The sequence below is a fragment of the Thunnus albacares genome, chromosome 8 (assembly GCF_914725855.1).
Source record: "Thunnus albacares chromosome 8, fThuAlb1.1, whole genome shotgun sequence".
NCBI lineage: Eukaryota > Metazoa > Chordata > Actinopteri > Scombriformes > Scombridae > Thunnus > Thunnus albacares.
The window spans coordinates 28,838,619-28,966,798 of NC_058113.1; the positions used below are offsets into that span (position 1 = coordinate 28,838,619).

The window sequence follows — 128,180 nt, forward strand, 5'->3', positions numbered from 1 at the left end:
CTTTACACATTTGCTTGGTTTCCCTACAGTGTTTTTTTTTTTTTTCCAAGTGCCAGTATGTAAATGTAAAAAAAAATGTGACCTGAAACTAATCTTTTCTCTGTCAAGAAACAAGTGATAAACGGTGGGTTTGGTTGTGGGAAATCACCACAGAATTGCATTTTCTATCACATGCAAGCGATTGATAACACTGCCAAGAGAGAGGCACGTTTTAACAACAAACTTTTTACGTCATGATTAATTACGTAAAAAACACCTGAAAAGTGGTGATAACTTTGTTTTTTTTTTTTTTCAGAACTATTTTATTACAGAAGTTTCGCTATTGCCAATCCCAATCCCAGAAGACAACGTGAACCTCGAGAACAAAACTCAGACAGACCAGATTCTTTTTTTAATGCTCAAATTGAACAAAACAAACTTAAAAAAAGAAAGTCAAAATGGAAAAAAAAAACAACAACCAAAAAAAACATGAGAATCCAGAATTAGCAGACCACAGCTGCCGCACTTTTTTTTTTTCTTCTTCTTCTTCTTCTTCTTCTTCATGAAACTACAAAATACACTTACAATTTGAAGCAGCAACAAAATGTGCGTTTACCTGATTATACTATGGAACACTATTTTTTGTTATAACATGAATGTTTTTTCATCACATTATAAAACTCTAAATATTTCTTATACCTTTTTTTTTCTTTTTACCAAAAAAAAGCAACCCTATCAATGGTAATGCAACGGGTTTGAGCAAAATATACACCTCATGTTCACCTGGAACAAAAAAAAAAAAAAAAACAAAAACCCAAAAAACAGGGAAATATTTGATTTTATATTTAATTTTTTTTTGTCTTTTTATAGTCAATTAAATCACTTTCTCTATGTTATTTGGGGGATGCAAATCATATCCTGAATGTGTTGGTTGATTGCTGATTTAACTGTACATACACTTTCACCTGTTATTCATTGAAAAAAAAACTGAACACCGTAATGAGAAATGAACCACCGCTGCTTTGATGTACAGTATTTCAAAATACAAAGGAAAACCGCTCTTTACAGTATATTCAGTGAATGACTTATTTTACAGCGGCCCAGTAAGCTTTATTGATTATCCTCGACACAGGCCGTTCACATGTGATGCAGAAAAAAAGTATTTTCATCCGCACACAGTTCAGTACGATTTGAGTGCATCCTCGTGTGCCAAAAGTCTCATCTTTACCGCCCCGCAGAGTTTTCAGCCGTTGAGAGAATGATCCCGAGGAGTTAATGTTGTTACAGCAGGAAAAAAAAAAAAAAACACCTACTTGATGAGATCTACAGTTTGAGTGGATGAGGGGCATTAGAGATTACTGACAGACAGAGATGCTGTTTTCAATCTGGCGGTGAGGCAGTTCTCACTGATGGCAGCTAAATGTCTCTTTTTTTTATTATCACATTACTTTTTCAAGTCTATAATCATGTCACTTCACCATAAAAGTATCGTTACAATACGTTGCCAGTAAATGAGCATGAAAGTACATGATGGCTGTTTGAGAAACTAAAAAAAAAAAAAGGACAGAACTGATCATCCTTCCGTTTGCTGCACGTGTGAAGACGAGACCGTTTTTTGTTTTTTTTTCGTTTTTCTTCCTGTGAACGTTTGCAGGAAATCAAAAGTCTTGGAATATGTCCTTGTCCTGTCTCACCAGGGTGCCGCATGCTCAAAAATCATAAGGATTTAAAAAAAACAAACAAACAAACAAACAGAATAAATCCCACATTAATGTACAAACATAAACAACGGTAAAAAGCCAACCACATAGCTAGCCCCTGGCAGGTTAACACCGCGCCGTTCCTGTCCATAAAGTGCACTCTCCATCCTGCTGTGCGGCTTGGACGTCAGAGAGACGAGAGCAAAAAAAGGAGGATGTTCGTGTGTTTATGTGAGCGAGAGAGATAGAGAGAGAGAGAGAGAGAGAGAGAGAGAGAGAGAGAGAGAGAGGGGAAGCTCCGCTGCATGTGTGTGTTCAGTCTTATTCCCGGAGCGACTGTGAATTAGAGGACATGACAGTTTCAGGTGTACGGAACAGGCGGGGGAGGAGGGTCTGGGCAGAGTAGAGGTGTGTGTGTGTGTGTATGTGTGTGTGTGTGTGTGAGAGAGAGAGAGAGTGTGTGTGTGTGTGTGTGTGTGGTTGTGGGGCTGACGTTAATAAACGTAGCCCTCGCTGTAGGGGTGCGGCTGGCAGTAGGGCCCCTCCTGTACGTAAGCCATGTTTTCATCGAAGTGCGACAGCGGCACCGTGTCCTCCTCGTTGATCTGCCGCTCTATGTCCGTCTTCAGCACCGGCCGCTGATTGTCGGGGAACGCCATGGAGAACAAGGCCTCGGGGTCGCACACGAACTTGTAGACGTATCTCTCGCCGGCCACCTGGAGGGAGGCAAAACACGAGGAGGTGATAAATAAATGGGTGGCAAATTTTGGTTTCACAATCATTTCTTAGAAGCAGGAAGTGAGCATATTTTACATTTTTGTCTTTTATGGGTTCTTCAGCTCCATCACTGCAGTTTAAATCAAACATTAACATGAGCTGTGTCCCAATTCCAGACTACACACCGATTCTAAGCAGGTTTTAGTCTGTATGCATCCTCAAAACCCCTTTTAGTGTGCTGTCCATGTACACTATTCTCCCACAATGCACTGCACAAACGACAGTGCAGTGGAGGAGCTGCTCACATCCACTAATAGATTTTTGTTAAATCATAAAGTGCACATGAACAAAGTTTCAGTCTCCTTTGATCTTCACCAGATTCACTATGTTTGAGACGCTCCACCTCCTTATATAAGCTACCTTGTAGACATGCCCCTCCTTTAACGCAGGTGGTATCGATCAGGTGATTTAGTTTGCATATGAGTCAAAACTTTTCATCTTAAAATGGTGAACTACTTTCATAATATGTATACAATATATCAACAAAGATCCAAACAGAGATTTGGATCTCCTACAGTGTTGCAGATGTTCTTTATTTTTTTATTGTTAGTATAAATTCTCTGTATTCATTTTTTTTTTTTACCTTTTGCATGATTCCCTTCTCGTAGTAGTAACGCAACGATCGGCTGAGCTTGTCGTAATTCATCGCCGGTCGATTCTTCTGTATCCCCCATCGACGTGCCACCTTTGCAACAAACAGATAAACGACACAGAGACAGTCAGTTAAACATAAGCAGAGAACAGGATGCTGAAAACTTATCAAATTTGCAGACATGCACGGTTGACCTGATTTCCTGACAGGAGTGTTGCGGCAGCTGTAATGTTAAGCAAACTTATTAATCCATATTTTCCTAATATCAGTAATTAGAGTGCGTCCAGCCTGAGCAGACCTGACCAGGGATGTGTTCATTAGGAGCTTGTCACACACCCAGCGGAGGAGGCAGCAGATGTTACAGCACCTGTCTACCAGACCACCCACCACCCAGCCTCGCAGTCCAAACCCACATCCTCACGGCGCCTCTCTTCAGCTTCTCTTGTGCAGGTTTTTTATTCTATTTCACACTCTTCTCTTTCTCCTCGTCTCATTTTGTTCATCTTACCTCTCTCTTTCTGCAACCCCTTCACCAAATAAGACAAAAAAAACAACATCAGTGGATCTGCTGTTTTTTTTTTTTTCTCATCCTCATGACATGCTACACCTGCCCGCTGGAAAGGCAGAAGCTGCTTGCTCTAACGTTTGTCTGCAACATCCCAAAGCGAGTGGTCACCTGATGGCATGAATGGGCCCCCCTGTTAGCTGCAGCTGGCCCGTGACACCGTCGGGCTGTGTGGACCTTTGCCAGGTACCCCTCTATCACCTCCTTTCTACACTCCCAACCCCCCCCGCCTGCACCCTGCATCCTCCTCCATCCTCCAACAGTGAGCAACAGTGACTGAGCCCCACTGTGTGTGATGTGGGTGCACACAGACCCAGCCTCTGTTGCCATTTCAAAAGGCCCAACCGTCAACATGAGTTATATTTAAAGGAATATGTTCTGTGAAATATTTAGCAGGGGCTGGCCATGAGGGTGAGTTGGTTAGATGTGGTTAAGTATAAGAAAAAAAAAAAAAAAAAAACGGTTAAGGCAAACCAAAGCCTGACCTGACTACTTAAAAATCACAGAATATGATTCATTCCTCTTCAAATGTTGACCTTTGACATTGTCTGACTTTGCCTGGATTTACGATGCAACCTGTTCTTTCGCCTCCCTCGTGTACTTGCACATTTATCTGCAACATATGACTGTAATTCAATTTCATTTATTTATTATAGCGCCAAATCACAAGAGAAGTTATCACAGGGCCCTTTTATATAGAGCAGGTCAGGACCGTACTCTTTAATTTACAGAGACTCAACATTCCCCCATGAGCAAGCACTTGGCGACAGCGGCAAGGAAAAACTCCCTTTTAATGGGATAAACCTCGAGCAGAACTGGACTCTAGGTGGGCGGCCATCTGCCTTGACCAGTTGGATAACACACTGAATGGGCTGCAAGTAATGATTAATTTTATTATGTTTCCTTACGTTAAAAGAGTAACTGTTTCGTCTATAAAATGTCAGAAAATAGTGACAAATGGTCAGCACGACTTCCCGACCAACAGTTCAAAACCCAAAGATGTTCAATTTACAGAGATGTAAAACTGAAAAAGCAGCACATTTTCACATTTGCAGAGAATGTTTGGCATATTTCTTTATTAATTAAACACCTAAATGGTTAATCCATTATCAAAACTGTAAATACTCTAATCTGCTAATCATTTCAGCACTAAACTGGGTAATCTTTTCTCTCACCTCCTCTGGCTCAATGAGTTTGAACTCCATGCCGCGGCCTGTCCAGGCGATGAAGTGGGAGTTGGACGGGTCGTCCAGCAGAGCCACCAAGAACTGCCAGAGCTGCAGCGAGCCTCTGCGCTGGTACGACGGGCCCTCACGGTAGAGGCCTGACTCCTGCTTGATGTCACCTACAGACCACATGACAGACCGTCTTTGTATGACGTCTCAAAATAGCATTGAATTCAATGACATACGCTGCACTTATGGAGGACTCACCTTCAACCTTTTCAGGCACAACGCAGGTATCATCGTAGAAATGCCTCGCCACTTTGTCGAACATACAACCTGGAAAACAAGTTAAAAAAAAGCAGCGTTTGTTGTAATACCCTGCAAAAATCCAAAGTGCACCATCACAACATTCACACGTATCATCGGTGGTACCTTCAGTCCTGTTAGTGTGAGTCAGATAGCCGTCTTGCCGTAAGTAGACAGAATGGCAGCTAGGCACTTCAGCTGAAAGCCAGGCAAGAATGGAGAGTGGGTGTTAAAGGGCCCGAAGGCAGCATTAAGAACACTATCTCAGTTATCTGTGAGCAGTCAAAGCCTGTTCACTCAATGCACCACTGGCTCTGATTAAAGAATATGCCCTCCAGCGCAGGCATCGCAATGGCTCCCAGCCACGGGCGAGCTCACTATATCACACTGCTAATACACGCTCCGAGCGTCTCCACTCAGAGGAAGATTTACTACCGAATAAAACACGGCGCTTGTGTGAAAACACAAGTTGACATGATGTACACGTTTTTTTTTTCATCATGCGAGGGCTCCAGATGATGCTTTTCAACACTTTTTTAAGACCTGGAGATGTTTGTTTTCAGGACTTTTCCCACTGAATATTGTTCAGCTTCGTTAGCTAAACACAACTTAAGGTTGTGTCATTTTTGATAAAAATAAAATGTGCAAAATATTTGTGATTTTTTTTTCTCATATGGAAGAAGGTTAAATTAAACTGGCTTGGAGCTTTATTTATTTATTATTTGGTACTGTCATTAACATCATGGATTTAACAAAAGATTGAACTTTCACCTGGATTCTTCTGCTCTTTTCCAGAAACAGACACATTTCTGTATGATTTTTAAACCAAAAATATAAATTAATGCCTTTCATTTGAAAGATTTTGAACCAATTACATGATTAACATTGTTAAACTTGACAAGTCTAGTCACTTACTTCTCAGTGCTTCTAAAACTGATGTGCACTTTTGCACAGAAGCACGTATTTACTAGTTTTCTTTGCCTCACAGTCCACATCGGCAGTCCGTTTTTACTGTACATGTCAGAACCTCCCACACAACTCAGACATCACGGCCGTGGCTTGTGATCAGAAACGGCCAAACAAGTTACAAAGTGAATGTTCAATAAACAGACTGAGGCCCTTCATTTAGGCCCATAAACATTTCTCTGAACTTCATCAAAGTAATGGGCTTGTGGAGGAAATTGCTACTAATGAAATTACCAGCTCCCCGCCCATCCTTTCCAACAGGCCTGCTCCAGTCAACATGCTCCTCTGTGACTGCTAATAAATTCACTCTGATGCTCCATCTCGGATATATAGTTCAGTACAGTACTGGACATGACATTGGCAAGACGTCTTGGCACTTGAACTATGAACTAAAATATATCTTCTCTCTATTTATAATGTCGTCAGCGTAGTCCTCGGTGACCTTTATAGCCTCTTGATGACAATGTAAGATTCTACGTTTATTCTACTGCAGTGCTCGGTGTAAATCTAACATGCTGAAACAAATTACAGAAAATGTAGATTTGATGACTGATGAATTGTTTTAGTCAGTTATTGGGGAAAAAAGTGCCATTATTTGCTGATTCCATCTAGCTAAATGCAAGAATTTGCTTATTATTTTTAGTTTTTACATCTTGCAAGTTAAATATCTTTTGGCTTTAGGCTCTGAAGACATGAGATGTATATTTTTATTTTATTTTTTTTATATTTATTTTACTTTTTTTTACATACTGCTGCTAATTGGCTACAACTTGGTAGTTTCAAAAGAGCTGCAAAAGCTACAAAGGAGCTCCAAGAAAAAGTATGTCTTTGCACTGAAGCCCAAAATATGAAATTATGCAGTAATTGGTATTTAGGAGTCACTTAGTTGTGTAACTCAGTAAAAAACAAAGTAAACTTGCCACTGGAAAGTGAGAAAAACACCCAAATCACAGTTGCCTGGCTTTTCTGTGACAAAAACTACCAAGCTGCTGTTAGGAAAACAAGGTCTAAAGGAGAGAGAGAGAGAGAGAGAGAGAGAGAGAGAGAGAGAAGACCTGAAAGAGGCCCACAGTGTTTTTCTTGAACTCATCGCCATGGGAAGAGGTAGCTTTTCTCCATGACTGGTCACACAGACTCTACTCCAGCTCTGCCTCTCCTGGGTCCTCTCTGTCCGCCTTGTGAATGAAACCAGCAGTCATTCATGTCCTGATGTAGCCTCAGGCTCCGCAGAGGCCTCAGGCTGGTGATAAGGTCCCTTTACTCTCTAACTAAAGGGAGCGGACAAGCGTGGGAGGGCGGATTTTGGATTGTGACCAGGCATTGCCCCCCCCCTCCCGCCCCCCCCCTCTTTTCTATTAGAGCACCACAGGAAATGGCGACCGGCGCAGACACCCGGCCCAACCAGATCCCCTGCCCTAATAATGGGCAAACTCAATAAACGCTACCCCCTCCTCCCATGTCCTCTCCCATTCCTGAAATGATAATGCTCTGGCAGCAAAAAAAAAAGAAGGCTGCTGTCACTTTTTAGTTATCATTGAAAGTTAGTTTCTTGGGTTTTTTTTACTTACCAGTTATGAGTTACACACAAACCAGCACTTTTTTTTTTTTTTTTTTTTTTTAGATTTCTCACCTGAGTCATAGGTGAAGTCCCGCGGCTCCTGCTTGATCATCATGGTGGCGGGGTATGTGTGGGGTAGCGGCGCACCCATCATGGCCGGGTGTTCAAACAAGGGGTCGGGGTACTCCTGCTTGAAGCCTTGAGGAGGGAAGGGGATGCTGGGCTCTGACATCTGCCTGTGGTAGATGGGTCGTCCGTCCCGAGTTATCGTCGGCGGGGAGGGGAACGAGTGGCACGGCTCTGAGAGCTGACGTCGAAATCTGAGGAGGAAGACGAAGATCAGTGGGTTCATTATTATCAGCTGAACAGAAAGAGCCTTAAAACCTCAGAAGAGAAATGACAACAATGACAAGTTAGAACAATCGAAATGAAACTGAAATAATTTTAGAATACATATTGCAAGGTACAATTTAACTCTTGTGACTTAAAGGTGAAAATATAACAAAATACTGTAAACTTAAAGGCCCACTCATTGGCTATCATTGAAGAATGAATGAGGACTATAAGAGATGGTTGAAAGTAGGGCTGCAACTGACGATGATTATTTTCATTATTGATTAATCATTAGGTGTATACAACATCAGAAAATACCCATAACAACATCTTAAAGCCAGTTCTAAAGTCTTGTTAAATCCAACTAACAGTCCAAAACCCAGAAATAATCTCTTGACTCTCACATAAGACAAAGAAAAGCAGCAAATCCTCACGTTGAAGAAGCTGGAACTGGAGAATGTTTGCCATGTTTTGCTTGCTCAGATTACCAAAACAGTTGCATTATTTTTTTTGTTGACTTGACTGTCAGCAAGTGGACCTTTGAGCTTAGTTTATTTTGTCACATACACATTTCTCAAAGGTCAAGAATGGACTTCAATGCTAAAATTACACTAGAAATAAAGCCTGAGTAGCTGATCAGAGAGCCTAAAACATGAATTTAATGCTCAAATATTTAAATACTGCACAATTTTTAATACATAACAGTCTTGTAAAACTGTGGCGATGACCCTTATTGATTTTACAGGCTGAATAATGGTTACGATCGAAGAGGCTGGAGTTGTCGAGGTAAGGTAGCTAGCCTCCTGACCCTCTATGACCAGGATACAAATCCCGGAGGTCAGGAAAGTGTTGCAAGATAAATCTGAGCGAGATGTTTAACAGAACAGGAAAGCAAAATTAGAAAATATATAAGCCTATTTCCTCTAACTGCTAACTGAATGTATGTAAAGCTGTATCTCTTTGCTCCGCCCACTGAGGATTCACTCAACCAATGAGATGCAACACCTCTATAACAGCCCCACCTTTTCAAAATGTCTCTGTAACCAAAACTCTGATCTGCTGCATCTGCTGCTGTGACTTTATTATAATGTGTTCTGAGCTCAAAGCCGCAGATGTAAATGTGATGTAAATGTAAAAGGCTGCGGGCTGCAGTACCTGTGGTCCATAGAGTAGGCGTTGTCAGGGAGAGGCTGTGAGGACGGTATGTGGGTGTAGGTCCTGTCTGGCTTAGGTGTTGGGGCCGCTGTGGGTGAGGCATGATGGAGGGGGGACACGGGGGTGCTACAAGGGGGCGTCACTGGGCTGGAGGGCTTCATTCCTGCAGGCTGCTTCTGCTCATAGGCACTGTGGCAAACAGAGCGGCCGAAGCGTCACTGAGAGGGTTTGATTTCTTCTAGAGATGACGTTGAATTGTTGAATTATAGACTTCACCTTGCATTGTGTAATTGTGTTGGAATAAAGCTTTATCCATACACTTACACATGAGATGCTTCTGTTGGTATGCTTTAGGTGTTAAATGTGTTTGACACCTGACTGAGTGGTAAATTTAGATTATACATTACTCTGGTTACATAGATGCTGCTCATTGTTGGAAGATACTAAAGAAGAAGAGGAACAAATATCAAGAAATTACAGAAAAAAGTAGATGGATTTAAAAAAATTGTATCTTTATTGTTATTTTGGGGAAATTACACTTTATTTTGTTGGTTTTCTTTTTGTGCAGGATGAAAAAAAACTTTGAATTTTTACATTTACATTTATATTAATGGTTGCTTTCGCATTCTATCACATTAAATTGGTATTTTCTTAAAGGGAGTTTGGTAAAAATATTCTCCACACATCCGTCCTTCCACAGTATAATCTTTAAAATGAAATGTGTGCTGGTTTATTTCAGTGGTTATATTAATGAACACCACCTCTTGGCATACATCTCTATATGCATCTGAGCAGATGTCACCAGGTAAGCAAATGAACCACACATATGATTCATCACTTATGAAAGACAGTTTCAAAATTACTCTCTTGCATACAAGACATTATACAAGCATGCGAGGAGAATGAATGTCGTGTATTACAAATCAAATCAATTCGAGATTGAGTGTAACTAAGCAACGCTCGGGTCCAACAGGCCCCTTAATGTTCATTTGAAAAAAAAAAAAAAAAATTACTCAACATGACTGTATTTGTCACAAGGTGCCTTGGATTTACATTGAAAAAAAAAGTGATGCCTGCAGTTTCTAGTGCATCTAGTGTGTAAGTGTGTGTAAAGTCATTTTCAGAAAAACAACTAAAGTTTATTATTCAACATCCCTAAAATATTCTGATATTTGGTCAAAGTGTAAAGTATAAAAATAGTGTCATATTTTTCAACTAAGGACAAGAGCTGCTCCATTTCATTTTGGTTTCTGGACACATTTTTCACCATTTCCAATAAAGCTCGTGGTTAAAAGCAAAAATATGGAGCCAAATAACAGCAGCTGTGCTTATAACTTCTTTTAAATGTTGCCAATTTAAAGCTGTGAAAAAGTTCTTTCATGGTGATATTTTAAGTCTTTCGTGAAGATATTTTAAGCGTTCGGTCGTGTGTCGTGCGGTGCTCACCTGACGTTATACGGGCACTTCTCTCCATACTGGAGTTTGAAGGGCCGTTCTTGACTACAGTTGGAGCTCAGCTCTGAACACGGGCTGTGCAGCTCCCTCTTGATCTTCAGCTGCAGTCCGTGGAAAGCCACTACACCGGGAGAGGAAGAGAGAAAAAACAAATTTAGTTACTGAATGATGATTGGCAACACCCTATGAAAAAAAACTTGTGAGGGTCAAATAATGTAGGTTTTGAGAGCAGGTACAAATACAGATTTTTGTGACTATTTTCTGTCAGTGCTCAGCATTTTTGCACATGTTTACAGCAGAAAATTACATTTGGCAGCGTGAATAAGCCACCAAAATAGAATGTATACAATCACAGGACAGAAAAAAGGTTAGCAGCTATTAACGACAGGTTGATCCACCACCTCTATGTCCACTTATGTCACATTGCACACATTCATTCATAAAAAAAAACAATACTGGAAAGACAATGCTGCTGGCTTTACACACCGCCATTATGTATCTATAGTGGATGATGTGACTGGCCAATATCCAGCATTTGACAAAAGCACAAACCAGACAAACTGACCTGACAAATATTCTTCTGTGAACTATGTACAACACGCAGCAGTGTCCTCCGAACTGGAAAACAGCCGTATTGTATTACAGATACCAGTATGTGTACCTGTATGAATGTGAATCAGCCCATTACTGATTAAGAGGATACATGATGTATAAATTGAAGTTAAAAGCATCCGTTCTCCAAAGGATTTGACATCACAGGCCATCGCTTACACAAACAACTCACTTCAAATCTCATTTGTTCGGCCCTTTCCTGACGGGGACTCTGTTAGTGAAATATGACAATCATAAAACCGGGTGTGCGGTGAGCTCCTATAAATGCTTTATCTGCTTTCAGTTGGCTGTCAATATGATCCAGACGACAACAACGGCGCTCATTGATCTGAAGGTGGGGGGGGGGTGCCTGCCTGTGCTCTCTACCTATGGCCCCCACAGTGAGCCCGGTGCATCTGAGAGGCTGTTAAGTGCCTGATCAGTCCTGATTAACATCCCATCATCTCGAGTCATGATCAACGCTAATCCAATTGGCTGCGCTTCTGAGGAAAACCCAGTCAGTCAGAATGAAGTCAGGCTCAGACTACCTCGCCAATCACCGTCTCACCGCGACAGCACACAAAAGCAGCAGCGAGGCCATCCCACAGTGCTCTATCAAACACACGGGAGAGGGCCAGTCGCGGTTAAAAGGGATAATTTTTGACTGATGCTTCAGGCTGAGAGAGTCTGCCTTTTCCTGAGTTGAAAACAAAACCACCAGAAAATTATGAATGGAGAAAGGAAATCCATCAATCAACTCCTGGTCCAACCGAAGTACAAACATTTAGACATTTGATGACCCAAAACACTAAAATTTGTGGTTTGGTAGTGTTTTTCTTTAAAATACACCCACCAGCCAGGAAGGTCTCTAAGGCTACAAGGAGCTGAAAGAGGAGGATGTTTTGGGGAGTTTCTCACGGCAGACTGACAGCTGCCGTACGAGCAGGGGTCGATCTGCCAACACCCCATCTGACGCACAGCCGAACCCCCGGGGGACGGGCCACACGGGCCCGGCATGACAAAGCTCAGGGGTTGTTCGCAGCCCTCGCTGGGGGCCTGACCTTTCTGGGTCATCGATCGGAGGTCAAAGAGACACTTCCTGAGGGGAGACCTTTGACGACGCTGGCATGGCAGAGTGTCGTTAAAGGCTTACGGTGTCAAAACAATACCTTAGTTTTTCCTGTCGAGATCACAATCAGTGTCACTTTAATTACCAACAACAATAAACTTACATGAATTTGTTTTTCTGAGGCTAGGGAGAGTTAATTCCCCTGACTTCTGGTGCTGCTAGACTACATCTATCTATCTATCTAACTATCTATCTATCTACAATAGCTTCACGTGTGCAGCAGCAGAGTGCCTTAAATTAGAAATGGAAATGTCACAATAGATTTCGTCAGTGGGGTGCCAAGGTACACAAATCAATAGTGAGGGCATTGCCTCTGACTAAAACAGAGACTTCCTTTTTAGTCCAGAATGTCATGCCCATCACTGCTTGATTGCTCTCATTATCTACATATTGATTAACCGAGATGGTAGGGTGTTTAAAAGAAGCAGTTAGAACAATTACTGGGTCTATTTTGAATGCAAATGTGTTTTTTTTTTTCTCCTCTGTGCCATTAACTTAAATATTCTGTAATTTTCTTTGGTCTTTGGTGAACAGATTCAATAGCAATCTTTGCCTGAAACTGAATAAACAACACATGTTGAAAAACACAAGTCATTGGTCTTCTCACCCTTTTTTTTTTTTAATGTTTATCATTCAAGACAAATTTTTCTATAAAACGTGGTTCTAATAATTTAATTTTAGATGTCATTTTTCTGCCAAATCTAAAGTACTTTATCAATAAAGCCCTTGGCCCCAACTGTTGAGTATTCTCAGGTACAAATTGTGTGTTTTGGCAGAATCAGAGCCTGCGTTTGGCAGATATTTCTCCAGTCCATTCATAAAAAAATACAGGTCTTTTGGCAACAGCGAAAAACCTTCCATTCCATTTTCACCTACTGTAGGTGCTCGCCTTTGCTGTTAAATGATGGAGGCTCAGATCTGCTGGTAACGTGTGGCCTCATTTTACACCTCCTCTACTCCTTCGTTCCCTGCTAAGTTATGCTAATGGTAAGCATCTGTGTTGGAGTTTGAGACAAAGAAAATTCTCCTTCTCCTCCTTCAGCCTGAGGACACTTTCGCTTCGAGGCCGCTCACATGCTGCTTCTGTGCTGCATGGATGGAGAGTGCGAAGGAAACTGCCACTGCTTCTTGAGAGGTGGTAACTCTGAGGCCATGAAAATATAAAATAGCGCTGAAGGAAAAGAATTTCAAACCTGCTTTTTAGGTACAATCTTTGAATGTACAAGACTCTTAAAGATTCATTTCTTTCTCTCCACCTTTGATTATTTTCCGTTTCCAGCTATTTCTCACTCTAGCTATCGACTAAAAAGAATATTTGAAAATATAAAAATACTGTTGCTTTATTAAAGCTCTTAATTATACTGAAGCAGAGATTAAACGTCCAGTGTAAAAGTAAAAGTAGCTAAGTGAAGTCAAATTAACGATTTAAAAGAAGAAAATACTGGAGCTAACATTCAGGGCTACTCAGTTTTCTCGACATGCACATTCAATAAATTTTATTATGTTTTAATTGATCCGTTTTCCTAAAAATAAGATTCTGTAATTCATTAAACTCACGTCAGAATATTTTACTATGACAAAAATGCAACACTGTTTCAGTTGCTAATGCTACCAAGCTAGCACAGACACAAACACAACTGAACAAATCGATTTTTTTTGGTTAATTCTAATCCTACTATCATAGACATTTTTCAGCATTTACAGTTAATGTTAACAATAGGTTCACATGAAATTTGAGGCAGACATAAGTTGTTAATGCTTATATAAATAGTGATGAAATGTAAACCTAGCTAAGCTAATATACTGACTTCACAAAAATAGGCTACTGAATTATTTTACAGGACAAGAAGATGAGCGTTTATCTACATTTTTCTTGTCAACAAATTCAACACACCTCAGTCCATCCCTCAATAACACTTTCTGACTTTCCTACCCAGTCTGAGGCACCCAGTCCCAAGCCAGTTCGTTGCCACTGGGGACCCAACTCTTTAAAAAAATGGGTCACAAATATATAATATAACATTAGCAAACTCGTCTCAAACAGGAGTAAACACTTAATTTGTCGGTGCTAGTGAGTATTTACAGCAGGACTGACTGAAAATAAAATCCAGTGCCCATTTTCATGACAAAGAAGAAACGTGTCACCCAGTGAAACAATGTGGCTCATTGAGGAGTTTTTTTTTTTTCTCTGTCTCCAGTTTTTCAACAACAATGGAGGTCTATATGGCACAGAGGAATATGCTATATTAAGAGTCGACCATACAGACAATACTTGTTCGTAGGATCAATTCACTGTTTGTTTTGGTCTTTCTTGGGATTAAATGACCATTGGGAAAAATACAGTATATTTCCGGGCCCATCCCTTAAAGAACCAGTGTGCAGGATTTAGTGGCATCGAGCGGTGAGGTTGCAACCAACTGAATACCCCTCCCCCTCCCCTCCGTTAGAGTGTGTGTTAAAACCTACGGTGGTCGCGAAACTCGTGAAAAACATGAAAGGCCTTCTCTAGAGCCAGCGTTTGGTTTGTCCGTTCTGGGCTACTGTAGAAACATGGCGGTGCAACATGACGGGCTCAGTGGAAGAGGACCCGCTCCCTATGTAGATATAAAGGGCTCACTCTAAGGTAACGAAAACAATGATTCTTATTTTCAGGCAATTACAAACTAATTAAAACATACTTATGAATATTATATTTCATTTCTGCCAATAGATCCCCTTGAATCCTACACATTGGTCCTTTAAATGCACATCAATTATCTAGTTTGTTGCCTTTATATTGATATATATAACCTTTATTTAAACAGGGAGGGCCTTTGAGAGCAAGCTCTCTTTTATAAGGATGCCCTGATTACAGTACATATAAAAACAATAAAAGCCCACAACAGTTCATCAACAGACTATACAGCAACAATCAATTCTAAGAAAACACATGCATTCACACTGCTGTGTGTCCGTCAAGAGATCTAAATTGATTTTAGCTTGTCTAATTTTACAAGCAGATTGTTCCACTCGTGTAGAACTCAGTATTTAAAAGCCAGTTTCCCAGTCTCACTGATAACATGTTGATTTTTGAAGAACCAAATAGTCTAGGGACCTTGTGCGCTACGACAATGATCTATAGTTAAAAAGACATGTGCGATACCCAGGAAGTTTTCCAGTAAGTGCTTTGTAAATAAACAGAATGCAGTGCCTTTTCTCCTCTTACTGCCAACCAATTTACAACATGTAATTGGCTACTTCCACCTGCACTCACTGTCCTCTCCTGTCTGTCTCTCTGCTCTTTACATTCAACTCTTCGCTTTCTCTTCATCTTCATCTCTTCCTGTCTATCCCAACGTCCGCCCCTCCATCTCTCAGCTCGGTGAAAACCCATATGGGAGAGCTGCCGGCTGGGATGCCTGCTCGAGCGCCCAACCACGGTGCCCTCACCCTCCCGCCATCTGTTAGTGCCTCTCCAGTCTGCTGCAGGTTTGCCAACAGGACAATTCAGATGGTCAGCAGACTCCTGCCACTGTGGCCACCCACCCTGGCTACCTCTGAAGGACAACAGGACAGTCTCGGTGACCTCTGGTTCTCTACTGTACACTACACCGCACCTCCATCTTGGATTTTAGGGAAGGTTAATTCACTACCAAGGGTTGGGTTTGTGGAGAGGTTTGTGTTGAGCTCAATGTTGTAGTGAACAAGACAAAATCAAGCAAGATTAATGGAAAGAATTCGCAAAATATTTGAAGGATGTAGTGAAGATGAGGTTTAATTGTTTTTACACCCCTGCGGTTTAACATAATTAAGTATGGTATAATTTAAGTCTACTTTATTCAGTCTCTGGAGCAATGTGAGTCACACAGTTAAGTATTTGTAAAAAAAAAAGAGCAAAATTGGGGTAAGACGGGTCATTAAATGGTAAATGAAGTTTGTTTCATAAAAGCAGGAGTTCAAAAATGACTTTTCAGAGGTATGTAAAGCCTGAGCTACTCTGATTGGTCTGGCGTTTAAGGTGTAGGAGTATTGATAAAAAAAAAAAAAAACAGAAAGAGAACATAGACCCCCTCTGGTTTTTAATCTACACAACCAACAGGAACCTGCTTAAAGGCTGTGATCTGGCACGCATGGGGTTAAAAGGTCTGTGATCTACCTTAAATCCAGATCCATCCTCGCTTGTTATCTTTGATCACTAAAATGTCCCAATCTAACGTAGAACAAAGAGCTTTACGAAGCAAATATCAGACGTAATTATCTCTTTGTTCCAGTTAAGAATCCTAATTTCTGCATTTTGTTCAACTTTTGTTTCCAGGTTAAAGGGCATTGAGGACATAGGGAAGACGCAGGGTGTGGACACACAGTTTTGTGTCTTTTCTCACAGTTTCATGGGTGTTTTGGCTCATCTGATAGACATGTGCTCGCTCTGGGTCCCACTGAGCTCCACTCACTCCATTTCTGTCCCTTCCTTGGCACAACTTCCTTCAGAAGTGGACGGTGCCAAGTCACCAGTAACCGCGTGCAACCACCGTGCACAACCAGGTGAAGTACCCCTAAACTACCTCATCCTTATCGCTGTGAGCATAAATATAGATAGTTTTTTTTTTTTATTTTGGGGGATTATTCTTAGTAACATACTTTGATATTTTGTCTTTAAAAAAATAGGGAAAGAAAAAAAAATCGTGCTTTTACTTTCATGCTGTAAAATCCCCAAGAAAAGGTTGGTGAGAGAACCAGAAGGCCAAACAAGCCTTCAACTGAAAAGGATAAATGTGGTAGTAACTAATATTATACTGCCCGATTTAGAAAATCTAACCACACTGGATGGTTTTGCACAAAAAGTACTTTGAGGAAAAGGCCATGTAGTATCTTGTAAGATGAGATTTTTTTTTTTTTTTTTTAAATTCAAAACAGCCACCATCAGTTGACAGCAGTTTGGCCTTCCCACTGTTAAAAATATCACTTCAGTTCTCTAAAAAAAATCTGCCACAATATTTTGATGTTCCCTTATGCAAATAAGTCACAGTGCAATAATATCTCAGTGGTGGTGAGAGGTACATGAGCAACAGAGGGAAGGGAGAGACAGATAGAGAGAGAGAGAGAGAGAGAGAGAGGGAGAGAGAGATACCCCCCCCCCTCACCCCCACCCACCCATGCACCTGTCTGCAGACCCGAAAGACTACTGCAGCTCTCCAGAGAGCACTTGTGCGAGCAAAGGTGAGGGTACTGAGAGACACGGAAAAACACACACCGCCACGTGCACTCTCTCTCTCTCTCTCCGAGTACAAACACACCAGTTGGGACGAGTGAAGAAAAAAAAAAAAACACACACACACACACATACACACACATACACCGCAGATGTTCACACAGACATATACGAGCACTAACACATGCACAAACACAGAGAAAAAAAAAAGCGACGTGGTCTCTTACTCACAGTTTTCAGTCTGGAAGTCTGGAACAAACTGCTCGTCATTGTCGGGAACTTGAGCTAAAGATACAAGCAGAGAAGAAGAAAGGGAATGATTGTTTCTGATGTTGATGGACAACACGGCATTGATCACAGTTCTCTACAGTCCAATACCCTCCTCTGGCAAACAGTCTCCAGGGATATTAGGTTGGCCTATCCGAGCATTGTTTGCTTCTGCTGTCGGTTAAAGAACACAGCTGAAAAAAAAAAAAGTCTTACTAGAAATTAGGGCAAGGATTACTTCTGTTCTCTTTGTTGCCCATGTATGTTTTTTTGGTTGAATATGCTTTAAAATCTTTATCTTATCAAGTCATGTTTGCCTATCATAGCGTGCTTAAAGAGAAATAGTGGAAAAAAATATTAAGAATAAATGAGACTTTTTTAAAAAATACAAATAAACTGTTTTAAAGAATTTTTAAGAATCAAGTGTGATGTTTTCTTGATTCTAGTGCTTGTTCTCTTCTGCATAAAGATACTGACACTGAAAAATGATTAAAACAAGTTAATGTACTAGACAAAGTTAAAAAAATCTGAGTGGGATGGCACATTTTTTTTGACTTGTTTGACCGAAAATACGCCAAAACCATAAAGAGGAAATTGCAAACTACAAAATAACCTTGAAATGTTTTAAAGCAATATTTCTCATAAGATTTACTAAAGAACTTATACAGTGAACCACATTTTTTCCAACAAGCACCAGCCTGCGAGGGAGATTACATTTTGCTACCTCCTAATTCCACTTCCTGAGGTCGCCTTGTCCATTGACTGCTCCGTATCCTCGGCTCTCACTCCTTGCCAGCAGCCAAACACCCATTGTTAACAGTATCTAATTGGCTTCTTCCCTACTGGTGAATCCACCTGTACCTACCGAGTTAGGTCTGTTCCAAACCTCCCAATACTTCACCTGTGCTTCAAACGCCCCTGCACTCAGGCTAATGCTAAAATAATGAAGCCTGCTCCGCTCCGCTTCCAATTAGGCATGTACATTATTTACATGCCACATATTTACACTCAGTGACAGTTTTCCATGTCCCTCAAGTTCAACTCTCTCTGGTGAAAGGCAAAAAAAGGAGATTTAAATGTGTCATTAGCACGTCTATTTATACACACAATGAGGTGGATCCTCATTATCACAGGATCAGTAACATGTCTTGACATGTCTAGAGATCTTTTAAAAAAAAAAAAAAATCACTGATTTTCCATTATTGTCACATGATCTGGGGTGTTTTTTTTTTTCTTGCCAGAGGTGTGAATTGAGGAGAATAAACAATCAACAGATCAAGAAGAGAAATTTCTCCATATTTTCCAACAATGTCAAGCGGTTGAAGAGAGCATCAATCAAAGACGTAGAAATTATTTTACACAAGATTGTAGTTAAAGCTACAGCCTCGATGAATTACTGTTGATCTGTAACCTTTTATATAAATATACTTTACTGGACGACTCCACTTTGTTACAAGCTTTCTTAAAGGGCCATGACATGAAAATATGGAAAATATATTAACCAAAAAAAAACATAAGCGAAAATCCTTACACGAAAAGTCTTTCTTTCATCCTCAACACTTTGACTGTAATTATTTTTGTTCCTTTGTCCTTTTAGTGCTCAAAAAACCCACAACAGATGTATCTTCCAAACCAACACAACAATGAAAAACAAGAGTGTAACTCAGTAACAGCTCTCGTCTCACGATTACACCAACCCACAGAAACTTCAGAGAACCTAAGAGTTGGAAAGGGGACAAAGAGAGGAGAGGATGAGAAACCCAAAAAAAAAAAAAAAAAAAAAAAAAAAAAGAGGGCAGCAGTGTCTCTGTGTCCAAAAGGAAGTACAGGATGGATGAGTCACCGGCCTCAGTCTGTGAATGAGGCAGCTGATCTCTGCAACAAACTCCTGGGGAGAACGGCAGAGCTGGAAATCTGCCGCCATTCACAAAATGAAAAAAAAAAAAAAAAAAAAAAAAAAAAGGAGGGTCACGGACAGAGAGGAAAAAAGGAGTGAGGATGAAAAGAGAGAAGTTGTAAAAGCTGTAAACACAAGGCCTGAGCGGGACAAGACTGTTGGAGGCGTTTACCAAATTTATGCTTTCAGCACCAGAATTTCACAGAGGAATCAGTGCAAGCGAAATAAAAAGTCAGAAATGTGTAAAGAACAAGACATTTATTCCTGGCACTTAAATGAGTCCAAAAAAACCTGGGTGGAGGGTAGACGTAGTTTCGAGGGGGTCAAACATATATATATATGCCTGTCAAACTGAAAAACCCCTTCAACCTCTCGGTCTTGGAGTCGGAAATTCAGTCTGTCTCTCATAATTCCTCCTCTTGTTCCAATTACCTGAACTAATAAATCTTAGAAATGGGAAGGTATTCCTTTTCATCTTAATGGACAGGAAGTCATTCATTAAATCTACAATCTTGAAGCGTACATCATCACATTGATCCATGACAGGCAGAACCGTAATCCTTAACAGTAATACCTCTTATCAGCCGCCGCCGTCTCTTTTCTCACTTTGGATACTGAAATATTAAAATCGTGTCTTATTCTTTTTTACACGCCCTGCGGTGTGCGGCCGCACCGCCTCATAATCGAACTGCTGCTCAGAGTCGGCTCAACTAGTCTAATATCTGTTTCAAAGCATACTTTTCATTTTTTAAAAGCCTCGGATGGCACTGCGAGCATTTTCAAACGTGTTAAAGAATAGACGGATCCTATAAATGATTGAGAGTCTTCTTCACCTGTGTAAATCGTGTGAGCTAAAAATTTCCCTCAACACTTTTTTTCCAGGGGATGTATTATGACTCAATCCTTAAAAAAAGAAGTATTAAAGTTGATTCAATTATATTGTGCACTTGAGAGTTCTACTTTAGAGCGAGAATTATGGCTTTACAACCTGAGCACTGACTGATATGCTGAAATAGATATATTTTTTTTTTTGGGGGGGGGGGGCAGGTTGGCATTTAATGTTGCAATTGTATGATGGAAAATATAAAAATTTACGAATCACAATCGACTCTTTTTATGCAAATAAAACTGGGTGATATAGAAAACAAAACAAATATTTGTGCTTTTTACAGTAAATATCTGTTTGTCCACATAATTTCTAACTGTCCAATTTTTCATATCACATAATTAAAGTATTTAATTATAACCCCTACAGCAATTTCACACATTTATACAGATTTTTTTTTAAAAAAAACAATCCTTTCTTCACAGTGGATTTTTATATATTAACACATTTAAATATTAAATAATTAGGTTTTAATTTTCATACACTACAGCACTGTCTGTCTAAGCCAAGTAGGGACAGTAAAGCAAAGACGCAGTCTGCTGTTACAACTGCGGAGACAAATGTTACAAAGTGACTGTCAAACTTAATTTTTTATACCAGTGCTGGGACCCATTTACGGAGAAAATAGTAGCATTTAGCTTTACTTTTCAGATGTTTATAAAGATTTATATACATGCAAAAAAGATCAAATCATCCTTTCCTAGGAATTATGTCCTTTCACTCTACTTGCTCTCTGATTTCACACTGACAGCTGATGAAACTCTACTGATGCAGTTCAAAAATGCCCAACTCTCACTCTACTCAGATATAAACTTTCAGATTACATGCAATAATCACAGTAAGTGGCATCTTAGTGAGATTCAAATACTTCAAGTCAAGGCAAGAAGCCATGTGGAACATGCACATGCACATAAAAACACAGCAAAAGATTTTTTTTTAAAATAGATGAACAATATTCACCACTGACCAAAACTTCGGTGCTGCAGACATGGAGGAAAGAGGACACTCGCACTTAAATCCTGAAGCATCACGTCTCAGTTAGACCACAATGAGCAAGTCTTGCCATTAGAGAAAAAAAAAATTAAAAGGCAAAGAAATGGATAAATATATATATATATATATATATTAAAAAAAAAAATCAACTGTCGATTTGAGAGATCAAGCCTATTTTTTTGGAAGTCTGTGAGAAAAAAAATTATAGATCCATTCTTTTTTTTGCCGCCAAGAAATGAAATTGAAGAAGACAAGGTGATGGTACAGCTGTAGAAGATAGAGAGGTGTTCTGAGAGGAAGCAAAGAGAGAGAGAGAGAGAGAGAGACTGGGAAAGAGAGCAAATGAGAGAGTGAGTGTGTGTGTGTGTGAGAGAGAGAGAGAGAGAGTGAGAGGGAGAGAGAGAGAGAGCGAGAGAGAGAGTGAGTGAGAGAGAGAGAGAGAGAGAGAGCTGGTAGGTTACAGCAGAGCTCTGGTGGAGGTGGAGGTGGTGGCGGCGGCTGGCGTGCAGCGCGTTAGCTCCTGCCAAAAGCAGAAGAGACAGTGAGCGTCGGAGAGCCTTCTCCTGGTAATTTGTGATGACACTCTCTGGGTAGAGCCTCCTCGGTCTCCCTCAAGACCCCTTGCTCACAGTCTCTAATGTATGCATGACACACAAGGTGCCTCTTCCACACAGGCTTTTAATTGGACTGCGATGCTAGGCATGTAACTCCAGGCAGCTTTTTTCCCCCCTCACAACCTATCCATTTTTACCCATCTCTCCTCCTTTTTGCTCGAGATTTAAAACACTCACCTTCTGCCAGCCAAGTCTCCTGTAGCTGACTGAGGTCCTGGAAGAGCTCTGGAGGGGGGAAACCGAAGCAGAAAACAGGGCTTGAAGGCAGTTTTAAAAAAAAACACAGTCAAAAGCCAGGAGAAGCATAAGAAACGGCTGGCTTCATTACGGCAGGCTGATATGTCGTCAGAGCCAGTGGAGCTCATTGGGCACGGGTGCGCCTAATAACAAGTCAATTTGTGTCTCTGACCACTGACAGAGGCTTGTGAGAATCATCACAGGCCACTGTGTTGTAATTGAGATTCTGTAGTTAGCGGTGCAGGTGGCCACAAACCAATTGAATTTTGCTAAATGTTTAGGAGCCGTGAAATTAACTTCTCCCCCTGCCCTCTGCCTACCTTCAGTGTCCAGAGCCAGGTCGGACTTAATGAATTTTCTCTTTCTGTTATTTGCTGGCCTCTCGCAGCTTGTTGTCTTTTCTTGCGTCTTCTGCAAAAAAAAAAAAAAAAAAAAAAAACACAAAAAGCACACAAATCAATCTTTTTTTTTCTTTCCCTCACTGGAGCAGTGATTATGTTGTTGGCTGCAGCACACGTGCAACTGAAAGAGCAAATGGAAGAGCCTCAATGAGCCACTCATTGATGCCTCACGCACCTCTAAAGTCTGACCCGTGCAAAGGGACCCGTGCTTCACTTATCAGATGTAATTAAGAAGTTGTAACATGGTGCATATAACCAAAGAAGCTGTGTAAAGCAGTGGCCACTTTGTTTAGCTGTTTATCTTTGATGATTAGATGAAACGTAAATGGTCCCTGAGGGAGAAATGAGTTTTGGCAGCAGCAGCAGCAGCAGCAGCAGCAGCAGCAGAGAGAAAGACAGAGATGAGATCAGAACAAATAGAAAGTATTAGAGAGAAGAAGAGACATTTACGACAAGAAAATATATTGAAGATACAGTGAAAGAGAGGGAAATAAGGTAAAGATAAAGCATTTATGGATTAAGAATTAGAGGAGGGCATACAATGTGCATCTGTTATCTGATTTGCTTCCAACTTTTTTTTTTTTTTCCCAGACTATGAACACTCACTTTGGAATTACAGTAAGGCACTTGCTGGTCGTGAAATCCATCCATTCTGTTCCGTTGTGGCTTTAATTGACGAGCGATCTGCAAAGACTCCACAGTCTCCCGTCCTGTGCGAGATGGATAGAAAGCAGAGAGAAATGTGACATTAACGATAGTTTCTCATGTTGCCCAGACTGGCAATGCGAGGTTCATTCATTGAGGCACAGTTCGGGAACCTCTTACTACTGTTTTGAGACCGAAATTAACGACAACACCTCCGGCGATGCTGCAAACTTAAGTTGACAATCTGCAGATTTCGTGCGTAAACGAGGAGTGCGCCGAGCTTTAGGGCGCATCGAAATGTTTTACAGGATGAGAAGAGGGCTAAACTTCAAAAGCAGAGGAAGTGTGAAAAACTAATACGCACTTACCAAGCGACCTCGCGCCGCTTTCATCCGCGTGTAGAGTGCCACAGAGCGGCTGCAGGATCTCCACAGTCCCGGCTGCTGCCTGCGCTTCTCCCAGCTCTCTGTGTTGCTTTCTAGCGGCTTGGCATCGCCTCCCGGGGCCTCCCATGGAAACAAGCCGCACTCCGCTTCCTATTGGTTGTCAATGTCTTTCACTGGATCAGATTGCTGGCAGTCAATCACGCACGGCTGCAGGCGGCAAGCACGAGAGAAGTCAATGGCAATATTGAAGTGTAAAGCGGTGATTTTTTTTTTTTTTAAAGTTTTGACTGTTGGAGTGATTTAAATAGCAAAAAAAAAGGCACTAAACGTAAGCATAATTTAACATGCATTTAAAGTTACACTTGAACAAACATGCAAACTGCACCTGCACACCCCCCTCCCCAAACACACACACACACACACACACACACACACACCGTCCTGTTACCCTCTCTCCGTCTCTTTTACCTCGCACACAGTGTAGCCTACAGACAAACACACTCCTCAGTCCTCTCCCGGTCAAGTTTGTGTCCATGGTAACAGTGTTTTGAAGAGCCTCCAGAGGGACTTGCTGAAGCGCCAGCTCTTCGCTCTCCTGTAAGGGATACATTGTTGAGAGTGCTGCAGACCTGCAGAAGGCACTGACCTGGAAGTAAAGCTGAGGTCACTGGGCAAAACTGAAAACAGCTTCCAAAAAACTAACTCACATGGCCGATAAATAAGAGGCAAGTTACTAAATCTAAAAGCTGGTGCAGTGGGGAAAAAAAAAGTTTGAAGCATGTTGTTTTGCTGCAGCTTTCCTGCTTTACAATGATGCAGTTAAAAGTATAAACACATGAAAGCTTCTGAATACAACCACAGTCTGCTGTTGTCCAGGGAATTGTTAAATTTCTCAGAAAACCCGCTGAGGGTTTTAGTTACACAATACTTCTCAGAGGCTGAGCTGCTCTGGAGGCAGAATTATATCTTATTGGTTGAAAATATTCAGTAGGTGGCAAACTGAGTTTTAAATATCTTACTGTAATTAAACTGTAATCCTGACCAGGGGCATCATGCAGTCATTTCTTTTTGAGGGGGCACAGTTTCATATGTCAATGTTCACACCAAACCAAGTTGTTACTAGTAATTCTCTGCTTTGGCTTCTATGTTTTTGATCACAAAAACATAGTTACCACAGTAACTATCTAGAACTATAATGATACTTAACATTATACTGCATTTAGCAATATTGAACAAGAGAATGTTAGCGAAAAGGCTTCAAACTCAGAGTTAACGTTAGCTGGTTAACGTTAGCTGGTTAGCCGACCAGCACCCGTTGATTGTTTAACACTAAGTAAAGAAAGCTCACAAACATCTACTGTTTTTACTGGCTATATTGAGCTCTTAACTCTTCTAATGTCAACCCCTGCTTTGACAAAAAACAATAATTTAGCTACTATGAATAGCAAAGGACAACAAACTAATGCTAATTTTAATTACTTGTGGGTTTTAGTTTAAACCTTTGATGCTAAAGTCACTTTAAAAAAGTCATTTACAAATTCATCCAAGTCAAGTGTTTTATGACGTGAGCTGAGATTGATGATTATATTATTAACACTAATTAAAATATAGTGGAAACAGAATTCAACAGTTTGTAAAGCCATCCAATCACAAATATTTGAGGGGACACAACGCCTCTGATCGTGACGCTCCTGATCGGTAAAGTGGGACCTCTGCTCAAAATAAAAATATAAATGGAGCAATATGTGAACATAAGCCAGCTGTTGAGGGTAGTTACTATTGATTGCTAAGGGATAGTGTGGCTAGCCTGGAAAGTCAGCTAAACTAACACAGGTAGCTGTTTCACTGCAGTTTTTGCAATTGTTCTACAAATCTTTCAGCAACAGACTTCATACTGTTTCCCCCTGACGTTGTAGATTGCAACCAACTGAATACCCCCCCCCCCCCCCCCCCCCTCCAAATGTGTAGGAGAACCTAAGGGGGCTGCAAAACTCTCAAAAACCACAAAAGGCCCTCCCAGGACTCAGTCTAAGGCAATAAAAACACAAAGACTCTTTTTTCAGGTGATTAGACACTAATGAAAACATACTTATGAATATTATATTCCATTTCTGCCAAGTCTTTTCCACTAGAGGCCACTAAATTCTACACGCTGCACCTTTAACTCATTACACTTAATATTGGCTTAATACATGTTGTAACTTATACTATAATTCTGTTTTATACACAGATAGTAATTCTACTACTGCACTTCTGTCAACTCTGCAGACAACATCAGGTTTCCCTCCCTTTTTTTCCTGTCAAAGGATTAATTTCTGGAGATTTACTTATCCAAACTGAGGGACCAAGGAAAGGTGTATAATATATTGCAGGTTGTAAAACCCTCATAGACAAATTTGCCTTTTTGGGTCATAAAGATAAAATTTACTTGACTCTTTAGTTTCACTTTTAGTGTCTTTCTTTCTTTTTTACTAAAACATTTTACTGTTTTTTTTTTCAAACCACCAAATTAATGACACCAAGTTTGTGTTTCCATACAACAAAATTAGCAGTAGTGCAGGACAGATCCAGGATAAATCCTGAAAAGGGGACTTTACCATTGCATTAAACACTTGACTGAAAGACGGACATATCGGAAGCCAGTAGTGGTCACGCTGATGCCATCTTGGATCCAGGCAGGGTTCCATTACCAGACGGGTGAAGTGGATGTGAAGTGAAGTATCGTGTCATTCCTGCTGAACCCCCCCTGAGGACGGAGAAACGCAGGTCAAGTGCAGGCGTCCCCCCATCTGACACTGAGACGTGAAGCAAACCAAGTGCCACAACAGACAATAGGATAAATAGATTTTACATATCCTTGGTGTTTATTTTGTATTGTTTTGGTTAAAATTGTAATTACCAAAAAGAGGAAATTTTACTTATTTTTCTGCAGTGATAGATCCCCCTACATTCGTGTTCTTTCGTGTGGGGGCGTGAGTCTTCAGAAACGACTAACAACGTCAGTACTTGTAATTTCATTGATGCAGTGTCTGTGTGGGAGGGCACTAAAATGGTGTGTAGTATTGTTGCCCTTTGCTTGGTCCCATCTCTGATTTATTTGAGCACTCCCTGCATTACTCCATGTCCTGATTCAAGTCATGGGGTAACATACAGAGTGCTGAAGTTAATGGACTACTCATTGCTATGAGTTTTGACAGTTTGGTCATTATTTTTCTTATTGTCAACAAATCTCATGCGCAGAGCCAAACCAACAATGACTTGATCTACTTACATGTATTGTATGTGTATCCAAAAGCTTGATATATCTTATTCCTCTGTGCTGTAGACCCCAAAAAATGTGGCTCATTGACATGTTTTTAATAGTTTTTGGAGAACAATGGAGGCACAGAAGATTACTATATATCAGGCTTTGGATACATACACAGTACTTGCAAGTAGGATCAGTTCATTGTTGGTTTGGCTCTGCACATGAGATTTGTTGAAAAATATAGAAAATATCCAGCCATATCCTTTAGCCATCACCGCGACTGGGCCCATGGAAGAGAGACAGAGAGGGGGGGGAAATGTCTTCTAATAATGGCTTGAATCTTAGAAGCTGTATCCACAAGTATGACAGAATGTGAAAAACATTTTTATCCTTTTTTGAAAAATGTAAAAGTATGCAGAGTAGCTGCTGTACAATTATAGTTTATATTTCCTTACACAAAAATAGAAGAGAATGCACATTTCATGTTTCTTTAAATGAAATGAAAATGAAATGAATGAAATTTTTCTTCAATTTCTTTACATGTGTGTTAGAGGGTCTAAGGTAAATGTACAAACAGCAGAAAACCATGTCAAATAACAATAGTTTTATTATTTCCATTATCAGCTGTTTAGTCAGCAGGCACTATTTCTTTTAAGCAGAACAACACGTCGGTGTTATTTCTAGAGTGAAGCAATAAAAGCAGAAAATTAATACTGTGTACAAAAATACAACCTCACTGTACAAACGCTGCACTGTACAAAACAAAGAGATGCAGACTCATTGGACTTCAGTCTCTACTGGCGTACTGGGGAGCACTTTTAAAGACTGAAACAGTCAAGCTAAGATTATTATTTTTTTCTTTCAATGGAGCTTATTTACTGCATTTCCGGATGAGCAAGATTCATACCAAAATGACACCTACAATCACAACCTAAGCTATACGCTATACGCAAACTCATTAATTAAATACATCCAGAAGGACCTGTTGGCAAAAATACTTTTATTACAGCTGCAGAATTTGTCACAATTTACTTTCACTCTTTTTCTGTGTGTGTTTGGTTGAAGAATACACTAACTACAGGCTTTTCACTACCCTCCCTTGTGTTGATTTCCTGCATACATTATGGTCTTTCCCTCCACTTCTTCACTTCTTGACTCACTGAAATTACATAACATAAGAACAGATACAGATACACATAAGCTGTGATCAGTTGGCGCAAACGCGACAGGAAAATATTGGTATAGTAATCTTCACAACATGCATTACCTTTTGGAAGGCTAGCTGGATCCTCCTGTGGCCAGAGACATCCCACTGCCTCAAAACTCTCTCCTTGTCAATTTTCACTCTCTTGTGAACATGTGTAAGCACCAGTCCTGTGAGCTGTTCATTGGACATGCTGGCTCTGAGCCAGAGAATGACCTTTTGCAGGCACATGTTGTCACTTTAAGTGTAAGAAACATTTTCAACATACATTTTATGTTGGGAAAGAAGGCCATTTATATTGCTTGCAGAGTTTCAAAAGCTGATGTTGGCAGGGACTCATCCTCTGAGTGAAACTTGTGCCTCCAGCGTTCTATTTCCTGCTCCGCTGTGTCTGGGTCAGGTAGGTCTTCTCAGTACCACTCTACCAGCTCTTCCTCCCTTTCTGCTATCAGCTTTTCTTAGAGCTTTTGGTACTTGGTGAGCTGCTAGCATCGCAGGCTTATTCCTTTGAGAGAACCTGGCATCCAGCTCACTAGTGATTTGGTCTATAAATGGATAAAATACATTTACCCTGTAGTGGTCTTCCACTGAGTCTGTGGATTAGTTAGGCCTGTATTTCTGTTTCACAGATCTTCTCCGCTTGGCTGGGACCACATCGACAGAGTTGGGCGGGGCTGTGGGTTTTCAAAAACATGCACTGAATCCTCACTCACATCTTTGTTTGGCTATGACTTCACATACATTTATTACCTCTTCATATGCTGTGATGATGTCCAAGTTAGTAGCATGCAATTGTTTGGTGAGGGGCTGCATGTCACCTAGAACATGGCTGGTTATCACAGCAGTAATGAAAGTCTCGAATGATTCCATACTATGCCAGAGATTATTAGCCTTTCCAGAGATGGAGGTTGGTTCTGTCCCCATGAGCAAGCACTTGGTGACAGCGGCAAAGAAAAACTGCCCTTTAGTTTTAGAAACCATGAACAGAACCGGGCTCTAGGTGGGCAGCCATCTGCCTTGACTGGTTGGGTTGAGAGAAAAAGAGGGAGGGGGAGATGAGAGAGAGAGACACAGAGGAGCACAGTGATAACAATAATAACAATAACAACAATAATAATAATAATAGAAATATGACTAATAATAATAGTAGTAGCAGTGGGCGTCAAGCTGGACTATGGGGGCAGCAGGTGGTCCACAACCGAAGGTCCACACCTGAGAAAGTACAAAACTACAGGGAAGATACCATGTTAGTAACATGCATTAATGGGACATGAATGCATAAAGATGGAGAGGAAGAGGAGGAGAGGGGAGCTCAGTGCATGATGGGAATTCCCCTGGCAGTCTAGGCCTATAGCAGCATAACTAGGGACTGGTCCAAGGCACTACCAAATTGAGAGCATGGCTCCTACAGCAGGTGTACACCGCCCTGGGGTACAGTTCTTGGATTCTCTTTTGTACCTCACTCACTTTTCCACTCATTGCAGAGGCCCCATCATAGCCCTGACCCCTAAGCAAGGTTGCCTGAAGACCCCACTTTGTGAGCTGTCTGAGAATGGCTTCAGTTATTGTTGCTGCATCTTGTTTTAGTAAGGGACAGAAACCATGAAAATCCTCTCTTATCTCAGTTTTTTCTTCCTCTTCACTGATGTAGCAGACATATATGGACATCTGTTCAGTCCCACCTATGTCCATGGACTCACTGGCTAATACAGTGAAGTACTTTGCCTCCTTTATTTTCTTTAACAGGGTTTCTCTGACTGCTTCTGCTACTCATTCTGAGTTTGGGGGGAAAGGTAATAGTAGTAATAGCGTTCTTCCAATCAGCGAGGCCCTTTGTAATGACGCCAAACTTTGGACACTTGGGACCTTATTAAAGGTGAGGCAATGAGCACATTAGGTTGCATCTTGAGTGAGTGCATGAGGTGAGTAGCGAAGCCGTTCATATTTTTTTCTCCCACAAGACATAATATTTTAGCTTCTTTCCTCCAAATGCCCGCTGGGGATACTGTGCTGTTGCCACCCACTTATTTTGGAAACAAGTTCCTCTGTATCTGTAAATATGTGACTCTGTGTGACTTTATTCTTTAATTTCACAGGATTGAAAGGATGTAAAATGACTCCTGTTTCTCTGTTCTCCTCCTCTGTTCCTCTGTCTGTCCTGCTCTATGTTCTCCTCTCTGTGCTCCTCCTCTGTTCTTCTGTCTGTCCTGCTCTATGTTCTCCTCTCTGGCCTCATGGTCATATTTTTCTCTGGTTTCTTCTGGTTTAGGTTTTTTTTTTTATTTAAACAAATAATCTAGCGTATTCTGCCATAATCTTTTTGGCCTTCTCTTCTCTTACTGGGCAGTCTCTCACTGTTTTCTGTGGGAGGAGGGTTAGATATTATTGATTACATCACATTATGTTGCGTAAAGATAATTTCAAATAAAGGGTTTGAATGAAAGCATATAATTATGAAAATATAGCAAGAGTAATACAGTGATAACACACAAAACAACCCCAAAACATCCAGGGTCTGCTATGTAGGTGTATTTTAACATTTTAAATAATCTGAGCACTTAGAGGGTTTTAGTGTTTTAATTTCCATACTAATTTCTATAGTTGTAAAATTCATCTTTAAATCTGTGCATTTAAAAATGTGAAAGGACAGGCACCTATTAAGCCAAAATATTTTATCAATGTAAAACACATTAATTACAGAATTTCATTTGAGAAAACCAACTCTGAGCCTGGCCTCTCTCTTTGCTGTTAACTAGTGTTTACATGTTAACTAGCTAGTTAGCTATCATAGCCTCAAGCCAGTTATCATTGCTTGAGTCCTGCACTGGGTGAAATTCTGCATATTGTATCAACACTGATGCTCTAGTTAATGTTGTTCATGAAAGCTTCTTATCTGTTACTTAACCTTTTACTTACCGCACACAGTAGGCTGCCTGGTCGATGCACAGATAGGGTAGAGACTAAATACCCTTGTTGGGCATACTGACCCGGGCATACTGACCCAGTACGCCTTGTGGTCCGATGAAGATGTCTGAAGGCAGACACTTAAACAACGTTTTCAACTCCTGATTATACAGTTATATAGTGGTGATTTTTTTCATTTTAATTTTTTAAACTTAAAAAAAACGCAAGCACACACACACACACAAACACACACACACACATATATATATATATATATATATATATTCATAAATATTTTTTTTTCTTTTTTCTTTTGTCTTACCAAGGCCCGGACCTCGATGACTACAGCCGTAGGTGTGCATATTTTTCTTTGGTGAGGCCTATTGAGATACATTACCTTTTAAATGCAGATATGTACTGAAATACTACCGTTACCATCTAGAATATTGTCCACTTTTTGTAAAAGGAAACTTTTACTGTATACAAAATAAAAAGTTTACAATTAATTGATTTTTTTTTTAAAGGTTGACTATAAAATAATTTATAGATGGCATGTGCACACAAGTGGCTGTAAAACGCCTGTAATAATTGGATGGGATTGATTTACAGTATTGATTCTTTAAATCAAGCCAGTACTATATATATGTCAATAGTCATTTTGTATTTAGACTTTAATTGGTTAATGTACGCTTGTATGGGCAGCAGACTGTAAACACTCAACATCAGACATCAGAACAAATCAATGACCAGAGGAGGTCACAAACTGCTTCTTGTGAATATCCAACAATACAGTAATTGCACCATCATGCAGTCTGACTGAACACTGGACTCTTTTCTGCTGCCTTATCACTGTTTTTCACTTGCAAAGTACCTGAGTACCTGTTCAGAAAAACACAGGATCTCATAAAAATACAGCCAGCTCATAGATAAAATGTGATATGATTAAGCTGAGCAGCACTGTAGATTCAAAAATGATCAATTTCCACAAGTGTCAAAACAGATCTTGGTCACTCATGCAACAGAAAGTGTGCACACAATTGGTAAAACTGTCTGGAAATCTCTCGTGCGACGTAAAACAAAGAGTGTCATGCATTTTTTATGAACAATCAATAATCATTCCTAAACTTTCCACTGACGGAGCAGCAAAACAGCAGAGTCAAAACATGACAAGAGTGATTTGCAAGAACCAGTAAAAGAAAGCAAAAGTGATTCTCAGTCTTTTCACTACTGAAAGCCATACATGAGTGAAGCCCAAACAAATGCGGGGCAAAGAAACTTCACTTGTCACTAAACACATTTGGGAAAGATCAGCTGCAAACTCCAGATATGTCAGCTCCAACAGTAGCTGCCTCTTTCGCTGTCCATCATGCATCAGGGGTATGCAAATGCAAAAAACTGTTAAAAAACATCAATAGCAGCAAAATATGAATAAATAAATGCATCATATCACAAAACACATTCATCTGTGGGTTTGTTCCACGTGGCACAGATCACAACAGCAAAAATAAAAACAGAATTATAGAAAAAATTTTTCAGAAGTGGACTTCCAGAAATAGCTTCAGTAGTTTTGGAGCTAAACTGCACTACACACTGTAGATCAAAGCATCAGTCCTAAAGACACCTCATTCTGGATTAAATGAGGGCTTCCCAGTGATGTCTTCATGCTGAAGGCAACACATACTGAACCTACAGTTTGCTACTGTATGCTGGGCTATCAAACAGGCATCGATGGCCCCCCTTCACCAACGGGCCGAGTGATGATCAACTTGTGAGCGCTGCTCTGTAGGTGCTTTTGAGGACCTGAAGGTCTTGAACCATGACTTGATCACTCTTTGCTTTCCGTGCGTGTTCTTCTGATGACTGAAGAGAAGAAGCTTCGGCCTTGTTGTGGTCCCATCAACATCGGAGCCTGATTCTTGTGGATGATCTCAATCTAGTGTGAGGAAGAAGCAAAGAGTTGAGATTTAGTTTCTGTAAGCTGCTGGGCAGAGTGACATTTAGAGAGACATTGAAGGAAATGGCACTGTGATGAAACATTGTCTGTGTGTCTGTAGGTTCCTTGTTTCAGGAATCTGAGGCCAAGTCAACCAACTGCTTTACTTTTATCAACCAAGGCTCCAGTATACTCCATCAGAGGTGCTTGTTGAATGGTCGAATAGCTATGGACACTTCCTACCCCCACACCTTTCCATCTGGGGCTGTGCACGACAATTTCTGAAGCTGACAAACTGACATTCACACCCACTTCATGCAGTGATTGATCAGGTGTGAGAAAGGAGCCAGGGTTTGAACTTTCTAAAGCTCTTTGTCATTGTTTACACACCTATTTCTGTCACTTTTACTGTAAACAACCGAGTGCAACACTACTAATGCCTGAAAATGTGTGCTGTCATCCCCATATTTAAACATTAACGCGTCTCACCCCTCTCTACAATCGTCGGCTTTACACTGTGCTTTTGAGTGTGACCGTTTAGAACAGCTATAAACACTTTTGCCCTCCAACGCGGTTGGACAACACGTCATACAAACCAGTTGTTTTTGAGCATAACCTGGTCTTTATGAGTCACACCTGAGTAGGGGTTTCAAAAGCCTTTCCACCCGGACAGAGTGGTGTTAAATTTACTAAACACATTAATGCTGTCAAGCTTTCTTCAGGAGGAAGATCACACTTTCAGCAACACTAATGATTCGGCTTTATGATGGCAATATTGTCAATTGTTTTTTACTTTTAAAGTGCAAGGTGTAATGCATATTGCCAACTCTAGGGTTTGGTAGAACGGCTTAAGACATTTTGCCAAATACATGTAATATCTCGTTTAAAGGTACCCTGTGGAATTTTTTTGTTAACAAACCAAGTTATGTTTATGTTCACTGTTTCTCACCAAAACTCATATAGTGTGTTCGAGGCCAAACAAATGTGTTGAATGTATTTCCTTTCTCAAAACATTTCCAGAGATGATTTTTTGGAAGAATTGGAAACGTTCATTGTTTACATCCATTATTCTTTCTTCTAGCCTTTGTTGACGCATTTCAGTCACCAATTACCAATAACTAGAATAGCGTGAAACCATCGGCGGGACTGTGTATCATTTCACCGACATGCCTGTGCGAATGAATGGTGACCTTGTGTGTGTGCACAAGATATTAACTAAACAGTGACACACTCTTAAAAACATTACTCCATAGCGCTACTAGTGGTCAACAACTCCACAGGGTACCTTTAATATATCCATCTGAATGGCACTCAAGAACATTGGAAACCATAAAGCTTGTTAAAATGCTAATAAAGCTGGTTCAAAACAAAACCAGTTGTGTGTTTTACCTGATGTTTGTGTTTAAATTTACAGAAACAGAATCACACAGAGATTCTACAGCGATATGAGGAACGGTTTATATAAGCAGCAGTTAAGGGACATTCTATATTTTTGTTATTGTCAACAAATCCCATTAAATGAAGTGTTTTCTGTGTAGCCAACGCCTGATATAGCTGATTTCTCTGTGCCATAGATCTCCAGTGTTGTTCAGTGAGTGCACTGAGTGACATATTTGTCCATTATTATGGACATACTCATTTGTTGTTTTTTAATAGGTATTAGGTAGTTTATTTTGAGTCAATCCACATACACTGTCCTGCTGATGTAAATACCAAATTTGCTTCTGAAAGTGGTCCAAAACAAATTAATTGTTAGTCCAGTTTGAGTAATAAATAAACACTACAGTGCCCAGCTGGGTTTTTTAGCTTAAAAAAAAGAAACTATATACTGGATTCCTGAGCTACTTTGAAGGATTTATGTCTTTGAGTAGGAGGAGGGAAAATAATGAGAGAAAGCCTAATGCATTGTTGATTTTAGTCTTTCATGGGATTTTGCTGATAATAACAAAACTTTAGAATATTGCCAGCCTTATCTTTTAAATCACTCAAATTTATCCAAATGAAATAATGAATTTACTAACTATAGTTTCACACATCCCACTGTTATCTCTCTTATAACAACAAAAACTGTCCCATATGGGTCCTGGGTCCATATGGGTTCTTGTCAAATGGGTTCTGTTGCCTAATGAGTGCATATATGAGGGTCCTTAATGTGACAAACCATGAGAATCCCTGAGGTTCATGACTCTGAATAACAAATGGTTACACACATTTTGGTGGATTATGGTAAAGTATGGGCTTTATGGATATAATTTCTGACAACATCCTGTTTCCCAACAACGATGCCATTTCTGTTGAAGGTTGAAATTGTAGATCAATGGACTAACAAATACCAACCATCAAGGGATGTCATATTAGGTGCACAGTTCATTACACTGTTGTACTAAGAGTATAAACGCAGTAATGGGGAGAGGAAATGCTACCATCTGCATTAAAGGGACCATGTTCACTTCAAAGGAAAGCTGCCATTTATTGTACTTTGACCCACAAGCAATTACATGCTTTTGAGGGCTTTCCGTCATCATTAAACATGATTGAACTTAATGTTTCTGATGTTCTCTACAAAATACATGATAATCTTTCTGGGCAAGACATTGGTCACAAACAGAGGATCTACAGGAATATTTGAATTAATTTGGAGGGTAACTGGGTTCTGTTTTAAGGATGTGACATTAAGGGAGACCTATTACGCTCATTTCCAGCACTACATTTTTATTCTAGGATCCCACTAGAGTGGCTTTGCATGATTCACATTTCAAAAAACTCCTAATTTATCTTATACTGGCCTTTTATGCAGCCCCTCAGTTCAGCCTCTGTCTCTCACAGGCGGTCTTAGCTCCTGTCTCTTTAAGGCCCCCCTCCCAATGAGCCCAATCTGTTGGCCAGCTTTCCAGAAACCTGCCAATGCGCAGCCATCAGAGCTATCAGAGTTGTGTTAAGTTACCGCTGATGCAAAGCCAACATATGCTGCTTTACTGCTTCCTATTAAAAGCTTTTAAATTACTAAATAACGGGAGACTCTTATTGTCAAGAATTTAGAGGAAATTAAATGTATTCCTCACCGAATTAGCAGAGCTTCATTAGCAGTGCTAAAAACCAGTCGACACGACAACATATGGAGATATTTGGAGCTATTTGTTCAGCGGATCAGTCAGAAATAATGCAGGGAGGAATACTACAAGCTGAAACAGCCACAGTGATGATAATGTTTGATGAAGGGCTGCAGGCGACCAACACACCTCCAAGACGTGAACTGCTTATTTTACTTTGCCGTGCTGTGTAATGGAAAAACACTCATAGAGTGACTAACACTCATAGTGACTACCCCCAAAACAGGGGGAAAATGCTATAATCATGTGCAGTCTGAAGCTGGTGCTTTTTGCTCACAGGGAATACTTCTTCATATTTGTACCTCATGAACATCCCACCATGTAACATTATATATATGACTGACAATAAGGAAAAGCATAATAGGTTCCCTTTAAGCATTTAAAGCTATAGTGCGGAACATATAAATGAACGTCCATTACAATCAAGTCCTTGCCAAATGAGTTCACACAATGCTGATTATGCCTACAACCGCCAGATAAATCACTCTGTATTTCACAGTATATGGAGTTTTTAAATCTGGTGTCTGTGGCAACACTCCCATGCTGGCCAGATGAATGATTAGTGCACATGCTCCATGGGCAGAGCATGCACACCAGAGACTCCCGCTAGCTGAGCGGCTAACTTCCCATTAGCCCTCAGCTAACTTGAATGGGAGATAAAATAATTGAATTGTGTGGCTCTTCTAGACTTTCCAAATGTTATCGGACTGAATGGATCAAAATCTGATAGTGAAACAAATCATTTCGCAAGACGCTCAAAACAACTGTGTGTATCCACTGTTTTACAGCTGCAACAGTAGCAACAGAGTAGGCTACTGCAGAGCCGATGACCTAAGCGTGTCTTGACAGTGTTTTTGTAATTACTCTCACTGCGAGGAGGGGGAGACAAAAGTTCTGCACTGCAAGTTGAAATGCACCAAGAGCCCTAGAGCAATAAGACTATCAGACAGAAATAAAAGCGATTAAAACAAATGAATAATGTCTGTAATGTACTCCGTAGCCATAAAAAATCACCCAAAAGCAAAAAAACTAAGAGGGCATTACATTTAAGACATAGAAAAGTGGAATTTTACCAGATTCCTGTCTGAAAATAGAGTGCAAATTGACTTCATAGCAGACCTGGTTATCAAGGAGACAGTGATACATGTCATATGTCGCTTCAAAATGCAAATGGTTTTAATGGTGTTAAATATGTTATGCATGCAGAGGAACTGAGAAGCATTTGCATAGTTGTTGTTGTTAATAATTAGTGGGATAACATTCCATTTGAACTGTGATGTTTTTATAAGCATTTTACAGGTCGACTGATTCAAATTCAGCAGCAACATAATTATGTATTGTCAGATCCTAACTTTGCTCTGTGGAGTTGTGCCAGCAGATACAAGAGCACTTGCAGGCTACTTGTTTTGTCATGCACTGTGTATTTTAGCTTTGCCTGGATGATCCATATGTAAATCTTGGCAGCACTTCATCTGCAGTGGCATTGTAATTAAAGCTAAACACAACTGTAATCAACACAAACTGAGGAGTTTCATTTTGAAAAATTGAACATCTTGGACAGAGAGCAAACACTTGTGTACTTGCGGAGGTAGATGTTTGAGATGTAGACGGTAAGCAAATTAGAAGAAGTAAGACTTGCATCATTAAGTATTTGTTATCATAAATTACAGCACAAAAAAACAAAGCAATGATTTGTGTGAGAAATGGAAGGAACAAAAGACTGCAACTGATCACAAATCTTTCCTATATTTTGAAACCAGTAGTTTGCTTGTATTGTGCCGTTAGCAAAAAATGTCATACAGTATTGGCTGTGTTTTGTCTTTGCTTTTTGATTTTAACATCAACCTGCTAAGGGACTGTAGCCATTGAGGTAAAATCTGGCACATTTGTGTCATAATGACTTAATTTAATGTGCACTGCCCCTGATTAAGTGATACTACTAGTAAAGTAAAGCGACATAAAGTAAAATCAAGTTTTAATCAGTCACTAAAGCCTGAGGGACTTTCGTACTTTTAATTTGTAGGATTGCAGTTAACAGGCCACAACAGTACTATCAAAGAATGACTCCTAATACAAGAAAAATTGGATTTAATGGTTTTTATATAATGTTTCCATTAGAAATAGTATTGTGTCTACTACACAGTCTGATGTGATGAAATTTTAACCTGTCACAGTTACAAAAGGTGATGCTGCAGATTTGATGCAACACATTCAAAGATTTGGGTTAATAATATTTCACCTGAACAATGAAGTATTTGATTTAATCCCTACAGTAAACAGTATGTTACTGCTAAATGGTTTGGCTCCTGTTTGTATGAACCACCTGTGTGTGATACATATTGAGGAAACACAGTGGATACATTCAGTGACTTACGGTGCACGGAGTCTGCATCCACGGTTCACCATCAATCTGCATCGGAAGTGATTTACTGGTTCTGTCAGTGAAAAACAAGAGAGGATGTTCTGATTAAACTGTATGAAAACTTATTAAACAAAAAAACTGCTTAAAAAAACAGTTTGCACCAGGCAACTTAACATGTCCCAGACAGGAAGTGATAGTTGCTCAATATTTCAATAACCAAATTCTGTATTAAATGTTTTTGTTTTGCATTTTTGACTTCAGGCTTTTTGACTTGACGACCCAATGCTAAAAAAACAATGCAAACAAAACAAGACCAACAAAAATGATAAAATCACATATTTGACCAAAACTGTGAAGTAGAGTTGTGTTCCAGTTTAAAGCTGACCTGATGGTCACAGAGGAGCACTGTGCCAGACGTCTTCCAGCGCTCTTCAGGCCAGTGTAGATCTGACCCATTTCCATGGCTCCTTCCAGTCCAACCACCTCCAGCAGCTGGTCAGACAGGTCTAAAACACAAAAATACATCTTTTTTTTAAAACAAACTTAAGGCTCACTTTAGAATAAGCTCAGTTTATGTAATGGCTCCAGATGCATATTCTGTCAAGACATGAGTTCATATTGTAAGTCGGTTACTATATGTATGCTAGACGCATTAATGATATGCTCTCTTAGTAGAACCATTTCAATGATGTAGTGTTTTAGACTGCAAACTATTCTAAAATGTTTCAGTAAGTGATTTAATATTGAATAAATACAGCATTTGTATTCCTTGTTGCCCTTCAGTGTTGCTCATTCTATTTAAAAACCAATAAGTACACAGAAAAAAATCTTCCAGTTAGTGAGACTGTGAGAAGAATCAAGAAATGAAGGATAAAGGGAATTTGTGAAAGTGAGAAGGAAAGACAGGATGAATAACAGAACATGATACGTCACTTCAGACTTTTCCTTCTGCTTCTGAAACATTTAACATTCACAGTTTAAAAAAAAAAAGAAAAAAGGTAACAAGAGCAAGCTAGAAACAAAACAGCTATTAATTAGATTGCACCGGCAATGCAAAGCAATCTTGTGATAATATAATTATTAATTTCTCTTCTGTTTTGCAGTTATGAGCATTGATTTTGCCCCTGCTGGAAGCCCAGTGTCATGCAGGGCCCATCTGTTTCAGACGCCCGTTCTGCCTCCGACTCTCCATCGACTCGTCCCTCCACAAATTAAGAAGCTGCTGCCTCGCTGCTGGGAGTATACAGACACTAATTGAAACTAGACCCATTTTTAGGCACTTGGTGCGTGCTAGCGAGTTAGCTCGCTGTCACCGACGCTGCTCCATCCCTGTCTTGTTTATCTCAGCCGTGTTCCTGAAGGAGTGTCGTAGGTAATGTTACTGTTGCCGTGAGGTGTTGTTGTCGCTGCCGAGCTGTGGTGTCCAGCTGTCACCATGGTGATGGACATGCGTCTGTCCCTATCTCAGTGCAAGACTGTGAGTGCAGTACTTTCCAGGGTCGGAGTGGAAGAGTGTGTGTACAGACACAGTAGTTTGACCTCCTGACACTGGACTTTAAAGCTGCCCCCCCCCCTGCCCCATGACTTCTCACGTTAATGCAAACAGCTCACACAGGCCCACGCTGACACGTATGATGGACAGCGTCACCACGGCGATAAGTAAACTGGCGGGGATTCCTTGTTGCCCCGGGCTACAAAGATCCCAAGTATAGTGCTTACTGTGGGAAAGACCATAGAGCCTCTCTGCCAAATATAACAAGGTCAGGACATCTATGTACAACTGGTGGATGTACAAAATATACTTGACCTGCATGTTTTAGTTACAAACTAAATATAAATGTACTATAAATACATAAAATATATCTATTTATAGAAGTTAAACTCTATTTATAAAATAAAGAGTTTAACTTCTAGATGACATGGAATTTTTTTAAACCAATCCTAAGTGAGAATACAAGTGTATTTCACTATTTGAAGACATTACAAATGCAAACTCACAATTTATTTATTTTATACCACTCTCTTATTTGTCCACTTATATGGAGCTAAAGGAGATGATTAGTTTGGCTTAGCACAAAGGTTGGAAGCAGGGGGAAACAGCTAGCCCGGCTTTGTCCAATTATTATTGTATCTCAATTGTTTAATAAATACAAAAACAGATTTTTTTGTGAAACTGTTAAAGCTACTCAAAAAAAATAGTTTGGCATTTTGACAAGTATGCGTTCGCTTTCTTGCCTGAAGTCTTGTTTGCGTAACACGGTTGCCAGGCAACCAGCAGAGACTCCAGGAAATCACTGTTCCCGGCCAAAGTGTGCCACATGTAACTAAAATTACAAATTGTCATTTTTACACTTTGGTTTCTATTTCCCAAAGTGTTGATATATTGCTTTATTTTCTTTTATATTTCCTTTTCTTAAGCAGAGAGGTGAGGTATAACATATTATAATGTTTTAATTAGATTTTTAAACTAAGCTTCAAATTAGCCTACATTCCATTATCTGTCAGGCTCTCTTTAAAAGTTATTTTCACCTATTTTAATAAAGTGAGGACACATGATTTTAATTAAGATCTTAGCAAATGAAAGTCAGAATTCATCTAGAATGATTTATTGGTGAATTTCCATTTTTATTTGAATCACTAACCATTATTTCTTACATTAGAAGTGCCAATAAAATACCTGGAACAACAATCAAAAGTGGAATCTGCCAAATATAGAAAGAGCCATCATGTTTACTTCCCCAAGATAAACTGGGAGAAAGAAAGAGGTAGCCAATGGCCAAATATAAACCGAAACACCCCTTACCTAACCTACAATCAACATTATGTCCCTCCCTCGAGGGATGAAGGCTATATTTGGCTGTGATAAACACACAACACGCAGACACGGAGACACTGAGGGTGACAATTCAGAATGAGTGAGACAATCATATGAACGAATGTCCATATGGGAGATCCACAAAAGCAGTGCTGTGGCTTTAATCTCTGAGCGTGGGATGAGAAACGGCGCCCTTGTCACTGTCAACCATCGAGCTGTCGAGGACGGTGACCGCGCTGACACATGTGGAGCGACAGGGTGAGAGCGGAGGAATAAAAGAGGGACAGCGAGGGAGTAGAGCAGGACCAGCGGCGGATCAGGTGAAAGTAAAACTAAAGAGAAATGGCGGGAGGAGGAGGAGGAGGAAGAAGAAGTGAAGGTGTGTGGGGGCTGATCGTCCAATGAAAGCTTCATGGAGCTTGTCACGGGGCATCAGTCCCAAGCAACGACCCCACCACCTACACATGGACCTCCCTCACCCCCCCACCCTCTCTCCTCTGCAAAATCTCAGTCCCATTCTAAATAATTCACTCCACAGCCATTCCCTTCCACCTGAGGGGCTTGTCTCCTGGCGTCACCAGCGGGACGATTTAACAGCTCCCGAAAGGTCAGGGTTTTTTATCCCCCAGCCACCCTCGACACATTCACCCACCCACCCATCCATCCACACACACACACACACACACACACACACAAAGTAATCCCTGCCAACAGTTTGATCTGTGCGTTGTGCTCGGGAGGTGCCCCCTCTGGGCTAATGTACTCCTGTGTTTACCTCTAAATACACCATTTTCTTGATCTGACAAGTTAGGCCGGCTCACCTTCCACAAGGGCATCCATTCACACTTACAGGTGCACACCCATACACACACACACATACACACACACACAAACACACATCAATAAACAGGGCACAAACAAACACAAACAGGCACAAACACACAGAGACGTAGTGGCACACACAAATACACACTCCCCACTTACACTAAGTGCATTCCCAGGTTCAGTCTGTGGCCTTTTTTTTTTTTTTAAAAACCGCAAACAGCAAACTGATTGATTTTTATTCAGGGATTAATGGAGTGTTCATCGTAGCAAGGTTGGGCTTTGAATTGATCAAATATCTCCCTCACAGGCTGCCGTCCTCTGTGCCCCACTCGCTCACATCATCTCATTAGGAAACTCAAATCAGCAGCCTCACAAGCATCCCGACAAGCTACAGCACTTGTGTCGAGATCGTCTTTGTTTTGATTGAGTTAATTATTTTAGAACTGAGGTGTTTGGTTTTTTTTTTTGTCTTTCCTCTTTTTGCGTTCCCTCACTGTCCCTGCTGTGATTTATTTGATTTTGTTTTCTCTAAACTTTACTAGTATCAAAACATTTATTCAGTTTTTTTGATCACAAGTACATTAAATGCTGCTCCTGTAAATTAGCCTGAATAGATCACCTGGAAAAATCAGTTCATGCAGCATCTGAGAGGATGAAGGAATTTCCAAAGATTGAATGATTCATTAAATCAGCACTTGTTTTGACAGGTACTGACATATTTAACAGTGTTTTATGATCAAAACCCCTTAAAGGCTGGAATCACATCAGGGAAAAAAAACCAAAAAAACATCTGTTTTTCCAACAATCATGTTTTCACCATTGAAGTCTCATAAGGGATCATTGGCGCCCATGTCTGGAGAGCCTCACTGACTCGCCATGTTTCAAGCTTGACAACGATTGTAACATCCACTTCATCCCCAAGTACAAACACATCATCACACCAGGAAACCTAAAAACATACTGTGTATCACCTGAACAGGCAACTGAATGCCCATTCACATGCCCAACCAGATTTTTTATATATGGATTATTTATAATGTTATTTTATTTTATTAAACTATTATTTTTTATAATATGTAGTTATGATCATTTTATAGTGTGAGTCAAACATATTCTTCTAATTATGTCATAAATCATACCTCAAAGTCACACCCCCTCTTTCCCTATAGTATTGGTTTCTTCCAAAAGATGCAGGATGAAAGCGGTTCACAACAGCAGCAAGCTGATTTTTTTTTCTCCACTATTGCAGGTTATAGTGAGCAAAACACTGAGTTCCATTTGATTAAATCTTGCCATTATTTAAAAAAAACAACAGAAAGCCCCAGCCCTGTCCTCAGTCAGGAGGTTAATAGTGCAACAGGTAGGTTATCTTAGGTGACATTTATAGTGATAGGCTATTTTTCCTTCATGGATTTGTTCCCTCTTTCATACGACCATTTTAGACCAATCAAGGGATGATGATGATGATGCTGATCTGTCTGAAGCGGGTAAAGATAAGTGAATGGCCTAATGATGATTCTCACCATAACAACATGATGATGATAATAATAATAACAATAACAACAACAACAATAGCAACAACAGCACCAACAACAACAATAATAATAATAATAATAATGTTGTCAAAGTATTGTATAAGAGGCAGTCAACTAGCCTATTTAGTGGTAAGAGAACAAAATGAAATGGTCTGATAAAAGAAAACCACAAAAACAAATTTTAGCAATTAGCATTATGTAAGGATTCTAATTTTCAGAGGAAGATGCTGATTTTATTATTATTATTATTATTATAAATGAGCATCTAGCAAGGGACAGTTACATCAGGGGAAGGCCCATTCAAAGAGAAGAAGAAAGCTAAAACATAGGAGCTTCAACAAAACCTGGTTACAAAAGTACCAATGGTTGGAGTACAAGAAAACAACAGATGCAGCTTTTTGTTTTCCCTGTAGAGTGTTTAGATGCACTGCAAACCATGACAGGAAGTTTTCTGTTGAGGGATTTAGGGATTGGAAGTCAGCTTTGGAAACAGGGAAAGTTTTGACAATCACAATGCAAGCCAACAGCATATGGAAAACTGTCATAAGTGGCAGATGCATTTGTTGACTACTCCAACTGATGAGCAACTGTCAGTTCAGAAAGGCAATCAGATAAAGCTGAAGACAAAAGAAAGGGACAGCAGATACAGAGCTGTCTTCAGGCTAGCACACATAACTTCCACAGTAGTCCTGCTTGAGATTACCCTTTTAAGGCCATGATGAACCAGAGACTTCAAAAAACAAAGATGTTTTCAGGGAAATCACTGATTTGGTTGGAAGATATGATGAAGTTCTTCGTACACACCTTGAATCTGCCAAGATAAACCCTAAAAGTGTCCCCAGTTATCTATCTGCATGAGATGATTGCATGTATTGGAAATGAAGTCAGAGGTAAAATCATAAATTAAGTAAAAGTGGCAAAATTCTTCTCTGTGTGCCTTGATACAACTCCAGACTCATCTAAACAGGCTCAGTTGACTGTCATTCTTCGATTTGTTGACAAAAAAGCAGTCAAGATACTGGAGTGCCTAATCGATTTAATGCATGTGAAAGATACAACTGGTGCTGGTCTTGTCAAGAAGCTCATGGAGACAATATGGCCTTGATGTCAGCAACATCAGGGGGCAAGGATACTATATGATGGCTGTGCTGCTATGTCTGGAATATATAGGGATATGCATGCTATCATAACACAGAGCATGTGCTATGAACTTCGATTGAACCTAGTGGTGATTCATATGTGTTGTAAGAACATAACCTCAGGCAACTTCTTTGGTGTCACTGAGCAACTCTACTCCTTCATGGAAGCGTCCACCAAAAGACAACTCTTGCTCACTGATGTGCAAAAGGAGCTGGTGGAAAATGACCCCAAGAGACCCGAGACGCTGACAGCTTTGAGTGTTGTAAGATGGGCATCAGGAATTGACAACTGCAGAGTCCCTCTCATTACCATGTATTCTGGATTGGATGCAGACCAGTAAAGCATTTGACGGGACACATCAGGAACTGCAATGGCACTGGGAAAAGCCATTGATTTTGAGTTGTGTCTTCATCTGGTGGCCTTGAGTAGAATTCTCACAATAGCTACGTTGAAATGGACCCTAATATTTCACTAATAATCAGAATAATAACCTTGAATAGAAAAATGCCTCATGTTACCACTTCAATCAGAAGAAACTGGCCCGATCGGAACGGAGAGGGGTGGTGTAAACCTTTGATAATCCGTTCAATAGGAAAACATTAGTGCTGGATAACCATGTAAAAACTTCTCTCTGGTTGGGATAAATATATTCTTTCTGTGCATGTGTACCCCACGTGGAGGTAACATTAGGTGATGTGACGGTGGAGAGAGCGAGAGAGAGAAAGAGACAGAGAGAGAGAGAGAGAGAGAGCGTGTCTGTGACAGAAAGTATGAAATTAGTAGCTGTGTAGGAGTGCAGTATGTGTACAGTTTAGGCTATTTGTCAGTAAATAAATGCCACACCTCCTCAAGACCCAAGCCAAGTTCCTGTGTCCTGCTTGACACCTGCTGATTAAAGTGAAGGGGGTTAGCCCCAGAGTTAGCGACAATGGGTTAGCCTAACCTGACCAGTTCACTTCTCATTGTAGTTACAATCTCAACTGCTCCTAAACAGAGAGTGGAGAAATGTATGGCTGCTGAGTCTCTCCCCAGTTTTGCTCAGCGCGCCCCACTAACCACCCCTGGTTGTTGGGCTGACAGTGGCCGGTAGGAACATTTTGACATATCACCCTGATGTAGTCATCAGTGGCCGGTAGGAACCTTTTGACATATCGCCCTGATGTAGTCATCACTTTTGCACATGACACACAGCTGTTCCGATTAAATGCGTTGGCGCATGTAAACACCAGAATGTATTAGATCACATCCCGTGTAAACAGTTGACCCGAAATCGTCAGTCGGAATGATTTCAGTCAGCATGAAAAAAATTGTGCATGTAACCACAGCTAGTGACTGGTATTCTCATCAAAATACCTCCAGGGTGAAGACATAGACATCAGCACAGCTGCACAGCTTGTGGATGACTGTAAAACAGAGCCGTCTGTTCTGAGGACAGATGAAGTTTTTGTGGAGATGTGGGGTGAAGCAGAGATGGAAAGAAGGAGCAAAAAGGTTTCAAAGAGACTGGAGGACAAATGGCGAAATTATACACAGATGAGTCCAAAAGAAGAAATGAAGGTTTATTTTTACTTTGCAAACCTTGACCTCTGCATTCAGAGCATCACAGACAGATTCAGCAATGAGACCCTACCTCTTCTCAAACACTCAAGCAGCCTCATAAAGCCATCAACAGAGAAGATCCCACACCTTCAACAGTTGTGTACATACTACAGTGGGGATGTAAATTCAGAACAAGCTCAAATAGAGTACAAACTCTTGATACAACTCTTCTATTTGAAGAGTTCTCTAAAGAGAAGAAACACAAGGATGATGGCTATTTACCATTTCATGGTTGAGAATAATCTTGAAGTATATCCTGAGATCAGCAAGCTCTACCAGCTTATCTTCATACTCCCAGTCACATCATGCATGCAATGAAAGATGCTTCTCTTCATTTAAATTCATCAAGAACAGACTGTTGACCATCATGTTGGAAGAAAGTATGTCTTATCTGATGGTCAATGCAGTCGAGGCAGACTGAACCCAGGAAGTGAACTTGGAGAGAGTCAGGGATTCCTTTTGGAGTCTTTGACACAGACAATAAGGTAGGCATCCTACACTTTGCTATTGTTGCACAAATAATTGACATGAAAATCTACAAATAAATATACAGTATTTACTCTAATATAAAGTGGTAAATTACTCAGTTACAAAAACTGATTTAGTGAAGTTTTGAAAAAATCCTCCCAAAGTCTTTGGATAGCAGTAAGCTTCATCTTCTGGGGACCATGAATGTCTGTACACAATTTCATGGCAGTCCATCAGAACATGAGTAAAAAAAAACATGTACAAAAAATGAGAACATTATCCTGATCTGAAAGGATTAAAATCCAGCAGCAGCAAAACAATCCTCTACTCCCTTTCACTGTAATTATGATGACTTCAAATACTTGAATGTCTTCTTTTTCAAATTCTGAATGCATGACCTTTACCTGCAATCAAAAATTATTCTATTGTGGTATTCAGACCCTAACTTCAGTAAAAGATGGAAGGAATTCTTCTTCTACCACGGCTTTCAGGATATGTTTTATTTTTTTGTAAGTCCTTGAGGGGGCTTGCGCCATTTACCAGCTGTTACCAGCTGACTCATTCTGCTTCGTTCATTCATATATTCCCATTGACGGGTTTCCTTTTGACGTAAATGGATTCAGGGGTATGCCCAACACCCCCCTCAGTCTGCTCCTATTAACTGAGCCTGTCCACTGGCGCCTACAGAGACCATTAATACACAAGTGACAGTTCCAAACAGTGACATGATTGTACCTTTTCTTAGCAAACACAATCAGCTAGCTGTGATTCGCCTTGTCATCTGTGAAATATTCATGCACTCAGGGAAAGTTTGGTCAAAAGTTTAGTCTTTGATCTATCTGATAGGAGAAAGGACACAGACTATCGGTTGTTTGTATCTATGTGTGCTTCAGGGAAAACAGCCTCCTACACTGTAAAACCTATTTCACTTCAAGTATTGTTGACCGACCACAATCTTCAGCATATGCAAGGCTTTGAAAGTACTGTTGGCTACTCACCAATTGCCTCACAATGTGTTGAATTTTCAGACTTTTCAAAAACATATTTTTTAAAGGAGCGTGTGTTAAAAGACTTTAGTCTACAGCCATGCTAGCAGCTTTGCAAGGCTGTACATAGTCACTTTGCTTTGAACCAAATGCTAACATCAGCATGGTAATGCCACAGTAACAGTGTTAACTTAGTGATGTTTATCAGGTAATGTTTAAGATGTTTACCCTCTGAGTTTAGTGTGCTATTTTAACAGTAATGAAAGACCAAAGGATTGACTTATCATTTCAATGTGCAGAGATGTGCAAGGATGATCATTACTTCTCTCCTTTGTTAATATGTGCAGGAATTTGACTTAGGAGGCCCACTCCTCTCTTTCCATCCTGGCTTAGGCCCAAATAAGGTACCATTCTGGGTCTTAGTATAAGCAAGACATGTTAAGTGGTCAAAGGCCATACATGGATTGGGCCGCTTCCCTGATTTGTGTCTTTGGGAGATGTGGCTCTTATATAACATACATGTGCATGTAAATGTATATCTCGTGGTTGTTTGCTATTGGCTGTAATCCATAAGTTTGTATGATTTGACCAAGCGATGATCATTTCTTTGTCTCTGAAGAAGGTCAGTTTGGCTTTGTATAGCGAGACAGAGGAATGATTTGCTTTGTGTGAGTTCTGTCTCCTTATAGTGCAATAACAATTTTTAATCTCTTGTGTTTTGTGTATTATTTCATATGTGTGTTTAGTGTTTTCAGACAATTTCCACGACACTATCCAGCTAGCATCTGTTTATTAGCAGTAAAGACAAAGTACAGATGAGGCTGATGGGAATGTAATTCGTTTCCCAGGTATTAGGTTGTAAACCAAAGAATTGGACAGTTAAGAGATAGCCAAATGGATTACAATTCATCCTGAGGGGAACACGAAAGTCCAAACCAAATTTCAAGGCAATACATTCAATAGTTGACATTTCACTCAAAACCACAAATGTCAATGTTATGGTGGCACTTGAGGAAAAGTCCAGGGATTACCAAGGTCGTTAGGGTTCATGATCTGGGAACCATGCATGTCTGCACCAGTTTCATGGCAATCCATCCAATAGTTGTTCGAATATTTCAGTATGGACCAAAGTGGTGGATTGGCAAACCGACTGACATTGCCATCCCTAGAGCCATGCTACTCTCTCAACAGTTTATTCTATATTATCTATATATCTCTTATACAGTTTCCAGTTTGGATTTGTACTCTAATGGGCAAGTTCACAATCCAGTAGTGAAATTGCAACAGCAGGACTACGCCAACTACAGACAGTCATAAAATGGTTAAACATGTGTTAATTCTAATGGTGTCAAAACTACCTTGAACTGCAAACATGAGCTCTTTGGGGTCGATCACTGGTGTCCTCTTGTCTTGTCCCTTTTTTCCCCCCTTCCGGTGACCCCTCCTCTTCTTGCTCTCGCCCCAAAGGTTGGACCCCCCATGCATGCTGGGAATGTTGAGAATGGCGATGCCTTCTAGGGAGATGCTGCTGAGGTCCAGAGTAACACCATCACACTTTTAGGAAAGAGAAAGAAATAGAGGGCAAAGCAAATAAATCAGCTAAGCACACATCTGTCATGATAGGATCGATATGAATTGGCAAGCTGCATTTTCCTGTAGTTTGAACAATGACAGGCTACAAATACCTAGAAAGTTTTAAGGTGTTATCTACTGAAAACACTGACTTACTGGCAGTCTAAAGAATCGTCTTGTTTTTCCTCCCTAATAAATTGACAACTTATTACGCACAAAGGTTGAAAGTTGATATTCTTATATATTTGGTGAAACGTCCATGAGCAGAGAAAGCGCAGTGTGTTTATTTAAAATTTGCTAAGTAAAATATCTGAGAAGAAGTTCTGGTCCAAATATAAAATCTATGCACTTGACCTTTGAGAACTGGGCACCCACAGTTCTCCTGATATACAGTATATGCATACACGTATGTTTGATGTAAATATGGATATCCACCATTTGGACAAACTAGTGGATGTAATTGCAAAATAGTTTTGCTGCTTACCAGATTATCTGGTAAGCAGCAATAATTCAAAAACTACATTGTCTTAAAGTAGGAAGCTAAGTAATTAACCTAAGATTTAAGTTTGTAAAATGTTTTGAAATCACCCTAAAAACAAGTGGCACAGGTGAGCTACAATGATGGTGACTGAATGACTTTCCATTTAACCTCTTATGAAAACTGTCTCTCTCAAACAAAGAGGCAGAGCCTGACCGTGTGTGCATCTTTTTTCTGTCTGAACCTGAATCTGTCTCTTTCTGATCCTGAACCTGTATCAATCTTTCTGTCTGAACACAGATCTGTTTCCATGTCTGAGCTTGACCCTGAATCTGTCTCTGTCTGAAACTGAGCCTGAGCCTGTCACTCTGTCTGAGCCTGAGCCTGTTTTAAGTCTGAACCTAAACCTGAATGGGTCTTTCTGTCAGAGTGTAAACCTGTCTCTACATCTGAGACTTAGCCTGAACCTGTCTCCCTGTCTGAGTCTTAGCTTGAACCAATCTCTTTGTCTGAGCCTGAGTCTGCAGTAGTCTTCCTGTTGAATCAGTCTTACTGTTTGAGCCTGAGCCTAAACCTGGTGTCCCAGCCTGTCCTTCTCAGCCTGAACTTGAACCTGTTTCTTCACCTGAACCTGAACATTTCTCTGCATCTTAGCCTGAGCTTTAATCTCTCTCTATCTTAAATTGAACATCTATCTGAGCCTTAATCTGTCTCTCCCTGAGCCTGAGCAAGAACTTGTTTTTCTGTATTATACACCCTTCTCCCTATCTGAGCCTGACCCTAAACATGTCTGTCTGAGCCTGAACCTTTGTCCTAGTCTAAGCCTAAAACTCAATCTGTCTCTCTGTCGGAGCCTGAAGCTTTCTTTTTGTCACAGCTTTAATATTAATCAGTTCTCTATCTAAGCCTAAGTCTGAACCTTTCTTTTCAGTCTGAGCCTGAGCCTGTTTTTAGATAATTCTCTCCATAGGAAGCACCAATCCTGTCAATTAGATTAACCTTAAAGAGTAAACCAGAATCGGGGCTTACCATCAGCTCTTTAGAATAATCTTCTGTCAGTTCTAAAATCGTAATGCTCTAGATAGTGGATCCTATACCAGTCTAGATCTGTCTCTAATTTCCAGACAAGCTCTCTTCCAGTAGGTACTTAACCAACACTAATTAATAAAGACCTCTGCACTGTGTGGATAGCTCTGAGAAGGGGGAAGATGAATCGTATAGACACCATCTTCATTATCACTCAATATCACACACAGCAGGGTCGTGTAGGGCTAATTACCTGTGGTTGAACTGAGGTTCAGTGAGAAGTGGGTGGGGAGTTGCACAGATAGCCTTCACACATTAACACTTTGTCTGGGTGGATCTGAAACTAGCACAAATTTTGGCTATTTATGGAACAAGCGTTGACCAGAATATTTTTAACAGGCACCAATATTCTTACCTGAGTACTTAATATTCTTAATATCATTAAATTAAGGATGTATGATTGCTTGGGATTCAAACTGGATGTTTTTGCTGCTCACTCACCCATTCACATGCACTCACAAACCAATGGTGGCAAGCTACCATGCAGGGTGATGGCGCAACCACCAGGAGCAATTTGGGGTTCAGTGTCTTTCCCAAGAACACTTCAACACGCAGGCAGGAAGAGTTAGGGATCGAACCAGCAACCCTCTGAGTAGTGGACGACTCACTCTACCTCCTCAGCCCTAGCCACCCCATTACATAATTTACAAAAGCAGTGACTTTCAAAAAACCTTTCTTTGCTTTTGTTTCTTTTCTGTTTTTTTTCTTCTCTTCCATAGCTCTCTATAAATAGAAAATATGTGGTTCGGTTTACCTCAACCTCCAGAAAGTCGTGGAGCTTCTTACATGTGGCCGAAAAGGTCTCCGAAGTGCCAAACTCAAAGTACCACAGCTTATTCTTTGTTCTGAAAAAAAAAAAACAAGACAACAGAAATTGCAAAGGGACTGAGAAAAGAGGAAACATAGGAGTGTTTTCCCCACATCAAAATATGGAGCTTGTACAGTCATAACATCTCTTTTGCTCTCTGTCTCTAGTCCCCTATATTCTGAGCTTATGAAAAACAAAAAGAAACAGACAACCATTCTGCAAAAGTGCATCTGTGTTTGATTCAAGCTTGAAAAAGGGATTTTCTAAACTACACAGGAAATACAGCTCTAATGTTTACCACTGAACAAAATCACACAGTCATTAATCTCTACAGAATGCATAATGTGGCCCATTAATCACATATTGAAGCATAATGATGGATATACAGCCAGTTAAGGAGGCATCTGAGGGAGCACATGGGGTGGCCAGTGGGTACCTATGCCCAACATTAAGGCCCAGTGTGGGGTGTAGGAGGGTAATCTACCTGCCCCTGCAATTAACAGAGGACTGGGGTGCTGCTCCCCTGGCTTCCTACAGCACACACTCCCATTGCTAAGGCTGATGATCAATGACCTCTCCGGGGTGAGTCACCATCTGTCCGTATACTGCCATGGTTATATTCTCTCATGGCTACAATAATAAAATGCCGTTGTTTTTTTTCATATTAGAGTAGTGATTAGGTATTGTATCACTTTTATTATATGGTTTTATTTCATAGCAGTTTGTGTAGTCATGCTAATCATGTAAACAGAGGTCTGACAGTGCAACCCATGCCTTCGTCATGATGAAGATGAAGTCACATGGATGTACTTCAACAAATTTATATATATGAAGGTAGCTGATTGAACATTTTTTTTCCAGCATGGGGTTGGAATTTTAATTATTCTCTTTAACATGAGTGAGCATAGTGCATCAATTTAGATTTGAGCATGAAAAGGGAACAACAAAAAGATTTATAATTGATCACTGTAGAGCTGAAATTAACGATTATTTTTCAATTAATCATTTTGTCAGAAAATAGTGATGTCCCAATCTGATCTCAAAGATCGATATCAGGGCTGATCAAGCCATTTGACTGGTATCAGCTATATTCAGCAAGAATCTAAGCCCGATCCTTTATTTTACGTCAGCTGTCACACAGGTGTCATAAATGGAGAGCACAGTATTTGGCAGGTCGCCGAAGCGTACTCTAAAATGTAAAATGAAAGCAGTCCAACATCCACTTGTAATGTCTGCAATGCAAGCATTTTGCAAGGTGGTACTAAAAGAGCTGCGTTCAATACTACCAATTTTATATGGCACCTAAAAAAATAAAAACTCAACGGAATACAGAGAGTTCACTCAGGTAACTCAAAGGCTGCACCAAAGCAACAAACACTGGAGGACATTTCAGGCAATTCTTTTCTTAATGCATTGCAGAGCTATTCAACTGTCAAGCATATACATTTGATTGATTCTAATACCTTTAATGTACTTGAAGTGTGCACTGTGCAGCTGTATTATCTAGGAAAATACACGTATCAGCAGATACTTAATATGAAATGACCCTAATTACAATGTCCCACAGTCCAATGTCTTCTTTTTGTTCAACCAACAGTCCAAAACCAAAAAATATTCAGTTTACTATAATGTATGACAGAAAAGCATAAAATCCTCACATCTGACTTGCATTTTTTACTTTAAAAAATGACTAAAATGATTATTCTATTATTAAAATAGTTCATGGTTAATTTTCTGTTGATCTGCTAATCAGTTAATCAACTAATTGTTGCAGCTCTGAATCACTGGCAGAAGGTCAGACCATTAGGTAGAGGAAGGGATTGGATCATTGAACTGTGCTTTAGTTTTGTTTAGTTGGCCAAGTCAAAGCATTGCCATTTAAACTTTGGTGGCAGCAAACATGTGCACAGAGATGCAGGTCTAAGAGAACTACGGTTCAACTAACAGGCTCATGGTAGCAAAAGCACAGGTGTAACTAATAATGTTAATTTTATTCAAGTGTTGCAGTCAACCATGACAGCATGGCCTGAGCCAACCAGGATCCTGAAACTGAAACAGCTAATTGGAAATCAGCCATCATTAATTTGATTACTTACACCTGTGTTCCTGCTGTGGCATGTCAAACTTTTGTGAAAGAGGCAATAACGGGTGGCCAAAACTGCCCAATTATCATCAGTCCACAGCTGTGTGGCCGGTGTGAAGCTGTGAGGATTTGTGGTTTTTGTTTTGTTTTATATCAGTTTTAACTTAAAAATCTTTTGGTTCTGGACTGTTGGTCAGACTAAACAAGCAACCTGAAGATGTCACTTTGGGCTAAAATTCAATTTTCTGACATTTGGACTAAAAGACTAATTGATAAAGCAATTGGTATATGAATTGATTATGAATATAAAATAATACTTAGTTTTAGTCCTACATGAGTCTGCTCTGTACATTTCATCCACTGTACACAAAGGTGTCACTACAGAAAATGTCAGAGGGTCATTATTATCATGGCAAATCATCTTCTGAGCATCATTAATTTCTGATCAAATGTAATGGCAATCTGATAAATTGCTGAGGATCAAAGTGTTGGATCAACAAACTGACCAAAATCACAAAATGAAGAATTGTTAGATGTTATGTCAAATCAGTGTTATGCAGGAAAAGGACAATGGCTACAGATACAATAAAGGAAGATGTGTCGGTTCAAAGGTGCTGAAAATAACTGTTAAACCTTTCAGAGATATTATGACTTAAAAATATATGATAGGAGACGCTCTCACAGTATTGATTCATCTTCAACATCCCAGCTGATTTTCAAACTGCTTACTAGATCCTGTGTTTTGGCATTTTATTTACATTTCTAGAAGACTCTTCAGTGCACATACAGTACAGTAACGCTGCAGATGAGCTTTGAAATGAGTCAACATTAACTTTTCCCACTCACCCCTGGTCTGAGGTGAATCACTCAATGGAACGTGTTTCCTCAAACTTTTCGTGGCAGATATCCAAACCTCTTCTAAGTGCCTTGAGTGAAAACAGTCTACACCAAGCTTCACTGAGGGTGGGATTGCAACAAGTTCATTAACTGGAATCTATTTAAAATCACTGAACATCAATACTTATTTTTATTGAAAATGTTATTATATTTTATCTCTAAGGCTTTCGTTTATCCTTTATCCTTTAATGTAACTGAAATAATCTGCAAAGTCTCTTAGAGTTTCTCAACAAAAAAAGATTCCAGGTTAATTTTATACTGAAGCACAAATAACTGAAGGCTTTTGATCTTTCCAAGAAACAACAGACAACAGCACACAATTCATCCAAAAGCTTCAAGGACAGAAAAAAAAAACACCCTACAACAGTGCTGACACGCAGAACTGAATACGGTAAAAAATGGCCTTCTCTTAGCCGAATCAAAGCACTACAAGAGGGACGTATTAGTATAAGCAGAGTAACAATCACTGAATTATTGATTTCCTCATTAGGACTTTTGTCAGGACCATTTAGCCACTTTATAAATGAGCTTTCATTAGGGTACTTGCAAGGTAGCCCAACTCGCAGTTGATTTATAATGTGCAACATGGTCAATAGCAGAGGGATGAGAACAGAGGGAGGTGGGAAGAGGCAGGAGGGCGACAGGGCTATGCTGAGAGGCTTTACGCAACAACACATCCTTACATCTCCTCCAGCATCATCATTGCCACCACCATCATCATCATCATCATCTGTAAGCTCAGCAGTCAAGAGGGCAAACTGAGTGCACCTTTACAGTAGAGCATGAACACATCTCTGAGCGTGTTTGCAAACAAACAAATGAAGGTGGCTACTTCGAAAAACATATTCAAAACTGTTGGCTGGTGATTTATGGAGAAAATGAAGCCACATACAGGCAGTGTTTTGGATCCTTTGGCTCTGTTGCTTTCAAAAGCCAAAAGCCTTTGACATCAGATAGAATGTAAAGTGAGTTTTAGAAATGAAATCAAGACATAAAAAATCAATGGAAAGACATGAGTGGATGTGAAAAGATACGTCAGCTTGACCAAAAAATGTGCATTTATTCCAAGATCACATGACTTCATTTGAGGGACAGAAGAAGAAAAATGACAAAAACTGGAGGAAAGTAACATAAAGAGCTGGGATTTGTGGTACATTCTGCACTCAATCAGATTCTGAGCTTTCATATAAATACAGACATGGTCCACACAGATGTTGTAGCTACAGCTCATGTCTGTACAATAGCTAAATTGTTTTTGGAGAATAAACATAGATTGCACAGTTGCGTGATCAAACTGTGCAAATTAAGTGAGGCGAAAAGTTGCTTCAGATCAGTGAACTGAGGGGAAAAACTGTAGTTCACCTGTTGAGTTTAACTGAGAGAAAAAACAACTTATCATTCAAGAAATCTCTTGAACCCCACCGATACTCATCAAAGTTGGACCTCTGGGACTAAACGAAGGACACTAAAGCACAATGTTAGAACAGATACAGCAAGACAACATCTGACCATCCTGTCGATTCCCACCACTTAAACTAACAAGCGCACCATGGCAACAAATCACCTTATGTCCTTGTTCATTAGGTAATTAGGAGCATCTCATTGGCCGGATCGGATTGTCATTTATCTGCTGACAAACACTGGATTCATCTGACAGACTGACTGTGAGGAGCATCTTCAACAGTGGCCAGATTATCCTAGGATTAATAGGGAGTCCATTTGAGTAAGATGATACTTTTAAGGTAGATAAGAAGATCAGACTTTATAGTAAGTGCAGTAAAAGTGAACATAAAACTCATTTCCTTAAACTGTTTGCTGATTTTAAACCCTTGTATCCCTCCAGGACATCTTAGAAGTTCATCAATTATACTATCTGTGGGAGCGATTTGTGTTGTTTTTTTTTTTCAGGAAAAAGTGCTGTCACTGAAAACCAGCAGCATACTGTATGAAGCAGGTTTTCAATTCTCAGAGTAGCAACAGTGCAAAGCCTCTTTGTGATTTTTTACCTGCAGTGTATCAATGCAAAGTGTACTGCAATAATAACTTTAGCGGTGTGCATATGAGATCAGCTGTTGTAGTCACAGCTGGTACGCCAAATGAAAACAGTGGCTCAGGTTTCCAGAGCCACTGAGGTGTCTTTGATTTGCACAAACAAATCATAAAACAAAACTGGAAAATAAGACAAATACAAACTGTGCGGCTGAGAGAAAAACCACAAAGAGCTTTAGGAAAACATCTCATACCAAAAAAATACAGGAACAGGAAGACAAGTGCAGCTCAAACAGCCTGAATCTAAACAATACACCCATGTTCATAAAGCCACCGCTGCTTGGTCACCATATTAAAGGATGTCACAGGTGATAAGCTTCAGTGTAGCATCGCTGTCCTGAGGCCACAGCACCTTTACACTGTAGATGCACTTTCCACCGGCCACACTGAACAGCGTCATTGATTTTCTTCCCCTCTGACACTTAATCTAACCCACAATGATCTACGACCTTATTTTCACACTAATTTCTTCTTGATCAGAGGTGATAAATATCGCATTGACATAACCAACTCTTTGTGCATTGCATCAATGCACTGTTTTGTTTAACATGACACCGCCTAGAGCGCTCCGACTTCGCCTGGCAGTTTGAGAAATGATCTGAGTTGCATCGTCTTGCCTACAGAGATGCAGCAAGCAGTTTGAAAAATGTATTTCTTTCAGTTGCACTGCAAGGATTCCTGGCTGTTTTTTTTTTTTTTAACCAAAAATACTGATACTGATATAAAATATCCAGCAATTTTAAGAGCAAATACAAAAACAGAACTGCTTAAATAACATAGAAGTGAAAGGGTAAGCATGACATCTGAAACCATATTCTTTTTCCTGTATTGTCGTTTTGGAAACCGAGCTGCTGCTGAGGCAGAAATAATGTCAGCAGCTGATTTAAGCCTCAACGGGCAGAGCCAAAGAACCACTTTTGTTTTATGTAAGTAATGTTGGACCACTGTTGCCAACGTGAATACACAGTCCCCAGATTTACAGGGTGATATTATAATTTTTACAAAGTGACTATAAACAAATGTATTGCATATTTCTACATCTCCCTGGTTTGCTGATATAGTATGACAGTGAAAAGACGTGCAGGCATCTGTTTTTTAGACAATTTAAATGACTATATTTCAATGTGAACCAGCTCTTAAATATAATAACTGAAATGCTCTTGAAACAATGGTTATATTTACCCAAGAAGTCTTCAAAACTTTCACACTTAAACCTAATTTAAATTACTGTAACCAAGATGTCTTCTGATGCAAATCTCTTGCTTACCACTCAGGAGTGGGTAACTGTGGCAAACATATGAATTTTGTAATAAAAATCTGACATCATAATATTCATCACCTGCCAATTAACAGTTGGTGACACTGCATATGAAACTACATGAAAACAATTAAAAACAAGTATTACAATATTTTAAAAGTTGAAATGAGACCCAGAATCTCATTAGTGGTACCGTACCACCATGATATACTGGAATAAAACCATTAATTTTGGAAATCGTGAGAAACCTCACATGAAATTAACAAAGCAATGTTGTTAATTAATGATTTCATATTGTTTACAAGGCTCGGGGTGTTTTAGCAATCTGTTTATCTAAGGTCTGACACCTCCAACGACACATCAGCTGGGAAAAGTGAGTCTGTTGGTTTCTACAGTGAAAGTTCAACTGAGTCAGTGATCTTTCTCCATTAGCTTTTGAGAGTAGCCTCTTCAAAAAGCCCACTAACGGTCAGTTATGACTCACATCTTCATTCAAAAGCAACGTTCAACATGATGAGTGAGATTCCATCTTCCACCTGCTGGTTTTACTCCACCAGCGACTAGACTCAGTGGGATTCTTACTATCTTATCTTTCTTTCTATCTTTCTGCTATCTTTATGGGCCTGTGCTTAATGAAGATGCATCACGTTGATAAGGTCTAATCGTCCTCTCTGTTGTTAACCTCAACACCAACTGATGTCTCCTTATTGAACTGAGTGTCTGCAGACCTCAACTTCGGAAACTAAATATGCACTTGAAAGTCTTATATGAAATAATTTGACTGGCTAGGTGCAAACTATTTCTCTGATTACCTAAACAGAGGAGCAGACTGGTTAATGCACAGACAAAGGTTGCTGAAACAAACAAACAAACAAAAAAATCCTCCTTTTGGTTACTGACTCTTTTTTTTTTTTTTACAAAGGAGAATACATGATTTATATTTGTTTTACACAGCAAATTTATTGCAGCATAAAATGCAATTTAAATTCAGTTGGACTGTTTCAACAAATCATACAGTGCAGAGTTGTAGCATCAGGGAGCTATAAGACATTGTTTTTGAGTCTTGAGATCTTCAGTTTATCTTTATCATTATCAAAGTATATTTTTCATGATATGAATTTTTACATATATCTCAGCCTTACTACTTGAGGTGCAATGTCATATCTGTGTTAGTTCACTTGAGTTTGTGTATGTGTGTGTGTGTATGTGTGTGAGTGTGTGTGTGTATGTGTGTGAGTGTTCTCACTGAGCTGGGGGACAGGGCCACAGGTGAGATCCCTCTAAATTACATACAAGTGGTCATTAATTATAGATGACACTTTGGTCACATAAACGATTTCATCCTCAAATGAGGTCTGAGGGCGGCCGCTACTTAGGTCCACCATGCATGTGAGTGTGCGTGTGTGTGTGTGTGTGTATGTGTAAATGAGTGTGTATGCATGTGTAATTTAGAGCAGCATCACCTGTGGCCCTGTTCCCAGCTCAGCGGGAAACACGCACACATGTACACGCGTACACACACATTAGCATTGGTGTGTTGATGGGTGCGTATGTTGGTGAATCCGGCGGCCCCATCCAGCACACCGCAGTGCTTTGATGAACATACTCATTATGCTAAAGAGTGCTCCATGCCTGGGCTTCCCTGTGCCTTCAGGAAAGGTTAACTCAGGATGGTTACACAGCACAGCGAGAGCCTGTGGGTGCACAGGGGCAGAGCGGCTCTGGAGGAGCGCGCTGACGGTGTTAGATGTCTCAGGACCAAAAATAGATCTGGGTATGCAGAGCAAATATCATGGGAGCATCAAGGTGCCATGATTGATGCCACAGAATAAACAAACATTGCAGGTGAAGCCACAGAAGCTTTCACGCTGCAGCTGAAAGGTCCAAAATCAGATGTTTTCCTTCACAGATCTGATGTTGTCTGATTAGTGTGGAAAGCAAAAAAACACACAAACACACAGAAAAGTGGTACAAAATTGGATCCTGAGGGATGTAACCTCGATGTGAGGTAAATTTGTCATATTTAAAAACTGGTCTCCAAAAAAAAAATCTTATAAGTAAATTTTTCCATTAATCACTTGAGAAAGATTTATGTTATTTGTATTTTCCCAGTATCCATTGGACTTCTGTCCATATTATATTTCACCTCATGATTTATGTCAACATTCAGTATCAATGCTGAAAGTATTGTGTCCTATATGGAGTGAGGTGGAAAGTAAGGTTCCATTCAGGCCGAAAACAGCCCTTAAAACAATGCAAGGGGCTGCGTTGGTGGGGGCGTGTTGTGTTGTATCAGTGAGATAATGAAAAACGATCCAGGAAGTCCACTGGAGCTACAGATTAATGCCTTTAAAGGTCTATCAGATGCCAAAACATTGTAACACTCATGAGGTAAACAACAGAAACACAGCATTAAAGTTACAGGTATGTGTCAACCTGCATATATGTGACGTTCAATGACCCTGCGTTATTTGCTGGCACTCTCTGTGTCGACACCTCCACTACATTAAAGCACATCCCCCATGCAAATGAATGAGAGGGTTGTGTTTTTTCACACAGGGCTAACGTTGGCCTGTGTCTTTTTGTGCATAGTGCTCTGGTAAAAAGACACAAGGTCATCTGGCAAAAAAAGTTGAACTAGGCTCAACTTTTTGCAATTAAACGTGACGTCATCCAGCAAAGGTGCTACGTTAGCCAATCACATACATGCAAGCAAACATTCTAATTTGATTACTTTGTCATTTTCATGTTTCGCTGGTCCATGAGGAAATGCAGTCTCCTCCATTGTTTCAGCACAGGGCTGTTTTCCATCTGAGTCCCTGTACTAAGGGTATGGTGGCCGGGATGGTGAATGGGCGTGTTGCACATCTAACCTTTTTATTATCTGTAACTACGATCTTTCCTTAACCATGACCGAGTGTTTTAGTCATCTAACTCTAACCAAAACTTAACCATAGTGTTTCTGATATAACCATGATCTTTCCCAGACTTTTGGGCATTTTTCTTTGGCTGACAGCAGAGAGGCAGACAGGAAATATGGTGAGAAATGTGTATCACATGCAATAAAGCGCCATATGCAGAAATTAACTGGGGGTGTTGTTGTTACATGGCATGTTCCTCAACAATTTAGCTACCGGGGCACCCATCTTTCCCCAATTTTTAATCATCTATTGGCTAAGCAAATTTTCCAAGATAAGCTGGCAGCAGAGAAGATGGAGGACATCAGCCATTACTGTCATCCATATACCAGTTTCTTGCCTCAGGACCTAACATGTCATTGAATTTCATTAAAATCCGTTGACAAGGTTTTAAGATATCCTGCTCACTAAAACATGGAAAAGAAAGTGAAATGGTTTTCTTGATTGTAAACTGCACGGACCAAACAAGGAATCTACAATAAATGCAAATACAGAAATGATGCCTTTTGTTACACTGTGGAATAGATATAACCTGTCCCAGGTTTAGAAATGGGCAGAAAGAAAGTGTAATTTGTGCAAAAGTCACATGGTTTAGAGCATGAAAGAAAGTGATCTGATCAGTAGTATCACCTATACTCACTGTCTACCAAACAAAAGTTCAGAAACTAAATAAAAAAACAAATTGTAAATAAAGGAAACTGTATAACAGCACAAAGTTCTTAATTTATTGAACCCTCTCTCTTTCTCTTCCTCCACCTCTCTTTCCTCGTTCCTCTTGCAATCCATCTCTTTCCCCTCAGAGTCAGAGATTAGTGTGTAATTACATGGGAGATCAGCAAAAAAAGTAGGGGGGAAAGGGAGTAGTATATTTTAACAAGGCGGTCGAGGAGGAGTGGCGATGGGGGAGGAGGTGGCGCAGCCCTCGTCACGGGCCGACTGATTGTCTGCTTTTAATCCTCGACCTCATTATCACCTCCAGGTCCGGCAGTGGCAGTAAATGAATCTATCTGCCGAGTGTCAAATCTTCACACCTTCACCCTGGTAATCACCCCAAGGTGCAAATACAAAAGATGGATAGAACGAGAGAAATGAAGGCAGGGAGCGAGAGTGTATGACCCCTGCATTTCATCAACAAAATCTCCTCATTTCATAATTAAGAAAAGCTACATGATGTTGTTTGGTTGGTAATTAAAGCTGATTAAATATTCAGTTTCTTTAAGGTCAAACCAGACAAAATGTATAGATTTGGTACATATGGGAAGCCATTACTGCTGTCAAATTAAAACCTAATAACTCAAATTTTGACATTTTCCTTTTTCAAACTCATACTACAATTTAACATGCCTTTGCTGTGACCTTGAAACCTGTCCAATGGCAAAAATACAATAAAAAAGGAGAAAATAGATGAAAATAAATTTAATCCATATCAAAGATGCTAAAATAAATGCTAAAAAATAATGAATAAACATAATTTTATTTATTTTCTTTGCTTACTTAGCTTTCTCAGACTTTTTGACTCTACTGTGTGTGTATATATACATATATATATATATATATATATATATATATATATATATATATATATATATATAGATAGATAGATAGATAGATAGATAGATAGATAGATATTGAAGTCATGTGGGACTCTAACTGGGTGAAAAGACTGTAAAATACTTAAATAAAATACTTTATATTGATGTTTAATGGTACTCTGGACTGAGAAACAGTAGATAGTATACCTATCTGTATCTATGTACCTGTATCTATCTTTATATATATAATAAAAATAGTTATATTAATATTAACATTTTGTGCATGCACAAAAATTGGTCTGAAAATGTTTATTACATCAGAAAAAAATTACTCAAAGTAACTGTAACTCTGCTTTAGTAACTAACTGGATGCATTTAAAACACAGAAAAAATATTTCAATTTTAAGTTACAAAATATATGAAAAATGAGTCAGGTATAGTAGAAATGTATCTCTGGAAGAGGATTTGTTAGGGTTGTAAGGTGTTAACATCAAAGACTGTGTCTGGTAGGGTGTCACAACTGTGAAAATGTGTGTAATATCACATGTGAAGCTGCTGTATCTTCACGTTTCTGTAGATAGGAAACTTATTTATTTAAAACTGCATTTAATGGAAAGATTATTGGTCATATTTTATATAAGTTCTATAAATTTACAGGAAAGCCTTAGTTTAAAAATAGTTGCAACGTGTTTGTTCTTCACAATTATCTATGATTATTATTATAAGTAAGTTTCAGTTTTTAGGCCTTTTACTACCACTTTGGGAAAGCTTGAATACCGGAGTTATTACTTCTTATTTAACTGAAAACCTCCAGCGCACTGATGTACTGAACAAGTTCATGATGCCTTGAACCATGTTAAAAACTCATCAAAAACATGACAGTTGCTGTAAAATTCTTTTAGTCTTTTCATTTATTCCTGACAAATACACACTTATTGCTGACTTGATAAGAGGCGAAATAAAATCTTTCCTCGAGACTCGCTTCACTTCCCTTCTATTGTCACTAAAGACCTTCCAGTTCCTGAGAAAGAGCCTCCAGCTGCAGCAAAATGACTCTGTGATAAGTTGCAATATACTTCCAATGGACACGAGCCCTTTGGACAAATCCAACAAAATCTATGCTGCCTTGAAAAACTATAATCATGCATTATTGAATTGGCAAGGATAGTGTGTAATAGAGAGATCCTAAACCCATTCCCATTCGTGAATTATTAATAGAATTCAAATAACAGACAGAATAATTTTCTTAAAATATCTCAATCATTTTTCACAAAGACTTAAAATGGTGTAAATCAACAGGGATGCAGTTCATGTGTCCTGTATGTAAATGTAGGAAGTAAATAATATTGCATTTGATAGACAAGAACTGTTCAGGTTGATGTGGATAATTTGGATTTTGAGCATAAGGTACCAGACGCGAATTTGGACTTAACAAACAGTACTGGAAAAGGAAAAGAGGATACCAAAATCTATGAGCAATGTGCCGCAATGTTGAGAAATAAAATGATGATGACAACTCAACAGCCTCTTTGTTTAATTGGGAAATGCAGGATTAATAACGTTACAGTTTCTCCTGCTGGTTGGCATTTCTCCAACATGGTGGCACATCCCTCATAACCATCGGTAACCATTATATGACAGGACTGTTGTTTATCTGAAAGCCCCTTTACTTCCCTTTGGACCATTTCACTGTCATGTCTGCATGTACGAGCAACGAGCAGCAGAAAGATAGTTGGCTAAATGTTGTACTAAGACCAGGGTAAAATATGATAATGAGTACAAATGGGATTATTAGGAGGCTGTGTGTCATCAGTCTGACTGATCCATGATGTCAAACTAGCCAAGCAAATTCAATTAGGCCTGCAATTACTCCCTGGCGCTAGTGGAGACGTATTGGAGACGTTAAATATTGATGGAAGCATAGATGCCACATTTGTTCGTCTCCAAAGGTGAACGCATCTCCTCAAGGTAATCACAAATGCTAAATATGAAGCCTGTCCATTCGTCATTCTGAGCTCCAGAGAAGCTACACTGTCTGTTGTCATGAAGGAGCCACGCAGAGGTTCAACAAATGAACTGCAGGTTTATTTAGACTGTGAGTATAGTTTGTGATTTGATTTCTGGGACATTTTCATTCAATCCTAACCCTTTTTTTTTTAAATGGTCTTATCCTTGGGACATACATCTCTTCTCAAGAGATAAAAAATGTTGAAATTCCCTCTAAAAAGTGAAGTTTATGTGGACCAAAAGCAGTACTAAAATCAGCCACAGAGAGGAGGATTTTAGATAACGAAGGGGTCAGTCCGATCTCCTGAACATTTTCAAAATTGTCTCAACAATGTAAGAATTTACTCAGATCATGACAAATGATAGAAATGTGCCGCTTCAACTTCAACATTGCTGTTAAAAGCAGCATGTTTTATCACGAACCTGTGCTGCCACAAGAATAAAGTGTTGGAGCAAGCCATTAGTCAATATAGGTAGATAACTGCCGAGTACAATTTGCCTTGTGAAGCCAATTTGTAAGTTTTAACATTCCCGATAAGCATAATTAAAATAAAAAAATATTAGGATGCTGATCATGGGAGTTGGAAGATATATAGACCCTTTATTTCACCTCTTGAGATAAATACACAGGGAACCTTGAACTGAGACCAGAATGATAACGAGTACAGATATGTGTAATCATTACAACACCAATTTAAAATCAACAAACGGCATAACAGGTTAATAGTGGGTCATGAGTGGGTCAACTTTGTCAAAAGAAACTGTCATTTTAAATGCAATAGATTTCCAGCATAGAGCTTTCATTTTGAAGTATCATTTCCAGCTTCCTAGTGAGTAGTAACGCTACAACTTCTATCTGTGCCGACTCTGTCAGTCATGTGACCCTCAAATTGTTCCGATGACTGTGGCGGCCCCACCTGCACTTTTGTTATATTAGCTTTATTATTACTTTTGCATTAAAACTGAAGAGTAGCTCAGTGATAAGCATTGTTTCTTCAATTAATTCTTCTTTAATTCTTGGATGGAATTAAACTGAGTAGGTGTTGAGTTGGTCTGCGTGGATTGTGACCTGAGCCCCTTTCACACATGCACTGCAACCCTGAAGTTATCCGGACATCATCCGGAGGAGCTGTATGTGAGAATGCCAATGTCCGAATCAGCCAGACCGGAGTGAATGAGCTCATGTGTGAATACAGCAGGTCATTTTCTGGAGAATTCATAACGAGCGAGTGGGTGTGTTGATGACATCTCTTATCATGCGACTGGCATGAAACTGTAAGAGTAGAAACATCTGAGGGTGAAGAAGGAGGGTCATTTACACAAAGACGCCAACGGAAATGTCAAACTGGAGAGACAACGAGATTCATGAACTTGTGTTGGTAAGGGACAACACGCAAATTCAAGGAACGGCAAGAGACTCAGTAATAGGCCAAATTACAAACTGGCTACATGACCACGCCTTGCCTAAACCAAATGGAGTGTTTCCAGTTGGACAATCTCCTGTTGTGTGCTACATGTGTGAATCCTGACAATCTCTTGACCTGATTCCCCAGAGTTCATATGAGAAAACTGGCTCTGGTGTCTAAGAGAAAATCTTTACCTTGAGGTTAGACCAACCACTGAGTTAATATGTTACCATTTCTGACAAAAAAAAAAACGAACAACATACCTGCTGTTAAACTTCTCAGGGTGCTTCTCCCTCATAACATGGAAACGATGTGCAATCGATGCGTCCTGAAAGAGAGAGAGTCAAATATGTAGTTATGGTACTGACAACATTTGAATTATGAATTTTATTCAAGTCTTAAGATTATATTGGTTAAAAAAAAACAAACAAAAAATACATCCATCTTATCTCCTGACAATGAGACTGCAACATCAAACTTAAAATCTCTTGTTTTGACCTTTTTGCCCAAATTACATCTTGGAGTCAGTGTACACTGTATGCTCGTCCACTAAAGTGGGGAAAAACTTAAGAGCTCCTGCTTCTTGCTTTAGATTTTTCCCTTTTTTGTCCCTGACACATTCAATGTGCTATTTTCAGTTTAGAAGTATGTCACTGTATGATTTTAGGATTAAATTTGTATCCCGCTGACATTTGGAGATGCTAGCATGCAAAGCTACTCAACACCCACGAAAGAAATATAATTATTTGCAGGCAAATATTAGTTTTAACATCCAAGGCCAACTCTTCCTCATTACCTAACTCTTCCAACTTCCCAAACAGTGCAGTTATACCTCGCATGTCCCTTGTGTATATTTCTATAAGATGAAAGGAGCTGTGTGCAGGGGGTGGCAGCAGGGTGGAGCTGGGGATGGAGCCGTATTGACAGAGAGCCTGATGAACAGTACGCTATCTCCACACAGGCTAATTAATTAAACACATTGTGAGTAATCACAGCTCCCAACTAACCTACAGGATGCTGCAGACACCCCGGCAACCAAGTTATTTTCTCTCTCCCTTCCTCCACCTCTTCTGCCTCTCTCTCGTTCTCTATAAGTCACTCTCGACCTTTCTCTCACCCTTTCTGATTTTTTTCCCCATCTCTCTCTCTCTCTCTCTCCCTCCCTCTCTGTGACCTGGGGCAAAAAAAGTGCAGAAACATTTGAATTCTTGGTGTTAAAGTGATACAATTCATGTTACATATGCTCGTGTGGTGTGACTGGTGGAGACACCAGTATCTTAACACCATCTCAGCCTGGTAAGACTGTTATCTAGTATTAAAGCATGAACTTAGAAAAAAAAAGGTATATTTATAGTAAATTCATATGATGTGCTTTGCTAATAGAGAGCAAATTACTTTAAATAAGACAGAGAACTCACTACACCTCTTATTTACATGTGCTCCATTTCTGGGTATTTTATCTGGATCATGAAACACATGTTAATAGAGAACTCCGCTGATTTAGCATCTCGTTCCTGGAGCCTGTTTCACAAGAGAAGATTTGCCAGCAGTGCTTACACGTAGATTGCAAATAGTGCCAGTGCCCCGTTTCACAAATGACTGTCATTCGCAACTTGCAGATAAAGTGTGGAGTTTCTTTTGATTAGTTAAACATGTTAAAATTAACACAAAGGAAAATGATCTCATTTTGCAGCCTTTTCTCACATGTGTAGTAGTACTCCCCGAGAACAGACTTTGATATGTGGAGTTTCGCTTTAATACCAACTGTAAATGGGATGAGAATAACAAAACAGGGATGAAGTATTTAGTTAAATGTCCCCTCCAGACAAGTTTTAGGACAAATATAAATCATCTGCTTGAAATAATAAATTGTGTCCAACATGTTTTGTACACAAAAAAATGTTCAGGTACCTCATTAAAAACACTTAAAATGACATCTGCTCCCTCTCCCTCATTGAAAAAGTCCAGAGTCTATGAATATGTAAATATGTTTTATATCAAAAACATAACTGCTGGACACAAGATGTCTCCTACTTTCTGTTCCTAAATCCATTCTCAGTGTATATGTACTGGAAGTTTCAAGTTTCCACATCACACTCGTGTAAGCTGCATACTGGCCCTCGATTGGCTCCAAACTAGTTGTGACGTCATAAATCATGCTCACAGGTACTCGCCTTAAACTCGGATTTAAGGTGAGCACAGAGAAACTTTTCTTCTTCAACAGATAAATGTTAAAACAGCCTTCTAGCGTCAAACTCACTGCACATATCATATCATCGTTCTGCACAGAGACGATCAAACATCCAACTGCAGTAACATTTTTGACTAGAGGGGGACTTTAAGCGTTAATTTCCGAGTATTAAACACATGTTATCTTACAAAAGCCAAACTGATCTGTTCTATGGAAGTTTCAATGATTATTTGATTATGCTTTAGTTCTCATTTTTTCAAAACAGTCTGGTGTCCGGTGCAAATGAAATTATCTGAAACACTTTACAATGGCCTTTTTTAATTGTGTTAATCTGCATGTTTGCTATTCAAATGTATCACAAGAATGCAAAAATGCTGCCTGAGTTGCTGTAAACTATATCATTATACTATAATCATACCTTTTGAACGTTTTCAGTTAAATGAAAACTAAATACGCAGTATATGAGATCAATTACGTCATTTAGCATGCAGAGGACCTCATGAACATATTGTGAAGCCTTAAGTAATGTTCTATACAAAGACTAACAACACTGACATTTCCTTTAATTTACACTTCTAAGTCAGCGTTTGCAGAAGAATGCTGGCAAGGCCTTAGTTAAAAAACACAGACCAAAACTCTGACAAACACAGCAAAGTTGTCTGGCTCTGAAAACACCTCAAGAAAGAATGAGAGAAAGTTGTCGTAAACTTTTTGGGCTTGTTCCTCTCCCCCTCTGCTGAAGCAATCTGTTTTGACCCGCTCCATTTTGAATGGCACTATTGAAACAGCACCTACAGGGAGGACCCCCTGCCAGCTCTCTGTACAGAAATTTAGGAGAAGCCAAAAGAGGAAAAAAAAAAATCAATGGAGCTTCTCTTGATGTCTCTTCAAGACGCTGTAAGCAGAAGACCAAAAGAATTTTTCAAGATCCCCGCAGACTCGCCTCACACTTCCAACGCGAGCCAAAAAGGTGAAATGATGGATATATCTGAGAGATTGTAACTTGATTTTCTTACAAACAGGACAATAGCTGCAAACAAGAGAGCAAAAGTGAGGAGAGGTTGTCTCCCCTTTGGTTTGGGGTCTATTATCTGAGATGTGTACAAGTGGAGCTGTGGCTTTGCAACAGTAAACAGCGATTTCAAGCAAGTGGATAAAGCACTTTGTCATCCAACACTGATGTAGCATTTGTATGCTTTAAATGGTAAAACTTTTAAAATAAATCAGCCTAATACTGCTACACAGCTGAAATCAATATCAAGAAGAATAGGATATTTTAAGGTGTTAATATTTTAAGAATATTTTTTATATAGATTTACAGTATAAGGAAATATGACAAATATGAAACATACCATACAAAATATTAAGATTGATATTGAGTGCAATAAACTGCATTACACCAGACAAAACTCAACTGTATAAAACAAAAACCTAACTTAATTTGTTAGTTATCAATTTCTATCTGCTTAGAATAATTCATTCAGACATATTTTTAAAACAATAACACAATATAATAATATCATTACAGTACGAATCCACTAAAAGTCAAATTTATTATAATTTTTAATTTTGTCGAGCCCTATGTTAAAGAGCAACTTAACACCAGCTGAAAATCTTGTTTTAGTAGTTTAATTTCTGACCTTTCTGCAGTGATGCAAAGGTGTACACGAGGGTACACTGTGACATCACTGTTGCACGTAGGTGCAGGTGTAACAGACTTGAAACTTTCAGGAGTCTGGAGCCTGGTATTAAGTTACTCTGTAGCAGAGCTTTGGTGCAGGAGTTCATTGTTTATGTTATGTGTGATCATAATTATGTCATTTTTTTCATTTCTATTTTTATTTTGCTTTTGAGTGACTCAGTTTATTGAGTTTTCACCAAAACCCTCAAAGCATCCTTGGTGGACTATTTCAAGCCAATAAAGAATGAATGACCAAAGTTTGGCCTCAGGCCAGTTTACAGAATTTGACCTGAAAATTCTCCAGCAAGAAGATTTTACCACGTTTCAGTTTGTGGAGTTGCTGCCGTCGTCCAATCAGGCTCCAGTATTGATAGACTTTGTGAATCAATAAATAAAATCAGCTTTAACTAAACTGATATACACTATTGAGGTTCAAATTTCATTATTGACCTTAGAATCAGCAGTTGAGGACCACAAAGTCCGTTCAGTAGCTGTTCTGAAGCTTTCAATCAAACCACTTGATCTTCATCAACAGATCAAATTTGCCAAGTAGTCATGAAATTGTAGATGTTCAAATTTCTACTTTAAGGACTTCCTGTCCACACTGGCTTAAAAGCTAAGGTTCATTTTTGATAATAACTCCATCTGCTGATGAAGATCATTTCATGTGATCAAATTCTCCAAAACAGCCACCAAATAGATCTTGTTGTGCAAATGTTTTCTTGTATACTATCCATTTTTTTTTCAAACCATCATTTAAAACTGATTTAGATGTTGATTTTATATACAAAAACAAAACCGTAGTATAGGAATAAGAGATTACGAGTCAGTCACACCATCAACACATGTAGGACACATTCACATCTCCAGGCTTTGACACCCTCGCGGCAGCAGGACGTTGTCAGCTCACTCACTCTCTCTCTCTCCCCCTAGCTGCCCTCAAATAATTACCAATGTAAAAATCTGGCACCCAAATTAATACAGGACATGTGTAATGTCCTCTCATAGCTCAAAGTTTAGTCCAATTATGAGTGGGCCCCAGCGGTTTGATGTGCCTTTCACAACGGGGGAGAATAATGGCTTTGACAGGAGTGCCAGGGTCATTAGGGCGACTGACTGCATTATGGTAGTGGAGCACGCTCAGTGATTAGTTCTGTCTCTCACCCCTGGCCCTGATTGAGATCATTACACTTCACGTCACTTCCACATCCTCCCAAAGGGATGGCGTCATTAATTCTCAATCCCACTGGGCCGCAGCAGAAGGTTAGGTTGGAAGAATTCACACAAAAAAAAAGATGGTCCTTCTTTTTTTGGAAGAGTCACCTGGGATTGAAATGACTTGGAAAATGAGGTTGTAGTGAGGATTTTTTTTTTTTTTTAAATTTTGTTTGTCAGCTGCTGACACTGCTGATGTGAGTTGTATGAGAGAAAACAGACATGTGTCATCCCTTCTACTTTGTTCTTCAATACCACATTTTATTTGACTTCGACTTTTCAATAATTGACTTCAAATTCATACGTTGGTAACACTGACTGTCTGTGGTGGCTGCTACTGCTGATCTTTTGATTTCAACAGTGTCATTATAGAAACAATCCTCTCTTCATCAGCATAATCTCTGAGGTAATTATGAGCTTGACTTGTCGCATAGTCTTTATTGTATTTTTTTTTCATTCAACGGAAAGCTAAAAATTTGATGCAAAATGTGTCACAAAATATTATATCACACTCAAATCCATAGAGAGCTCAAAGTCTTCCTAATCCCCCACAAACAACTTCATTTGTCATCATCACGCCTGCTGGGTACTAATCCCACTAACAGAGCAAAGACAAAAGGGGTTATAATGACTTCATGAACCAGCCGGGCCGAAGCTTGTTGTCTTTTAATGTTCTCGTACAAGTTTGGTTCAGCAAGAAGGAATCAACAGTGGGGTATTTTAGCTTTAGTTAACAGTGTGTGTTAAGGAGCATTCAAAAGAAAATTGGGATGTGTTAAAAGCCCAAATTAGAGCCAACACCAGTAAATTCAACATTTTAAAAATGAGAATTATCCCCAAAATTAGAGCAATTTTTGCTGTTTTCTCACATGGAGTCATTCACACATTCATGTCTACTGTAACCACTAACTTTTGGTATTTTTCAGACATCTACACATCTTCTCATATTCCAAAACTCACTGCATCAAGACCCCAAAACTGGAGCCATATAACTCCTGTTGTGGCTTTTCACTCTGGCTTATTTCTCAAATATCAATAACGCTTGTTTATATTTCCGGTTTGCTGATGTTGTGCCATTGGGGTTCTGGTGGTCCTGAGTTCCCGTTTAAAGGTACCCCATGGAGTTTTCTTGTACTGTATGTATGTTGACATTCTCACCAAAATGTGCTGAATGCGTTTACTTCCTGATAAAACATTTGTGATGCGTATCTTAAAAATACATTTAAACCTGCATTGTTTACATCACTGTTTACATCGGCTAGCGGTCCTCCCTGCCATTGTTGGCACATTGCAACTTTTCTTACCTTGTTACCGCCACAAACTGTCAGTCAGTACGTTAGCTTGAAGCCATTGGAAGGAATGTGTTTCTGCATCGTCTTGCACGTGTGGGACATACAAACGTGATGAAGAGTGTCCAACTGTAGCACCTCAGACCCCCCCTCCTCAGGCCCCTCTCATGCAGGAATAATCGCCTTTGCAAAAAGTGCTTAGCTGCAGGAAACTACTGTTTGCTTCCCGTTTCGAACCGCGAGTGTCATGTTTCCAACCGCGTTGGAACATATTGTCATGGTGTTTACTGTTGCCATGATGACAAAAGCTGCGTAACTTTAAGAAAGTACTAACCACGTTTCAAGTAATCATTTTAACCCAAACCACGGTCTTTCCCAACCCTAACCAAATGGTTTTTGTGCCTAAACCTAACCAAACCATAACCACAGCATTGTCATACCATAAAACATAATTATTAGTTGTAGTCGTTTGGGGCTTTAATGCTTCGCTTCAGTGTCCCCAACAAGCTTGAAGCACGGCCAAGAAGCAGTGGCAACTGGCAGTGCGGTAGTGCCTTTGCCTTACGAAAATTGGGACAAACTTTTAAATTAGGCCTTGTGGATCTAACATGAGTGAAGATTTCTCGCCTCAAATTTGTCCAGAAACAGACTTTGGTGGACTGCTAAGGTGAAATAAGTGAAAGTTTACGTACTTCATACAACGGAACCCTACTACTCATGCTCAAATCCCATTGGCTCACAGAAATGGGGCCTCAGAAGGGAGGTCGGCAGTTGGACCCTTCTCAAGGTGACAGGTTCTGACTCATAAACACATTGCTCCATAGAGCTACTTGTGGGCAAAAGCTCCACATGGTACTTTTAATCTGGGTTAATGGTTGATGAAAAGGGTCTTTGGCAGTCCTGAGAGTTGATAGTATAGTTTTAGTCTAGTCTATCTTTAGTTAGTGTGGTGAATTATATTACTTATTATTACTTTTTAGAATGGACTATGCACATACTTATAGAGCTGGAGTTACAGTACATGCAGGTGACTATATCGTCTTGTCTCATTACTGAACAGGAGAAAACTGCTGTGCAATCGGCATTTTTACGTTGTTTCATTCACACAAAGTGACAAAACGCATTGAGCGTAATATTTGCAGTGGAGAAGGCTTTGCTGGATGGAGAAAATAACTTAGCTACTTCTTCAACTTGCATAATGTCTTCACTATCAACAATCTCCACCGGCATCGTAAACTTGCTGGAGAAAACACAATCAGCACAAACTGACGAATCACACCTCTTGCCGTCCCAGCGCAGTATCTCCATAGCAATATTTTTGAAGAGATGCATGTCAACTATGGCGTAGCTACAGCACATACGCATGTAGGCTCCCGAGCTTCACTGTAACCTCTTCATACACAACTATAAATCCTCCTGTGTTGGGATTCGCATGGTTGCACAAAGACAGTAGCTTCCCTCACTGCAGCAACTCATTCATCCAGCCAAATCAGGAGAAAATTTAAATGTCTATCTTAAAAGTTTTTTAGGGATGACAAGTTGTTTTTGTGAAACCAAAGCACTTCACATACTGCAAATGAATGAAGACATGATCAAGTTTTTTCTAAAATCAATTTTTAATTTGCCAGTCTTTATTCACTGTTCTTATATGCTACACATTCCTACATCTTGAATTTGCTGTTGATACTTTTTTCTTTGTTTTGGAAACTAGCTTTTTCATAAGACATTTTGGGACACACTCATTTTGGTTTTTAATGTAGCTGCGCTGTCCAAAAGAAGCTCTGAGTCATGCCCAGTCACAGCAAATTTACAGAATACACAAAGTTGTTTGGAAAAAAAAAAAAAAAGATTAAGTAACTTGTTATATATCTGTTGTGTTTTTTGACATTTATACTGGGAAATTAATGTGCTTAAACAGCAGGATGAATGATCAGAGATTTGTTTCATACTGTACCCACTTCCCCCTGTACACATCACCATATGTTCAACACTGTAGACTGATTACAGCCATTGTTCTCCTCTATCACAATGTTAACAAGACCTGTCCTCTAATATCCTCTAACATGGTCATTAGGGGCCCAGGCTGGAGGTGTTATTCAACTAACATTTGTAAGGCCATGCATCACTTATGTCCCTGCCACGGTTCATACGAAACTCACAACACTGAGTGGCTCCCTCCTCTGCCACCTGCAAATGTCAATTACCATATTTCCCCCTGACATTTATCAGTAATGCCTAACATGAGCTACGTGAAATCAGTGTCATTATGGTGGAGATGGACAGGGGGGTGTTGATGGGTGCGTACGACCATGCATATATGCAACGAGCCTTGTTTATTGATCAGAGAGTGTTGAAGCTTGAGTACATCTCAATATAGGCCTAACTAGAATGTGATCAAAACAAATAAATTGAGTGATTATGCTGTTACTCCAGGTACTGCGTATTGTTTTTATTCAACCCTTAATGACAGAACCAAGATTTTTGACAGAAGGAATTTAATTTTCAGAATGTTTAAGTTGGGTTAAGCTGTTTACTTGCACCTTTGCTATTCTGTGACTGAGTCTGTTTGTCACCATGATTAAACCAAACTTTGGTGTGAAAGGTTTGTAAAGGTGCCATATGCTTTTTTTCTTACCCGCGGATCACAAGTGTGCCATTATTGTAACCCTGCATTCACAGTCAAGTAAAGTTTCCTTTGTAATTTGTTCATGGTTGTGGTAATTATGGAACTCATCTTATCTGATACCAGCTTGCTTTAAAATAACAGTCCATGACTGTTATAGAGTCTGCTTTCCTTGAAAATGATCCTTTCGCTAGAATTAATTAGTAATCAAAGTAAAAAAAATGTGATGCTATATTAATAACTAGACTAGATGAGTTTTTTAAGGGCTCATATGCTAATTTTAAGCAAACAAAATGATAGAAAATAAAATTTACATAGTAAAAACGGGACAGGTTCTCTTACAGTATTTGGTGTTCTCATAATTGGAGATTAGTTTTGGTTTATTTGGATTATTAAAAAAAAAAGTGTAAAACGAACCTGATGAAACAATCACTATAATAATCTGTGTGAAATCTCCTTTAAGGAGCATCATTTGAAGTGCATTTACTACACAGCAATAGGTTTTTGTTTTATATTTTTTCAGTCCCACTGGGCATTTAAAATGTGAGTGACTTGGAAGTGCCTTTCCTGCTGCATTTGTTGTGGCCGTTGTGACTCTAAAGAGTACTTATTCATTAAATCCTGACCTTTACTTCTTGTCTTTAAGGCAAAGACACACATCAGATCTCTGAGTTTGAACTAACCTTCCTTTTAATTTTTTTTTTCAGTGTAAATTATGGAAAAATGAAAACAACAAGCCTCAAGTATGAGCCAGTATGGTGAATTATGACATTCATCAACCTGAGACTCTATCTATAACTTCATAACACTGGGTAAAGACAAGAATTATCTCTGCTTGTTAATAAACTTCACTGTTCATTCATTCCCCTGCTTGATCAGTCCCATCAGTGTTGATTGAGGTCTGACTCACCACTCCGATGGAGAAGTAGTTGTTTACAATGCTGTAAGGCACCGGGTCCCCTCGCTCCTCCTTGTCTGTGGGCGTGACATCAATCTTCCAGCGATCCAGCATCACCTCCGTACTGTTCTCGATGTCCCGCAGGATCTTCAGGAGGCTCTCGCCCTCATAGCCTCAGGAAGAAGAACATTAAGTGTTAAAATGGGTCTGGGACCCCCTTGCTGATGTTGTAAGTTAAATATCAGACATTGGCTACGTATGTTTACTAGTGTTAATGTGATGATTCCTCCCAAAATTCAGCTACAGAAAAGGAATTTGTGTGTTTTTTATTATTTTCCTTTTTATTTTATTTAATGCTCAATTAAGTTCTTGAGCAACTTTTAAGCTCTAATGTATTGCAGATCTTGTCATGCCAGTGATTAGATGCTGTAGGCCTTGCTGTCTCAAGGAGATGCTAAAATTATAAACCATAACTTGAAAAAGTGAGTTTTAGTGTCCATAACAGTCTAAGTCCTGCATTAAAGGCTTTATTCACCCCGACAAGAATAAAAGAAAAAATGAAATATTTGCAATTTTTGAAAATCGTTATATTTAAAAGATGATGAATACACATAATGGCCTAAAAAATCTTCCTTTCTATTTAAATGAACTGCATATATATATATTTTTTTGGGTTTCCCCAGTGGGTATGAAACTCCTGACAGTTTTATCTCACTATTACCACCTGAACTCTGTGTAAACCCTTATAATAGCATTAACACAGTGTTTAAGCGTGGTGTACTTATATCTTTAAGTATGAACATAATAAAGTGAATTCTGGCCATGTTATTTCACTGTTATGTCTTTAAGTCCGGTACCTCCTCCCCATCGCAGACATCTTGCCAGGTCGTTGCCCGTGCCAAGAGGAAGTATACACACAGGGGGGTTCCTGTCCAGGTTGGCCTTATCTGGAGCAACGGGACAAATATCACAACACATTGCGAAACAAGGCCAAACCAAGAAAATAAACTCACAGCCAGACTTGCAAAGAAAGCATCAAATCCATTTTGCAGTCCCACAAGTAAAACTACAAGTCAATACGAATGTCCAGTTGTACAATCTATTTCAAGAGACACATTTTGTCTGACAGTTATTACCTCTCTTTGTTTTGATTGATAAAAAATTGAGGCAATTTTTGAGAGCCCGAACAAGTAACACGTCTTCAAGACCAAATAGAGGAGGCCAGGTGATTTGTTTTTCTTCAAATGATGACTAATATGTTGTTTTCCAACTCATGTAATCATCCTATTTTACCACCCCTGAATACGCAGGCTCGGACGTAATGAAAGTGTTTATATACAAACCATAAAGTACGCTTTACCATTTCAGGCTGAACAACAAGAGTGCTGCCGGTTTTGAAAACTAATAAAAACAAATGCATCTTTTTCCAAAAAAGGAAATGGAGTGTTGTATATTATCAGAAACTGAAGACAGTATGAGTAAATATACTGTAGCATCCCGGGAGGTTTGGGAGTCTGTATTTCTTCTAAAAATAAACATAATTGATCCTATGGAAGCAGTGCAGGGACCGAATTCTTCTTAAGTTTTTTTGCATATTATAAATTGTACAAGATATTCTGTACCTATGAAGTCCAGGATCCAGCCCACTGTGCCGTCCCCTCCACAGGCCAGCACTCTGAAATCAGGAACATCTCTGAAGAAGTTCAACCTGCAACAAACACAGTCAGCTCTGCACATTACTGCCACACAACAAGCTTTATTATGTATTTTATTCTCTAAACTTGTAAATGTTTCATATGCATTTTCTTGTATTTACACCTTTTCACTGCTCTGGTGAACTCTTTTAGCTGTTAATACTAGTGCAATTCAAGTCAATCCCTTTTTATCATGTAAGTCAACTTATGCTCCTTGTACTTTAAGTATTATATGAAATTAACTTCAAAATTTACTGTATTATCACATGTTTTTTCATGTTCAATGTAAATAATCCAAATCAAGGGTCTAAGGAAAGAAGCTGTTGTTTGTGGTATAGATTGTAAAGCTCTTTGAAATTTGTGATTTTGGACTGGATAAAAACAAAATGACCTGACCACTGATACAGTAATACACGTTGGTGCTTATTGAATATTTTGTGTAAATACACTCACCGTGCACTTTATTAGGTACACCTGTGCAATCTAATGCAATACAATACAACAGCTTTGTCATAAATTCTACTGTTACCAAGCTGTAAAAGTATAAATTAACATACTTAAGGGTGGCAAAATATTAGGAACGCTTTTCCATGTAATGCACTACAATGTCAACAAAAACTGAAAATCTATAACAAGAATTTATGGCAGAGCTGTTGTATTGGGTTGCATTAGATTACACAGGTGTTCCTAATAAAGTGCATGGTGAGTGGATATGTACTTGTTTAGTCTAATTGTTGTCACTTATACATATATTGGGCTACCTCATAAATAAACTGTTACTGTGCTTTTAAGCTCTGAAGAAGCTCTGTTGTTGCCACATAGTCTACTTATCAAATAAAGTCTGCACTACATATCCTTCATGTTAAAGCGCTTCCTTTTCAAGGTTTTAAAAACTTGTCATGCTGTCTAAAGTGATACGTTATTTTATGATTGAATCCCTCCAGTTATTTCTTTTGTTTATATTCTGACTATTTTGATTTAAAATGACAGGCTGTTTAAAGAAATAAAAGGTTATTAAAATCATCTCAGCTTGAACTAATTTCTCCCTTTTGAAAATAAGAGAAAGTGTAAAGTGTGTGCTCATCATGAGCATATTTTTGAGCCCACTGCCACAACACACTGTTTCCCCCTCTAATCCCACAAAATAACACATGCCACATTGACAATTACTCATTCAACGAGCTAGCCTGCCTGGTTGAGGGCTAATTGGATCATGACAGGCAATGTTCAGTCCAACTTCTTCCGTTCCTTCACAATAACAAAGCCCTAACTGAATGAGCCAGCCTCTGAGCCTCGTATGGCGGCTAAATGATTCGCTCAATTACTTCCAACTGGGACCACAAACCATATTAGACGCAAAACAGACGGCCGCAAACATGAAAGGCAACTTTGGGGATATTTAAATACCAAGAAACAAACACTTAATTTGCCATTATTGCATTAGCGTGGCAGCTAATTGACAGCAGTGCGTGCGGCTGCCTCGGCCTGCAGTGTCCGACGGTGACCGTTCACCTCACTAATGTGCGCTGCAGTGCGTACACTTGACAAAATATTAACAAGGTTACAGTGGAGCAAGGTCATCTGGAATGTTCTCAGCTCTGAGGACAAGGCTCTGGTTCAGCTGGTGATGCAGGTGATGTTTGGGCCACGTGCAGGGACATCAATAAAGGAGAAACAAAACAGTGCACGCACACAAGGTCAGTCCCAAAAAACTTTGAGCTGCGTTGGCACAATCTATGACGTGAGAGCTGTCCCAGTTCCTCACGCAGACAGTCAAAACCTTGTGGAGTTTTTTTTTTACCCTGCGTGTGCCGCTGTGTATTTATTTTTTATAAGGCACAAAGATTCTGTTTTCAGATCTAATCAAAGCCAAACAACATGGCAGCACGGCGGCGAGGCATTCCTGTGTGTTGAAACGCTGCTGAGCGCAAACAGCAAAGTGAAGGAGCCTTATGCATGTAAATGATCCATTCATTTTCTTAATCACAGATGTGAACCATAGGAAACCCGATGCTGCCCGCACCTACAGCCTGTGGTGAGCTACTTGTTTGTATGCATGATCACATGTGGTATGGTGAGAGTTTCACCTCTCTCTATCTGTCAGTCATCCAAGTCACCGTCTCTCCGTTCACATACAGGCTTATGCATATGGAGCTGCCGCTTGTCTGAGGCTACGGCATGATACTGTCGTCTCCAGGATTTGTTATGTGTGAACTCACCTCATTTGTGCCTGTGCTGTGTGAAGGAACTGACTGAAGGGTCTAATACTAAAGGCCTCTCTTGCATGTGATGGTGGTTATTATATGTAAGCAACAGAAAACATTGTGTTTATAAACAGAAGATCATTAGCCAATATGATCTGTGAGGTAACTAACAAAAGGAGGAATTGTGACTCCTTCATTCTTCTGTCTTTCTTTATTTCTCTCTTTCTATTTTGATGTTAACAATTAATAATGTCATATTAAGTATTTAGAAATGATTAAAATGGCTTTTAAATGCAACTTGAGGCTAGTTAGAACATGTTTTGTGTCCAAATATTCAGTTCTTAAGGTTAATTTATTATTTCTTAACAATCTCTACCCAGAAACTGTCGCAACCACCTAAAAAAATAGGGTTTTTTTTGCAATGCAATTCTTAACTGTCCTTGTGTATTTTAGAATAAATAAAACAAAACAAGTCATAGAAGATGCAATAATGCACTTTAGGTGTATTTTACTATTGAAAACCACTAAAACCACTAATCAATGTAGTGTGTAACATGCATCAATGAAGAGATGTTCTGAATGGAATAAACAGTAAATGGACTGTATTTGTATGTGCCTTTTTAGTCCTCCGACCACTCAAAGTGCTTTTTACACTATGGATCACATTCACCCATATTCATATGCTGAATAGGTACAGGGGCCACCATGCAAGGTCCCAACCATCAGAGGGAAACTAACACATTCACACACTGATAGCACAGCCATCAGGAGCAATTTGGGGTTAAGTATCTTGCCCAAGGACACATTGACATGCGGACTGGAGGAGCCGGGAATCGAACCGCCAATCTTAGGGTTAGTGGACGAATCACTCTACCTCCTGAGCCACAGCTGCCCCTAAAGAAATGCATGAGAAATGCATCTTTCTATTTTGCTCTCTACATGCAATATATGTTATTTGTCACTATCCAGCATATAAATATATATATATATATTACATTTACTATAAAAAACCTCAAACACAGAAAATGCACTTCTGATCTTTGACAAACCTATGTGACCTCTGTCCTACGTAACCTACGTACCCTGGCATGGGTCCATTCTTGGCCAGGTTGTACACTTGTCTCGGATTCAGAAGATACTGGAACTTTCTGTAAATCCTACAGGAGTGAAGATAAAAAGATTAAAAAAAAACCCAAAAAACATCTGTCCACAACATAAAAACAACAAACAGAAAGTCACAGTGTAAACATCAGACTCATATATCACAGATTTAGGCTCAAAAGGCCTGGATTTTGTGTCAGATCTTGTCAGACCAACATCCAACAACATCAGAGCGTGACAAGGCAGTGGACTGGGCAGCGGGGTGGGACATACCCAAAGTCCCCTTGAGGAGAAACCATTAGAAAGACTAATTCATTTTAATTTCAATTTCATTATATCAACTGGCTGAAGTCATATTTTGATCTCATAATTTAAACAAATGAGGGCCGGCGTAATAAGGAGTGAATGAATATGTTTCAGTAATAACCCAATTAGCCCTGGGTTAAAGAAGGGGGACCAGCCAGAGACGTGACAGCTAGGAGGGTGTCTGAGGAGAGGAGTGTGGGGGGGGCGTGTATGTGAGCTGATGGTGGAGGCGACCAGCGCTTTAGGTAAATGTTATTGTGTTTTTATTTGACTAAGTAAGCCTAAAGCACTTGGCAGCCAGAGGCCATGCTGCAGCCTTCCCTCTGCGGCTCAGGAGCCGGGATTTAGAGGCCTCTTGTAGCATGTTGAGACAGATTGTGTACTTACCTCTCTCCCTGCTTCCCCCCGCTCTTCGGATTGACAAACACTAGCAGAGGATGAGTGCCCTCTATTGTTGTGATCTGAATGGGAGATGTCAAAACAAACCGTTGGTGTTGGGAGACTGCGGGATGCTTCACAGGAATTCACTTTCAAGCAACATCCCTCAAACATTTTATCACGTATATATACAACACTTCCAAGCAGTGCCTGTCATCTGATTCACTTTATTAATAATAATAATAATAATAATAATAATAATAATAATAATAATAATAAATAACACATTTAATTTGTACCGCTTTTCATTCACAGTGAAACTCAAAGTGTTACAGTATAAATAACACTTTATGGTTTTCCTGTTTCATTGCAGAGATGCACAAGTGGTACCTGGCTATGGCAAGGTGTGGGTGCTCCCTATTCCTTTCCCTGATTCTTCTTCCAAATTGAATCTTGTGTTAATTATAATATCTAATTATAGGAGGAGAGCAGTGATAAAGTCACCCGAAATATATTTTAAAGCCAATATCTCTGAAAATAAATCACATCAAATGTTCTCTGCATGTTATTCATTTTGATGACCTGATCTAGAAAATTTAAAACAAACAACAAATCCCATGAAAAATTCAAGCCAACAATTCATTAGTCCGTCTCTCAATGCTGTCAGAGTTTCCTACCCCCGTCTGTGGCACTCAGCCCTAAACCCGCTGGTTCCTCCTCAAGACATAAGTCATTGAAAACAGGCCGCAAATACATAGTTTTACTTTATAAAAAGGCTCATTAATTTCCTCATACATCTGGGCACTGTGTTTTTTAGTAAATGTAACTCAAACAGGAGTAAACAGTGCAGTTTGTTGGGGACTATTTTCTACTGCGGAATAATACACATTTAGTGAACTAACTTGTGTATACAGCAGCAGGTAGTATACCTTGGATTGATTCAAAACAAACTACAAGTGACCATGCTCATGGTTAAGAAGGAACATCCAGTTCAACGTAATGGCTTATTGATGTGTTTTTAGTAGTTTTGGACAATAATGTAGCTTTATGGCACAGATTGTTGACAGTTGCCAATTGTACTTTAACAATTCATCACACTGACTAAATAATAATATAAATCATCAGGTTTTTCCTCCGGTTTTGACTAAAAATTCATCAGACATTAGGTTTTTTTTTTTCTTTTAAGTTGTGGTGGTGAATGATTTTACAGCAGATGCAGATTGTTCTTCAGGTTTCAGTAACCGGACAACCCCTGGATGTACAGTACAGTACAGTAAAACGATCCATCTATCTACAGTAACAGTCAATCAATACTCTTAACCTGATAACTCATGATTCACAATTCAGTCGCAATAGTAATTTGTTACTACTTCCTAATTGGCGAGGCAGTTTGTCTCGTGTGACGTGGGAAAGGTTTTTTCCAGATTCTGTGGATAGACAGAGCCCGCGGTGCCGGAGGCCAAGCTCACAAAGCGTCACATAAACAAGCTCTAATCCAGCGGCCCCTGTTTGAATTGCCCTTCCTGCAGTTAGTCTGAAACAACTCGCCCAGTGCTCTCCCTGACACAGATGAAGCGCTTAACTCCCCCTGTCTGCTATCCCAGCAGGCCAAGGGTGAATTAATGAGCTCCCTGTCCAGTCTAGAGTGATCCATTACTTCCTGTAATTATAAATAATAATCTTGATTATTATGCTGGTTAGCCGGCGAGAGGCATAGATGGATGTGCCTGGGATATGATTCATCATATTTCTCTCCCAGCCACGCGTAGACGAGCAGTCGCCACAGACGGCGGCAGGTTTCCATCGCCAGCATGCTGGCTGACAGATATTAGAGAGGATCAGGCTGGACTGGGCTCTGCTGTATGATACTGATTATCAGCAGGGCCTGCCGAGCACCATCATATGTCCCAAGACCAACTGCAGAGGTTCATTTCAAAACATATTACCATTTGAGAAAACAATTATGCATGCATACTCTCTTGAAATGGGTATTACTTACTAATAAAGTTGTGAGTCATTTTACAACCAGTGCTTACACAATAGATTTACAAATGAAGAATTGAGAGATGCTATCTCATGAGAATCTCATGAAATACATCCAGCTTGTTTATTGATTTGGAAACTGGAAAAACTCATCCACAGTTGTAATTTTCCATAAAAATATGGTTGAAATGGTTTCAAAAATCCAATTCTGTTGCAGTTCTGCCATTTCCCCAAACTACAGTTTATTATCACTGAGTTCAGTATGTCGAAAAGAAAGTAGATTAAGTTTGGTTAGATGAACGATCGCTGTATGTATCTATACTGCAAATCAAAGCAGGAGAACACCACGTTGAGGTTAAAGAGACTCAGATTTGAGTTGTACCTGCAGTCCTTGGCCATCCACTGTGACTGAGTTGGCTCTCTGCATCTTCCCTCGGCCCGACTGGCTGGACCGAGAGTCTTTCCTCAGCGTTGACTGCCTTTCCTGGGGTCAAAGGTCAAACAGCAAGGTTGTTAAAGAACCCATATTTTAGTTTCATTCCAAAAAGGTGATGTCCCACTATTAGGGAAATGTGACTGCTATTTTTGAGATATGATAAGTTATGAGACATATTTAAAACATGTTATGGTACTTTAATAACATTCTTGTTGCTTTTACTTTATTTGGGTCCTTTGGAAAACTCAAATTGCTGATAACTGCATGTTGTCATGTTGTTATTGTTTTGTATTTTTCTCTGACTGCTTTTAGGTCAACAAAATAATAAATAAATACATTTTTAAAAAGAATTAAAAAGAACTTTACTCCTGGCAGCATGAGGACGGCTTTGAAATCCGTAAATCAGTGACGCTTCATTTTACTGGGCTGTAATTTCCTAGTAATTTTCCAGAAAGTTACCTTGAAAGAATTATTGAATCTGGTACTAATTATAGGAAAAATGAAGACACTGTTCTGAGACAACTGTTTTAATTATAGTTGAGTTTATGGTTTAGTTCATAAGCAGATGTTAATTTCCTCTGTTTAAACAAAACATGCAGAAAATATACTGTAATTGAAATAAATAAAATATAGAAAAATCCAAATAAATGAACAAAAAAAAGTTTAGACTTTCCTCTTGGTGTCTTGGGGGGATGTTGGGGCAACTGGCTTAATGTTTTTATGCCATGACAAAGAGATTCTCAGTGTCTCAGTGAGATGTTTCTTAATTTATAAGATACAAGGCTTTTACAGTAGACGTTACAATGATGACACAAAGAAGTTTTAGAGATAATGAACAATTTCAGGTGTATTTTTCCCTGGAATAAACTTGTACAATTTTGAAGATAAACACCTGAAAAAAATCAAGCTTTTGCCATTTCAGAGCTCAGTAGGGGAACACAGGCTGATGATTGCATCCTCAAATAACACTGTGCCAAACAAGGTCAGACTCACTCTGCCACGGGACCGCTGACCAGTGAGGAGTGAAGTCTTACCAGGACAATGGGGCAGATTGAGTTGGGGGGCAGGATATGATCCTTCAGGGGTCCACAGTCACACTCAGGTTTCACGTGGGAGGCACACTTGTTATGGAGCTGGAGGAGGTGGCACCCATCATTAACAACCAACTTGTGTCAATAACAGAACATGTTTAACTGTACATTTTCAGGTGTATGCTCAGGATTTATTTGCATTACATGTGTCATTGCCTCCGTTTTATTTTCTATTAACTTGCAACCACAAACAAGTGTTTTCTGGGTGTAAATTGGTGGAATGACTTGTGAGTTATCAAAGGTGCAAAAACGAAACCCTAAACAACAAGAAGCAGTGGGAATATAATGAGGAGGTGGCTGCCTCTCCTCGGGTGGCGGCTTACCGTGATTTGACACCACACACAGTGGAGCCCAGTCAGGCCCTGGTAACACTTAATGGTTTTGTGACACTTGTCACACTTGGTGGGGCAGTTCCCTTCCACCCAGAAATGATGCATTACCTGTGGAGAGAGCGAGAGACAGCATACAGGGAGTGAAAGAAGTGAGAAAAGAAACATGGTGCAGAAAAACAAGATACATACAAGGACACAAGTGACACAACAATTAAAGAAAGCAAGGGAGAGAAAACAAGCAAGAGAGAAAGAAGGAGAAAAAAAGACACAGAAGAGAACAAGAAAGAAAGATAGAATGAGGCCAAACAAATGATGCTGTCTGTGTTTGTGTCTTTAAACCAGGCTTATCCTTGTAATTAGCAATGCTTTGTAGCAGATTGAGTTGTTTAAATTCCATTAGAGGAAGAGAAACCCTCGTCCTAAGCTCCATGGAGCATCGCTGATCCAAGCGTGCTCACTAGTAAACACTCCAATTGGACGCACCTCTGTGTTTTTCTTGGATTTGACATAGGTTTTGATGCAAGACGGCGGAGCACGAGCCACGCAGCGCTCGTGGACTGTGTACTTGCAGACTGGGAAAGGAAAAAAAAAAAAGAATCATTTTAAGACCAGGAAAACAGCAAACACAGAGGAGAGAAAACAGACTTTTCATACAGTTATAAGTGTTATACACAAGGGTTTGAGTAACGTGTTTGTGAGAGCTGTACTGAAGGTGTTAGTTGCCAATATTTTGTGAAAAACAGAGCAAGCTGGAAAGCTTCTGTAGAGAGTGTAGAGTTGGGCACTTTGTGGGAAAAAGGAAAATTGACAGTGAGGTTGAAATACATGCAGGTTTTATTGTTTCAAAATAAGAAGAAACATAGAATAAAGGATGTTTAGCCAGTTGTAGAGTGGCTCTCTTTTTCTCAGTTGATATTTTGTTGTGATCCTTCCGTTATCAGAATTGTTTCCCATTCACAATTGTGTCCAGTTGAAAAAGCCTCTGAAACAAACTTTCATGGGACGCTAAAACTCATGACTAAATGCCAGGCTGATTATATATTTGTTTAGGGCCAGGTGGAAAATAAGACTCCATTGTTTTATGTAAATTTGATCACAAAATAACATCCATCATTCCGTCACTGCAACGCATGACCAGACAATACTTCCCCAGTATATTGTATTGTATCTGTACAAATCAATGCATCTGTAAAAACCCTTAATGGTAAGTGAATTACTCACATGAGCAACAGAGTCCCTGCTTCCCCAGTCCAATTAGCATGTTGAGACACAGGTTACAGTAGGCTGGCTTGTTGAAGTGCTTCAGTCTCCACACATGTTGCCCGTCATCTTTAACATTCTGCAGCAAGAGAAATAGACCAAATGATTAATTGACTGGTTGATTGACTGAATGAGAAATTGATTGAGTGCTTTGTTAATTTATTTCATATTGTGGTGGGAGAATCATCAGCTAATCGTGATTGATTTATTTGTTTATAAATTGATTGTTTGTTTTTTTTTAACTTTTATTCTACTTTTGTCACTTCCAGACATGTGGTCCAAATACAGTAAAGACAGTAAAGGTGCAGCTGTATTTCCTTTGCAGTAATATTCATTCATAAAAAAAAAAAAAGATTTCTGGTAGGGATTTCTACTGAAGCTGGTCAAATGCTTCCATCTAGTGGACAACTTATGAACTGCAGAGAAAACTGATGCTCTCATTAGTTTGGGGGTGCAAAGCAGCAGTATGGATGGACACACGTTTATGAATGGTGTGATCTGTTATGAGATCAGTTATGAAATGAAACTGTTTTAATAATGATGAGGAATATTTGTGGAATAGAGAATAATCACTGGCTTTAGTCTTTTTCAGATAATCAAGAACAGCACGTCCCAGATTCACATTTTAAAATTTTAGTAATTTAGCTGACACTGTGAATCACAGTCATTTACAATGAGTCAGAGCCATTAGATAATAGATGTAAAACTACTCCTGTGACCAGAGTGATTAGCATAATCATCTCGCAGAAGAGAAATGGAATGAATTGAAAGAAGGTAAAAAGAGCTGAGGAGAGACTGAGACTGATACTAAATTTACACTCTCAGGATGCGAGGCGAGATTTCTTCATTTTGGGGGTGCTACTGAACCAAAAACAGCTTAGAACCACCAAAATACCTGTTCTGAAATAGCAATATGTGTCAAGTTCAAGTTATTAACAGTTGTTTTATTTACAGGAAAAAAAGGAACATTAAACTAAACCAGGTTGACTGAACATCCTTCTCACTGTCGGCACAACACTTTACCCTTAGTTTCACTCACTATTAGCACCTGCAGCTGTTGGCCTTAGAGTCCACAGGGGAAGCCTGAGGTTAAAGGACCAGTGTGTAGGATTTAGTGACATCTAGAGGCAAGGTTGCTGATTGCATCTAACTAATCCACCCCTTTCCAGTGTGTAGAAGAATCTATGGTGGCTGCGAAACTTGAGAAAATGCGAAAAACACAAAAAAGTAAGTCCATCTCTAGAGCCAGTGTTTGCTTTGTCCATTCTGGGCTACTGTAGAAACATGGCAGTGCAACATGGTTGACTCCGTTAAAGAGGACCCGCTCCCTGTGTAGATATAAAGGGCTCATACTAAGGTAACAAAAACACAACGATTCTTATTTTCAGATGATTATGAACTAATGAAAACAAACTTATGAATATTATATTTCTGCCAAGTCTGTTCAGCTAGTTGTCACTAAATTCTACACACTGGACCTTTAAGTGCCTTCCTCAAAGGCATACTGTACAGTATGACAGCTGTTAAGGAAGGAGAGAAATTCATATATTTCTCACCTGTGATGTTTGTCCAGGTGGTTCAGGTAATATAACTTTTTGACTTTAAGTTAGTTACCAGGCATTAGACGAATTTTAAGCCTCTCTTGTGGCTAGCAAGCCACCAGTCTCTACCTTCTCAACCATAAGATTATTCCAAGCATTAGTCATTGTCTGTTTTGGCACTATTTTGCAATATGTTTGTGACTTCAAAACTAGTAGCATTCCCATCAGCCTCAGCTGCAATTCGTATTTTGTGCTAATTAGATAATGTTAGAATGGTAAAAAGCATAACTGAGATGGTGAACATTGTAAAAATTACCAACTAAATACCAGCATTGTCACTGTGAGTATGTTAGCATGCCAACATTAGCATTTACCTCAAAGGATCCCTCTCACAGAGCTCCTTGCATACATGTACACTTTAGCTTTGTTAATGGTAATTTTGATGTTATGTTATGTTATTGTTTAATGGCTACAACATAAGGAAGTTGATGCACACATTTTGATACACTAGTAGATATGATTATGGACATCTACTCCAGTTTGACTATATATGTATTAGTTCAATGCCTTTGTCACTCTGATGAAGACACATTGGTGTAAAACTAGCTGTAAATCAATCAGTGTCCACCAGGCTACAAAATGCTTTATTTCCTGGTTCCAACAAGAGCATTGACTCGTATCACTAGCATATTCAAGTGGTCTCTGTGCTCTCACTGTCTCCAGGCCGAGCAGAACCAGCAGTGGGATGGTTGTCATTCCTCCCTGGATCCACTCCTCCAGTGATACTGTGCCATCGTGGTCATAGTCAATCTCCCGCATCATTTCCTGGAGGATCTATGAATTAAAACAAAGGTCAGAAGAGAAGACATTTACAGCTCTTAACATCAATAGTGGTCTGCAGATTGAAGCAATTTTGGCTTCACATGGAGTTGAGAAAAATAATTTGGAGGAGGTCACACTTTTATGAGACCTGAAAATTGTGTTTTTAATTTGAGAAAACAATTTGACCACCAGGTCCATTTAGTAGCTTTTCTGAACCTTTCAACTTGTGTATTTTTTAATCCACATATGATTATAATCTTTGTGAATAAAAGTCATCTTTTTTTAATGTTAAAATTTTACCCTTCATTCATTCCTGTTTGCAAATGTTCCACTTATATTTCCATTTGAATTGTTGGGTGAAAACATTTCTCAGTATTTCTCAACATTTCTAAAGTAGAGGGAAAGCATCTGGTAACAATTGTCACACATCACAGAATATTATTTTAATTTAATTTATCGCAGGTTTCTGTTAACTGGGTGAAATTTCTTTCTTACTGGTTTCAGTTCAGTAACGTCCCATTCCAGGTACTCTGCCACATGCATCATCTGGGAGATAATGTGCTCCAGCTCCTGCAGTGAGACCACAGACAGTCATTACAGGCACAAAAATACTGTATTTACCTTTCGGTATATTGCAGCCTTACAAGCTGATGTCGCTAAATGTCTTTGGCGTGAATAGACTGATAAACAGCGTGTAATAGCAGGTTGGGAATGTCATTCTTCCGCACAGAAGAGTTGGAGAGAGAAAACAAAGGCAGCGTGGGAGGCGCTGCAAGGCTGATGGTTTAATTACAATGGTTGCTTTTTTGGGGGGCAGAGGGGTGTGACATTATTATCAAGTGGCGGACTGAATCACTATGATGCACTTTGGACTTCTTTACAGCAATATGTTGAGTATCAGTAATGGAATATGAGTGTTTCATCTCAAAACGAGACTCCACACATTTCTAAAAAATGACTAGTTGTTTTTTTATTTACTCTAAAATCTACAATACAATTTAGGTCACACTGAATTGGCATAGCTCCCTTTTTTTCTATGCTCTCTGTCCTCTCTTTATTACTCTTTCTATCGCTCCTGCTCTCCCTCCCCCAGCCAATAATGGGATACTAATAATGGGTTCCATTACACAGCCTCTCCACCCACCCCACCCTTGGCCTATCTCTATTAACCCTCCAAATCAAACCCTTTCTATACATACCGCATACACATAAACACCAGTGCTCTCTCATTCATAAATATACTGTACCCCAAATTATTTCCTCATTCTTGTTTTCTCTGTTGTTATCTTTCCCTTTCATTCATCCATTCATATACAGTATTTGTACCATGTTTTGAGGTATCCCCTGTACATAATGGGAGCATACTGACTACATGATGGATAGATAGATAGATAGATAGATAGATAGATAGATAGATAGATAGATAGATAGATAGATAGATAGATAGATAGATAGATAGATAGGTATGTAGGTCATATAAATTATTTGACTGTTTTTACCTATTCATAAATCAGTAACAAGTATTTTAATTGTCAGTGTAGAGCAAATTAAAACTTTTAGTATATATTGAATACCCAATATTATTGGGCAGTTCTATAGTATAATATATATAATATATTATCTATAGTTATCTGTGTTTTGTTAATTGACTAATTGATGTTTTATGCAAAAAAGTGTAGATGTAATAAAGTAAAAAATAGTAGTTGAGCAGAAGTAATATAAAATGGAAACACTCATGTAAACAAACACACACATACAAGAATGCCCTCCCTGAAAACTCTTTGTGTCTCGGTGTTGATTCTTCTGACTTAAATGTTGACTTAAAAAAAACCCCAAAAACTCTTGAGTACACACATCAAAGTATGAAAAGACATATTAGTTAATTGAAATCTTTTGCCCATGAAAACGTTGACATATTTGGGTATGGGATCAGTTACGCTTTTGAACAATGAGAATTCAGGTAAACAAATATAGTTTAGGAGGACAAATATTTACCGAGCTGTCCAAAGACCCGTTTCCATCTGTGTCATAGAGGCGAAACATAACTGTGGAGACAAAAACAAAATGTCAAGCCACAGTATTAACAGTCTGTGCTCTACATCCTTCTCAATGTTTGAAGTGAACATTAAAAGTTACACTACACAGCAGTTATTGGCAGCAGAAACCTCTGCACTCACTGTTCAGTAAATCAGCTTTTTTTCTCTGTATGAATGTCACTGTGTACTTCACTGCATGCAAAAACCACATATCAGCACTTGTAAGCATCTGAATGCTGCAACTTTAAGTGTCCCCCAATTACTACTCAGCCGTGTCACCATGGAAACAGACAGCTCCCACATCATCGGCATCATGATTGGCTCTTGTGCTTCCATCATGGCCAATACGTAAACACCCACAAGTCTGAATGTAACAGAATCGTGACAACAACAACAACAACATGACCTGGTTGCAGATCACTTCCATACTAATGGCTATAGATAGAAGTGCTCTAACCCACCACTGCCTCTCTTCCACCCCCGCTCCGGCCTCCATGTGTAGTGCGGTTGAGGTGCAGCAGTGGGAGGGTGCTGACATCATAAGGAGTTGACGTCAGATAGTGGTCCGTCATGCCACTAACGAGGCGTTAATTGTCAGTTTCCTGAGAGGGTGTGACCTTTTTCGGGCAAAGGGAGAAGGAAGTGATGCTGGTGTCCGGTGTTGGGTGTTGGGTGTTGGGTGGAGGTTGAAAGTGTCATAAGGAGGTGATTGTGGTGACCCAAAGAAGCCCCAAAAAGGCAATAAAGTGCAAAAGTTGATGGGATTTGTTGTTACTTTTGCCTGCAGTACAAATGGATTGGACAGAGAAACATCTCATGGACTGTTCCCAGGAAAGGAAAATCTCTTAAATCATTTTTATGAATTAGAATGAGACAAAGTTCCACAGTACAGTAGTTCCAGCCAAAACCAGTAGTTTCCAGATAAGTTCTGGTTAATTTATTGTTTTTTCGTGTGAAATGATGGCTTTTTATAGTAATAATAATATACTTACTTGAAATTGAAGCTCTGAACAAATTGTGACCTTTTTTTATGCAGGCAGCCCAATACTAATAGACATATTACTGTATTACAATAGTGAAAACATATTTTCCCAATAGTGTGAAAATTAGTCAGCAGAGTTTGGACATAATTTATGGTTGATTTCTTTGTTGGGCTTAGATAAAGCTGTAGATAAGCATCAAAAACAAATGTGCGTAGTGAAAGTGAAACTCAGTTGTAAATATAGATAATATTTAATGCCTTGATGGTTAAATATCAACACTAGCTTATGAAGATTGATTTTTTACTGTGAACTACAGATTTTGACTGGATATCAATATAAATTGTAAGTCTTTCTCTAAGTTATTGACTTGTTCTGTTTTAACTGTTGCCACCTTCCTTTTTGGATTTTCCTCTCTTGACTTCTATAGAGTATATACTGTATCCTCAGTTTATTTTTTCTCCATATTTTATGGCTTATTTGACCTAATGACTTACTTGTTTAATTTTGTTTTTGGGTGTTTTGAAACATTTGTAATTATTGTTATTACAGTAAAACATTTTTGTGAATTTGACAAGACATATTTGTTGAAAACAAAAGGTATTTTAAGGTCAGTCTTTTTCACACTGACACATCATCCTCTCAAAACTATTTTCCTGTGAGATTTCTCTTTCTGCAATGAGGCAATACGTTGGACTGTAACAAAAATAAACTGGATCTTAACAAGACAACACTGAGTTAAAAAAAAAAAACATCTGCCAGTGGGATTAGATTATATTGCTTGCGTCCAAGTTTTCGGTTTGAAGATATTTTTCTTGGTGCAGCAATCTGTCATTATCTGTCTCTTTTTTATTCTGCTTTGTTTCAAGATACTAACACTGATTTCAAGAACCTAAAACAAGGGAAACTGCACTTGAAGCAGGAGGAATTATTTTACCACGATTGGCAGTTTTTCTTGTTTTAAGATGAATAACCTTGCAAGGTGCATCTGAGACTAACTCACTTTTTAACAAAGACGTTTTTGTCGTCTAGACATTTGTACTAATTTGCTGCAAGCAAACAAGCTGCATTTAAATCTAAGCAATTCTCAAACAAACCAGCAGAGGGACCCGTCTACTACAGAAATAACCGTGAATCACAGAGGAAGAGAGACGAGGATGTTCAATAAGATATCGTACGTAGTTAAATCCATGATGTGCTCACATACAGGCAGCATCAGTTGAATTATTTAGTCATCCCTGTGCTTAATGAGTGCTACTCTACTCAATAATTCAGCAGATGGATGAGAATTACAGCAACACAGAAAAAAAAGTCTGTCCAATTAAGCAATGTAACCTTGTGAATAAATGATGTGATAAATGCAATTAAGAGATGTGAGTAGCAGTGTCAATAAGGCATCAAAAATCTGTTCAGAAAGATCATCTCTAAGGAAGTGAGATAACAAAGAAAAAGAGCAGAAATTGTTTAATGTGTTGGATTTCCTTTGATAATAAATTAAAAATAAAGGTTCCAACCAGAGGGCACCTTTGAGACCAGAACATTTTGAAAAAATAAAGTATAATAATTAATAATTTAATAATAAGAGACTATTTCAATTATTGTTTCAGCAGAAAGAATGACAAAACAAGAAAGATAATGTTTGATAGAATCTGCTTCTTGATCACCAAAAAAAAAGATGTTGAAAAAAAGAGTTATTATAAATATACTGTTTGTTCATGTTGTCATGTCAACCTCACAGACAGGAAACAGACACAAAAAGAACCTCATTGGTTGAATTAAACCTCAAGTGGCAGAGCCAATGGGGCACAAATGAATAACTATGATCAAAAGAGCCAAACAATTATGAAATAGCAATTATTTATATTTTCCTCATTCATTTGTGTCCTTTGTACCTGGAGAAGAGCACCAAACTTTCCGTCATGTCATAAAGAAGGAATTTTAACGGGATCAGATGACAGTATTGTGAGTCATTTGAGAGATATAATTCACAGTTACAGTTCTTTGGGACCCGCACTTGGACAAAATAGATGTTTGTGTATTTTCACACTGGTTATTTCATCCGTTTGTGACCATGACCAGACTATAGTTGCAAATAGGGGAAAAGGGGACCAAAGGCTAGTTGATACTGACGCAGGCCAGAGTGTAACATGAGGAGGTCATTTCAGCATTATGTCACCAAAACATGCATGCACACAAAAATGCACTTAGATAAAGCTCAATAACAGTTGACAGAAAATACTTCTGATTGTCTGATTGTACAACAAGACACCTCAAAGAAAGATCTGGTCCACAGTTACAGTAAACCATGATTCAATGTCAGTGCACAAGGTTTGTTAAACTGTGGGTAACCACAGCAATGATGCTTGATGATTTGTTACCAGATAGTAATGCTCACTGAAACTGACCTCACCATGAGTTAATCTAACCAGAAACAAACTTTAAAAAAAAATGATGAGTTGAACACAGCCTACCTTGTTGAGGTGGCAATGACATAACACAATAAAACACTCTGAGGTGTTCTGATATTAAAAATAACAGACAGCTAACAACCTGCATCTATTATTTTTGCATATTATGACTAGGGCTGCAACAATCACATCTTCATTTTTCATCAAACTGTGAGAAATACCCATCATGATTTCATCCAACACCCAAAAATAATTTAATTCTTATCATATGAACATTTCTTGATGAAGGTCTGAGGACCAAAACGTCATTAATAAAGTGAGTACAAGTGATGGACAGTGTGCAGGACTTTTTGTCCTTTCACAGATATGATTACCATCACATAAAACACAGGAAAAAGCAGCAAATATTCACATTTGAGAAGCCAGAGGTTGCAAATGTTCTGCATTTTGATTTATTTAGTCAAACAGACTGTTTCTATTATTATTTAAAACTGAAAAGATCGGCTACTTAGTTTGGTTTGATAATGCATTTTACCAAAAAGCAGCAGAGCAAGGATAACCTTTCTCCTCACTTACCTTTGCCTTTTTCACTGGGCTTCAGTCTGACCTTATTTAGCCACCCACTGACTCCATCTGTGACATTTCCTCTGCTTCCAAAGCAGATATATGGGTACATGGGTCCTGATGACGCAGTTGGCTGGTTATATATTTTGTTGTTTTATTTATGTAAACTAGGTTGCCAGTGTTTCTTGCTTCTGATGCTAGTACTAGGACCTATCCACCCTCTGCACATTACTGTACCTCAGAAATTTGTTGCAGATCAACAAAGGAACCAAGCAGTCATGTGACATGTGATACTCACACTCGAGCTTGTCCTCAGGACGTCCGCCCTCAAGCAGCGAGAGGTAACACACAATGTCCTTAAGCTGCACAGTATCCAGAGGTCTGGGCAGTGCAGGCATCTTCAGAGGGGTCGAGTTGCCTTTGATCAGCTTCAGCCCTGTTGGAAGATGAGATGAAAGGTCAAAACATCCTCCACAATGCCTCTAATGTTAGTCCAGCAACCTGCTGGGTTAGGATGCCTGACATTAGTCATACAGTTGGATTGATCAATGGTGGGTGGTGTCCAGTTCACCAAAAAGTGAGCAAACAAATGCTCCAGTTTTAGTCTTATCAAAGGTTTGCTTTGTTTTCAGAGCAGGGATGTATTCTTGCATGGTTTTGAGTGGATTCATTGCCTATAAACAAATGTTTTCAATCTTATCTCAATGTGTTTAATGGTAAGATAAATATCAATACATGATGTAAGGTCATTAACATTCTCACTATCGATTCCCCATTCAGGTTAGCTAATAAAACCAACTAACATATATGGCTAGTCGTCAGTTGTCAAGTTTATCAAGTTTATAGACCAATAACATAAATGGGGTTTTCAGTGGCCACTATCGTACCTACAACATTGTGTTTACACATTTGAGTGATGACTGAAAACTAGGAATCTCAGATTTTTCTAAACGATATATCTAACTTGAACTTAGCTCTTAATGATACCGAAATGCCTGAAAACCAACAAGCATGGACAGAAAAAGTTAGTCATTCAAGGTAATTAAACACAAATTCATATAGAGCTACATATAGTTGTTACACAGTATTTATAACCCTCCCTCATCCAGATTTGCCTTTCCATTATACAACCATCTTGAGTTGTCCTACATGACCTGACTGTTTTACCATCCATCCCATATACACAGCATTAGTACTGCGCTCCAGGCCATGATGCACAGTGGACTGCAGATGAATGCAAGGTATTGTGGGAATGGTTGAAACAAACAGGACAATGACAATAAGAAGAGAAGTGTTATTTTCTCAGTCAATATTGGGTGCATTTTAAATACTTTTGCTTCTGTAAAGGCAGATTAAGAGAGATTACTGCTGAAGTGAGATGAGCATGAAGGAGAAGCTTGAGATTCAGTGGTCAATCTACTTTCCGAGCTTTGGACAGCGTCAGAAAGACTGAGATCACAGAAACAAGTGGCTAAAGTAAGTTTACCTTGCCGGATGGCTGGGTTCACCCTTAGAAATCAGGTCAGGAGCTACAGACATCTGAGTAGCTCTAAGTAGAAAAACTAGCAGTTTCGCATTGAAAGGAACCAGTTGAAGTGGCTTGTGCATCTGATTCAAGTGACTCCTGAAAGCCTCCCTGTTGTTTCTGACTGGGTGGAGACCTTGCAGCAGACCCAGAACATGCAGGAAGACCTACACGTCCCACCCAGCCTGGGAATGCCTCAGGATCCAGCTGGAGGATGAGGCTAGGGAGAAGGAGGAGACCTTGGCTACCTTGCCGTGACTCAACCCAGACCCGGGTAAATGATGGAAAATGGATGTATATTTGGATAGAAAATCGTGATTGGCCTTGCATCCATAACAAAGAAGTGAAAGTTTTGAAACTCAGTGCACATTAATGAATATATGCGATTATTCTTCTTTTGTTATTACAGTACTCTCACAAAAGAGCTATGGTAATTAATTTAGAAAGTAATTGTATATTATAAACAAGTTAGTGCTCTGTTTGCTTATTAAAGTCCTTGTATGGTGCAATAAACCCTCTAATGATATGAGAATGCATGCTCCTGTATGCACACAGGACTTGTTGGCTCCCATATCCCACTTTGATAAATAGCCAGGGTGGTGGGAGGGTTTATAGCCAACAAAACTAGATCAATGAGGTCCAATCAACACACTTGCATAGCCTGCACTGATCCAGTTCCACACATGCTCCATCATTTAAATGGGGCAAAGAAATATTCATTAAATATTGAATTCACACAAGTGGAACCACTACTAAAATCCATCAATAAAGGTGATGTCCTTAGTTTACCCACATTTTTATTTACACTATGGGCTTCACATCTTTCAGCCTGTAATGACATTGTTTTGTTAGATTTACACTGACTGTGCAAAATGTTTGGGTTATTTACTCTTTATGAAATACACAAAATGTATTGTATTCAATAATTTTACTACCAAGAAGAAGATGTGAGAAAAAAGAGAAGCTGACAATACAATTCAAGCTTTGAGACAATCCAGATGTGGATTTTTGCAAAAATAATAGATAAATAAACAAATGAAACAAAAAGAGCTGCAAATATCAGGGTGTCTGTAGTATTTTGTATCATATCATTGTAACATAGATACTAGAAATGAATATCAAACTAATGATATTTCAGGATGTTTTTGCCTTTCCAGTTGCCTTAATGATGATGACTCACTTTAGATTATAGTTTATTCACTATTCACTACACTGCTGGTCAAGCACTATTATAAGAAAAGGGTAATAACTCGGAAATATTGTTCAGGGTTTGAAATGTTGCCAGTGTAGGAATTCCCAGCTGAATTTATAGATTTACAGATGTAGCAACCTCACTTTTTTTTTTACTGAGAATATGATTCAGTACTGCTCAGTCCCCACAGGGAATGTTTTCAATTTCCAGACTCTGAGAGTTTACCAGCAATGGTGACACATTTTTTTTGTTGTTTTGTAATACACTCTGTTGATCCTGCTGTTCAATGACAGAACAATCTCTCTTTAATGCAGGATAAACACACAAAAAAGCATGAAGGCAACTATATTACTTCTACTACTGAATCTGTGCTTTTTCTGGACATCACATCTATTCATAACTACAGCTTGTTTACACACTACATGCTCAGTCGTTGCTCATTAAACATCCAGCAGTTGTCAGCCTAACCTAGCCAGTTGTAATTATTAGTACTGTGTAGTTCTGTCAATGAAAATCTCACATGGCTCTAGTGACTGTTGCTTAGATAATGATTTCTACACAAGCATTCATTCATGCACCATCCATTGTCAAACAGCTGAGTGTACAAATTTGCTTTAGTTTAACATCTTTTTGAAGGTATTTGAGGTTCTCTCCCTTTCAAGATTATTTTTCTCGTAGCTGTGAGATATGATAATTTGGTTTTGGGGCCTTGGTCATGTCCTATTTTTGAAGAAATCTGAAATTCATGTCAGCATATTTGTAATATGAGGACTTAATTGTATGTACTTTCATCAGAAGGTGACATTGGAAAGAGTTTAACACACAATTAAGTGTGGTTAATTTGAAAATGTTACATTACGTGTTGGGTACAACATCAAATCAGCCTTATTATTCACATGAGCTGTTAAGCAGTCAGAAGGAAGTGTGAAGCCCATTTGTGGTGCAGGGAAATGCTGGCTGAACCAACAGTGGCCTGGAGCGTTGCTGTATGTGTGCCATTTTAATATTAATAACTCATAACCACACAAGAATTAGATATTAGTATAAAAGCTGTAAACAAACAAGACCATTGCCAAGACAATTGGCAGCCACTACACTACTATTTACATTGTGTGCCACTGGGTTGGACTTGGCAGGAAATCTGTCAGATTGTCTGAAAGCACAAAACAGAAAGATGGTACTCTTTTTACACCTCAAAGAAAGTTCTCAGTAGATGTAAGGTAACTTAAGGAATGCAGTGAGTGACAGGCTGCACTTGAGGAGAATATAATATCCGCTGCAAGTGTTTCTTATACATATCAGTAACTTCAAAACACCTACTAGCTGTTTATATAGTTTGTCAGGGTAAAGATTTTATTTCTATACTTACCAGAGACTTTGGGTTTGTCAGAAGATGAGGGACTGGGTTTGGGTCCCTTGTTGCTAAACGACATGAAGAGGTGTTGACAGAACTCTTCGGAGAGCTCGCTCTCCAGGAACGTCTGCATGAAGACCTTGAAACCCTCAAAGTCAATCTCCTGAACCAAGACAGAAATAGAGCATGTTGTTTGTCACTGTAAGCTGCAGTCCATGCCTTTAAGGCTTCAAGAATATACTATTGATTGTCAGTATGAAGAGAGTATGCTGCATTGTTTCACCTTTGTGGAGAATCTGTGATCGTTTGCAAAATGTTGCAGAATTCGTGTCACAGATTTCTGCACTCAGAAGAATGCCTAAAGTGTTGTTTGGGCTGTGGGCGGCGAAGATCTATTTTAGAGTAGTTTCAGTGTTTTTGCAGCCTTTGCTTCGTGTTCAGTAAATATACTATGTCTTTCCTAGAATGCATTTTTCTAAAGCCTGCAGCTTCAAGCTTCTTAATTAATTGGTTGACTGGCTGAAAGTGGACCTGTCTTACATTTTTAATAACCAGTCAGAGGAAGACACTGTAGGTAAGTAATATCCATCTCTCCTATAGAAATGCTATTAATTTTGTTTCTCGCTAAACACTCTAAACATTGTTTTTTATTGTTTCACAGCTGCTTGAGAGAGTTGAGTTATTCAGCGAGGAGCTGTATGAGCACTCAGCAAAACACACCAACAATAAATTTGACAAAGGAGGAGATAGCAGTTACAGTACCTGGCTGAGGATTTCCTGCTTCTATAATCCGCAGCATTGTGGAAAGAGAGAAACCCAACATGTTTATGGATGAATCATGCACTTCTGTATTCAAAATGTACTAAATGTCTATATAACATGTAATGTGCTACCACAAACACATGATGTTTGTAAATGCAGCTTTACAGTGTTGGTAGGTTGATTAACTGCCACTACATTAAGGGTATTATAACTGTCATCATAAATTGTGATTAACCAGGAATTCTAGCCAAAATTACATCCCTTTTCCCAGGAAATTGTTGCCACATGAGTGTTTGTGTATCTGTGTGTGTCTGTGCCTCCACTATTGTATCCACTGAAATAAAAGATCTCTCCTCCAGTCCTGATTAAGGCTGCCATGCAACTGTCATAACTAAATGCCAAAGTCCAACCATGAAATGCTGTTATTATGGTGATATAATTGGACCAATTTATTCCAATTACTTTTTATGCTAAAATGTCAGCTTACAATTTAGCCATGTGTCAAAATATAATGAACTGTGTATATGCAAACTCTATTAAGAGTATGAAGAAAAAATTACTACCACATAATAAAACATATATAAAAGAAAAATGAGAATAAACATAATTTTTTATCATTTGTTTAATTATCTGCAATTCTATGTTTAGAATCAAACTTTTACGGCATAGAGAAAATCCCGGGTTTTCCAGTGAGAGGGGCAAGTCAGCAACAAGAACCAACATAGCAACCAAACATAGTGATTAGCCAATACTCCAAGAAATAGACATTGTTCCATTTTTGCAAATTTGCAGTTGCTGAGCTGTATGGGGACTATTAGCGCAGTTGGACTGAAACATATCTGTTGCATAATACAGTATAAACTGTACATACCTCCTCTGGATTGTATTTAGCCAACACGCCATCTCCATGGAACTCCTGCAGCACATCCTTCAGCTTCTTGGTTGAGTCTGAGTAAAAACATTGAGGACATATTACTTTATTTGTGTGTTGTGTTCTACTGTTTATGTTTTAATAGATCTGGCTTCCTCTCGCAGTGAGTATGCATTTTAAATATTAAACATTCATGTGGTATAACAGTACAAGTTTGATTTATGACTACACTCTGCAAGGAATGGTATGTGTGAGGATTATAGCTCCAGTTTAAACAACTGTTATTGCAAACGACTTTCTTCTAGAAAAATTACAAGGTAATGGAAACAAGTTTGGACTAAGTGGTCACCCAAGCCGCAGTCTTATTTATGGATCTGATTTTTCTGAACTTTCTCAGCACCTGTAAGAGCTACAAAACTGTGTAGTGTCATGCCACACTCCCTGTTTGGATCATATATTTGGCTTGGATGCAGCATCATAACATCTGCAGGAAGATTTGCACTTCCATTTGTAAGTCAGTGCTGTAAAAAAAAAAGCAGTCTACACTCCTGACTGCTGTGGTTATTTCAGTACAGGAAGGGGACCTCACTTCATATCTATTGTACAGTACTGTGTATTAACTGGCAAACCTTTGGTGGTTTTAGTGATATAAACTATTTATTATTTATTGGAGGCTTGGAAAATCAATAACTTTAGTCAAACTTCAATAGGTGCAACAATAACCACTGCTTTTCATGGCAAAAGAAAGCTAACAGGCAAGTTAAACTGCAAACACATGTAGGAAATTAAGATAGAATCAAAGCAATCCTGTTTTGTAGAAATTACATTTATCTAGGCTATAAGAAATTTGCAACAGTAAATACATTTTGAAGACAAATAATGCTGCCCAGATAACATTTTCTACATCAACATACTAAAGGAATTTTGTTAATGTACCTGAAAAGTTGCAAAATGTTGCTGCTGAATGTAATATTAACCGACAGCATATTTCATTTTTATCCTGCAAAATATCCAATCTTGGCAATACAATATCCACTGGTAGCAACATTATTAAATATTTTAATGATAAGTCACAAGTGGCTGCTTTCATATGTTCTATTCATGTACAGCTATGTTACATGAGTGAGATACATGTTTAGCATCAGCTTTAGAGGTACTGGTCATATTTCTGAACTTTGGAAGAGCCAGGCTAGCTGTTTCCACTTATTTCCAGTCTTTATGCTAAGCTAGGCTAACCCCATCGTGACTCCAGCTCTTTGTGTATCGCAAAGACATGAGAGTGATATCAATCTTCTTACTCTCAGAAAGAAACCAAATAACTCAATGATATCTTAAAGACATTAAAATACTGTTGTTATGAGTAGGACATTTATTTTGAAGGGTCAACTACAGCAATGAAACAAGTTTTAAAAGTTAATTAACCCACCTGGATTAATTGATTTTTTTAATTGTATTTATTTATTTTACCTTTCTGGTTGCAGATTTACACATCCAGCAGTTACAAATAACTGGTATTTTAATTTAAGTCCAATATTCACTCTCTTTTCAGCTGTTATGTTTTTGGTCTCCAACTCCAACTGCGGAGTCTGGTGATAATTATCTGTGGGTTAATCATTACAACATACTTTACATACAAGAAGTCATGATCCATTATTAATATAAAAAAAATCATTACAGTCACTTTAAAAAGTAAAAAACAAAACAGAATTATCCAGAGTGATGAAACTGTGTCATATCAAACCAAGAAAACAAGTTGATTTCTATAAAACAGATTGAATGCAGGTTTTTTCCATTTGTTTTAAGAAAACTGTTTTTTTTAGTACTCTGTTATAGACAAAAATAACTCGAACTGACAGAGATCGGCTGTGATAATTACTGCATGCTGCAGAGCGTTTATGGGCCCTGCTGCTAAATCAATTTGCTGCACCACAGATACCAGGTTCTAATGTTACTGAAGTTAATTAGAAGTACCATTTTCTCACAAGCACTGGAGGGTCTGGTTCATCTCTAAGCATAGAGCCGGCCCTGTATTTGTTACCTCTTCACAACCTTGGTTAACCCAAGAAAAGATGGATTTTTGGCTCCTCCCATCGATGTTTAAAGTTTATAGGGACAAAAACATTGGACCAGTGCAAAATACTACATCTTACTATACTACTCAACTGATAAAACTATGTCTGCTCCTGGATCAGCTCTGCATTGGAGAGATGTTTGTAGAACTAAAGCGTCACCCTGCCATTAGCTAAATGGAGCAGCCAGAGACCCTGAGGTAAAGTTGTTGTTCATAAAACTGAACAGCATGTCTCTGATTGGTAATCAGCAGATGTATTAGGAGTTAGACCTTGCAGGTAAGGACAGAAAGTGTTTGCTTGGTTTTCATTTTCAAAAGCAGTGTTTTGTAAACTCCACAGAATATGTCACCTCAAATCATTCATCTCTGAATGATTAGTTTTATGTTAGTTTTGTATTAAATGTATTAGTTTTTCATCAGATTACCAACCAAATATCCCAAAAATATGCTTGTGTATGCTATAGAAAAAAATCACAGACAATGTAAGTATTAAGTTATAGTTAATAATGACTGATATCCTGCATCTATTTACAGTAGATGTGTATTTGAGCTCCTCTTTATTGGTTGTAACATGTTGTCACCTCTTGCTCTAATGGCTTTGAATCTTTAATTTTCTCATAATGCATTTTACCAACAACGGCTAGAAATGAATGTCTCACATTGGACTGAGAGTGTGTCATCATTATTGACCATCTTTATTAGCATGCTCTCTACACAAAAACCATTATCGAAGAGAGTGATTATGTATCCACTGATTGCCTGTCACATTCAGCAGGCACTGCTGAATTACAATGTATTTCCTCAATCAGGCTAATGATTTAACTGTTGTGTGGCACACAGTAATCAGAGGACAAGGCTCATTTCATGTTTTTTAAGGTTCGTAAACACTGGAGATCTTCTTTGCCTTGAAAGGTGAAAGAATCCTCCTTCTCAAAAGCAGCACTCTGCTACACTACGCATATTAGCGATTATATCACATAAAGAGAAAGTCTAATTGTTGTGAGTCAGATCTTGGGTGCCCGACTAGGCGCAGAGCTATTAAAATGTTATGAAGGTGTGTACGGCTCACTTTAATGAGAAAGAAGGGAGACATACAGTAGGAGGGGAGATGACGGGAGAGATGAGGAGGGAAGGTGAGGCGATGCGATGCCCATTGTGTGCAGTTCAGAGAATGGGATATTTTATAGCGCACAAAGAGTGCGCAATGGAGCCCGTTGAAACATGATTATCCAAATCTGCCTACCATGCACACATGCCTGCACGCACATGTGCACACACAACAAGACTCTTTAGTTCTCTCTTGCAGCTTTGCTTTTTTTTTTTTAACTCTGCCCTCTGCCTTTTATTCCTACACAGTTTTCATTTCAAGCTACATCGTGAAGCTCATGTCTCTGAAACCATTTCTTATGTAATTCAACAAACTCCTTAGCCTCCCACAAAACAAATATTTGCAAAACATGGAAAACAACAACCAGAAAATGATTGGCTCTTAAACATAGTGTCTGCAGAAGAGAGCTGTAGATTCCCTCAGAGTAAGAAACAATGTTGTCACCAGGAACAGGGCAATTAAAGGGAGAAATATAATTACCAACGCTGGTACAAGGGTGAAAAGCATTAATTATTAAGAATCATACTCGGTGCTCTGAATAGCAAATAAAAGAGATACCGTCTGCCTCCAAGATGTCGTGTTTGACACGGAAAATAGCTCTGAATTATATTCAACCACTTTGCTATCGTACAAAGACAGCTGATGCAAAAAGCACTTAGGATCTAAAAAGATGAACACTTAACAATTGTATCTCTTGTCCAAAGTAAGTTCCATCATTTGTTTAACAATTTATTTGTACATTCAAAGTCTGTCCAGAACTACATGTGGGTGGTGCACAACATCCTGCAGTTAGCCTACCAGGTATAGTCATATTTTCCATCCCTGGTACCATTTCAGATGATGAAATGTGTCAACATCTTGGAGCATAACATAAACTCCAGGCACCCAGAGCACAGTCTGGTGAGCAGGGGAGCCATTTGTTGGTTTGCGAATGAATCATTCAGAGCTCAAATGGCACCACACAGATTAAATGCTTTATCAGCTTGAGCTTGCTAAATCAGCAAGAGAATCATACAGTTACAATATCGAAATTTTATCATTACAACAAGGGCTGTTGTAGATGAGTGCAGTGAATTGAATTGTGCTGCAGTTTACAGCAAAGGAATGCTTTTGTTATGGTTAACTCAGTGGTTTGATGCTATCAGAGAGTGTGTTTTTGTGTGCAGGGACTTCTATGCATGCACATTTGTCTCCATGTGTGAGTATTACTGAAAGTAGGAGAGCAGAGACCTTTTCTGAGAACCTAAAGTGGAGAGATGAAAACTTGCCTCAAGTTAAAACAGTAGTAATAAAAAATTTGTGGTTTGGGCAAAACTACCACTAGGGCTACTTCTAACAATGAACAAGATGCAACCTAAAATGTATTATCTTGTCGCGACCATAGAGGACCGGTATTGGGCAGTAACACATTACAGTAATATTTTTCCTTTCCCCAGTAATGAGTAGTGTAAGGGATTGCAATTTCCAAAACAGTGGTTATAATACAGTTACTAATCCAAGTCCTAGGTTGGTTATCTTATGATGACATGTACATGCGGCAGGTCAGGGCCAAGCCCCCGGGAAGTGTGCCGGGCTTTGAAAAACCATGTAATTACAACTTCCGGGTCCAACAGGGACCCAAAAAGCATTTTTCCCGCACACATTCATGGGAAAATGAGTGGCTGTAAAATGATGAATAAATTTTTGAATGTCACAGCCCCCATGAAATGATTCATTTCACTATCAGAATTTGATCCATTTAATCTGATAACATATGGAAAGTCTAGAAGAGCCCTATGATTTAATTGTTTTTTTCCCGGTTCAAGTTAGCGGAGGACTAAACTGGACGTTAGCCGGCTCAAGTCTCTGGTGTGCATGTAGTTGGGAGGTGAGATTAAAGGAAACGCTAGTGCGCTTGCTCTATGGGCACCACAACATGATGTCATCCATGATGTGGAAGCTGTGCGGAGGATCTGGGTAATTTTATACCAGCAGGAAGTTGTACTTTTTTGGCTTCATGCACCACTGAGCAACTTTCATAGGAATCCAGGTATCTAGTTTTCTTAATACATCCGTGGTCAGGACAGGTCATGTCGGCTACAAAAAGCTTAACGAAGGATGGAGGATGAAGGAGAGGGGTAGAGGCATATTTTCAACAGCTGGAAGTATTGTTATTAGTTTGAGTTTGTCTCAGTCAAAGATGCAAAGAACATTGTCATCCGTTGTAAACTTTGTGCGAGTAGCAAAATGCTTTCAACCGTGAAGAATACAACATCTAATTTATTGAAGCATCTGATACAGCAGCACAGCAATCTGAAACTTGTTGAAAAAAACACTGGCGCTGACAGAGAGGCCTCTGCTGCCAGTGATGCATGCACTCCACATAAACAACAGAAATTGGATTGTGAGGGAGCTTCTGACAGCAGAGTGTCACACAACTGCTCCTGCAGAGGACTCTGCCTCCGTGTCCACGGCGTCAGCCAGCCGTGATGAAATGGACTTTTTTGCATTTGAGACAGAGCCCGAGGATAGCTACTTGGCAGAAAGGGAAGTAATGGACTATTTGAGGTCAGGGGCATATGACTCTGAACTAGTTCTCAAACATCAAAAGCATTTACATGAAGTAACTTACAACACTCCAACCCCATCTAGCGCACCTGTGGAGCAACTTTTTACTTTAGGAGGTTTGGTGCTCACTGCTAGAGGCAACAGACTGTCTGATAAGAGGTTTTAGAAGCTTCTGCTAATGAGATACAATCATTGTTTCACTTCTTAACATTAGGACCTAGCTTAATATGTCAAGGCAGAGATAACAAAACAAGAAGCTGCTATCAGCCTATATGTGGTGTTATGCAACGTTTTATGTTTTTTAAAACCCTTAAATACTCTTGCTGCTCTTATGACGGAGTATGCTGAAAAAAACTATTAAAGAGTTGGGAGAGACAATTGCTCTATTTTATTTTTCATATATGTATACATATATACATATATTATAATCCTTCAGGTTGGAGAGGCTGCAATGTTTGCAGTTATGCAGTTTAGCTGATTGTTGTCTCCTCCTGTAAGGTTCATTATTCTTCCAATAAAGTGGATTCAGTTCTGAAAGGAGCTGACTAAACAGATTGTACGGGGTATTACTTTTTAAAGGAGTAATGAGTAAAAAGTGACTTATTACACTTCCTGAGTAACTTGCCCAACACTGTAGAGGTTTAAAGAAACCAGAAAATATTCACAGTTAAGCAGGAACCAGAGAATTTTTGGCATTTTTTCTTAAAAAAAAGAAATGTGCGTGTTATGAAACAAGCAAGCCACCACAGTTTTTTTCAGAATTATGAATATGTGCAAAGCCGCCAACTTCATGATGAAGATAGGACTTTTATGTGGAGTCACTGCGCCCAGCTGTTGCTAATCTGCAAGTACTGTGTTACCTAATCAGCACCTACGTAGAAGAAGTGCAACAATCTGTAAACACAACACTGACATTTTATCACCTTATAAAACTGTAATGGTGAACTTGTTAGCAAACAGTTGCCTATTTACATATGAAGCAAACTGGAACAACATCAGCATTCATGTAAAGTTTCTGGTCATCATTAACTCTGTACAGACTTATCTGGCTCTTTAGCTGCTAAATGCTCCGCTCCTCACCAGCTAATCACTAACTTTGTCTATCATTTGGTGCTAGGTGACTCGCTCACAGTTGGTTTATCAGAGCTTTTTGGTTGAAAAGGAATGCTACTATTGGAAAAGGGTTGAGAGAGGCTGTAAAACCAAAACAATGAACTGAAAGATGCGAAAACACTCTACAGCGGAGGAGCTGAGGGGTATTAATTGTCTATGAGTTTGTCACTATGAGAAACCCCTTTAACATTAAACATAATAACTGTATCACATAAAAATATAAATTAAAAATACACGGAATTCGTCCCATATGATGAGAGACAAAAGGATGAATTCCTAGTAAAATACATCCCTGAAATTAACTATTTCTATTCTGTTGAGATGCACAAGTTGAGGATTTAAAAAAGTAAAGTAAAACGCTGTTAGAAACTGTTGAATAGCTTCAGTGCTGCCTGAAGGTGTGATGTCACCTGGAAAATGACTGTTCTTGAAGAGTAGGATCACACACACACACGCACAGACACCTACAAAAATGCAGAATCTCCTCAACACAGTCGGACACAAACAGAGAGTGCCTACTCTATACTCACACTGAGCGTATTCCTGTAGCAGGGCAAACTCAGCTGGGGTCAGTGTGACCCATTTGTCCTGGCTGCTCATTGTGTTCAGGCGTCGTCTCTCCGTCCACCGAGCATTCCCCGGGCAGCAACACACAGCAGGATGTCACACGCTGGGAAAATATCAGACATCAGATCCCGTACCTGCTCCATTACTGTAACAGGCACAGACATTTCTCTTAACATGATGGCAGAAAAAGACTTAGCACGTTAACTGCCTTAAATATGTGGCTGAATTGGACACAAAGCTGGAGATGGTTGTTGTTTGTAATTAGAGGCTTTATTCTAAAAGGTCAGAAATAGATTTATCAGTACATATACTCATTTGGTTTAATTCCTGTAACACTGATATTCTGGACATGTCAGATTTCCCTTTTTTTTCCTGCCTGTTTCTCTTTCTGCAGCTGTCATTTCAACAGCCGGCAGATTGACAGCCAAAATGTCCCTTGCCTCCTGATTGCCATGTTTTTTTAAAGTTGTTGCAAGGACTTGACATTTCAGGCATCGACATTCATGTTTGTCAGCCAGATCGATGAAGGATGAAGAGTTTAATGTTTAACGCGAGCCAGAATACAGAATCAAAAATGGATTAATACATTTTATAGATAGAGATAAATGTTAACGGGAAAGTTAAAATCACACTGAGAAACATTTCACCAGGTAAATTAAAAAAAAGAGTTGATAACAGATGACATTTGACTATATATATATATATATATTATAATAATCTCCTTCACATCTATTTATTTACTTATGTTCATTATTATGCATTTATATTTTTATTTCTATGCAAGAGGTATTTAAAAATTGTTAATTTGATTTCTTTAGTAAAAAAGAAGTCACAGATGGCCGCAGCAAGAATTAAACAGTCAAGCCAGGGAGCAGGGAGTGCACGATTACTATAGTGCTACGCTCTATTAAACAACATAATGAGACATTAGAGATGTCATGGCAACATCTGGGAAATGGAAATATTACCCGTGATTCTATTTACTATTGTTTTTTTTCTTAAGTCTGCAGGTGTTTGCTCTCCTGTAACACTTGGGATGTCTAGATAATCCATGCATACGAGGATATTTGTAACCGATAAGAAATAAAATGCATAAAAACAGCACACAGGAACATGTGTGAATCTACCATCAACTCAACAGTTTGGTTTGGAGTGAAGCTTCATGAAAGGGGGTTTGCAACAAGTGGAAGAGAAGTGGAAGGGTCCTTGTGTGAGAAAATGCCTAATTTGGGCATTAAAAGCATTCAAAGCTGCGTTGGTGCAGCTTTTCAAATGACCTTGCGTCAGTCTGACTGGTTGCTATGATGACAACATGGTCAAGTTCAAGCAAAATGAGCTTTTATAGGCGGGTACTTACAGTTTTGAACTGAGACCAAATTCCACTGTTTCACTAGAAGTAAACTATTAGCTGTCAGTGTTTCTGCTAGAATATTATGTTTGTTTAAAGATATTGAAACAGCATGTAGACCATCATGGCGCATGCAATCTTTTAGGGTTTTGCAGCTGTTTTAAGACATGATGATGCACTCAAAGCCAAAATTAAAGCATCAATCAAGGGATAACAAAAGTGTGCCAAAAAATTAATTAATTTAAAATTAATTTCAGGTTTTACAGGCTTGTACTATGCAGCTGTGGCTCACAAGGAATCTCCATCATATCAGAGGATGGAAAACATGCCTCACTGATATCTGTCATTCGATAAAAGCCAAATGTCAGTCTGATATATTGTATTGCCAAGCTGATTAATCAGCTCAACACAAATACACAGTATGTGATTAGTACAACATCCCTGTTTTGCTGGTGAGATTTATATGACCTTGCTTTCCCTCTCATTTGTGTAGAATGAGTCTGCATGTAATTGTATGTTTGTGTTGGTGTCACTCAGGCATCTGTGTGTGGGTGTGTGTGTGTGTGCGTGTGTTTGTGTGTGTCACATCACCAGTGAAGCATTTGCCCCAATTACTGGGAACTGAAACCCTGGATCAACAAGTAGACATGCTCATTCAAGTAGAGGATAGATGTGTGTGTGTGTGTGTGTGTGTGTGTGTTGTTAGGCATAAATGTGTCTGATCTTTTTTTTTTTACTCTCTTGTGTGTATGTGTGCGTGTGTTAATGCAAGTGTATGCGAGCATCCATGCCTGAATTCATCGAGAAAATTCCCCTGTGATGCCATATTTTACCTTGAAGGACCACTGGACGAAGAGGTAATTGTATGAACAAAATCTGTATAAATTATTAAGAGAGCATCATTATTATTAAAAAGACTACACAGAAAAGGGAAAGCAACAGTCAACGCAATGTGCAGCCACCAGTGTTGCTGTGTTAACACGCTGGGTGCGTGGGAATCAGCCTCCCTCGCATAAACTTTGATCTACCGCTGGAGCTTAAACTAGAAAACGTTCTGCAATGTGTTATTTAATGTTTCACACAGATAGCAAGAAAAGAGCTGGTGGAGAATCTTCTTATCCATCTTAAATCTTCAATCCCAACACAGTGATACCATCTTTAATATAGTACTGATGTGTATAGTGTATTCCTACTGTGCACTGCACTGTAATCATCCTCTTTCTCTTTCCGGTATTGCCTAACTGCAGTGCATCCTCACACAACACTTGGCTGCCATCCTCTCAAACAAACCAAATCCAGCTCCACAAATGTTATCAGATCAGCTTAATTGTCTTCCAGTGGTGCAGTGAGGAGATTCAGAAGCCAAGCAACGTCCCTGCCTGTGGATCCATGTGCTGCAACCGACTGACAGAAGATTTAAGCTGAGAGACCACTGGTGCCATGACACACAGATACAATAGTGGCCACTGCGACACGGCAGCACCATGAATGAGATGAGATATCAACATGCCGCTCACCTGCTGCGTAGCTGGAGAGAACCGCCAAGAGAGCTGAGAGAGGAGTCCTCCAGGCAGATGTTTTCAGATGAAGCTCCTCAGTCACATCCCGGCTGTATCTTCCGCTGGATCTTCTCTCAACTGCAAGGCAAGAGTGGGTGTTTGTAATTAGATGGAGTGTGAGTATCTGTGCGTGAAAGAGAGAAGGAGAAGCAGCAGCAGCAGCTCTCTCCGCTGCATGTCAGTGTATGAGTATGTGGATGGTGTAGTGTTTGTTTTTCTCCGGCAGTGTCTGGTCAGAGCAGCATCGTCGGGGATGTGGAGTGGTGAGAGAGAGAGAGAGAGGTGGTGGTGATGGTGGTGGTGGGGGGGGAGCAGAATTATCCAACACTGCTCTGCCTGCAATGATCAGTTTCCATACTCCCGCTCACTCACGTCACATCCCTCTATCCCTCCATCCCTCCCCTCACTCGCTCTGGTCCTCACCTTCCCCTCCCTCCCCTGAAAACCCTGAGGTCCTATGCTCCTCTGCTTTCTCTCTGTGTCTCTCATCTCTCTCTTTCTCTATTCTCTAGTACTCATCCCCTCCCTCCTTTCAAGCCATTTCTACTCCGGTCACCGTGGCACGCATCAGCCAGCCAGCTGCATTAGCATTCAACACGGCAGGCGGTAAGTGCAGCAACCTGTGGGATATCCTCCCCAGAGGGCTGAGAGAAGGTGGGAAAAAGAGGAAGATTAAGACAGAAAGGGAGGAGAGGGTAGATGAAAAATGGGGACACACAGAGATAAAGAGGAGGAAGATGATGAAGGAGAACAGGAAGTGAAGGCGGATGATTTTGTGACCAATTTCTTTCCTTTTCACATCTTGTCTGGTGGGGACACAAAGACATGACACAAAAGAGATTTGAAAGCATTCATATAGAGACTGCACACTCCATAATTAAATATGCATTCTCATCAAAAACTGAAAGCTGCAGACATCTCTATCCTCGATCTTTACAACATGAAAATCAAAAACCTTGGCTGTATTCAAAAATATATATGACAGTATTCACCGTTATATTTGAGTATTTATGCCCTATACAGTAACTAATTGTGAAACATCTCGTGTCCATGATATTTTCAACAATCCAACAATGCAATGCATCACATTTTATCGTTGTGAGACACCGCACCTGTCAGTGATGATAATTAAGTGTTTGAAATCTCAATTTACAGCCCACCATGGAGTACAGCACTGAGTGTTTTGTTCATATTTTTCTATACTCCTCATTGCTTTACTGTTTCATTCTGTGTTCTTTTAAATACATAAATGTCATCTAATTATTTTTAGAATTTTTACTGTTTACTCTGTTGGTTTTTCTTCGTAACTCTGTTTAGAAAAGTGCTAAATAAATTATTATCATTATAATTATTATTATTATATAGGGAGTAGTGAATGGGTGAATTTTGGACACAGCCATTCAATTGCAGCAAATAAGGGACCCAATGTCAGTGCCTACCTTCCCCACGTATCCTTTATACCTATAAACCCATAGCTACAAAGAAGGAAGAATAAATAAATAAACAATACATATGATCACCTTCAATCAACTTCATTCACCTCCAATATTTTCAAACATGTAAAAGAAACATAACCATAAATAATGTAGATGTGCTGTGGTCACCAAGCACAAATGTACATTAATAATAAATGTACACATAGACAGATGTAAGAAATTCTTGTAACAGTTGACTCTTGCTCGCTGTACAGGCTTGGCAAGAATGTATAGTTGAAAAAATAAATCATGTGGAATAAGTCTTGGCAGCCCACAAATGGAAAATCTTAAGCAATATGATTCTGCAAAACCAACGTCAATATTTCTGAAATTCTTGTTATCTACAATATTTGTGCAGGGCAGCTACAATATGGTTTATGTTAGGTGAAGATGATGGCAAACAAACTGTGGGTAAGGTATGATTGGGGTTAGAAGCTAGGGAAAGATCATAGTTAGGGTTAAAAAAAAGGCAAACATTATGTGCAGCTTTGTGATGGGACACTATCTTCAGTCTCCTGCATCAAAGTCAGTCATGCTACACAAAACTTCACACTCAAACTTTCCACCTACTTAAATGGCATAATATATACTGCATTAGCGCTGATCGATCGTTGGCATTGGATGCGAATCGGGGTGTAAAATCATCAAATGTGAACATAATTCCCAAGGGTATTGGGCTGAGGATGATGAGGTTTATGAATGAAGCATTTTGAGCTCTTTTAAAATGTCCATTACACTCTGTGAGATCTATGTTGGCTTAACAGTCAGTGAAAAGGCGATTGCTGTATAAGAAAAAAAAATAGTCACATCTCAAGGGATAACATAACCTTTTATATATAATTTTGTTTATAAATGAAGGTACAGCTACTTGAGGCAAATTGTGCTCATCCATCATTAATATTCCAAACTGTATCATTGACATTTTGGGTATTTAGCTGACACTCTTATCCAGAGAGATGCATGATGAGTGCACACGTTCTATGAGCTCAGATTCTTAGGTGGTCTCACTGGAGGCGATCAATAGTAATGAAGTCAGGGGTTAGAGCCACAGAATCAAAGCATGTGATGTCAGAAATCTTTCCAATTAGTCTGAATTGATCATCCAGGTTAAGAAAGGCAAAGAACAAAAGGAGCAAATGAGGATCCCAGAGCATATTTGAAAAATTTGACTCGAGTCAGCGTTTATTAAAGGTGAACACAGTTTTCTCAGCATTGCCTACATTAATATTAAATAGATCAATAAAGCAGAGAACAAATCAACAAAAACAACAAATATTTATAATAGCACAATAATTTAAAACCACAGTGTTTATAGAATAGAATAGGAAATACTTTATTGTCTACTTTTTGAGTGCAAAAGGCAGGAATTTGTCTTTGGCTTGCGTGTGCAGAAATCTGCTATTAAAAAGAGTACATTAATACACATCATATCACATCCACAAAAGGACACATTAAAACACATTAACATAAAAATCTAGTGCATCTAGGGCATTACTACAGGCTTGGAGGAAGGCTTGAATTGCTTGCGTTAGGGTTAGGGTTAAGGTTAGGTTTAGGGTTAGTGTTAGGGTTAGGGTTAGTGTTAGGATTCTTGTTAGGGTTAGTGTTAGGGTTTAGGTTAGGGTTATTGTTAGGGTTAGTGTTAGGGTTAGGGTTAAGGTTAGGGTTAAGGTTAGGGTTATTGTTAGGGTTAGTGTTAGGGTTAGGGTTAAGGTTAGGGTTTAGGTTAGGGTTATTGTTAGGGTTAGTGTTAGGGTTAGGGTTAAGGTTAGGGTTAAGGTTAGGGTTAGGGTTAAGGTTAGGGTTATTGTTAGGGTTAGTGTTAGGGTTAGGGTTAAGGTTAGGGTTAGTGTTAGGGTTAGGGTTAAGGTTAGGGTTTAGGTTAGGGTTATTGTTAGGGTTAGTGTTAGTGTTAGGGTTAAGGTTAGGGTTAAGGTTAGGGTTAGGGTTAAGGTTAGGGTTATTGTTAGGGTTAGTGTTAGGGTTAGGGTTAAGGTTAGGGTTAGTGTTAGGGTTAGGGTTGGTGTTAGGGTTAGTGTTAGGGTTGGTGTTAGGGTTAAGGTTAGTGTTAGGATTATTGTTAGGGTTAGTGTTAGTGTTAGGGTTAGTGTTAGGGTTAGGGTTAGTGTTAGGATTATTGTTAGGGTTAGTGTTAGTGTTAGGGTTAGTGTTAGGGTTAGTGTTAGGGTTAGGGTTAAGGTTAGGGTTAAGGTTAGGGTTATTGTTAGTGTTAGGGTTAGGGTTAAGGTTAGGGTTAGTGTTAGGGTTAGTGTTAGGGTTAGTGTTAGGGTTAGGGTTAAGGTTAGGGTTAGGGTTAAGGTTAGGGTTATTGTTAGGGTTAGGGTTGGTGTCAAGGTTAGGGTTAGTGTTAGGGTTAGGGTTAGGGTTAGGGTTATGGTTAGGGTTAGTGTTAGGGTTGGTGTTAGGGTTAAGGTTAGTGTTAGGGTTAGGGTTAAGGTTAGGGTTAGTGTTAGGGTTAGGGTTGGTGTTAGGGTTAGTGTTAGGGTTGGTGTTAGGGTTAAGGTTAGTGTTAGGGTTAGGGTTAAGGTTAGGGTTAGGTATGAAAAGACTTTATGTTTTATGTTATGTGAATTTATGTTATGTGACATAACCCACTCAATCAGCATCTCGTTTATTAGCCAGAATGGAATAGTAATAGTCTTTAAATGGGATATAAAACTTGGAGTTGGAGTCCAAACATTGGAGTGCTTTTTTGGATGATGTGGCTCAATATTAATTGAGGAAGATGATTTCATATTCAATACCCTCAGCCACATATTCTTGGAAATATAAAATTAAATGAGCAACTTCACATTTTAGAATCACAGGCTATAAAATGCCTTTTTATAAACAGAGACAGTAAATAGATAATAAAAGCCATCAGTGTTTTTATTTTTCTGGAGAGGACAATCTTGAAAATAAATGAGTAATAGTCTGCACTCTGCTCCCACTATTGTCTAGAAGATCATGGGCAGACATTTAACCTCCAGTTCCAGTTGTGGAGCTGCTTCGCTGTATAAATGTCTTGCTTTGTAGAGCATATGTTCACAGCAAGACCCTTTTGCAAGAGACATAAAGGTTATTCAGTAACAGTTTCTGCCATGCTGTTCTGCCTTTCAGACAAGTTTGTGAGGAGAAAAAAGACTTGAGCGATAAGCATGCTGCTTCCAGGAACAAACCTAATATCTTCAATTCATTTACCAGCCCACTTTTACCTAACCTTTACATCGCTCACACCTGTTACGTAGCCTCCCACCTACAAAAACCACCATTTAATCTGATACACAGGCCTCCGCATGGGTTGAATTTCATGAAAGATTGCTGAACAATGACCCAGATATGGGCGGTGTGTGGGGGGTGGCTGACCGGTGTGTCAATAACGTTTGTGTTTTAGTGCTGCCTCCAGGCTATCTGTGTAGGTCATGTGGGTGTTTACATTTGTGTGAGAGAGGCAGAGGCAGTTGAAGTATTGACATGTCCTTCACATGTGACTGGCAGTCAGTAACTATAGGGCATCTACTCCTCAGCGTGAATCTGAGTTACAATTGCTCATTCATGTAGGCAAAAATATCAGAATCTGTGGCTCATTATCAAGTTATATTTTGAATCAGTTTCACTTACATGCATTATTTACATTTTTTGACTGCTTGGGGGCAGCACAACAAGCTGTAAACATACATATTTATGTATTATTATTACAGTTATGTATTATCACCTCATAAAGTTGATATGGTGCATGTGTTAGCAAACATTTTCCTCTTTACATATCCCCCAGACACAGAACAACAATAGTCAAAGTTTGGTTAGGTTTAAGCACAAAAAAAACTTGTTTAAGGTTATGGGACCTTTTTCGTCATATAGTCACATTTCTTCCTTCTTTGCTGCCAGTGGTCAAGAATAATAACTCCTACAGCCACTAGAGGCTTTGTCACTTGAAAATAAAAAATATGTCATTTTTGGGCATTTGCTGAAATCTCCACTGTCCACATGAGGTACAACACTGTACAGTTTCCCACATGGTCAGGCTTTGAAGTAACAGCCTCTGCAATACTCATGTTAATAAGAAAATTCAGTCTCTCTTGATAGTGATTCAAAGTATTCTCAGTCCTTTCAGGATTTTATATGTGAAAATTGTATTGGTCTTTTTTGGGTAGTTAACATGAGTAACAATTGGCCGCCACAGTTGAACAGAGAATGAAAATTCAACCAATTTCCATCATCAGTGGAAAATCAAAAGTAGCTGGGTAGCTTCTGTTCCAGCAACTGCTATATATGATTTACTGATTAATTCATCAAACTTATCAGACATTTCACCCCTTTTACCCACTGGTTACTCTAAAATGCTGTTCCAAAGGTGAGATGGGACTTTGGTTTGACTGACTGAGTGTTCAATTGACAGGTGAGGTGTAGAAAACTACAGCCTGAAGCACTTGATACCCCCTGTAATTGTTTTGATGTATTAATGATATATACAATTGTTAACATCATCATAGGTACAATCTTATTGTGTTGTGTCAAATTGCATCGATCTAAGAAACTTCTTTCAACTGAGTTTTTACACGCACAAGAATGTAAAAAGCAAAGACTTTTCTCCATTTATTTGTAGCATTCATATGTAGCTGTCTAATAACTAGCTTAAAATTTAAGGTCAAATAGTACAAATTGCATTGTACTTATTTATTCAGTCACACTGGGCTTCATGTCATTCACTATTTCCTCTCTTGTTTTGTTTTTTCATTGGGCTTCAGTGTAATGTTGCCCGGACAGAAAACAAATCAATGAGAGACTAAAACTCACAATCTGCTGACATGAAAGGAAACAGAGCAGGGCGTACAGACAGCTGACTGTACGTTTCACTTTATTTATGGTGACAAAAGGATTAGATTTGAATTTTCATTGATGCCGAGTGTGGAGCAGTCGGTTGCCAGGGGAGGCTGTCTAACCTGCCTCCAGTATGTCTGACCCACATGCATAATGACCTCAAGAGATCTCATGATGATGCATGTCTGATGCTCTCACGAGTGACAGGCGCATCTGACGTGCATCTTTTTCTGTCACCTTCACACACGTCTGTACACGTCATCTGCATACAAAACATCAAAACAACATCATGCCATTGTTTATCTTCTTTATTTGCATTTGTTTAATAATAGGTGATAAATCCACATCTGTTTATAATTTTAAGTCATTAAGATACAGTATTTAAATAAAATTTGAAGACTTTACACCCACACTTTTTAATATCGCTGACTAAACAGACAAAGAACAAAACATGGTACAAATATCAATAATTGGACAAAAAAACAAAATTGCTCGAATGTAATGGATAAATGGACTCTTTGTCACACAACTGTTGCCAATTTCAAGATAGAATTTTCACACTCTAAATAATATTATTAAATAATAATTTTAAAATTATGTTTTAATATTTGAACTGCACAATATTTTTTTTATCAAATGACTACATGTAATGTAAAAAGGATCACTCGTAATGATGAACCCACAGAGAATGATCGATCACCCAGCACTGCAGTTCCCCTCAGCTGTACAAAAGCATTTTAGCATCTTTCAGCTCATTGTTTTGGTTTTTACAACCTGCAACTTTACTGTTTTGGTTCACTCTCACTGTTCTCATCATTTTTGATTCCTAGCCGCAGTTAACGCACAACTGTCTTCAGAGTGAAAAAGCTCTGATAAACCTACTATACAAGACTTCATTAGTCATTTCGGCAAATGCCCGAAAACCACATACACTTATGAGAGACTGTCCTCCCAAGAAAAATGACACAATAGATTGTAATGTCAGTTGCCTAAAAACAACCTATAGTTACATTTGAGTGACACACACCATCTAGAAACTGTAGTAATTATGACCTGGAGCAGTGGCGCAGTTCAGATGACATATATATTTCCTCATTCAGAAGATGGAGGCATTAAAGTACCAATGTGTAGGATTTAGTGGCATCTAGCAGACAGTTTGCAGATTGCCACCAAAACAATACTCCTCCCTCCCCCTCCCCTTCCAAGCATGTAAGAAAACCCACAGTAGCCTTGAAACTCACAAAAAATGCAAAAGGCCTTCTCTAGAGCCAGTGTTTGGTTTGTCCATTCTGGGCTACTGTAGAAACATGGTGGTGCAACATGGTGGCCTCCATGGAAGAGGACCCACTCCCTAGGAAGATATAAAGGGCTCATTCTAAGGTAACGAAAACACAACAATTCTTATTTTCAGGTGATTATATATCAATTAAAACATACTTATGACTATTATATTTCATTTCTGTCATGTCCGTTCCGCTAGATGCCACGAAATACTACACACTGCACTTTTAATCCAACAGTGGACTTTGCCACAGGAGACCGCTGTTTGTCCCCATTTGTAACTGTAAGTGTCACTTTTCCACTTTTTCCAGTACTTTCCCAGTGTTTCAAAATTACAAAGGGCCCCTAACCATGATCCTGTGGTTATTATCGTAACCATGACGAAGGTTGCCTAACTTTAAGGAAGTTCTCTTATGTGTCGTTCTGGAGAGCAGAAGCCCTCTAGCGGTTGTAGTATTTATGACTCTACTCAGTTGGGATCAAAGGAGTGAGTAGTGTGATGTCGTAATAGAACCGCAAACTCTGCAGAGCCAGGAGGTCTGTATGGATGGGTCAACAAAACATCAGACTTTAACACAGGAGATTGATGTTTGGTCTTGGGATGGATGTATGTTGGTTTCTTTAAACCATGACCAACAAAACTTCCCCATTTTTTCCATAACCAAGTTGTTTTTGTGTTTAAACTTAACCAGACTTTAACCAGCGGGGTGTAAGCTCAGAAAATGGTTTTGTTTGTAAAACAGTGATTTGCAACAGTAGTGGTGTCAGATCAGAAAATGATAACATTGGAGAGCATTGACAAGTAACATATTTGGTTGTTTAATTTAGAGAACTTGTTGGAACAGCAAAGTAGAACATTGTAATGTGTTGACTTCCAATCCCCAAGAATACACACAGCTGATACTGATGCACTGATGATTGCAGCACATCCTGCACACTACATATTGCTGCCCGAAAACTCTGAGAGGAGCAGCTACATTACCATGCAAATCGACATAAAATCATCTCACACTTTCTAAAACCCAATCAAATCGCCAAGTTCCTCAGAAGAGAGCTGCCAACTCAGTCTCCCCCTCGACCATGACAGCAGTCCAAAGCACATATATCAATTCTACCCCACTTCTGGCCCTCTGTGCTATAAATAGCAGCCTGAGTGTGGAGTCTAGCTCAGAACACCATGTATCATAATGGGACCATTATGTAAGGTCCTGTCCTGTGCGTCTACACATGCTGACCCAGGTCTTAGTTCCTGAGGGGCTGAAGCCAGATTGATGCTTGCTAGGTAACGGACAGCTGGGCCTCCCTCACTCTGTATACATCCTTGGGAAGAAGCAAAAGAGCATTAAGAGTGAAGAAAGACTGACATTAATGGACAAACACGTAATATAAGCCTGCAGGCATCTGCCATTTTAGCAAATTTCTCAGTGTGCTAGGGGAGTACTAATCATTAAAAAAGGGTTTCACTCCAGTCTGTTACATGTCCAAGATGGACATAAAATTGGTTATTACTCTGTATTTTGAAAGGATATATGATTACATAAACCAGCCTTCACTAATTACATGCATATATCCACTAATCCTGGTTTGGAAAATATGTCATGGAGGAAACATAACACATCCTGAGGGACAAGAATAAGGCTGCTAAACACTTCATTAAGGTCAGGATGTCAAAACATTGTAATGCTTCATGTCTGTTGACTTTTTCAATATTTAATCAAAACCACAATCTTATCCAAATTAACAATGCCTAAATGCCAAAAGTTGTTGCTTGTAATGACAAACCCACAGAGAATTATCACTGGACTCTGCTCTTCCCCTCAGCTCTGCAAGGTGCTTTAGCAACTTTCAGCTCATTTTTTTGGTTTTCTGGCCCACAGCTTGACTGTTTTGGTTCACTCTCACGGTTCTCATCAACCTCATTTCCAGCTGCAGCAGGCAGCTGTTTTCAGCAAAAGACAAAGACAGACAAAGTTAGTGACTACCTGGTGAACATAGTGGAGCATTTAGCAGCTAAATTGCCAGATATTTCCCCATAGCAGATTGGAGGGGACCAAAACAGGACAGTAAATAAAAAGGAGAGTAAATATTGGACTTTCATACATTATGTGGCCAGAAACATCACTCCAAATGGATGCTAATGTTGCTCTATCTCTGCTATATGTATAAATTAATTTGCAACCATTTGCATGTTCGCCATATTAACTTTATAAGGTGATAATACAGTATAGCCCAATTCACCCGGGACTAGTATTACCTGGGGACGTCATATGATTTAGAAATTACCCCCCGATGTCTGTGTTCCAAGCGGCGCATTTGCACAGGACAAGCAAAGTCTGTACGTCGTAAGTCTGTATGTCTGTAAGTTACTGACATGGCAGATTTGCACAGGATTAAGAATACAGATGACCTCTGCAATTATTACACATTACTAGAGGTCCCCAGGTGATACTAGTCCTGTGTGAATAGGGCTAATGTCAGTGTTGTGTTTATATTTTGATCTACTGTCCCAAGTGGCCAAAAATCAACTAATGCGGCTTATTAAAGTGAATTAAAAGGGTGTATTGAAAGTCACTTTGTGCGCCCCCTTGTGGTTGCACCTTAAAGGATTCCCCACGCATCTTACCCAGGGATCTTTAGATGAATCAGCTGAAAGCATTGTATTAAATTTGACCAAGTTTTCCCCAGGATTGTCTCATTTTTCTACTACTTTAGCAAAAGAATAATTTGAATTAATTCTATTACAGTACCAAGAAATACACACATAGTGACTTTAATAATAAATCCAACACAAATCACTTGTGAGTTTTTTGTGCAAGTGAGCAGTCCTCCATCTGTGCCACGTGTCCTATCAAAAAGTCTTTTTGGTCACAGATGTCCCATTTTTCAGATGATAGATATCTTAGTAAATTTGTGGGTTTGAATCCATCATCCAAACTAACCTCTGGTTCAGACAGTAAAGCCTGCAATGCAATGCAGTCCACCAGCTGACACACACAAGACAAAAAATATATATAATGACTGAACATCATACAGTTCATGTTCCATGTATGTCAGTATTGTGTGTGTTCACATGTGCCCACATTTGTGCAATCATGCATATGTGTGTGTGTGTGTGTGTGTGTGTGTGTGTGTATGTGTAGTGGGACTTCCCTCTGTCCGCTTGCAGACAGTTGGTGCAGAGCATTGAACTATATTATCATAGCATGAGTCACTGGAACATTCTGTGGCACTGAGGGAGCAAATCACATTTGTTCGCTCTTCCCATCTGCCATGTAATGAGGAAAAGAGGAGGAAAAAGAAGGAAGCACAGCACAGACAAATGAGATGTTTTAACTGATGTGTGAAGTTAGTTTAACTGTTTACACAAAGATAAAGCACAAATCTGTAATATATGCATTAAATAGATACAAGATGATATTGTGAAATAAAGATAAATGTGAGTTTTGTTGATAATCTGCAAAAGTATACATTCTGGTGTTCCCATCTTTGTTGCTAAGCACACATTGCCGCAGAGACTTCACTGAGTTCACATGTCAATCAAACAGTGTGGGTAGGAATGATGTACTTTGGGGTTTCTGTTGATGCAGTTTGAGTTTCTGTACTTTTTGTTCCTTCCTTTCTCTTGTCAGCTGCAGAGGCCACATGTGTTCATGTTTAAGGCACACTGGGGTTTTCATTGCAAAGTTTTTTTTCTGACATTTAACTTGTAAATTCTTAGATCTTAGAAGCATGTTGAATGCATTTGATAAGACATTTGCAAAACATTTGTTCTTCTCTTCTCTCATCCAGTCTTTTATTGGTGACTTGCTACCTTTAATGGCAGATTATCACCAGCAAATGGTGACATGCATTACCACCCTGTATAGTTATCTCCAGAAACTACAGGAAAGCATGATGAAAATTCAAACTCACCAGATGGTAGGCAATCTTTTAAGTGACTCAAAGTGACTAAAAGACTTACATTAAAGAAAGAGTTCAACATATTACCTCAATAATACGCTCGGTTACTTTCTAGCCGAGAGTTAGATGAGAAGATCAATACCAATCTTGAGAGTGATATCAATCTTCTCATCTGACTTTCAGCAAGAAAACAAATTTAGTTTCTGGATGTTGCAAAGAGGGAGAAAGAGTAAAAAACCTTATCAGACACAAGAGGGGATCCAGAGGGGATCTGTAAATGTTATTTTCCACTCTATTGGTAACAATTCAATTTTTTCAGTCCCCCTATTTAGCATTTTTATTATCTGTATACAAAAATTTGACAAATGGTTTATAAAACACTATATGCAGTTGTAAGTAGATATAAGTGTTTATTCATTTATTTGTCGGAAACTTTAACTCCTCCTGTGGGAATCCATAAATGGATGTATACCGGCGAATAAAACACAGTAGTAATAATATATATTATAAAATAAGTCTTCACAGGAGAAGTTATAATTGCTGACATACTATATACACTTGAAAATGTCCTTATATTTGCATATAACTACATTATAGAGTGTTATAAACCATTTATTGCATGTTTGTACACTGCTTATGAATACTAAACAGGGGGACTTATAGTGAAATGTTACTCATCTATCAATATTAAACCATTTGTATCACCATGCATCACTAAACTGTTCGCAAAAAGGTCTTGTGAGTTCAATGTGGACATTTTGAAATAAATATAAGCTTTTACGCATGAAAAACCAATCTAAAAGTGTGCTCCTCAAACTCATCAGGTGCACTGATACCAGGTGCACTAATAGGGTGAAGCACTGCTGTTTTGAAACCTAGGTAACACCAAGAATCGTGCGTTTACTCCAGGTAGCAGGTGTCAGCACATCAAAGGTGATAGTGCTGGAGTTGTGTGGTGCATTCGAGCGTTCACAGGTTTTCCTGACCACTGCTGATGTAATTTGCCCTCGACCCAGTGAGCAGAACACATTCTTACGCTAATACAAGTGCTGTGATGATATCGAACTGGCATGCGATTATCTTCATTCGCGTCTCGTGGGGTGCGGCAGAGAAGCTGCATTCCTGTGTCTTTCTCTGATGGTAGTGTGAAGGAAAAGAAGACTATGAATATTTATGCTTTCGTTTCATTCATGTTTCCATTTATCTTCTTGATACAGATGCTTTCCAGAGTGTTTCTGGACTGTTTTTGTGCTTTTGTTTTATGTTGTTTTGTGTTTCTTTTCGTCTTGGATTCTCATTGTTTCTAAAACCTGATAAATTGTCATCCAAAAACTGTCAAAAACACATCAGTGAGTCACACTTTTGGACTGGTTGACATGATCCTTTATCACAAGGAACCAGAGCACTGTGGTTCAGTTTGAGTTGTCTGCCATAAACACTCAATAGTGCACCAAATTTGCATCTGAAAATGCTCCCTGTCAAATGCACTATTTGAGTAACATTTACTGAAAACTTATGTATCCTTTTTGGAACATTAAACAAAATATTAGTGAGCCATTCTGAAAGGATAAGGTTTGTGATTTGCTATATTTTTCTTACTGTTGACAAATCTCAACAGTAAAATGGTTCCACTTACAAGTAATGTGTGTGTATCCAAAGCCTGATATATCTTATTGCTCTGTGCTGTAGACCTCCATTGTTAAAACTACTGATAATATATCAGTGAGCCACACCACTGCACTGGATGACATGTTCCTTCACTCTGAAGATTACAGTCACATTAGTTTGTTCAGAAATGGTTCCAAAGACTAATGACAGCGATCGTGTTTTTAGTCTCTTAGTAGTAGTTCTGTATGAGGGAGACCCTACTGAGCATGTGCTGTTCTGTTTTCAGCTTCCCTAGCTTGTTGTGCTACATATCACAACCTCTTGACTTTGTACTGAAGTTCTTTGAGAAATTTATAATGTAGTACAAAGTCTAGAGGTTGCGATATGTAGCACAACAAGCTAGCACCAAGAACTTACACAGAACTACTCTCCTGAGACTGAGAATGTGATCGCTGTTATCAGTTTTTGGAGCTGTTTCTAAACGAACTACTTTACCCAAAGTCTTAGTGGTGAAGGAACATCATGTCACCCAGTGGAACAGTGTGACTCACTGACATGTTTTCATAGTTTTTGGACAACAACAGAGATGTATCAGACTTTGGATACTCATACTTGTATATCAATTCATTGTTGGTTTGGCTCTACACATGAGATTTGTTGACAATATGAGCAATTGCTAGCCATATGCTTTAAAGATGTATGTCTTCAGAGGGAATGAATCAGAGATGAACAAACACATTGTTGTCTTTTGGTCTTTTCATGGCATTTGTTGATAGTAACAAAGCTGTAGAATATTGCTAGCATTGTGCTTTTAGTATCAGGCCTGTAGTTAGATGAACTGTAGAAAAAAATATTTTGGAAAATTCAATGACTTTCAGTGGATAAATATGAAGGCAAATACTAATCTGTTGCAAATGTTTTCTGTTTGAACACATCATCAGAAACTCATAGCTTAACAATGATGTAAACTTAATTCATTTTAGATGTTTATAGGCACCTTTTACATCAGCCTGGTTATTAATGAAATGCAGGGATCATTTTGACATATCACACAAATGATTCAGAGGTTGATAAAAAACTTTAAAAAAAAGCTGCCATTATGCTGCCAAAGGTGAAATGACTGCTGGTTTGTTTTTACTCCCTTTTTTTATGTTAGATCGAGCCCCACGAGATCTAATTCTCATTGATGGTCATATCGATTGTCCATCTTGAGCGACATTTCCTCGTTCCATTAAGCGAGATCCCGGGCAGAATTCCCTCACCGCCTATTAGGAGACTAGCATTTCATGTAAAGGTGAAGGCCATATCCTTCTACGCTGGGATCAATATGTCAGCTTCTCATCCTCTAGGCGGATCGCTTCAATAACCCAATAGATCATTAAATAGCTGAGGATATGAGCACGGCAGCTCAGAGAAGAAGAAGAAGAAGAAGGATATTTAAAAATGATAACAGATCATGGTTGATATTGTGAGGTTGTAATAAATGGACTGTGGATAATGACATTATTAAAAAAAAAATCAAATAATGTTCATTTACTGTATTTCTTTCCCAACATTGACGTGCTCTTTGCCTCTACATGTTTAACTGTAGTTCAAACTAGTTTAAAGAAAGAAATTATAAAGCATCAAATGAGTGCATATGAAACATAAAATCCCCACAGGGACTCATAAAAACAACTCCCAAAGCTCCTCTTCCATTCTCTCATTTCGCAGTAATCAATCATACTAATAGATTAAACATAAACTTAACACACCTGAAACAGAGTAACTGCCTAGTAACTGTGATCTTACTCTGTGAAAGATCAGTAAAAGCACACAGTTACAGCTGATGTTATGGCAAACATACATTTAGCAGACAATGCTTACATTGATTAAGTAATAAACTTAACAGATGGGTGACAAATTACAGGGACTTAATAATGTGTCTTGAACAGCTTCTGCAGCTCCACTGGAGAAAAACACCAGAATATATTCCCTCAGCCGGTGTTTTGATGATGATGGTGGAGAACATATCGCTCCAAAATCTGCCATATGTCTTCAGTTGGATTGAGATCTGGTGACTGTGAAGGCCATAGCATGCAGCAGGTGTCTTAGAGATCCATTTACCAAATTTTTACCGTAACAAAGGTCCAGTAAGGATGCATAACATGATGATATCTCATGATAATGAATGATACTCATCTCAGTATTATTAGAAGTGACACCTTTGTTATGTAACCAAGTCCTTAAACTTGCATTAAAAGGAGTGATGGCCAGGTGGAGACGCTGGTGTGAGTGTTCATTAGTGAGTTCTTCCCTGTATTCATTGTTAAAAATTTTTGAGTTTACAATTATGCTGCTGGAGGCTTGAAATGACGACTTTAACTGGTTCAGTTTTGTGGTTTTTACCTCTGTGTTCTGGGGATAGTTTTGGTCAAAATGGGCATGTTTGATGTTGTAGTGGTGGTTTAAGTTACCACTCTTGCCATTTGCCACTGCTTCACTGCAAATCAAGCACAATGGTCTTGTGTTTCCTTCTGGCAAAATTAACTCATATTTCTCAAAATGTTCTCACTGTCAACCTCTCTTTTATGTTTGTAATAATTCCCCCTGTTCATACCAGGGGGAAAAATCCAGTCCTCTTTCTGTGAAAAAATGTCTTAAAAGATTCATCTGAGGCTAATATAAACCTTCAGCTTTCTAGATCAAATCTAGTCAAATCAAGTTAATATCTTTAAAAGTCTTTTTAGTGCCAAATTCCCTTTTTTTTCATTAGTATTCTTCCAGGAAATCACTGTCTTGGGAAACACAAAGAGGAAATTTTGTGCTAAAAAACAGAAACATTGGAAGACATCCACTTGATTTGAATAACTAAGATTGCAGAGGCCTCATACTAACTTTAGATCAACTTTTGTCCCCCATCACTTACATTGTAAGCACATTCAGAATTCATCAATATGAACAGGAGGAACGATTACAGCCAGCAAAACCTGGGTCAGTGTTCATATGGGCACCTGACTATAATCTTAAGACAGATGTGAAAAAATTATTATCCTTTAACTTGGGAGTTTCTAAAAACAGAAGATAGACCACATACAATAATCTAAAATCAACTACTAGAAGAGATTATCCACCAGGTGTGTCTGGGGTCATGTATAGTCTCAGTGATCTTTCAGGTGTATAAATTATTGTAATCAAGCATCCCCCTGGGTTCACCTAACTGTATAAACTTAAGGTAACAATAAACAGAGGGATAAGTCAAAACTTCTCAACTTAAACATTGCTATTTATTTAGAATATTTATTTAGAATTGAATCTAATTCAATTGTCCCTTCTGGCTCCCTTAAAGTAAAGCTAACAAAAAGGGGGATTTATACTCATATTGTGCCTCACATTAGTGGTTCTTAACATATTGGAATTAATCTGCAGATGCTCCAGTTCAAGATGAGACCAAACTTTTCCATGGATGTCAGTTTTTGAGCCACGACATAGGCCAAAATGTGGTCTACAACAGACCATGAATGCCTTTTGCTGCAGTCTTCACTTGCAGGTCCTACTGACCAGTAAAGAGGAGTGAGGAGTTAGCAGTCAATGGTTATACATGTTATAAAATAGGTTTTTCAACAATTGTGGATCGCAGCCACCACAAGAAGTCCTTGAGCATACATTCATAAATGTGCACAAAAAATATTCGGCCGCTGGGTCCAGTAGTGTGCGAGATTAGCTGCGGACAGATACACACATGGATACACATGACCAAACACACAATCTCCTCCAGGCTTACACCTGGCGAAGATAATAATGTATAAAAATGGATCTCACTGTGAGCTGGCATGGGTTCAAACCCTTGAGTGTGTTGAGCATCTGGCCACACCCCAATCAGTGATGTCACAGCAGGTGGTTTGGCTTTAACAGCTGCTTGAAATTACAGGCAGTGACATCACTGATTGAGGCATGAACAGATTGAAGCCACAGAGAGCAGCAGCAGCAGGTTTTTGCACCATATGTGATTCTGTACGGACAGCGCTGCTATAAAGAATAGAGATACAGTAGTGACT

The 128,180-nt window shown here is 39.1% G+C and overlaps 2 protein-coding genes and 1 long non-coding RNA gene across 7 annotated transcripts; all 3 read right to left on the minus strand.

Annotated features, from left to right (window-relative positions):
- Nucleotides 1-809: 809 nt before the first annotated feature.
- On the minus strand, nucleotides 810-24,936 carry etv1 (ETS variant transcription factor 1). 4 transcript variants are annotated; one of them, XM_044360033.1, is made up of 15 exons: nucleotides 24,806-24,936; nucleotides 24,255-24,381; nucleotides 23,769-23,993; nucleotides 23,362-23,465; nucleotides 22,675-22,765; nucleotides 22,295-22,342; nucleotides 17,692-17,745; nucleotides 10,544-10,673; nucleotides 9,098-9,286; nucleotides 7,682-7,929; nucleotides 5,212-5,283; nucleotides 5,047-5,115; nucleotides 4,789-4,958; nucleotides 3,040-3,141; nucleotides 810-2,395 (listed from the first exon to the last, which is right to left on the minus strand). In XM_044360033.1, the coding sequence occupies exons 3-15, from the start codon at nucleotides 23,911-23,913 to the stop codon at nucleotides 2,174-2,176; spliced, it is 1,644 nt and encodes a 547-aa protein (XP_044215968.1). In that variant the 5' UTR covers nucleotides 23,914-23,993; nucleotides 24,255-24,381; nucleotides 24,806-24,936; the 3' UTR covers nucleotides 810-2,173. The 4 variants fall into 4 exon arrangements, with proteins under 4 accessions (XP_044215968.1, XP_044215969.1, XP_044215970.1 ...); XM_044360034.1 differs by lacking the exons at nucleotides 5,212-5,283; nucleotides 24,806-24,936 and having other exon boundaries at nucleotides 24,255-24,713; XM_044360035.1 differs by lacking the exons at nucleotides 24,255-24,381; nucleotides 24,806-24,936 and having other exon boundaries at nucleotides 23,765-23,887.
- Nucleotides 24,937-27,622: 2,686 nt separating this feature from the next.
- Nucleotides 27,623-29,257, minus strand: LOC122987725. 2 transcript variants are annotated; one of them, XR_006404573.1, is made up of 3 exons: nucleotides 28,988-29,257; nucleotides 28,301-28,911; nucleotides 27,623-28,192 (listed from the first exon to the last, which is right to left on the minus strand). It is a non-coding gene; the product is annotated as an uncharacterized LOC122987725 (long non-coding RNA). The 2 variants fall into 2 exon arrangements; XR_006404572.1 differs by having other exon boundaries at nucleotides 28,301-29,257.
- Nucleotides 29,258-31,783: 2,526 nt separating this feature from the next.
- dgkb (diacylglycerol kinase, beta) lies at nucleotides 31,784-111,369 on the minus strand. The gene is made up of 25 exons (XM_044360359.1): nucleotides 111,017-111,369; nucleotides 108,115-108,254; nucleotides 100,746-100,822; nucleotides 99,875-99,895; nucleotides 99,128-99,275; nucleotides 95,340-95,477; nucleotides 91,049-91,098; nucleotides 89,549-89,623; nucleotides 88,946-89,065; nucleotides 86,652-86,769; nucleotides 85,914-86,002; nucleotides 85,422-85,538; nucleotides 85,042-85,140; nucleotides 83,954-84,055; nucleotides 81,598-81,671; nucleotides 80,886-80,960; nucleotides 77,528-77,613; nucleotides 76,763-76,852; nucleotides 75,918-76,078; nucleotides 66,272-66,336; nucleotides 51,805-51,895; nucleotides 49,273-49,468; nucleotides 38,932-39,052; nucleotides 38,559-38,619; nucleotides 31,784-33,074 (listed from the first exon to the last, which is right to left on the minus strand). The coding sequence occupies exons 2-25, from the start codon at nucleotides 108,182-108,184 to the stop codon at nucleotides 32,967-32,969; spliced, it is 2,352 nt and encodes a 783-aa protein (XP_044216294.1). The 5' UTR covers nucleotides 108,185-108,254; nucleotides 111,017-111,369; the 3' UTR covers nucleotides 31,784-32,966.
- Nucleotides 111,370-128,180: the final 16,811 nt, after the last annotated feature.

Bases quoted from the DNA above. Each gene is read 5' to 3' on its own strand.
- dgkb (XM_044360359.1), bottom strand. From the start codon at position 108,184: ATGAGCAGCCAGGACAAATGGGTCACACTGACCCCAGCTGAGTTTGCC. The intron at 89,624-91,048 runs GTAAATATTTGT...GTCTCACTGCAG, and splicing joins ACGGGTCTTTGGACAGCTCG to GAGCTGGAGCACATTATCTC. The intron at 86,003-86,651 runs GTGAGTAATTCA...TTCCTTTCCCAG, and splicing joins GCAGGGACTCTGTTGCTCAT to TCTGCAAGTACACAGTCCAC.
- etv1 (XM_044360033.1), bottom strand. From the start codon at position 23,913: ATGGGAGGCCCCGGGAGGCGATGCCAAGCCGCTAGAAAGCAACACAGA. The intron at 10,674-17,691 runs GTGAGTAAGAGA...CTCCCGGTGTAG, and splicing joins AGACTTCCAGACTGAAAACT to TGGCTTTCCACGGACTGCAG. The intron at 2,396-3,039 runs GTAAAAAAAAAA...GCCTCCCTCCAG, and splicing joins AGAAGGGAATCATGCAAAAG to GTGGCCGGCGAGAGATACGT.